The 144,179-nt window shown below is 35.7% G+C and overlaps 1 protein-coding gene across 1 annotated transcript; it reads right to left on the bottom strand.

Moving 5' to 3' along the window:
- Nucleotides 1-63,207: 63,207 nt before the first annotated feature.
- SCN7A (sodium voltage-gated channel alpha subunit 7) lies at nt 63,208-125,798 on the bottom strand. Its single transcript, XM_060152728.1, has 24 exons — nt 125,514-125,798; nt 122,143-122,254; nt 121,541-121,631; nt 121,043-121,171; nt 119,565-119,656; nt 116,298-116,504; nt 114,044-114,113; nt 111,465-111,606; nt 107,698-107,904; nt 101,644-101,740; nt 100,391-100,629; nt 99,162-99,335; nt 97,036-97,392; nt 93,280-93,717; nt 90,694-90,799; nt 89,006-89,160; nt 86,500-86,673; nt 83,143-83,250; nt 73,033-73,311; nt 72,220-72,273; nt 71,323-71,460; nt 69,687-69,791; nt 69,101-69,371; nt 63,208-66,427 (listed from the first exon to the last, which is right to left on the bottom strand). Exons 1-24 carry the CDS (start codon nt 125,736-125,738, stop codon nt 65,373-65,375), a joined length of 5,025 nt encoding a protein of 1,674 aa, XP_060008711.1. The 5' UTR covers nt 125,739-125,798; the 3' UTR covers nt 63,208-65,372.
- Between the last annotated feature and the right edge of the window lie 18,381 nt (nt 125,799-144,179).

The raw sequence follows: 144,179 nt of genomic DNA, 5'->3' as shown, positions 1-144,179 counted from the left end.
TTACTCTTGTCACTTATGAGACCCTGAGCAGGTCACTCAGCTTACCCTGGTGCCAGTTATCCCACCTAGAAAACACAGAATTTAGATGGTGATCTCTAAGTTCTTTTCTGGTCTAAAAAGTTAATTTAAATAGCTTTTCTGAACCAGTAATACTACCAGAATATGTTTAACTTGTTCTGAATAAAGAGCACAGTGTCTATAAATGATTATTTCATAAACCCTTCAGTATTACTGGCTAGTGAGACTGCTTTTTGAAAAAATAAAAAAAACCCAAATGGGTCCATTATTTGGAACAAAAGAGGAAATGTATGTGTTCTAATATTCATTCTCACTTTTTTTCTTTTCACGAGAATCCCGGGTTATCTGCCCAACTGAAAAACCATATTTACTCAGTTTTCCTCATAGGTAGGGGTGTGACTAGTTTTGACTAAATAAAGGTAAGAAATGTTAATGGAACTTCCTTGCGGATGCCTGGAAAGGGAGAAGTTGCATCTTCCCTTCTTTCTGTTGCCTTGAATTTGGATATTAGCACTCCAACAACCGTCCTGGACTATAATGTGAACTTCTGGTTGGAAGTCAGAAGTAACAGAGCAGGAAGAAGGATCTGGGTGGATATCCACTGACTTTGTGCAGCCACTGGACCAGTCCTGGATGTCTATCTTGGCCTTCCATTGAGCGAAAGCATAACAACTTGAAAGTTTGAGCTACTGTGTTCAGGTCGCTATTATTAGCAGCTGAATCTAATTCCAAATGACACGAAAGCAATATCGAATACCTATCCAATCAAGTGATATTAATTTGATTCATAAACTGATTAATGCTGAATGAAATTATTCTTAATAACATCATATACAACATTGAAACACATTTTACATGCTTCTGTTCTTTTACATTTATCAAACTATTTAATTTTTCATAATTATTCCTAACTTTTAAAAATTATCTTAGTGTTTGACATGTTACCACACAGGTTGGTTTCCTCAAAAGGCACAGTTCTTATGAAATGCAGAGGGCTATAAAACCAATCGCATAATTGAATAACTTTAATACCATAATTAATATTATTTTTCCAAAGAGAAGAATAAAGCACAGAGCAACTAGATCTTAGGTGCCATGAGAGGAAGTTCAAGGTACAGCAACATATCAGTTTCACTTATAAGAAAATCTCAAGGACTATACCCATGAATCCAGAGGTAATATTTTAATAAGGTGCTAAAAATTATAGTACATACAGACCTTGGTTCAAATGGTCTGCATGCAAATGGCTATATTAAAACAATTTTTCCTAATTGAAATTTTCCAAGACCAACAGTGCTAAAACCTATTTTATAGCTTAGAAATAAAAAGCCAATTTGAATACTTTAAGAAGACTACATTAATTACTATCTACTGAGGCTCAACAATTGCTAATCATCTTGATTTAATATGCAAATCTCAAATGGCAATGATCAGACTCATTATTCTGAAAGGAACAGGGTGCAGCAAAGCCAACATTAAAATTTAACCACTACAGACTTTTAGGATGCAGCAAATACTTAAAAATGCACCTCACCTTAACAGGGCAAAATACTCTTTAGTACCTTGAACACATTCTGCTTTTCCATGACTACATTTAGGATAATCAAAAAACCCTATATCATACATATTCCAGGCATGAATTATCCTGGTTTGTGTTGGGTTTGTTTTGAGGCTTACTGTTTGGGGACATGGTGTTTTTATGGCTGTGACAATTAAAATTCTGTGATGGGAACAGGTGTTATTTAAGTTTTCATTTGCAAACCAACCATTATAAACAGAGTGGGAAACATGGGTAAGATTCTAGAGAAGTTCTCACAGTTTTTGGCCATGACCCACAGTGCAAACTATGTTTTACACTGTGGCTGAGTATATACATGTTCACTTATATTTGAAACAAAGTTTCACAAACAATATATATTCCTACTGTTAAGTAATACTCACGGGAGGTTCTCTCTTCTAGTCTACCCTCACTGTCTTTGTGTACGTGTGTGTGTTAAATCTACACACTACAACTCACTAATCCCATTTAAAAATACTACTCTACAGTGACTGGAGCTTAGAGGAAATCTAAGTCAGACCTCTCAATTCGCAAATATGGAAACTGAAGTGTCATCTAGAGGGTGACTTTGTCCAAGATGACAGAGCTGTGTGAAGCAGAGTCAGGACGAGGACGAAGGTCTGCTCATCCCCAATGTAGAAAGAAAAGATAACGTTAGATAAGGGATGTTCGTGTTTTTAAAAGTTCAAAATGTAGAAGTATATGGCTTAGAGTATGTACCCGTCACAAAGGTCTTGGCATCTGAATCACCGGTTTTTAACTGATGACTCATTTGGCTGTGTTCAGCAGGCTTGAGTCTAGAAACTCAATCAGCAAGTAGTTGATCTAGTAAACTGCCTTTGTAATTAAATAAAACAGTCTCCAGAAACTTAATTGAGGAATGTCTACCCATCAGTAACACCTAGAAGCTACAATTTGTTGGGGTGCTTATGTCACATTTCTGTCACACTGCTCTTTGAAAATCAAATTTAAAATGACAGGCAGGTTGCTTTTAACTTCCTTAAAGGCATGCACAAGTAATTGCAAACTCTCTGATACTTAATGTGTCAAAGAAAAGGTTCATTTCGTAGGCAGTAATCTTTTATTGATAGGAACATAATTTGGGAATTTCTAAATTTGTAATTTGGACTTTAATTAAAGATTAGTAAATATGCAAAAATAGGTGAGGACAAGAGAATATTAAAGAAATACCTTGGGAAGGAAACATATTTTGTTGAAGTACAACAAATCTATTGGTCCTTGTATTTTTACAGGCCCCCACCCCTAAGTGTAATGAATTTATGAAGATGGAAGAGAAGCTTATTAAATCTATTACTTTTCATCCCAATATTTGATATCGAGTCTCTATATTTAAATAAAAAAAAGAAATATATTAACAACAACAAAAAATTAAGTCCCTTGCATCTAAGTGTCTACTCAATAAGTATTGGTTAATGAATTGTAAATTCACCACTGCAATGAAGAAACTTGATGTTAGTATAAAAATCATCTTAAGATGACTTTTATTCAAATAACTTCTATATAATAATATGGCAAACATTTTAAATGAGAACATTAGTGAGGAATATAAGTACATACAACATCTCTTATGATATTTCTTTTTGAAACTAAAGTCCACTGTCTAGAGAGGTAGCATATTACAGCTAGCAAATCATAAGCGCTCTTGTCACAAAATCACAGGTCCAAATGTTGGCTTCACACTGCCGTATAAAGAGCAAGTAATTTATTCTCTCAGATACTCAGGAATTCTACATCCCATATCAGTGGTGAGGAACTTATCTGGCTAATCTGTTAGGAAGAAGGCATGAGATAAGCATGTCCACAAACTGGTTAGTTTTATTCTACAGCATTACAGCAAAAAGAGAGAGAGAGGAAGAGAGGAAGAAAGGAAGGAAGGAAAGAAGGGAGGGCGGGAGGGAAGGAGGGAGGAAGAGAGGGAAGGGAGGGAGGAAGAAAGGAAGGAAGCAAGCAAGCAAACAGGAAATCTGTCTCCTTAATGAAAATGAGTGAAAACAAAATTCCCCATTAATACAAACTGAAAAGAATGTACTTTTAGAAATTTTATAATTTATATCGACTGCATTTGACATGGGTTTTCTCCCAAGCTATACGATTTTAACACTGATATATATGACTTAAAAGCAAAGACATATGCATTTTACCAAATATTGTTTCCACATCTATTCCACCATGACCTCTCATTCAGTTTTATTTTCTTTCAACTAGTACTACTGATTCTTGGTTTTCTAATTGTTTTTCTTCAGTATTTAAAATTTTTTTATTGCTATATAGTATTCCATCATATGAAAGGTTTACCGTTGTTTTTTAACATCTTTATTGGAGTATAATTGCTTTACAATGGTGTGTTAGTTTCTGCTGTATAACAAAATGAATCAGTTATATGTATACATATATCCCCATATCCCCTCCCTCTTGTGTCTCCCTCCCACCCTCCCTATCCCACCCCTCTAGGTGGTCACAAAGCACCGAGCTGATCTCCCTGTGCTATGCGGCTGCTTCCCACTAGCTATCTATTTTACATTTGGTAGTGTATATATGTCCATGCCACTCTCTCACTTCGTCCCAGCTTATCCTTCCCCCTCCCCATATCCTCAAGTCCGTTCTCTACGTCTGAGTCTTTATTCCTGTCCTGCCCTTAGGTTCTTCAGAACCTTTTTTTTTTTTTAGATTCCACATATATGTGTTAGCATACGGTATTTGTTTTTCTCTTTCTGACTTACTTCACTCTGTATAACAGTCTCTAGGTCCATCCACCTCAGAACAAATAACTCAATTTCGTTTCTTTATATGGCTGAGTAATATTCCATTGTATATATGTGCCACATCTTCTTTATCCATTCATCTGTCAGTGGACACTTAGGTTGCTTCCGTGTCCTGGCTATTGTAAATAGAGCTGCAATGAACACTGTGGTACATGACTCTGGTTTTCTAATTTTTATTTTATCAGGTTTCTAATGTTTTAGATTCAGTCCTCTCATCACATTATGAAGTTTACTTCTTGATGTACAAAAGTATACCAAGAACATGGTTTTGTGTATTTGCTCTATATCTTATTTTTATATCAACATTTCTTCATATTTTTTGACAGACATTAATATGCCAACATATTTCTAAAGAACTAATTTCTTTTGGAAACACCGCTTAATTGATAGTACCTTTTTCAGAGAAAAAAATTAAAAATACATTTCCAATTCAAGAGTAACACAGATTTATATAAAGATATGCTGAGTTACAATAGTTTATAATTTTCACAGCTCTTTCTCATATGGCAACACTCTGAAATATAAAATGCAACTATCCTTTCCTTAATTTAATATAAATGGTGACATCAAGGTTTAGAGTTTAGTATTTGCAAAGTCATGTTGAAGGAGATATTGGAGCCATGACTAGAAGTCAAGTTTTAGCTTTGAGTTCAGTGCCTTCCACCACTTCATTCTGCTTAAGATAGGTCATTTGGATAGTAAATGGAAGAATACGCAACAATAAACCTAAAGATATTTGCTCTCAAAAAAAAAAAAAAACACGTCAGTTTAGCCAATATGTCTAAATATGTACATGGGTCTCTCTTTTTTTAAGGCTCTCAGAAAGACACACTGATGAGAGTTCATGGGAATGAACGAGGTCTATCTGTGAATAAATTCTTAGTTCACCCTTGCTGTGGCAAAAATGGAACATCCAATTACAAAGTCTGAGAGGTTTCCTATAGTTAGTGGTTATTATGTTTCTTTTGCTCATGACACAATACAGAGGAAAAACTGGGAGAGGAATTGCTGTTTCATTTCTTTCTTATTTTCCTAATTGCCTTTTTTTTTCTAACAGCTTATATTTCAAGGAAGCCAAGCCATAATCATTTCATTAATAATATTAACCTGTCATTTCATTCAGAAAATATGAGGCAAGTTTTGATCTTAATTTTAAGAAAACTAGGAGATTCTGGTCTCTCTTTTACTGTCTTGTAAGCATACTTGCAGAATAATGAGGTCAATACACAGGAAATGTCTCAGACTTATTTCTCCGTGTGTTGCATAAATATCTATCAAAATAATAATTAATTGAGAGAAGACTGCGTATACTTTCCAAAAATCTTGTCAAGAAGATTCACTCCTTGACATTTGGGAAATTATGATGTCTTACAAATAGAAAAAAGAAGAGCAAATAAACATATATGAACACATGTATATATATATATATAATATAATAATACATTATATTTACTTTAAAATAATTTAGAATTATTGGGTTATTTCAAGTTTGTGCAGGAAACACAAATGATTTAAATCAGAGGTGGGCCCAGTCTATTCAGTCAATGCCGTATGGAGATGTTTGTGTCTGGTCACTTGCTGATACACTGGGCCAATCATGACCCCTACAACATGCCAATAGGCAATTCCTGCAGTTAGTTTTCCTGCCTTTTCTTAAGATGATAATACGTATAGGATCAAGTTTGCAATCCTTATCATTAAGAAAACGTCCCAGATTCATCTTTACTAGGAAAATAACAATAATAATAAAGTGAGCATCTCCTACATGAATTTATACTATCGTTAAATTTTAAAGAATCTACATGTGCAACTGTAAAACATTATATAAATTAAAATTATGTACATATAAGATTGAAAATTTAAAGACAAGAATTTAAAAAAAAGTCTTCCAGCATCCTTCTTAGATGTGCATAATCCACTTGGAGACGGCAGATTACGCCTTTCCCACGTCCAAAGCATAATTTGACCAGCTCAGCTCAGGCCTCACATCCATCACAAAAACTTCCCTGGAGAACCACGGCAAACATGTCCCATCTATTCCTACCTTCATACTGCAAAAATACTTATAGTGCACAGAGTACTTCTGGTTTTAAAACTAGCATTTTTTTCAACATCAAGATTAATTGTAACACCTTCTGTACTACACCTTTCTAGATGCTGTGAAATTAACTACATAATTTAGCGCAGGCGAAATCTGCACTAAATGTATATTTATATGAAATAATTCTAAGACTGATTTTTCTTGGTGTGGTGAAAAAGAGAACACATAAAATTTTTTGTCATATCCTTTGCTGGTTTTAGAGGAGAAAATTACGTCTTTGGGATAACCCATTTAGAGTTATGATTGGTATTTTATTTTGAAACAAAAGCAAGGAGTCTTTACATATGGAAACCCCAAGTTTTTAGGAGACATTACATATGTCAGTATTTTACAGAACTGGAAATGTTTGTGTTTCAGAAAAGAAGTTCCAGTTGATGCAAAATACATACCAGATACCTTTTCTGGGAAAGAAAAAATTTAAATAAAATATTGCTTTCTTTTCCCCCAAGAATTTTTCTATACATTTAAAAATCGGCCAAGAGAGAGCCTTTGGATTGAGGAACATAGTTATTGTATTAGGAACTATGAGTCAGACAAACCAGCTTTTGAAGTCCAGCTCCATCATTTTCTGGTTGTGTGTGATGGACTAGTGTCTCTACTTCTCTAAGATCCAGTTTGCTCACCTAAAAAGTGGAGACGACAATAGTGCCTTTCCTCATTATGTTATTGTGTGCATTACAATAGATACTGCAAATAAAGCCATCTATTTATATAGATGACTTTATAAGATAAAGTGATGAGGGGGTGCTGAACACAAGAACCACTCAATAAAATATTAAAGCTCAAATTGCTAAGGCTCAATTCTATGCTTATGTGGATAATCCGCTAGGGTCAAGGAGGAGCGCCTGAGAGTATAGTATGTCTTTTCATGGCGAAATAAATGCTAAGTGTTCCTATATGGATCCAACCCATTGCATTAGCTTTAGTAGTACCATATTTCAATCAACCAAACTAAACTGTCACAGACACATACTTAATTGAAAAATTATTAACCACATCATATTATTTAGAATAAATGAAGCATCTTTAAAACCACATTTTGGTATATTTTTTACCTTTGTAAAGCTTTTTAGTATTATTATCTCTTTCGAATCTAACAACATGGCACTGCTAAAAAGGAGACCATTAACCATCACCTAGGAGTTAACAGAAGTGTGAAACATGAGAAACCACAAAGTAAAGCCTTTTGGTGAGAAGTTATCTTATGAAACTAAGGATTTATAATTTTTTACATTGGCTTAGAAAGGGGTCCTCCTAACCATCTATCATCAGACTCATTCAACCTTATAAGAGTACTGGGCTTGGTCAAAAGAAACTAGAGAATAAACCTTAAGAACATGTATCTGGGCTGTATACATAATCATCATACTAGCAATTCATCAGTATGTGGTAGACCTTCTGTCAAAGACAAAACAAAATTTCCTATTGCTTGGATTGTTTCCTCCACTGCCAATAATATCTAATTTATTTTGAAATTGCTTTTAGTGATCCCTTTCATGTGTGTTTTATGGAAAGCCACCTAAAATCCTTTGTGCAAGCAGGAAAAACTAATCAAGATAACAAACCCAGAGATGGAAATTTCCACTGCTGATGTCACAGCTGTGCCTTTAGATGAGAAAATCCAAACTACGTGGGAGGAGAAAGTCACTAAACATAAAATTCTCTGCGACTGATGTGAACCAGGAGTGCAAGTCAGAAAGCCCTGAGTCATGCCCTTTGTTGTCTTGCCAAAGCAGCTTTTCCTCAAGGCTCCGAAAGAGAGCTCTGACCATGTTTCAGACCTCATAAAATTGATAAATTAGATTTGAGCTGATTGTATTGCAAATATTCCCCCAATTACTCCAAGAATTAAAATATCACAACTGTCATGTAAGACGGGCATCAAGTGCCCTAAATAGAGACCTCAGCTCTCATCCGTATAGAAGAATGGCCAGCAAATTGCTGCTTGATAATACATATCTTGATATAGTAGTACCCAAAATTCTTTCAGAGAATCCCTATTCTTAGGCTATCTTTAGGTTCATTTCATGACAAAACTGGTACTGGGTTGTGGTGTACACAGCTTAGAAAATCGGCCAGTGATGAGAGCTTTTACAAAACTGTAAATGCCATCAGCAAGGAATATGATTTTTGAGAGTAGGTACAGTTTGGTTGTGCTATAGAAGAAAGCTAATATATACATAAAGCAGCTACTCTGTGTTAAGTACTGTGCTAGAAATGTAATCTTTTCAGAAACACTATGAATGTGTTATTACCCTCATTCCAATTCATGGAGACTTAGAGAACTTCTTTGATACTCCTAGAAAGGGGCAGAGGCAAGCTAAACTCAGTTCTCCCTGCTTTGAAAGTTTTCACCACATTGAGGTCAGTAGGCTCTTTAAAAGGTGAGGGGAAAGAAAGCTATGGAAAATGGGATGCTGACTGACATAAAGGTGTAAGTTATAAGAAAACACACAATACAAATAGGTATTTCAAATCAATAGAGGAATTAAAAAACAATGAAACAAAACCCAAAGAAACAAAAAAAAACAAACAAACCCAGGTATATTTGCCAGAAGGTCCTGTTGAAGGTGAAAGTATTTGTTGCTTTCCTTCTTCCTGAGCTCCCAGAAGTCCATGTTGCCGTGACTAGGAATGAGGATGATATCCTTGGTTACGTTTTCCCCTACTACCACCTCCTCCCAAAATAAAACTAACATTGCCTACCCTGTATTTTAAAGTTCTCACCCAAGAGAATATCTTCCAAAGATATAACTTGTTAGAAACAAGACTGTTTAAACACAGGTATTATGGATTAGACTTCCCAATATTACTGAAGAACAGCTAGACCTAGCACCCTCGCTAGGGAGTATTTTAAGTGCAGAATACACTTAAAATTGCCACCGTGGAACACGTGATAAAGTCCTATGTCATTAGGTCTGCTTGTTGGGACTTATAGGCTTGGGAACTTCTGTCATCTGCCTTGAAACCACCAAGATGGAGAATTGTGTACTGAAATATCAGTAAGGAGCGTCTCATCTTCCTGCTCTTCTGAGCCTCTTGATTAACCTGTGCTGCTGTGGTAGATAATTTGTCTCACCACTTGTAAACAAACAAGGAAAGAAGCACCAGTGGTGCCCAGACACTTGCTCCCTCTTTCCTGCCTTAGCCAATTTCTCAAAAGGAAAACGGTGGTGGTCAGGGGATATGAAAATGGAACAGATCATCAGAAAATCTTCTCATTATTTAGGCCTATTCTTAATTCCAAAATTTAATACCAAAGATCATAAATCTTTTGCACAAAACTTTTCTCTTTTTTCCCCAAATGAATCCACCACGACTTGGCATTTCTCATAGATCTTTTCAGTCTTGCCTTGGGAAACTGGACACCTTTCATTCATCTCAACAAAGAGGATTTACTAAAACATTAAGGATACTTAATGTTTTAAAACAATTCAATACTGTACGTATTAGACATTTTAAAGTATACAATGCTTTGGCCGTGTCGACAACATAAAGATGGGCCTCTAGGGGCATTTCTACCTAATGAATGGGCGGTGCTCAGCTCAAGCTGGAAAACAATTTACCACCTGTTTGTGAAAGATATAGCTCAGCTGCTACCTTGACAACAAAACCAAGCACACTAGTGACCTGAGGGACTGCAGAGATACCTGCTATTGTTTGATACCGAAAGGAACTGGAAACTCACTAAACATGGAACAGGTGCAGAGAAAACTTATCATTTTCTCTCTATAGCATGGGTTCAGGTGGGAATCGAGCTCAATGAAAAGGGTATATAATATATAAATGTACACGATCAAGAATATGACTTCTAGGGCTTCCCTGGTGGCGCAGTGGTTGAGAGTCCGCCTGCCGATGCAGGGGACGCAGGTTCGTGCCCCGGTCCGGGAAGATCCCACATGCCGCGGAGCGTCCGGGCCCGTGAGCCATGGCCGCTGAGCCTGCGCGTCTGGAGCCTGTGCTCCGCAACTGGAGAGGCCACGACAGTGAGAGGCCCGCGTACCGCAAAAAAAAAAAAAAAAAAAAAAAAAAAAAGTTTTTATGTATTACGGTGACCCTGAATCAATAAGAATGGAACTTAGAGAACACAAACTAGAAGCATTAGTACTGCAAGTTTGTCTAAAATCTTTAGGCACTGGCCTACCACTCTCTCCACCCTCCTATCCGATTTGTCCTCTCCCACTTCTTAATCTCCTCTGGGATCTTATATTTTTGGAGTATTCTCTCGTTTCCACTGACACCTACAACTCCTGGATCAAAGCATAAAATATTTTAATCACGTCAAGTAACTGTTTAAGAATACAGATGAAAATATGTTCACAATATTGTCCTAAAAATCCAGGAGGTTCATGAATCATTGCTCTTAGAAAGCCTCTGACACCCAAGGGATCTATTTTCATGCACGTGATCACACTGGGAGATCAGCCTTCCTAGTGGATGATGTACCTTATGGACAAGTTGTATTTGTTTTTCCTGGCATAGTAAAGTGTTATTTAAGTGGACCCCCAATTGAGGTGAAAAGCCTTGAGTTCTGTGCATTTAGGATGCCTCTCAACCAAGTGTTTCATAATTAACTAATTAATGCTCAAAACACACCTGGGGCACTGTGAGTACTATTCCATCATTCTTCCTGAGTTATAAACACATTCAGGCTTTATGTGAAGTCACCAATAAATGACAACACTGAAAATAAACCCAGGAATTACTGTCTTAAGTGCCTTGACTTGACTGGTAGACTATCCTCCCCTGACCCCACCCTTCACACGCATTTGAAGTTCATGTCCCAGAATTTAAGGGATACATTCTGATCTACAGCTTATATAATGAGGTCATGAGGAGACAGAAAAGGATGAACATTTTTTTAAAACTATAGGATAGGGTTGCCAGATAAAATATGCAGTACCCAGTTGAATTTGAATTTCAAATAGACCCAGGACCTACATAAGGAATTGGCAACTTTTCATGACCATGATCCAGAGGGACTAGGCCTTTTTCTTTCAGTATAATAAGATGGTGGTACTCAAATCAGGTGCACACGCAGGGAGAACCCATGGGGGAGAGATCGCCTACTTCCCAACTGTCATGCTGTGACTCTCAGAGAGGACACCAGGAAGCAGTCAACTCATGAGCCAATGGAAATCAGCTAAGATACCACCATGTGCAATTTATTTGTTGATTATCATATGGATTGTTTTTTTACAAACTAAGAACGGAAAGGCTTTCCACTGTAAAAACTTGAGAAACAGCTGTTTTCCAGCCTATATACGTCCTTCAGGTTCAGCAAACTGGTATCTATTTTTCCTATACTCTTATATTACCCCGATCACTTAAATGACACTGTTAATCAGTAGCCAGTACTAGAAGTAACAAATATCATTCACTATCTAGGGATACAGAATAGACTTAATATCCAATCAACAAGTCCTACTGATTATTCCTCCTAAACCATCCCTAGATTCATTCCCTTTTACATCCCCACAGCTTTTCTCTTTATTCTTTACCTCTTATCTGCATTATCACAATAGTTTCCTAATGTCTAGGTTTCCAGTTTCTTTTCCTCTAATCTACAGGCTACACATTACTATCAAAGTGGTAAATAAAAACTGATGACTTCACTTCTCTACTTAAAAATCATCGATGGTTGGTTTATGAGATTAACTACAAAGGCCTTTCTTAAGTGACCCCAGCCTCATTCCATGAAATTCAGGCCCACCCACCTATTCAGAACTCTGGCGAAGTGGCTCTGGTCCAATGGAGCATTCCCATTCATCCTTCAGGAGCCAGTCCAAGGATTATTTCACCCAGGACCACTTTCCTTAAATCTCCAAAGTAGTTACTCTCATCGTGATTTGACATCTTATTCATCTTTCAACTCCCAATGAGGCACATAGTAGGCAGACAACAAACATTGATTCAATGGTTATATACTTTTTTCTCTATTCCATACTCCAGAAAAGATTAGAAAAAGCTCAAAACTCAAGATCCCAATAAAAGAAAAAGAAAAATGTCACAAACTTATGTAATGAGCTCTCCACTTCTCTCTCATATTTATTACTTTCTATACAATCCATTTTATTTATTTCAATTTCTGCACTGAACCACATATTTTACTTACCTACTGAGTACTTTCCCCTCATCTCCCAGTTTTGGAATATTAAATGAAACATTCTCAATGGTCAGAGAGAATTAAAATATTGTCAATTCTGCAAATTATAATATCTCCACTACATTAAGTTAGGGTACAATTTTACTAAACACTCTAAGTAGACACTGAGGGCAGTACACTATAGGAGCCTAGAGTCATCATGTACATAAAAATGTTTCATAGTAACATGCTAGGTCTGCTATATTTTCAGTTGAAAGCCTTTCTACCAATGAATGGCTCATAGACTTGACTCTAACTTGCTATGCTATAGCTAAACTATGCTATAGCTAAACTATAGCTAAACTACCAAGAACATTTATACTAGTACATCTGTAAGGTTCCTTTCTGTACGAAAATTCTGATTCCATTTTTCCTACATGTATAATTTACAGGTAATTTGAGTGTTTTACATAACAGCAGACATTATTACACAGGCTAGTGAAGACAACTTTCCAGGCACTTCATATGCATTCCTGTCTGGTTTTGTTTGTGACAACTTTCTCTGTGTATGTAATATCCCCACCACTTGGTCTCATGATAGTAGACATCCCTATATGTGCTTTAGAACCCTATAAATATGTGCACAAAACCCAAGAAAATCAGAGCTTCACTTTCTCATCTCTGCTGACTTTGAGGATTTGGAGATTTAAGAATATGAAGAGAAATCTTGATTGGGGGGAGAGGAATTAGTGTGTATAGAGGTGTGCTCAGGAATTCACTAATGAAACTTTAAAAATGACAATTACTTTCTATCTAGTTTTTAATTGTGCTTTCTATGATGCTAGACACAATGAATTGAGTGCTCAGGGATTCGTCTGTAAAGTGAGGAAGTCGGCTATAATTTTTGAGGGTACTTTCAACTTAGTTATCTATGACTCCATGATTGTAAACACATGCTGTCAGTCATCTTGCAGTTGTCTGCTGATGGTCACCAGGGAAAAAGTGAAAGATTATTCGTCGTTTAAAAAGAACATTCTAGGGGCTTCCCTGGTGGCGCAGTGGTTGAGAGTCCGCCTGCCGATGCAGGGGACACAGGTTCGTGCCCCGGTCCGGGAAGATCCCACATGCCGCGCAGCGGCTGGTCCCGTGAGCCATGGCCGCTGAGCCCGCGCGTCCGGAGCCTGTGCTCCGCAACGGGAGAGGCCACAGCAGGGAGAGGCCCGCGTACCGGGAAAAAAAAAAAAAAAGAACAACATTCTAAATGCATGTATTACCTCAAGTACGTTAGTAGCAAGTATACTAATATAACATGGGCAGCATATTATTAACCAAAAGATGGTTATAACTAAGAGTAAGAAACAGGAATCTCTAGAACTATAAATATAGTCAAAGTCAATGCTATTTGATGGTGATATTTCTTTATAAAGCTAAATTTTCTTTAAATGTTATTTTAACATAAACTTATTTGGAAAGCTAAGAGGAATCTGCATGAACACAGACACAACAAAATTTTTTTTCTAAATAGATATTTAAGATGTGTATACCTAAAGTGAAAAAAAACCTAATTTGGGGACACAAAAAGCTTCCACTGGAAGAATTTTTTAAAAATAACTGAACTGTGAAATGCCTAAGAAATGAAGAACAACAATATAAAACAAAAACAGTGTGGGGGAATGAGCAAGTCAGAAATATTTCCTTTATAATGTTTTATCAACCACACAATTATTTTATGGTTCACAGAAAATCAGAACTGCATCAATCTTGTCACAAAAAATTGTCTCCCTGCAACTGAGCTGAGGAATTTAGAGCTGATACATGTCAAAGGTAAAAACATGTTTCTTTTTTGAAGCAGGAGAGACGGGTCACATGATGATGTTCTATTGCAATATCTTCATGGCTCCCTTGCCAAAGGGCTGATGTATATTTAATCACTTTATCTAATGGATGTGATTTCTCAAGTCACAGTTACCCATTAGGAAAGCTCTCTGGTTCAGCTGAGCACTCTGATTACATTTCCTGACTGTGGTTTCAGAAAGGCAGAGCTAGTGAAGAATTCCCTGGCTGACCCGTCTATCTTTGCAATAGACAAGCAAATACAACAAGATCATCTAAGTCATTAGGCTTGTGGAATGGGTAGAAAAACCACGTGGATTTACGATGTCCAAACCTTTTCTGCCAGGTGCCCATATGGTTAACTTTAATTACCAGAGAACCGATCTTTTGGTTTTTGTTTTTTGTTTTCAAAATGCCTTATCCTTCTCGATTAGAATGGGAACAAATCTCATTGTGGAGTTTTAAACAATTACTATAAAGCACCTCATCAGCATAGCTGATACCACCTAAGAACATATTTATATGAAAATAATACAGTGACACTTAAAAAGTCTTTTATTCCAGTACAGTGTAATAATGCTTTTAATGTTGTAAGACACAGTAAAAAAAAAAGTATATAAATAAACGTATATTATATATATAGCCTAGCCCCATTATAACCGATATTATATTATTAAATTATATATGATATCTCCTATATCACAAATACTCTTGTCTACTGTCCTTCTTCTGCATGTTCTTAAGCAACATGTACAATGTTGAAACTATATTGACATAACTAGAAAAGAAACCTTATACCTGTAAGATGGGGAAAAACTGCTAACTTGGAATACTGGTACATTTCCTATTATAATTTCACAGATTATCAGTTTTACACAGTCCTACTTTAGATAACTTAATAGAAAATTTAAAATAGATAAATCCATACTGATTTAATGATGTACTTTTAAAGACTGTTCTACTCAACAAATATTTACATGGTTGACATGTGTATTCCTTTGCTCTGAGACAAGAAATAAAGCATCTAAAATATGATCTAAACAAGTGAAATTCAAAAAATGAAACACCATGGCAAATTAATGATGGTGATACATTTTTTAAAAAACCTACCATAAGGGCAGAGTACAGCAAGACTGAAATGAAGAAACCAACTAATGCCTTAGCAAGGACCTTGTATATCCTACACTGAAGTAAAGGAGTATTTAGGAAAGCAATCCTCAACCACAAACTGTTAATCATTAACGGTTAATCATACATGTGTTGCTGGATGGATTTTAATGAATTCATTAACTGAATATATTGTAAGATATTCTCCTAGATCTTGTCAAGGTAGTTTTGCCCCCTCAATTATAATAATATAGTCAGACTTTCAAACGTAAAAAAAAGGAAGAAATTCCAAACAGAGGCTATTTTAGGAATCTGAGCCTTCCACCTGAAAGGGGGCTTCACGTTTCTGTACTGCTCTCTTCTGTCGCCTCCATCAATTGAAAATTGGGTGTCATTTCTGTGCATGTGAGATGAGACACATTAGTGGTTTTCAATTTAGCAGTATCAGGGGTTGTTAGAAAAAGGAATTATTTTCTCTAAACCAAGATTTAAAACTGTTAAGGACCCTATCTTTCCATTTTATCTATTTTTCTTATTGAAGCACAGTAAGATTTCTTTTGGAAAAAAAGAAAAAACAGTTGTGCTACAGAAAATGCTGGGAAGTATTTAGTTGGGTAGTACCAAGTAAGTTTGGATCAGTTATAATATTCATTCAATGTACAAGAGATCCTGCCTTTACAATGGGAAATTCAGTGATTTTCCCCTGCTTAAAAAAAAAAAAAAACAATCCTCTATAGCTGACCACGGCCTACAGTATAGTCTGCCATGGCTTTGGTTTGGCACAGAATGCTTTTCCTAGCCAGGTGCTGACAGCCTCTTTTCTTCCCCTATTTGCGTCTACATTCCAGCTACATCACTCTACATTTCATTTGCCAAAGGGCAGCGAGATTATTTTATGATCACTGCCTTCCCATGCTGCTCCCACTATCCAGTTTCAACTACCCAGATCATCTGATTACTTATCTTTTAATAATCAGCTCAGCACCTCTTATATGAAGAGATCTGATCTCATCGCCTACCTTTCTTCCCTCAAATATAAATTCAACTCTTCATCAGCTTCTCCTTCTCTCATCTCTCCTGTCTGACTTGGGCTCCCAACTACCACCTAGTGCAGATTTTTATCATATTTCTTATAATGCCTCATTTCTTTCATTAGTCTCCATGCCTGTCTTCTTCATCTAGACTCTAAGCTTCTTAGATAGGAAACTTGTCTTAGGCATCTTTTATCACTAGTGTATTGTTGCATGGTATCTAGACATCATAGGAACCTGCTGAATGACTGATGAATGACAACTTCTCCTAACCCAAATATATGAAGAAGCAAGAATCTTGCCTTTAAGGTAATGTATACATCACACTGATTTGTAAGCAAATTTTAGTTATTATTCAACGAAATTACTTAAGAGTTTTCAAAATTTTGAGAGTATCTTCAAATATAATAATCAATAACTGTCATGTCATTGACTTTACATCAGAAACTTGAAAAAAATTTATGGCACTCTCAATTTTCCTTTTGCTCCTCATTAAAAAAATTAAAAAACATTCAGAAACGAAACAATTCCTATCCTTATATGTAGCCTGATGTGTGTAAGAAATATAAAATTTCTGCTGTTATACTCTGTTTCTCATTTTAATGATACCAAAATAAAAACTACTGCCTATCTGCTTGGGTTTAATCAAAGCAGCATTCAAACAACCAAAAACAGTAAAGTTAAAAGCTTGATCTGATAGATGAGAAGGGAGAACAATATGGTGGACATCACCTAATTAAATGTAAAATTCTTCAATTCTGAATTATACTAGTCATGCATAGTCACAATTATACTAGTCACTCTTAAAAGTTCATTAGGAATGTTTTCCCATTTCACCAGTGCTTAAGCACCCCCAAATTGCAAATATTTTACATGAAACACTTATTTGATTAAGGACAAATCCCCAAATGTCTGGATCTCTAGCAAAGTGATAACTTAATTGTTTCAGAAACTTAGGCACAGATGCAATAGTAGATTAATGATTCATTCTAACTTAAATTTTGCCATTAACAATGCAGTTTATTTAAAAATTTGTAGGTAAATAACAGGGCCAAGTTATACAGAAAATATTTTATTATTGTTAAATCTGACATACAATACCTTGAAGAAAGTTGTGCATATAACTAATTTAAGGTTATTAATATAGTTGAATATAAATAGCAAATTTTCATTGGTATAAAATTTAGAAAATACTGAAAAGCATAAAGATTAAAACAAAATGAATCTATTCAGAAAAAATTACTGACAATATTCTGAAGTATTTGCTTTGTGTTTTTACGCACATACATACAGCAAAAATGCTTTCCAGAAAGGCTGTAAAAATTTACGTTCCCTCTAGCAATATATAAGCATATATTTTCCATACCCAAACAATATTAAATATAGTAATTTAAAAAATGCTTCCCAATTTGATAGAAAAAAACCATGGAACATTCCTGTTTCTTCTTTAATAAATCTGCTTATTCCCTTGGTCCTTTTTCTATGGGGGTTTTCATCATTTCCTTCTTTGATAAGGGTTTTGTTTGTTTGTTTGTTTTTGTGCGGTGTGGGCCTCTCACAGTTGTGGCCTCTCCCATTGCGGAGCACAGGCTCCGGACGCGCAGGCTCAGCGGCCACGGCTCACGGGCCCAGCCGCTCCGCAGCATGTGGGATCTTCCCAGACCGGGGCACGAACCCGTGTCCCCTGCATCGGCAGGCGGACTCTCAACCACTGCGCCACCAGGGAAGCCTGATAAGGGGTCTTTTTATGCTAAGGATATTGGTCCCTTTGCATAAAAGTTTCTATTTACTTATTTTTTGCCAGTTTGTCATCTTTTAATTTTTGTCTTTGGTAAACCTGGTTTTTGAAAATAGACTTACATAATTGCTACCTAAAAAACTATACAGTGACTTTATAATTAAAATATTCACTTTTTATGCATACGTATTTTTTCCTAGTGTGAGAGCAGAGTTTTATTTTCCAGATATATTTCTGGGAATCACAGGCCTAGGAATGAGCTATTCACACAGTCCCTGGAGTCAGGTCTGAGGCTGAGACAGGTTGCTCATTTTACCTCGACTGGATTCATCCAATTCAACCTTTGCCTCTCCTCTTTTCTCGGTGTTTGGGTCACGCACCTCCTCCGATCTTCTGTATAACCTTGTCTGCATTTGGAATTTTCTAGAGTGAAATTTCTTTAATTCAGATGACTCTATTCTAAATAAGGCTAATAATAATATTATATATTTTTATACACATTATGGTTTGCTAAACACTTTCACCTGCATCATTCATTCATTCAAGTTCATTCTAGACATATTTTTGAGGATACACTATTTGATTATAACCCTAAGTTTCAGAGCAATTAGTAACTCCGAGAATAGAATACTTTTAAGTTGAATAGTTGGGTCAAAACTACAGGTTTATGACTCAGTATTTTCCCCTCAATAGTGTTCTTATATTTGTTTTTGAAGACTAAACACAGCCACAAAACTCAAAGGTATATATAATGAAAATTAATTCTCCCTCTCTCCCTCGTTTCCCAGCCACCTATACTCTTACCATAGTAGGAGGGAACCACTGGTACCAATCCCTTGTGTATCCATCTAACGTGTTTCTATAAACACATAAATACCTATTAATTTTTCTTTTCACACAAATAATACCCTATATACACACTGCTTTATGTTTTGCATTTATCACTTAAAAGTATAACCTGGAAGTATTTCCATAATAGTATGTATAGAGGCACCACCTCTTTTTTCCAACAGTTTCATAAATTCCTATTGTATGAACATATCAAAAAATGTTTTAACATCTTTACTGGAGTATAATTGCTTTACAATGGTGTGCTAGTTTCTGCTTTATAACAAAGTGAATCAGCTATACGTATACGTATACCCCCATATCTCCTCCCTCTTGCATCTCCCTCTCACCCTCCTTATCCCACCCCTCTAGGTGGTCACAAAGCACCAAGCTGATCTCCCTGTGCTATGCGGCTGCTTCCCACTAGCTATCTATTTTACATTTGGTAGTGTATATATGTCCATGAATATGCCAAAATTATTTAGCCATTCCCCCTTGTAGAACATTTAGTTTTTTTCACAAAGCTATGATGATTATCCTCTCATATATAGCTTCACAATACGGAACTATATTTGTGAAACAAATGCCTGAAAGTGGAATTGCTGGGTCATAATTGTATCTCTGTTTTTAATTTGGAAAAAGATAATATTGCCAAATTACTTTTCATAGAGGTTCTATCAATTCATACTCCCCAGAATATGTCAGGAATCGTTTGCACATAACTTCAACACAAAGTTTTTAAAATTGTTTTCATCTTTGCCATTTTGAGAAGTGGGAAATGACAACTTCCTATTGTTTTATTTTGCATTTTCTCTTCTGAGTAAGGTTGGGGATCTTTTCCTATCCTTAGAAACCATTGGTTCTTCCTTTTCTGTGAGCTCTCTGTATACAGCCTTTGTCCATTTTTATAATGGGCTACTGGTCTGTTCTTATTAATTTAGGAACTCTTAATATAATAAGGAAATTAGTTCTTTTTTGTGGAATAAGATGTAAATATTTTTAACAGTTTGCTACTTTTCATTTCTTTTGGTTTATGGTGATGTTTCCCCTTCAAAACATTTAGTTTTTATTAAACTGAATTCAGCAATGCTTTCTCTAATGGCTATTGTGCTTTACATTACCTTAGAAAAATTTTCTACTTTAAGATTTTGAAAAAATTCAACGTTTTCTTCTAGTAACATTTTTTCTTCCTGTGGTTTATATTTTAAATATTTGATTCATTTGAATGTATCCTGGGATTAAGTTGTGAGGTAGCAATCTGAATTTATCTTTATCCACATGGCTACCCAGCTGTCCCAACGAGACCTATTAAGTAATATTTCCTCGCATCTATTTGAGATGCCACCTTTATAATTCTCATATGTAATTATGTCTATTTCTGGACATTACATTTTCTTCCACTGCATTATGTATTATACCAATATTACACCATTTTAATTACTCTAGTTTATAAAATCATTTGATATCTAATGGGGTAAGTCCTGTCAGACATTACTCTGTGTTTTGTATATTGTCCTAGCTAAGTAGACTCGGTTGATCTAATTTCAGAGTGAAAATCCTATTTTTATTTTCATTGGGATTGCAGTAAATTTGTAAGTTAACTTAAAAAGAACTGCTGTCTTTATATGCTATAACTCCTCTCCTTAATACCTTCTCTTTAGACCATAAACACAAAATATACCATCATAAGAAAACTGAGCTGAGCTGGCCACCCACTTTAAAGCCCCTAATGTTAAGTAGAGCTACATCATCTATAAATTAAATATAATAATCAATAAATAAGTGATCAATTTAATTATTTTATGATTGCTGAAACCTTACCATTACATCCTTTATATTTAGCACCATGTTAATCATATTAATAAATTGTCAAAGTGATTATTATTTCTTAGAGCTGTATAATTTGGAGGATGACAAACACTTCAAACGAGTAGCCCCAATATTCCACATCCCAAAATCACTCAAAGAGTTTTCATGACATTTTATAGCATCTGATCAACTGATACACAAAAAATTTTAAGGATTGTATGTGATAATTTTATACTAAGAGTAGCAGACAGATAGTTAGGGATTTATTTCTAGACTCTTTGATGAGGAAAATTATTGAAATATTGTGATCTGGGTCTTTCAGACAGCCTGTAATGATTATCTATGTTATACTTTAAGACAGAAGTTGTCTCTATGTATGGGCTTACAAAATACAGTACTCCTCAAATTTATAAGAAATTAAAGTTTATAACCTCAAAAAGTATATTACCTTGAGGGAAATTAAGATGATTGTCAATGATTGCTGGCATATCTGAAATTTTTAAAAGAAAATTCATGTAGTCCCATTTACATGTGATGTATGAAGGAAAAAGGGAAAAGATTTCTTTGCTCACATTAAATTTTCTCTGTTAGTCAGAATTCTTGAGAGCACAAATCATCACAAACTTAGGTAACTTCTGGGGTCACTAAAGTATGGCTGCAGAAGAGGTCCTACCCCTTTTTATAAAGTGTTGTACAGTGAGTTCATTTGCACTCTGATTATGCGTATACCCACCTCCCCCAAAACATCAACATGGTTTTGGAGAAAGGGCATAATACCTTTGATGCCAGGCAGAGTTAGGTTTTTTGACTTCCCTAATTATAACACATAAGTAGCCTTGTGACATTATGCAAATTCCTCATTCATGAAGCCGGGAAAGTAGCTGGTTATTAGGTAAAATAGAAACAGTTTCTGTGCCTACCACAGTGCCTAGGCTAAATATTAGCAATATTCATAGTTCTTAAATCTGTGGCTCCGGAGTGAGAGAGACCTGGGTTCAAATTCCATCTCCACTGCTTATTAGCTTGTGTCCTTGGGCAAGTTAATTAACCTCTCTAAAGCTTGGTTTCTGCATTGGAAAACAGGGCTGGAAATAATTATCCAATAAGGTCATTTTAAGGGAAAAAACGAGACACTGCATTTTAAACGTGAAGCACAGTTCTTAGTACACTTTAAGTGTACAATACATTCTAACCATTCATTTAGCTTATTTCCTGATAATGTTTTATGTGCACAAAAACTCGAACCGTTATTATGAATGATTTTTATCAACTTCCTTATCAATAGATTTTGCACACCTAACGTTCTTAAGAAAGGAGAATAAATTTGGTTACTTCATAATAGATAAAGCTTTGCATTTATCTACACACAGAAACTTTTCTTCTTCAGGATTGCTTTTTTTTTTTAGGTCAAAGATATGTGTATTTGTAATTTTGAAAGATATTGCCAAATTGCTCTTCTTAGGGGTTGTACCTGGTTTTTTTTTTTTAACTTTTTATTTCACACTGGAGTATAGCTGATGAACAATGTTTTGTTAGTTTCAGGTGTACAACAAAGTGATTCGGTTATACATATACATGTATCTATTCTTTTTTCAAATTCTCTTCCCAATTAGGTTGTTACAGAATATTGAACAGATGTCCCTGTGCAATACAGTAGGTCCTTGTTGGTCATTCATTTTAAATATAGCAGTGTGTACATGTCAATCTCAAACTCCCTAACTATCCCCCCCTCCTCTCCCCCCTGGTAATCATAAATTCATTCTTCAAGTCTGTGAGTCTCCACTTTCAAGATATTTTAAAGATTAAAACTAAACTATGATCAACCAAAACGACAGTGCTTTCTACCAACAGATGGCGATATACGTCATACAGTCATCTAGTCCCTGCCTGACATAAGGCTCATCAGTCTGTCCATGCAGTGTACGCAGAATGTGTGCATTGTTTTTAAAAGGTGATAAAAATTATTAAACCAATCAGACTTGTTAACTGAAAATATACTGAGAGTGTTAAAATATTTGATAACCAAAAAATTGGAATTTGATGAAAACCAATGTGGAAATAATAAAATAATTGAAAGTATATGAAAATAAGGAATGTGGCAAGTTCATAAAAGATTAATCATCTGACATTAGAAATGGTTCTTTAGGACTGAGAAGGATCATGCAATAGGTTAAAAATGCTGAGGGTAGGCAATAACCAGCATGATACACAGAAACATTATTTAAAAAAAAAATAGGGGGCTTCCCTGGTGGCCCAGTGGTTGAGAGTCTGCCTGCCGATGCAGGGGACACGGGTTCGTGCCCCGGTCCGGGAAGATCCCACATGCCGCAGAGCGGCTGGGCCCGTGAGCCATGGCCGCCGGGCCTGCGCATCCGGAGCCTGTGCTCCGCAATGGGAGAGGCCACAACAGTGAGAGGCCCGCGTACCGAGGATTATTCTTCATTAGTAGTGGATGCTCCAGAACTTAATGCTAAAGCAAGAGAAGGCCAGGTATTCATTCAAGAAGGCAAAAATCCAAGCATAGTGACAGCTGCTGATAAAATATTCCTGGCAGGCCAGGAATGGTTCAATAGACTCAAAGCCCTTTAACTCTATGACAGAACAGGTGAATAAAGTAGCACACAGGCCAAGAGATTCTTTGGACTATTTGTGGACATTATCAAGAAAAGTTGTCAGTCTACTTATAAGACTTTTGGTGTAGACATTGTTTTAGAATGCATAATGGCAGGGAAAGGAGGTTTTATGATTCTAAAGAAACAGCTTATTAATGGAAATTCATCTAGGGATGGTAAAGAACCATGGAACGAATCACATGAACTTACAAACAAGCCCTTTGCAAACGAATATGTCCATCGAACTGATATGTTCATCAACAGAGGAACTTCCTGTGCTTCATACTTCTCTACCCCTTCTTAGAACTAGAGGCCATAATTATGGCAAGGCATTCAGTAGCCCTGACCTCAATCCGGGAATACGATGAAACCCATATAAGACTATTTAAAAAGTACCCTCTTTTGAGGTAGTCGTTGTTTAAAAGATATTCAGAAGACGAAGGGTATGGCTTTTGTGTGTGTGTGTGTGTGTGTGTGTGTGTGTGTGTGCGGTACGCGGGCCTCTCACTGCTGCGGCCTCCTGGCTCCGGACGCGCAGGCTCAACGGCCATGGCTCACGGGCCCTGCCGCTCCGCGGCATGTGGGATCTTCCCGGACCGGGGCACGAACCCGTGTCCCCTGCATCGGCAGGCGGACTCTCAGCCACTGCGCCACCAGGGAAGCCCAAGTATGGCTATTTTTAAAGAGGGGTGAATTAAATGTATGATAATATCTCTTACTTTCTGCCACTTTTAAACAGGATTTTCAGACTCTCATAATAAATGTAAACAGCCTTAGAATAGTGGAGAAAATTCCAGATTAGATACTGGCCACAGAGTAACAAGTAAGTGGGGAGAAAATAATTCCCATCCTTCTTCAAATTTACATTCCAGTAGATATCTGACCAGAAGACTTGTATTCTGAGATAAGGTGAGTGTTTAGGCAAAAAGAGTATATAACAATTCAATGGCAAAGGGGCTTAACTTTTACTTATGGGTTTTACTTCTTTCAGCTATTGTTCTAATTAATGCATTTAACTGTTTATAAACAAAAAGATGTTCATATATCATATTTTCATGACAATATAAACCGTACACAGTGACCTTGAGTTTCTATAAACAGTCACCATACTTCACTTTCTGGTAGCTACCCAAGGGGAAAGGTGCTGCTTATAGGACTTAACCTCCACAAGGACTGTCTAATGGAACAGAAATATTTGTGGTACAAACTCTAATCTTCAAACCTCAGTTCTCAGCAGCAAACTCTTCTAAAACACTTCTAACAAAATTGATTGAAAAATTAGTGTCTTCACTAAGAATTAAGGGAAAGGGGAAAGGAGATTTTCGAACTTGCTCTTTATTAAAATGAATCTAAAATTCTAAATAGTAGAAGCCATTGATTTACCAAACACCTAAGGAAACAAGATAGTCTTTTTTTCCCATTCATTTACTCGTCTGTTTATTCAATCAAGTAGTATTGAGCACCCACTCTGTGTAAAATATTGTGCTATGATTGGGGGGGTTATAACTGTAGCAAGACAAAATTCTTGTTCTATTTAATCATATCATCTAATACCTAGGATCAGAATATAAAGAGCTCCTGAATCTATTATCTAGTGAGTAAGGAATCAGAATTCCTAAACTACATAGGAAGGGACTAAACCCAAACGTTTTTCAATGATAAGATTGGTCAAAAGGATGAATGAACCCAATCAGAGACTAGGAGCATGTGAGTATATAATATTCTTTCTGCACCAGGGATCCCTATTTGTCGCTACTATACTCTTTCAATAATTAAAGCATTTTAATCCTAGCATACAAGAAAGAACAAATGAGATGGGGGTTACTGAAAAGAAAGGTAAATGTTCAGAGTAAGGAATATTGAACTAAAAACCAAACCCCTGGGAGTGATGGGTGAAGGGAAGCTGGAGATTCTTAGACCCTATAATGTCTATAGGAATGGAAAAAAATAATCAGCAATGGATCACAGACCTAAACTTAAGAGCTAAGACTATAAAACTAAAGTAAGAAAACATGGGGAAAACCTTTAAGACACTGGATTTGGCAATGATTTCTTGGATATGGCACCAAAAGTACAGGCAGCAAAAGAAAAAGAAAATTGGATTTCATAAAAATTAAAACTTTTGTGTGTCAAAGGACACTGTTGGAGAGTAAAAAGACAACCCAAGAACAGACAAAATATTTGCAAATCATGTATCTGATAAGGGATTAATATCCACAATATATTAAGGACTCTTAAACTCAACAAAAACAAACAGCCCTATTCTAAAATGAGCAAAGGACTTGAATACACATTTCTGCAAAGAAAATATACAAATGGTCAATATGCACATGAAAAAATATTCAACTTCACTAATCATTAGGAAATGCAAGTCAAAATCACAGGGAGAGCCAACTTCACACCCAGCAGGATGACCATTATTTAAAAAGAGAGAAAATAAATGTTAGCGAGGGTGTAGAGAAATTGGAACCATTATGCAGTGCTGGTGGGAATATAAAATAGTGCAGCCACTGTGCAAAAGAGTATGGCAGTTCTTCAAAAAATTAATTATAGAATTATCTTATGATCTAGCAACTCCACTTGAGGGCATATAACCAAAAGAATTAAAAGCAGGGACTCAGTGAGATATTTGTACAATGGTGTTCATCACAGCATTATCCATAACATACAAGCAACCCAAACATCCATCAGTGGAGGAATGGATAAATAAAATGTGGTATGTACATCCAATGGATTACTATACAGCCTTAAAAAGGAAGGAAATTCTGATACATGCTATAACATCAATGAGCCTTAAAAATATTATGTGAGGTGAAATAAGCCAGAGGACAAATATTATTAAAAGGACAAATATTGAATATTTCTACTTACATGAGGTACCTGGAATAGTCAAATTCATAAAGAAAGAAAGTAGAATGCTGGTTACCAGGGACTGGGGGGAGTGGAAAGCATGAGGAATTATTATTCAATGGGTACAGAGTTTCAGTGTGGAATGATGAAAAAGTTCCGGAGATGGATGGTGGTGATGGTCGCAAACAATGTGAATGGACTTAATGCCCCTGAGTTGTACACTTAACAATGGCTGAAATGGTAAATTTTATGTTACGTATATTTTACTGCAAAAAATTTTTTATTTTTTAATTTGCAAATTTTGCTCAGAACTGTAGGGAGGAGAGTCAGGAAGATACCAAAGTCATGGCAGTTAACAGTGGGTCAACCTCAATGGGATTCAGATGTGCTTCTCTGGTATCTATTTTGCCAGGCAAGACTCCTTTATATATATGCAGTATCATTATTTCTCGAGAAATAATTTGCACAATAGATATAAAAATTAATCAAAATATGCAAAATATTACTGTACTCTTGCCATGTTTTAATTTCCAGAATTTAAACATTTAAAGATACTCTCAATTGTAACCTCTGTCATATTAGCCCTTCTTTCCTCAAATGGCTTCCAAGAATCTAATCTATTGCAGATGAGAAAAGAACATAAAACATTTACATATAAATCACAAAAAATGACTGAAAGATGAATTTTGTATGGAAATTAGGAGTTTCCCAATCATATATTTGGATTGTGTGGTACCCACGTCCAGAATGGGATCCAGTTTTTAAAGAAAGCACACTTCATCCCCTCCCAAAGTCTGTCCCCTGCCAGTCACTGTAATGTTGACATCACACAGACCTCTAGGCAGACTTAGTAATCTTCTCCAAATTAAGAAAAGGTCCCCATCTTCTACCACTTTCCACCTTGCTCTCTGCACTTCAGTCACACTGACCTCCTAGATGTTCCGTAAACACATCAAATATGCCTTAGGGCTGCTGCAATCGCTGCTTCTTGTGACTAGTATAATTTTCCCGTCGCTTAGTAGCTGGCTCCCTCACTTCCTTACCTCCTTCAGGTCTCTGCTCAAACAGCACCTCTGAAAGGCTTTTCTAACCACCCTTAATAAACAATGCCTCCTTCCCTCAATTTTCTCTGTCCTGCTTTATTATTTTTCACAGCATATAGTATAATACAAGGTCAGGAAGTGGTGAACATTTGTTTACTTATTCATTATCTGTCTCAAAACTAGCAGGAAACCTCTACGTTTTGTTCAATGCTGCATGTACAGCGTCTACAGCAGCGCCCTGAATAGCTACTCAATAAATACTTGCTAAAGGGAGTGAACAAAGGAAGAGGGAAGGAAAGAAGGAATTACCATTTACTTTCAGAAAACATATAAATGCCGAGAATAGTGAGGCTGAGAGTTCTAGGAACAGACCTGGAGCAACTCAGCATCTCTTTACCACTACCCTTGGGATCTCTGCCAGGTCCTCCCTCCCCACAAACCTCAATGGCACTGATACAAACTTGGATTCGAACTCCTGACCTACACATTTTGGAGGCCAACCAGATAGGGCTTAATGATTGATCATGAGCTCAAGACAAAGCAGTTGGAAATTGTAGTTCAAACTTTTTTTTACTATCTGATTACCAGTCCACCTCTTAAGCAAATCTTTAGAGACGGATTTGGGCTTCAGCCTTTTTAATGCATCAACTTGAGTACATGTCAAAATATTTGGGCTCTTTTCTGCAAAGGAGGCTAAACATTGTCACCTAGAATTGATGAACCCAAACTGGGGCAGAAGATAAGCAGGAATGCTATTCCTTCCCTAAGAAATAAGAAATATGAATTTACCTAGTAATGGTAAAAAGCTAGGCAAGAGAAGCATAAATTATTAAATTCTTGTTAACTTATTCCTCCTATATTCTTAGAAAGCATTCAGTTTCAGTGAAAAAGCTACTTTTCATAAAAGTCAAGCACCTGGTTGTGTAGTATGTATCATTTATTCATGGAATATGTATCAAGAATGACTGCATGTATGACACCCTGCAGGGGCGCCAATATGAACAAGTTATGGTCTCTACCCTTAAAACCTTAACAGCCTAGTAGACAAGCTGCCAATCCACAACCATTAGAACAGATTGAGACATATCGTAGAACTCAGGGGTCCAATTTCTCATGATTCTCATATCTCACTCAAAGAACAGTATCTAAGTAGATAATAGATATTAAAAGAACATCATCTGCCTTAGAAAATTATTATAAGTATCATGTAAAATAAATTATTTTTCCCCAAATGTTTTAAAACCCTTAAGAGTAAGCACCCTGAATCACTGATGTTAAAGAATCACTGTTATTGATATAAATCATTGATTCTTTGTTACAATAAGTACTGAGCTTTAGGTTAGGACATACGAACACTTTAGATGAACACTGTCTTCTTCTTTCCTTACCCTGCACAAGATCACTTTGCTTTCTCTCCTTCTCCATCCTCTAACACCCAGGATCTCATAGGTACAACTCCACTCCCTGGTTCTACTCCATTTCATAGCTCATAGCTGAATGAACCTGCCCGAGACATTTCACACACTTACCCTTTTCAATGACATTACCCCTCTTCTTTCAATTTTTGTCTGCCTTGGGAAAGTGCCCTTTCCTGTCTTTGATTCTCTCATAATAAAACTAAAAAAACCCAATACACTAATTGTGGCCAAGTCAAGTCAGAGTAATACAGGGACACCCCTAGACCAAGAAAGCAAAGCTATTCAATGCCTAAAGCAACCTCAGGAACACTTCAAACGTATAGATACATTTCATAATATCATACTGTCTTCAAACTTCTACCTAAATCTCAATTTCAGTTTAATACAAATGCACTGCCCAAGAATCAGTATTCAAGGGGAACATTTAACCAATATTCAACCTTTCTTTTTCTTGTTCTATAGTATTGTAATTACAGTTTGCTATGTTTAATTGCAAATGTAGATTCTTTCAGCTCCATTATGGGTTAAAAAGGCTTTTGTGGCATACCTGGTAGTCAGGCGTACCTGTGTGGGATGTTTGCAAGTGTAATCTTGGGATAAATAAGATTGTATTTCCATTAGAAGTAATATATATGTTATTCAAGTTGAGTAAACACGGTGAGTCTTTGTGAAGGTAAGGTAACTCCTGAGCCTTAGTGTTTACTCACCTCAGAGGGCGGTTGTGGGGATTTAAAAGGAGCATTTGCAAATCCCTTAATGCACTACTCGGCATAAATGAGACCCTCAGATATGAAGCTGTTAAATTAATGTTAGTATCAGTAATATTAACAAGATGTAAACTGTGCTGTCTATATACGGTTACCAAATATCTAGCCAACTTAATTGAACACCTCCTTATGTGTGAGACACTAAAATGGCTGCTGTGGATATATATTTTTTAATCTAATTTGTACAGCAACCCTGAGAAGTAGACACTACCAATTTTATAACAAAGTTGCATTTGAAAAGTGAAAGTATTTGACTAAGATCACATGTTCAGCAAGAGAGATAACTAGACAAACACTTTTTTCACTACCCAAATGTGAACACAAATTTATTCCTCTGTGCTTTTAACATGTTATAACAATATTTTACAATGATTCTGAACTATAGGAGGGACATAATATGAATTTTCAAAAGAGTTTCTCTGCATAGCCATGCCACAAACATTCATTCCTGAAAGCCTGTCAGACGATCTCATGGGATTATAAGAAGCTTGCTCCCAGTTGACCCCTGAGGATGCCATTTCTTTTCTCCCTACTTGAATTACCTTGAGCCAAGTTTGTCCAGGGTAACAAGAATATATATGTATTTCCATTTGTGTGGAAATCATCACTTCAATTTTGTAATACTTGTTCCATGAAAGGATCACCTATGAAGATTGGTCCCATAAAATTTATCTAGAAGGAATGTTAACTTTATATCATCACCCAGAGAAAGAGAAAGCATAATTTACCAATAAAATATTCTATTTATTCTATTTAAAATGTACACAGAGTTAGTAAATTATCCATACTCTAAGCCCTAAAGGAAGCACTGTCCATTGGACTTGAAAGAATAATCATTTAGTGGAGTTTAAGTCAATACATAAGGGAATATTTCATTATCATATAACATTTCTCTCACTTTCCCCTGTTTTATTTTCATGTATGGATTTGTATATCTACTGTTTACTTCTATTTACTCCTTTTTTGAACTTCTAAGTAATAGGCCCTGAAGAAGATGACATATTTTTAATTACATTAGATTCTAAGATATATATTGTATGAGTGACTAATATAGTTGGCAAACATTACATCTAGTGAAATCACCCCTATTTTTAAAAAACAATCAGATGACACGGGAGTTTCGTTTGGCATATAACACAAAGAAGATTTCATTAAACATCTACACAGAAATGTCTTTGTACTTATATTTTAATGCATCTATCTAATCTTACTAATTCTTCTTTAGAGGCTCAATTTTCCAATTATTTGTGTTAATACTTTGACCTAATAGTGGGGCAAAATTTGTATTACTGGTATATAGATCAAATGTTTTCAAAGATGAGATATAAGAGAGAAAGGGCAAGAAAAAGGCATTCATTGCAGGGCAGAGATGGTAGGTTAATGATACTGTAAGTGTACTCACTCCCTGTAAGACTGAACCATTTCCAAGTGAACAATCATAGGCACAATTAAAGTTTTATCATATTTTAATAAATGATTCAGAGAGCTTTGTAAAAAATCCAAAGAGACATTTTAAAGAACGTTGTGATCAATAATGGCAGTCTCTCAAACACCTGACACAACAAAAGGAAGTCATAAAATGAACAGCAATGAAACTACAATTAAAGTCATGGTTTTTTTTTTTTTTTTGCAGTACGCGGGCCTCCCACCGCCGTGGCCTCTTCCGTCGCGGATCACAGGCTCCGGACGCGCAGGCTCAGCGGCCATGGCTCACGGGCCCAGCCGCTCCGCGGCATGTGGGATCTTCCCGGACCGGGGCACGAACCCGTGTCCCCTGCATCAGCAGGCAGACCCCCAACCACTGCGCCACCAGGGAAGCCCCATTCATGGTATATTTTAACAATAATAATATATGGTACTTTTGGCTCCCAGTTATGTCAGTTTAAAAATCCAAAGGTATTCAATTTCCTGTATTAAAGAAGCAATGACAGAATTTTTTCATTTAAAATACAGTTGTTATTTTAAAGAGAAAAGAAAGAATTATTTTCTCAGTGGGGCTAAAAAGATATAAGATCATCCAATTCTATATACAACGTCTACTCAAATTTGTCTGTAGCCGATGAGGTTTATTGGCACTGTTCAAGGCATTCCTTCCTCCTTCCCCTCTTTCATGGTCTGGCATTTTTCCTCACCACTCAAGGGTTTCATTCCTCCAAACTTCATTTTACCTTTAGCTGCCAAGAGCTGATGGCTTTCCCTGTTGCCTAAAGCAGTTTCCTTCTAGCTACACAGAGAAGGAAGAGAAAGTTAAACCTTCAATGAAGAAATTTCATTTTGCAGAATGCAAAAGACACCAAAACTGCTCTCTCATATTCCACAAAAGTAATCTACCCACGTCTGTGAATGCTCTCCTAAAAATTCTCATATGAAAATCATTTTCATGCAATCTTAGACTATCCATTTCATTATGACCTTGCCATCTTAAACAGTAATCTAATCCTACAAAGTTCTCAAGAAGGAAGCCCTAATACCTCCATGTGAGAATGAATTAGCTAATGTGAGATGTGTAAAATGGAGGCCCAACTTCAATTAGTGCACAGATGCATTCCAACAGATTACCACAACCACGTTGTGCCACCATAATTGCAAAATTTAACCAAATCCCTGGTGACAATTCGTGAAATAGTTTAGTCCTTCAAAAAGAAACATGATTGCCAAATTCTTTACCAGAAACAATCAAACAAATATGGTTAGACACTTGCTAGATAAAAATATCATTAATCAAAGCTGACTGCTTAACCAAAAGCTAAATTTTCAACCAAACAGTAATAGCAAAACTACTTATTTGTTTCATATCTTTAAGTATAGCCTCAAAAAAGGAGGAGACTTATCGTCACACAAAGAGTGTGTGAGGAGATTGGTTCAAGACAGCGGAGTAGAAGGACGTGCTCTCACTCTCTCTTGCAAGAACACTGGAATCACAACTAACTGCTGAACAGTCATCGACAGGAAGACAGTTGGAACTCACCAAAAAAGATACCCCAAAGACAAAGTAGAAGCCACAATGAGACAGTAGGAGGGGCGCAATCACAATAAAATCAAATCCCATAACTGCTGGGTGGGTGACTCACAGACTGGAGAACACTTATACCACAGAAGTCCACCCACTGGAGTGAAGGTTCTGAGCCCCATGTCAAGCTTCCCAACCTGGGGGTCCAGCAACAGGAGGAGGAATTCCTAGAGAATCAGACTTTGAAGGCTAGTGGGATTCGATTGCAGGACTTCGACAGGACTTGGGGAAACAGAGACTCCACTCTTGGAGGGCACACACAAAGTAGTGTGCACATCGGGACCCAGGGGAAGGAACAGTGACACCATAGAGAATGAACCAGACCTACCTGCTAGTGTTGGTGGGGGTCTCCTGCAGAAGCAGGGGGTGGCTCTGTCTCACCGTGAGGACAAGGACACTGGCAGCAGAAGTTCTGGGAACTACTCCTTGGCCTGAGACCTCCCAGAGTCTGCCATTAGCCCCACCAAAGAGCCCGGGTAGGCTCCAGTGTTGGGTCTCCTCAAGCCAAACAACCAACAGGGAGGGGACCCAGCCCCACCCATTAGCAGGAAAGTGGATTAAAGTTTTACTGAGCTCTGCCCAACAGAGCAACAGCCAGCTCTACCCACCACCAGTCCCTCCCATCAGGAAACTTCCACAAGCCTCTTGGATAGCCACATCTGCCAGAGGGCAGACAGCAGAAGCAAGAAGAACTACAATCCTGCAGCCTGTGGAACAAAAACCACATTCATAGAAAGATAGACAAGACGAAAAGGCAGAAGGCTATGTACCAAATGAAGGAACAAGATAAAACCCCAGAAAAACAACTAAATGAAGTGTAGATAAGCAACCTTCCAGAAAAAGAATTCAGAATAATAATAGTGAAGGTGATCCAGGACCTTGGAAAAAGAATGGAGGCAAAGATCGAGAAGATGCAAGAAATGTTTAACAAAGACCTAGAAGAATTAAAGAACAAACAGAGATGAACAATACAATAATTGAAATGAAAAATACACTACAAAGAATCAATAGCAGAATAACTGAGGCAGAAGAACGGATAAGTGACCTGGAAGACAGAATGGTGGAATTCACTGCTGCGGAACAGAATAAAGAAAAAAGAATGAAAAGAAATGAAGACAGCATAAGAGACCTCTGGGACAACATTAAATGCAACAACATTCGCATTATAGGGGTCCCAGAAAGAGAAGAGAGAGAGAAAGGACCCGAGAAAATATTTGAAGAGATTAGAGTCGAAAACTTCCCTAACATGGGAAAGGAAGTAGCCACCCAAGTCCAGGAAGCACAGAGAGTCCCATACAGGATAAACCCAAGGAGAAACATGCCAAGACACATAGTAATTAAATTGGCAAAAATTAAAGACAAAGAAAAATTATTGAAAGCAGCAAGGGAAAAATGACGAATAACATACAAGGGAACTTCCGTAAGGTTACCAGCTGATTTTTCAGCAGAAACTCTACAAGCCAGAAAGGAGTGGCATGATATACTTAAAGTGATGAAAGGGAAAAACCTACAACCAAGATTACTCTACCCGGCATGGATCTCATTCAGATTCGATGGAGAAATCAAAAGCTTTACAGACAAGCAAAAGCTAGGAGGATTCAAAACCACCAAACCAGCTCTACAACAAATGCCAAAGGAACTTCTCTAAGTGGGAAACACAAGAGAAGGAAAGGACCTACAGAAACAAACCCACAACAATTAACAAAATGGTAATAGGAAAATACCTATCAACAATTACCTTAAATGTGAATGGATTAAATGCTCCAACCAAAAGACACAGGCTTGCTGAATGGATACAAACACAAGACCCATATATATGCTGTCTATAAGAGACCCACTTCAGACCTAGGGACACACACAGACTGAAAGTGAGGGGATGGAAAAAGATATTCCATGCAAATAGAAATCAAAAGAAAACTGGAGTAGCAATACCCATATCAGATAAAACAGACTTTAAAATTAAGAATGTTGGGCTTCCCTGGTGGCTCAGTGGTTGAGATGTCCCCCGATGCAGGGGACACGGGTTCGTGCCCCGGTCCGGGAAGATCCCACATGCCGCAGAGTGGCTGGGCCCGTGAGCCATGGCCGCTGAGCCTGCGCATCGGAGCCTGTGCTCCACAACGGGAGAAGCCACAACAGTGAGAGGCCCGCGTATCGCAAAAAAAAAAAAAAAAAAAAAAAATTAAGAATGTTATAAGAGACAAGGAAGGACACTACATAATGATCAAGGGATCAATCCAAGAAGAAGATATAACAATTATAAATATATATGCATCCAACATAGGAGCACCTCAATACATAAGGCAACTGCTAACAGCTATCAAAGAGGAAATCGACAGTGACACAATAATGGTGGGGGACTTTTTAACACCTCACTTACACCAATGGACAGATCATCAAAACAGAAAATTAATAAGGAAACACAAGCTTTAAATGACACGGTAGACAAGATAGATTTAATTGATATTTATAGGACATTCCATCCAAAAACAGCACATTACACTTTCTTCTCAAGTGCGCACGGAACATTCTCCAGGATAGATCACATCTTGGGTCACAAATCAAGCCTCAGTAAATTTAAGAAAATTGAATCATATCAAGCATCTTTTCTGACCACAACACTATGAGATTAGAAATCAATTACAGGGAAAAAAACGTAAAAAACACAAACACATGGAGGCTAAAAAATATGTTACTAAATAACCAAAAGATCACTGAAGAAATCAAAGAGGAAATAAAAAAATAACTAGAGACAAATGACAATGAAAACACGACGGTCCAAAACCTATGGGATGCAGCAAAAGCAGTTCTAAGAGGGAAGTTTGTAGCTATACAAGCCTACCTCTAGAAACAAGAAAAATCTCAAATAAACAATCTAAACTTACACCTAAAGAAACTAGAGAAAGTAGAACAAACAAAACCCAAAGTTAACAGAAGGAAAGAAATCATAAAGATCAGAGCAGAAATAAATAAAATAGAAACAAAGAAAACAAGAGCAAAGATTAATAAAACTAAAAGCTGGTTCTTTGAGAAGATAAACATAATTGATAAACCATTAGCCAGACTCATCAAGAAAAAGAGGGAGAGGACTCAAATCAATAAAATTAGAAATGAAAAAGGAGAAGTTACAACAGACACCACAGAAATACAAAGCACCCTAAGAGACTACTACAAGCAACTCTATGCCAATAAAATGCACAATGTGGAAGAAATGGACAAATTCTTAGAAAGGTATAACCTTCCAAGACTGAACCAGGAAGAAATAGAAAATATGAACAGACCAATTACAAGTAATGAAATTGAAACTGTGATTAAAAGTCTTCCAACAAACAAAAGCCCAGGACCAGATGGCTTCACAGGCGAATTCTGTCAAACATTTAGAGAAGAGCTAACACCCATCCTTCTCAAACTCTTCCAAAAAATTGCAGAGGAAGGAACACTCCCAAACTCATTCTATGAGCCCACCATCACCCTATGAGGATACCAAAACCAGACAAAGATATTACAAAAAAAGAAAATTACAGACCAATATAACTAATGAATATAGATACAAAAATCCTCAACAAAATACTAGCAAACAGAATCGAACAACACATTAAAAGGATCATATACCATGATCAAGTGGGATTTATCCCAGGAATGCAAGGATTCTTCAATATACGAAATCAATCAATGTGATACACCATATTAACAAATTGAAGAATAAAAACCACAGATCATCTCAATAGATGCAGAAAAAGCTTTTGACAAAATTCAACACCCATTTATGATAAAAACTCTCCAGAAACAAGGCATAAAGGGAACCTCCCTCAACATAATAAAGGCCATATATGACAAACCCAGAGCAAACATCATTCTCAATGGTGAAAAACTGAAAGCATTTCCTCTAAGATCAGGAACAAGACAAGGATGTACACTCTCACCACTATTGTTCAACATAGTTTTGGAAGTCCTAGCCGTGTCAATCAGAGAAGAAAAAGAAATAAAAGGGAGACAAATTGGAAAAGAAGAAGTAAAACTGTCACTGTTTGCAGGTGACATGATACTATACATAGAGAATCCTAAAGATGCCACCAGAAAACTACTAGAGCTAATCAATGAATTTGGTAAAGTTGCAGGATACAAAATTAATGCACAGAAATCTCTTGCATTCCTATACACTAATGATGAAAAATATGAAAGAGAAATTAAGGAAACACTCCCATTTACCACCGCAAGGAAAAGAATAAAATACCTAGGAATAAACCTACCTAGGGAGATAAAAGACCTGTATGCAGAAAACTATAAGACACTGATGAAAGAAATTAAAGATGATACCAACAGATGGAGAAATATACCACGTTCTTGGATTGGAAGAATCAAAATTGTGAAAATGACTATACTACCCAAAGCAATCTACAGATTCAATTTGCAAGCCCTATCAAATTACCAATGGCATTTTTTACGGAACTAGAACAAAAAATCTTAAAATTTGTATGGAGACACGAAAGACCCAGAACAGCCAAAGCAGTCTTGAAGGAAAAAAACGAAACTGGAGGAATCAGATTCCCTGACTTCAGACTATACTACAAAGCTACAGTAATCAAGACGATATGGTACTGGCACAAAAACAGAAACATAGATCAATGGAACAGGATAGAAAGCCCAGAGATAAACCCACGCACCTATGGTCAACTAATCTATGACAAAGGAGGCAAGGATATACAATGGAGAAAAGACAGTCTCTTCAATAAGTGGTGCTGGGAAAACTGGAGAGCTACATGTAAAAGAATGAAATTAGAACAATCCCTAACACCATACACAAAAATAAACTCAAAATGGATTGGAGACCTAAATGTAAGGCCAGACACTATAAAACTCTTAGAGGAAAACATAGGAAGAACACTCTTTGACATAAATCACAGCAAGACACTTTTTGATCCACCTCCTAGAGAAATGGAAATAAAAACAAAAATAAACAAATGGGACCTAATGAAACTTAAAAGCTTTTGCACAGCAAAGGAAACCATAAACAAGATGAAAAGACAACCCTCAGAATGGGATAAAATATTTGCAAACGAATCAATGGACAAAGGATTAATCTCCAAATTATATAAACAGCTCATGCAGCTCAATATTAAAGAAACAAACAACCCAATCCAAAAACGGGCAGAAGTAAATAGACATTTCTCCAAAGAAGACATACAGATGGCCAAGAAGCACATGAAAAGCTGCTCAACATCATTAATTATTAGAGAAACGCAAATCAAAACTACAATGAGGTATCACCTCACACCAGTTAGAATGGGCATCATCAGAAAATCTACAAGCAACAAATGCTGGAGAGGGAGTGGAGAAAAGGGAACCCTCTTGCACTGTTGCTGGGAATGTAAATTGATACAGCCACTAAGGAGAACAGTATGGAGGTTCCTTAAAAAAATAAACATAGAACTACCATATGACCCAGCAATCCCACTACTGGGCATATACCCAGAGAAAACCATAATTCAAAAAGACACATGCACCCCAATGTTCATTGCAGCACTGTTTACAATAGCCAGGTCATGGAAGCAACCTAAATGCCCATCAACAGACGAATGGATAAAGAAGATGTGGTACATATATACGATGGAATATTACTCAGCCATAAAAAGGAACGAAATTGGGTCATTTGTAGAGACGTGGATGGATCTAGAGACTGTCATACAGAGTGAAGTAAGTCAGAAAGAGAAAAACAAATATTGTATATCAACGCATATATGTGGAAGCTAGAAAAATGGTACAGATGAAATGGTTTGCAGGGCAGAAGTTGAGACACAGATGTAGAGAACAAACGTATGGACACCAAGGAGGGAAAGCGGCGGGGGGTGGGGTGGTGGTGTGATGAATTGGGAGTTTGCAATTGACATGTATACACTGATGTGTATAAAATGGATGACTAATAGGAACCTGCTGTATGAAAAAATAAATTAAATTAAATTCAAAAAAAAAAGTGTGTGTGTGTATACATTCTAGTGTAAGTATGATGCTATCATTCACCAACGTGAATTTTGAGCCCACTCCCCTTCCCCAATAATAGTGATGGACTTTCCTGTATTAGTCCACAGTGTCTCTCTGAGCCTTCCCTAGTGAACACTTTGCATTTGTGAGATAATCTGCCCCTTGAGTCTGGAGTAAACACCAATTTGGATCATGTTGGCACCTGTTGACCATACTTCCATCAACTGAGCCCACTCAAGTGGCCATATTTATTACAAAACATGATTTTAAATTTAGTGATTATTAAGCGACCCTCAAATTTTGGTAAAACATACAGATTTAAACCTAATAAGGTCATCATTGTATATTAGGAATCACTTACACTAAAGTCATAAAGTCATTGGCTTATGCACTCCAATGTTTCTTCAAAATACATTTTAATCCAGTTATGGTCACTGCCTTTCTAAGGGTGTGTTACAGTCTACTTCCCTTTGAATACCTTAATGCCTACACTGCTGAGAGATGGGAATACATCTCAGGATATTTTAATTTTACCTCCTCACAATCATAGTACTGAGTGTAAATACACCCAATGCTCAACAAATAAAAAAGAAATTGAATCCTAAAATGCTTAAGTTTGCAAGGTTAGTGCACTCTATGATGAAATAAGTCTTAATCTTTGTACTTAATTATTTACATAAATATCTAGGAAACCCCTACTGCTTCATTGTAGGTACTGTTATGGAAGCAGTGCCCGTTCATTTGGAGCACTCGATACACAAATCCACAAAATCCACAAATCCACAAAATCCACAAAATACCCACATGCTGTAATAAGCACTATGGAGGAAGAAAACAAGGAAGCAAGACAGAAACTAACAGATAACAGCTTACTTTTGACAAGGTGATCAAGAATGATCTCTGTGACGCAGAGACCTTTGAGCTGAAGTTTAAAGTTTGCAAAGGAGCTAGGCATTTAAAGAGAGGAAGGAATAGTCCAGGCACTGGGAACACTTGAAGAGGCCTAGGGAGTGAAATTGTTTCATGTGTTTCAGGTACTAAAAGACCAGGGTGGGGACTTCCCTGGTAGCGGAGTGCTTAAGAATCCGCCTGCCAATGCCGAGGACACGGGTTCAAGCCCTGATCCTGGAAGATCCCACATGCCTCCCAGCAACTAAGCCGGTGCACCACAACTACCAAGCCTGCGCTCTAGAGCCCACGAGCTGCAACTACTGAGCCCATGTACCACAACTACTGAAGCCTGCGTGTCTAGAGCCCGTGCTCTGCAACAAGAGAAGCCCCCGCATTGAGAAGCCCATGCACTGCAACAAAGAGCAACCCCCGCTCATCACAACTAGAGAAAGCCCACATACAGCAATGAAGACCCACCACAGCCAAAAATAAATAAATTAAAAAAAAAAAAAAAGACCAGGGTGGCTGGAGCATATAAATGAGTGGGAGATGCACTCAGGGAGATTGTAGCGGAGGGCCAGATCAGAGAGTGAGCTGTAGGCTACCAGAAGGAATTTGTTATTAATCGTTTTGTGTTTCTGCATTTATTCCTTTTTTCTATGTAGTTATGAGCCACTGAATGTTCTTAAGGAGAGGCATAATGGCAATGCTTTGTATGAAGAGTGAATCACAAGGGAGCGAACTATGGAGGTAGGTTAATGTGAAGGCTGTAGCAGGAATCCAGGAAAATTATGATGATGCCACTAATTTGGTGGCAGGGTAGATATAGAAAACAAAGTGGAAGAGGTACAGCTGAGAAATATAATTGAACAGAGATGCGTTTGGGAGATAAGATTGAGAGATCTAAACATGGACTGATTAGGGATAAAATGCCGCGATGAGGAACAGAAAGCAATCAACACTTGGTGGATGGTGGAACCATTAATCCAGATGACAAAGACTGGGGAAAAGGATCTGAGACAAGAGTTTTAGGGAAAATCATAAACTATTACCACTATGACGTTAAGAATGACCCATTCATATTAATAAACTTTAAGTTCCTTTACAGGGTTAGAAAAATAACATATAATTCTTCCCAGTACTTCACACTCTTTCACATGTCTAACAGGAAGAGACATTAGGTAAATATTAATTTTTATTATTCATGAAAAATGCAAGATTCTGTTCTTTTTCCTTGCCACAGAGAAAGTTGGTTGGTCGCATTAAATAAGGTGAATAGGACCCCAATGATTCCACCTCTGAATTTCTTACATTTTCTTTGCTGCCAAAACTCTCCTCAGCAACAGGTAGCAAAATCACAGAAGCACTACCACAGGAGGGCTCCCATGGTCTCTCCTGGTCCTGAGAGTCACAGAGGCAGGAGGATGCTCTTGGCAGAGAGCCAGACCTGACTCATCTTTCTTCCATAGAAGCATCAGGTACCCTGTAAGCCCTGCCCTGCACCATAGGAATCATGGCAAACCATATACCCGGCTTTTATAAGAATATGTCATGGTGTCCCACGATTGCACAATGGTTCACGTTCAAAGGGGGACCTCTAAATAAAGAGGTACTTTAAACAGCTACAAAATACAAAAACGTACCTTAAGCAAAACTACTGTCGGTTGCCTGATACAGGGCACATCCTTCATTATATCAAATGCCATATTTTGTCTAGCATTTTGTTGTAAATAAGCTGTTCTAGCAATCATGATCATTCCACACATAGGGCTCAGATAAGGCTTTCAGATAATAAAATTTGTTAAAGGTCCTACTTAACATAGTTTCTAAAAAAGTGAATTCTAGTTTAAATTGTTTTAAATGATGAAAAAATAAGTTAAAGACTTTTCAATAAAATGGACTGTTTAATAATTGGACTTGGTTTGCAGATTATATATAGATAGGTTTTATTGACATTAAAGCAAAAATCATAAATATATATTTTAAATTACCAAAGAAAGACAATACCTTTCTCCTGCCCATAGAGAAGCATGAGAAATAGAAAAGAACATTGTGTTTCTGAAAAAAACCTGAACCTTCTAGCACTGACTTCACACTCAACAACTGAAAATCCATCATTCTTTTAAAAGCCTATGTTGATTTGGTCTTTATCTTATTGAAATGAGCTTTTTAAAACCTCCCCTAAGCTTCTCTCACATAAAAATTGCTCTTAGCTTCAGAGGAGATATAAATTATTTTGAATGCAACAACTGTAATAAAAAAACACTAAAATAATGAGAAATATGTTTGCTGTAATCACAAAAGTTGGCACTGAAGTTTCTAGTATGTTAATCTCGCTTTAATCTTTTGTTTTTAATAGAAGTGACGAAAACAACTATTTTCTTCTAAAACTAAATGACGGTTTCAGCTGAAGCCGATAAAAAGTTAAAATGATTCTGAATCTCATCTGAATTTCACTATAAAATGCACATTCGTTTGAAAAAAAAACTGCGTCGAGAAATGGGGCTAAGCAGTCCCGTCAATCATTTGTGTTTGTGTGCTCCGAAGGGGTTCGGCGCATCCTCGCCGTCTCCACAGGTAGTGTCAGCTCTGTTGGTTCTGCACGCTCACATTTGCAGATGGGAAAAAGAACACATGCTTTTTGCTCGTAAAGAATACGACCTACCCCGGAACCGAAACCCATCCAACGACTCAGCTAGCGTAGACAGAAAGAAATAATAGTAAACCATGAGGTGCAGCTAGCTGCCTTGCCTTTCCACATTTTCTGAACCTGAAATCCACACCGTCAAAACTGGCAAAGGACCGGTTGCCTTTCCAGCTCCTCTTTGTCCAGTCGCTGGCACCTCCTCGCCTAACTTCTCCCCTCTACTTTCCAGGTGGTGTTAACACCGGTCGGCCAAAACACGACAGATGTGAAATCAGGCACAGGTGGGTGTGGCGGTCGAGGCGAGCACTGGCGAGAGACTGGCGGTTTCCCTCCCCGCCATACCGGAGGAACAAGAGAAAAGGCACTTACTTGCAACCTTGCCCGCCGACCATGCTCACCCAGTGCGCACGCAGAGTCTGGCGCCGGGTAGGGGGCGGGCTTCAGGGACCCTTCCTCGCTCCCGGCCTCTCTCCCGCGGCGTCCCCTCCGCTGCCGCTGCCACTGCCGCTGCCGCTCCCTCTTTCTCTGGGCTCCTGTTGCTCAGCGGGCGCCTGCCACTACCCGCCGCTGGCACCCAGCCCCAGCCGGCCGAGCCCGCGGAATTGGAAACCAGACACCGGACGCAGCAGTGCGGGCGAGGGCCAGCCCGGAGACTGCGCCCCTCCTTCCAGGGCGCGCCCTGGGAAGCAGCGGCCCCGCCCCGGTTCTCCGGCCCCTCCTCGCTCCCCGCCCTTTCCCCACCCTCGCTCCCCGCCACCCTCCACTCCCGCAGGGGGCGCGGGGCGGGGACCCAGCCGGCGAGGCATTGGAGATGCTGCAGTCTCTCTACTGTGCGCTAGTAGAAGGCAGAGGAGGGGATGGCAAGACCGAGCACCCTCACCTACCCCATTGGGTGGGGCGCGCGCGTGTGTGTCCAGGAGCCAGAAGAGCCCTTCCCTTACCTCACTCCGCCCCCATCACCCCTTCCTCCCTTCCTGCTCAGCAGAATCTGCTGAGATTTCCGAGAAGTCACTTACTGCGGCTTGACGGGGAGCTGGAGAGAACTACGGGCAGAGGAGGTGGGGACCTATGGCAAAGGCCCAGCCATTGTCTCCTGGGCCCTGGGCTCCGAGGATTCAATACTGGGAATCGGTTCCTTCCCTGGGACTTTGCCCACGGAGGCTGGGTTGGTGGCGCGCTAGACCTGTCTCTAGGCTGCGATTTTTCTTTTCTTTTTTATGATAGATCGATCGGGTTGCCAAGTCTTCCAGGGAAGCAAAGAATGCATTTTCTTTCAAAGGCGGAGAGAGGAGCCCAAGTCGCCGTGGGTGGAGAGGGGGACCTGGGGCAGAGGGGACTTGCCTTCCCGGACCTGGGACCCGCTCATCTGGTTACACCATCAGTCATATAGGTTCTGACTTTCAGAGCTGGGTAGGAGCGACTGTGAAAAGAAATCTTTATAAATCATTTTGTGCGATGTGTGTGTGCGCGCGCGCGTGTTTTCTACAGCAGCCTGCTGGGAGGAAGGCGATGAAAACAGGATAGAATTATCTTTCTCAAAGAGAAACAGGAAGTTTCCACCAAGGGAAAAAATCGAAGGATTAAGACGTTGAGGCAGGGTAGACTTCCGGATCCCGGCCTTATAAAATGGACAGATCACCTAGCTGTATAAATATGAATGATGGGCATTTGCAGCTATAGTGTAATTTGCTTCCACTCCTATTATGGAAATGATACTTAGTGGTAAACACACAGGATACCAAGTCCCAGGGTTTACCTTTCTGGGCTGCTTACTGAGCTTCTGAGATTTGCCCTGGGGCTTTGGACCTTAACATTCTTGATTTGTAAGATGTGCTGTTGAAGGAAGGAAACTGTCAGTTTCTGAGGCTTTCCACTGAAGAGTGAACTGGGTCACTGGGACCTAATTCTCAATGCCATGTCATGGCCAAGTCACTTTCTCTTCCTTCATTGTTTGCAGACATAAGAAGAAGAATTAACTGTACTAGGAGACACAGCCTTTTTTATTAGATGCAGTAAAGCCACTGTCTTTTCTTACCACCTTGAAGTGGAGTCTCCCTTCAACTAAATTGTCTGATGCACAGTCACTGAGATGTAAGATGAGCTCAATCAACCCTTTCCCTTACAGCTCTCTCCATTTCATTAGGGAATAATCCATATGACATTCAGAATAATTAGAACCCACAGAATTTCAAATCCATGTTATTTTTTCCTTAAGAAGATAAATTAGAACATTAAGGCTCTAGCTGATTAAGACAAAGAAAAACTGATCAGTGCCTCTGAAATTATAAAATTTATTAATATGATTAACACAGATTTGATCAAATTCCAAAATACTCAAAGCTTTAAAGAAACAATCAAGAACAAATCAAAGTACCATATTATAAAATACAGTATAGAGTGAGTTTACTGGATTTGTTATTCCTAGAGATGGTGAAAAATGAAGACAAAAATAGAGTCAAGAGGAATTGGAAAATGATGGTGCCATATGGAATTATAGGAAATTAGAGTCACTTCTGGTGGTTAATATCATGTAGGACCACCCAGAAAACTTCACTTGGGATAGTGATGAGATACTAGGCTGGGTGATCCATTGGTTCGATGAAGTGTTAGCAGGTTTTCTTAATGACCAAAATTTTTTCCCACCTGTGTGGTAGGAAAGGGATTTGGTATCCCTCTCCCCCTGCCACTAAGAAAATAATAAATAATATATACCATGCTTTGCCACTCTAAAAACCTGTTCAATATACCTAGGTTCTTATTAGGGGTCTTCAAAAATAAAACCTCCTTGGTTTGTCTGAGGGGTCCCTGGTGGGATTTTACCTGTGAATTCATTGGCAAAGCATGGTGTACATTATTCATTATTTTTTCTAATTCTCTTTCATCTCCCAACTATTTATTTACCATCCATCTATTTACTTTATGTACCATTTTCAGTCTTGCAAGAATTTGTAATCTGTTGCCTTTAGTCTATGCTGTCTGTGTTTTTATTGCTATTTTGGCAGTGCTGGGATTTTTTGTCTCTGTTTAAATTCAGAAAAAGACTCTCTGAGTCTCCTATTGAATATTACACTAAATACCCCTAAGAATTCACCAAAGTGAATTCTAAGTGATGGTGTCACATGTAGACATAAGTAGACAGTGCCATTGAGAAGGTTAAAGCGTAGGCTTGAATTATGGGAGGCAGAGAAGAACCCAGTTGAGCCAGCCAACAACCAATAAATTCTTGGACTATTCACAACTGATATTCTATGATTTGGGTAGAAAAAAGTAGGGATGTTTATACTTTGAAATTGACTAATTTTTTTTATACTTCAAAACCAGAACAAGAATGAAGAATTTTGTTTTACTTGGTAGTAACATGGAAATCCACACATCTATCTTTTCCACAATTGCCACTCCAATTTTCAAAACTACAGAAGTTTCTGGAAAAGAGGTAGATAGGCAGTAATATGAGACAATAAACTAAGCAATACAGTACTGGCAGAGTTTTCTCATTAAATAGGATTAGAAATATCTATTTATCTTCTAACATCTGCTACATGGCAATGTTCTAATTTGAGGAAAAACAATTACACTGTTGTGAAAATGGAGGAATAGAGCTATAAGTTTTTGTGTATACACAGCTAAAATGTAGGGTTCAGGACTTCTCTGGTGGCACACTGCATAAGACTCCATGCTCCCAATGCAGGGGTCCTGGGTTCGATCCCTGGTCAGGGAACTAGCTCCCACGTGTATGCCACAACTAAGAGTCCGCATGCCACTACTAAGGAGCCCATGTGCTGCAACTAAGGAGCCCTGGAGCCATAACTAAGGAGCCTGTGTGCCTCAACTAAGGAACCCACCTGCCACACTAAGACCTGGTGCAACCAAATAAATAAGTTTTTTTTTTTTAAGTAGGGTTCAGGGACTTTCCTGGTGGTGCAGTGGTTAAGAATCCGCCTGCCAATGCGGGGGACACAGGTTCGAGCCCTGGTCCTGGAAGATCCCACTTGCCGCAGAGCAACTAAGCCCGTGTGTCACAACTACTGAGCCTGCGCTCTACAGCCCGTGAGCCACAACTACTGAGCCCGTGTGCCACAACTACTGAAGCCTGTGCGCCCTACAGCCTGTGCTCCAGCAAGAGAAGCTCTTCCTCCTACAGCAAGAGAAGCCACCGCAATGAGAAGCCTGTGCACCGCAACAAAGAGCGGCCCCTGATCCCCGCAACTAGAGAAAGCCCGCGTGCAGCAACAAAGACCCAATGCAGCCAAAAATTAATTAATTAATTAATTATTTTAAAGTAGGGTTCAAAAGTAGAGTTTCAAAGTAGGATTAAAAAGAACTAGAGCTATAATTAAAACATGGTGCAATAAACAAGGAAGATTATCAGACATAAGCTGAAGTGATAAGATGGACAAATTATGCATAATGAAACAACAGAAGAAAAGCAGTTTCCTAAAAATGTATCAACATCAGAGTGTTTACTGATCTAATTTGACATGGTCTTGGCCGTTGTGCCAGTAAACTCATGTAAAGAAAAAGAAATGTGTTTTGTTTTGCATGTAGTAGATGCTCAGTAAATATATTGATTGATCAATTATTCATGAAGAATTCCTCTCACAAGGTCAAACAGCCCACGGATGGGTCCTTTACCGGAGCAATGCTTTTGTTGATGATGTGCTTTCTTTGGAATTGTTCTTGATCAAAACCACTGTTATCCAAGTCCCCTTCCTGCAGAAGCCTTAAACTAGACAAGGTTACACAATATATGAAACCTTTGCTTTTAGACATTGGGGCAACATGATATGCAAAACTGTGAACCCTGAGAGAAAGGAAATAAACAAGGTGAGTTGGTGATCGTCCCAGTTTACTACATGAAATTGGTTTTCAGACTGAAGCAAAGAAAGAGGAAAACCCCAAAAGAGCTCCACAACCTCCCTGAGTTGAGAAGACAGAAACTAGAGTTTAAGAGGCTGAGGCAGCTGGAATCTGTGGGCTAGAGAACCAGAGAGAAGGGAACTGCATAGAGAGTATGCCAGGGACCTGCAGAGGAGACCCTCACCTTTTCTGGTTGATCCTGATGTGCCATTGTGTGAGAACAGACATACCTAAGGCCAGGGAAAGAACTAATGGCAAACAGCATGTCAAAAAATTCCTGGACCTCACGCAGGGCTAGAAATTGTATTCCCCCCAGCCAAAGTGGAAAGATCTCGTCACATGTGAGATACTGGTAGAATCCTTAAAAGGATATTGTCTTAGTAGTGGGGCTAAATTAACTTTAAAGTTGCTCTGGATTTACAGCAACAAAGCTTAAAAGCAAGACAAAAGAATCCAACCGGTTTCAACTTGCTTAATTGCTAACCAGAATAAAATTCAACATTTCTGAAGGACCTGAAAACATAAAATTATCACTGATTGGCATCCATTTAAAAAAAATTACCACACTTGCAAAGAAGGAAAATACGAACTATAGCCAGGAGACAAGTCGATTAAAAGTCATTTCTGGGGGGAAAAAAAAAAAAAAGTCATTTCTGGGAACAGACCCAGAAATGGCGAAGACGGTGGAATTAACAGATTAGGACATTAGATTGCATATTATGTGTGTTTTGAATGCCCAAGACAGTAGAGAAAAATCTGAGCACGATGAAGAGAGGGAAATAGAAGATATAAAAAACCCCAAAACTGAACTTCTAGATGTGAAAAATACAATATAAGAAATTGAAAATCCATGCAATTTAAAAGTAGTACTCACTTGGAAGAATATTTAAGGAATACATATGCGTAAGGTCGGATCTTAACAAACGGCACCGCGAAACAGAGGAAAGCTTCAAGTGAGCTTTATTAGGGAGCGCTCCCGGACGAGGTTCACTGGTCCGAGAGAAAGGGGCCAGAGAAGTCGCTCCCGGGCGAGGGTTGGGCAAGATTTTATAGGGAAGGAAGGGAAAGGGGTGTGGTGAATCTGCGAGGGCACAGGGTATTCCTTATTTGGTGGTCTTTTCGGGTATCCTGGGGGACCGTTAGTCCCGCCCCTCGAAAGGCGGGAAGGCTGGGCTGGGTTCAAAGTCCCCAGGTCAGTTCCTGGAACTGGGTGGTCCGGAATGTCTCCAGGGCAGTTTCTGGAACTGGGTGGCCCGGAGAATTTCGGTCTGATGCAACCTGTGAATCTGATTGTGTTCCCCTGCCTCGGGCCAGTTGGCCTTACAATGTGTTTACGCAAAATAGAAAAGTAATGACTCCTGTAATTCTGAATTTCATGTACGAACTGTTTTATTTAAGAGGTTGACCACTGTCTTTCCAGACTTTTATTTGTCTGTGTAAACAAATATAATATTATTTGAAACAATAAAATAGTAATGCATAATTTTTTGCCGTTATAATAATTCAAAGTTGTGACCATATTTAACTTCGCAATAAGTATTTTAATATATTGGATTTACCTAACATATTATATTTATATTTATTAAGTTCACTCTCAAGGTTTAGAAATTTTTGTCCATTAAAGATATATAAAACAGGCCTTGAAGATAGTTCCAAAAGAAAAATTTAAAAATATTTCAGCAATTATCATTAGTGAAATCAAGATGTAACTTCCCAAGCTGCTACTTTAAAGGTGGTAACAGCTATTTAAATGTATTAACTCCGGTATCTTTACTAAATTGAAACTTCCATTATGCAACATTAAATGGAGTTTACATAAGTGGAGTTTATATAGGCATTTTTTTGGTGGTTGTTTTGATTGTTGTCAGAAGTAGACTGTTGGCAAATTCGAACGTGTAGTCTAGGATGTGGTAATAACTGAATTTTGCCAGAGTACGAGATGTTAAAGTAAAGATGGGATGGGGTATTTGAGAAAGAAGAAACAATGGAATGAATGTTCCCAGTTCATGGATCAGAAGTTCTGAGTGATTTAGAAAGACCTAAGAGAGGGGTCAGCCTGGGGAGGTCTCCAGGAGCCCAGCATTCAAAGGGTCTGAGATACATTTGCAAGCACTTGTTTGCTATTTATAGACCCCCTGTTCTAAGCACTAAGTTTGTTGTTTAAAGATTCCCACACTGCAACTTTTTATCATGTAAATACTAATTAGTTAAGGTTTATCTTTGAAATCACAGATTTTCCAATGATCAGATTATCATTGTAGTGGGGAGTTTTGACAATTAAAAAAAAGGTTTACTTCGCTGTGTTTTAAGCAATTCAGTAAATAGACTCAAAATTTCTAGCAGTGAGGAAAGATCAAAAAAAAAAAGAAAAAGGAAACCAGATTTTCTTTAAAACCAAATGTATTTGTGTTATGATGACTAGGATATGGTAAATTTTAAATCTGAATCCTGTTTAAGCAATGTCTAAAATAGCTACCTATTCCAAAAATATTTTGGGAGTGCATCATTATGTGAAATGTAGTGAAGATAGACTGAATGGTAAATAATACTATGTTTTTTAAAATGGTCAGTATATTTTTATAAAAAATTCAGGAAAGTAGTTAGGTTTCACAATTAAAATTATTTTTGTCCTTGCCAGTGAGATTAATAACACTTGTTTACTTTTTAATACGTAGTAGACATTGTTTTTAAAACTCTACTTGTTTAACCCATTTAATCCATACAACAACTCGTGGAAGTAAGTAGTATTATCATCCCCATTTTTGCAGGTAAGAACATTTAAATGTGAGAGGTTAATTAACTTTCCCAAGGTCACCCAGCTAATATGTGGAAGGGCCAAGGTGTCAGCCTAGGTAATCAGGCTCTGGAGTTGTGCTTAAGCACCAAGAGATACTAATCCCACAGGGAAATGGCTATTCTATGTCTTATAAAGACAGTATACACATTAAGAAACATAAAATTACAATTAAGAAAAATTGGCCAGGATACATTATAATTATGAATTGAAAATAAAGTTGGTAATTGTAATGTAGAAGAACAATATAAACATAAAGTAAATCTCTCAGTAGTTCATTTATTTACAAATAAACATGTTAACTGGAATCAAACAAGTCAGAGAAGTTCAATTGCATTGTATTATAGTGGAGAGAATACAGAAGCCATTTCCTGACCTACCAATTATGACTGTGTCGTTCATTGCACAAGTCTCCTAATCTCTGTGTATTTCACTTTTCTCCTCTCTAAATAGGAAGGCTTGTACTAATTATTTTTAAGATCCTTTCCTTGCTAACCTTTTAGATTTGTTTCTTTTAAATGAATATGTGTAGTTTTTCTAAGTCAAATTTAAATCGAATATTCTTTCATTGAAACATGTTACCTACTGGGGAATTGTTGTTTGTAAGCAGCATGTATTCAGTATTCATATTTTCTCTATGATGGCTACTTTTGGGAGATGTTATCAAAATGGCTAATTAGTGTCTATTGTTACAAATTAAGAGAAATAATCAAATGAGGATTAATTGAATAAAAGCCATAGACTCAAATGTGAAGTTATCCTTACAACACTGGATTATGACTCATTCCTTCAGAGGTACCTCAGTCAAATTCTAGCATGCTGCATACAGTGGACATTCTGTATATACTATTGATTTGCATACACAAACTGTTTCCTCCTCACGCATTCATTTTGATAAATGCTATATCTACTGCCACCTGGTGTTCAAAATATGTCAAGTGTTTTAGAAAGTCAGAAAAATCTTTTACACTGTTTTCTTTTTCTTCTATTTTTGTTTTACTTTATTTTTTTAGGGAAGTTCTGGGTTTACAACAAATCTGAAAGGGAGGTACAGAGCTTTGTCATATACCCCCTGCCCCCATGCATGCCCAGCCTTCCACATTATCAACATCACTCACCCGAATGGTTTATTTTTTACCAAGGATGAACCTACATTAATGCATCATAATCGCTCAAAGTCCATAGTTTACCTTAGAGTTCACTCTTAGTGTTGTACATTCTATGGGATATTGGACAATTGTATAATTACATATATCCGTCATTAAACTATCTTACAGAGTATTTTCACTGCCCTAAAATTTTTCTATGCTCTGCTTCTTCATCTCTTCCCTCTCCCCCTCCGCCCTTGGCAACCATTGATCTTTTTATTGTCTCCATAGTTTTGCCTTTTCCAGAATGTCATATAGTTTGAATCATACAGTATTATGTACCTTTTCAGACTGGTTCTTTCACTTAATGATATGAATTTAAATTTTCTCCATGTCTTTTCATGGCTTGATAGCTCATTTCTTTTCAGCACTGAGTAATATTCCATTGTGTGGATGTACCTTGGTTTATTTATCTATTCATCTGCTGAAAGATAGCTTGGTTGCTTCCAAGTTTTGGCAATTATTAGTAAAACTGCTATAATGTCTGTGTGCAGGTTTTCGTGTGAACATAAATTTTCAGCTCTTTTGGGTAATATCAAGGAGGACAATTGCTCAATCATATGCTAAGAGTAAGTGTTGTTTTGTAAGAACCTGCCAAACTGTCTTCCAAAGTGGCTGCACCATTTTGCATTTCTGCCAGCAATGAATGAGAGTTCCTGTTGTTCCACATTCTCATTAGCATTTGGTGTGGTCAGTATTACAGATTTTGGCCTTAATAGGTGTGTAGTGATATCTCATTGTTATTTTAATTTGCATTTTTTCCTGGTGCCATATTATGTAGAGCATCTTTTCATATTCTTATTAGACAGCTGTATATCTTGTTCAGTGAGGTAGCTGTTAAGGTCTTTGGCTCATTTTTAAATAGGGTTGTTTGTTTTCTAACTGTTGCATTTTAAAAGTTCTTTGTACATTTTGGATAACAGTCCTTTATCAGATGATATGTCTTTTGCAAATATTTTCTTCCACTCTGTACTTATCTTCTAATTCTGTTGATATTATCTTTGGCAGAGTAGAAGTTTTTACTTTTAATGAAGTCCAGCTTATCAATTCTTTTTTTTCATGGACTGTGTCTTTGATGTTGTATCCAAAAAGGCATCACCATACCCAAGGTCATCTGGGCTTTCTCCTATGTTATCTTCTAAAAGTTTTATAATTTTGCATTTTACATTTAGGTCTGTAAACAACTTTGAGTTAAGTTTTGTGAAGGGTGTAAGGTCTGTGTCTAGATTCATTTTTTTGCCTGTGAATGATCAGTTATTCCAGCATTGTTTGTTGAAGAGATTACCTTTTTTTTTTAAACATCTTTATTAGAGTATAGTTGCTTTACAACTATGTGTTGTTAGTGTGTGTTAGTTTCTGCTTTATAACAAAGTGAATCAGCTATACATACACATATGTTCCCACATCTCCTCCCTCCTGCATCTCCCTCCCTCCCACCCTCCCTATCCCACCCCTCCAGGTGGTCACAAAGCACCAAGCTGATCTCCCTGTGCTATGCGGCTGCCTCCCACTAGCTAGCTATCTTATGTTTGGTAGTGTATATATATCCATGCCACTCTCTCGCCTCGTCACAGCTTACCCTTCCCCCTCCCTATATCCTCAAGTCCATTCTCTAGTAGGTCTGTGTCTTTTTTTTTTTAACATCTTTATTGGGGTATAATTGCTTTACAATGGTGTGTTAGTTTCTGCTTTATAACAAAGTGAATCAGTTATACATATACATATGTTCCCATATCTCTTCCCTCTTGCGTCTCCCTCCCTCCCACCCTCCCTATCCCACCCCTCCAGGCGGTCACAAAGCACCGAGCCGATATCCCTGTGCCATGCGGCTGCTTCCCACTAGCTATCTACCTTACGTTTGGTAGCGTATATATGTCCATGCCTCTCTCTCGCCCTGTCACAGCTAACCCTTCCCCCTCCCCATATCCTCAAGTCCGTTCTCCAGTAGGTCTGTGTCTTTATTCCTGTCTTACCCCTAGGTTCTTCATGACATTTTTTTTCTTAAATTCCATATATATGTGTTAGCATACGGTACCTGTCTCTCTCTTTCTGACTTACTTCACTCTGTATGACAGACTCCAGGTCCATCCACCTCATTACAAATAGCTCAATTTCGTTTCTTTTTATGGCTGAGTAATATTCCATTGTATATATGTGCCACATCTTCTTTATCCATTCATCCGATGTTGGACACTTAGGTTGTTTCCATCTCTGGGCTATTGTAAATATAGCTGCAATGAACATTTTGGTACATGACTTTTTTTGAATTATGGTTTTCTCAGGGTATATGCCCAGTAGTGGGATTGCTGGGTCATATGGTAGTTCTATTTGTAGTTTTTTAAGGAACCTCCATACTGTGGGTTTGGTAATTTTTAAATTCTATTTGACATGTTTGTCTTTTAAGTGGAGTGTTTAGATCATTTACACTTTATGTAATTATTGATATGGTTGAATTTATATCAATGATATTGCTGTCTTACTATACTTTCTATTTGTTCCATCTTTTGTTTGTCTGTATTTGTTTTTCAAGTTTTCATTCTTTTAAAAAATTATTTTAGCACTTTGAAAGTTTCCATTTGTCCCCTCTTTTGGCTTATTAACCTTCTCTTTGTTTTATATTTTTAAATGGTTATTCTATAATTTAGAATGTGCTTCTTTAACTTATCGAAGTCTAACTTCAAATAATATATCACTTCATGTATACAGTATAACACCTATTCCAAAATACTTCTATTTCTTTAATCTTGTCCTTTTTGCCATGTTGTTAGGCATTTTTTATACATGTTTACAAACAAATTATAAAAACAAACATTATTATCTTGCTTTATACAGTCAACTCAAAAATATTAAAGATGAGAAAATATGTCTTTCATATTTATTCACATGTTTACAATTTCTAGTGCTTTTCATTCCATTGTTTAAATCCACATTTCAATCTGATATCATTTGCTTTCCACCTGAAGAACTTCCTTTGACCTTGTAGTGCAGCAACACTGGTGATAAATTTTCTTATCTTTTGTTTGTGTTAAAAAGTATTTATCTGATTCACTTTGTTATAAAGCAGAAATGAACACACCATTGTTAAGCAATTATACTCCAATAAATAAAAAGTATTTATCTTTGTTTTGGCAAGATTACACATATATAAGATTGTTAGATATTGGCCCATAGGTTACTGAGACTCTGTAATTTTTTTTCTCTCTAAATTTGCATAGTTTTTATTCCACATTTTCAAGTTCACTGATCCTTTCTACTGCAGTTTCTAACCTGCAGTTAAACCCATCTGGTTTATTTTTCATTTCAGATGATTTTTGTTCATCCCTAGGACTTCTATTAGGATAATTGTTTATAATTTTAATTTCTCTCCTTATTACTTCATGTGTTCCTTTATAACCTTGTCCATGGTTATAATATTCAGAATAGCTATTTTAATATCCTGTTCTGCTTATTTCATAATTAATATCATAACTGAATCTGTTTCTTTTTACTTCTGCTTAAGAGTCACATTTTCCTGCTTATTCCATTTTCTGAAAGTTTTGATTGGTTACTGGACGTTGTGGATTTTATAGTACTGAGTGCTGCATTTTACTGTATTCTTTAAGCATGGCATGCACTTAAATTCCTTTCAGATTTGTTTAGCCTTTGTGAGGCTTGTGTTAAAGTGTATTTAAGTCAGGTCTGGAGCAGCCTTTGACAAAGGGCAGAGATCCTGAAACTTAGTTGTCTCAGGACCCATTCTGTCAGATTTCATAATCTTGTGCTGACTATTGTTCAATGTCTAAAAATATTTGTTTCCTACATTTTGTCAAGTTTTCTAGTTATTTACAATGAGATGGCAATTCCCACATCAATCTTTTTTAAATATAGGCAGAAGATCCTGACTTTAATTTTAAGTAACCTTAAATAAAGCCCTCTTCCCCAGTGATTGCACCTCATATTAATGACAGTTTAGAATTTGATTTTTTCTCTCCCACATTAGCATATTTAATTTTCATGCATTAAATCAACACAGATATCTTGAAGTAACTAAGATATGGAGAATATAACCATAACAGAGTAATGATATAAACAAAACTTCCTACCACAGTCAGCAACATAGAATCTCCGGACCGCCTAGATGAGTTACTCTACTTTACAATTTCAAAGAGAAAAAGTTAATCATATACAGTTAACCTTATATAGGACTCAACTGATAACATAAGAGCCACTGACATAAAACAATATAAAGCAAAACAAAACATACAGAAATTATTTGAGTGCTGTCTTAAAAATACCTATAAATGCTTACTATAATAATAATAATTTATAGTCTAGTTAGGATAGTGTAACACATTTCCATCTTCTTGTTAAAGAAGATTTGTGTAAAAGAGTAGAGAGGCTTATATTTGTAGTGTATGACTTGGCCGTGGGGGCCATCCTCCCTCCCTCCACCAAGAGGAGCAATCAACTTCAACCAATTGTGTTGATAATTCTGGCAAATTGAGGTGAATGCTCAAAGGCTGTTATGTTGTAGGTTTAACACATAGTCTCTGATTGGGAAAAAAAAAAAAAGTGCCCACTGTTTTTTTCATCTAAAATAATAAAAAAGTAATGTGATCATATTAGAGATTAATGATGGCTGTTCCAGGAAGGTGTTTAGAGCCTCCTGGCATTTCTTGTCATTGGTGTTAAGAAAATGGACTAGAGTGGATTCATATCCTACAAGCTGTTCCATTGGTAGCACATCAACACTTCATGCTGCCTCACAAGCACTTACCCAGTTATAAGGTGACCTCATGACAAGCTGCTTTTGCTTCTTACATACTCTGCAGTGGGTGAACTGTTCTGGATTTTCATACTTGTGGTTTTAAAATATTTTACATTTCTGTTTAGCACTACAATTCTGATTATTGCTACAATTTGCTTGGGTTTTCAGTAGAAAACAATGCAGGTCAATGCAAGCTAATGCACATGCAATCGATGTCTTGAAAGCTTTTAATCATACTTTCTTCCTGTACAGATCAATCGTTAATGAAGGTATCCAGTTACTTTCCTTGGAGTGTGTTTGGGAATAGAATTAAGTGAAGAGATCTTGATATGGCTACCTGTTTATAACTGTGCATTATTCATGAGACTTTTCCTGTGTGTATCAAATGCTGCAGCAGCAGAGATCCTCAGCAGACCTTGGCTGGTTTTTCTTGGGTTGCACTGCAGTAGAATCTTTGTGTGCACTGGAAGGATGCAGTGCTTTCTTCTGCAGAAAGCAAGGTGAGGACAGCGAAATACGTTTAATAATTTAAGGTTCAGGAGAAAAACAGACATCTTAGAGATGATTCTTAGTCACCCTTTGGGATGTAAAAGAAAATAAATCAACACATCTCCTTTAATCAAACTGATGCTACTACTGCAGAGCCTTGCTTTTCCTAAATATGGCAGTGCTTCTCCTTGATCTAAAAGCTTCGCTCAGTTGAGAGAATGAATACTTTCCTTCACCATAACTGTCAAGCATGGTTGATAGAACAATTCGAAAGAAATAATTATTCAGCAAAAAAAAAAAAGATAGCTCTTTCATGTACTGAAACAGTATGATGTACCCAATGATCGAAAAACACTATTTTATGAGTTTATGATAGTTTCCTTCCAATTCACTTGTTTAGGATTATTGGAGAGAATCCTAAGCAAAAAGTGAAAGTCAGTGCAGGGTTGGAAATTACTGCCCGTAATACCCATATGGCTAAAAAAGAGACAATTATAATGGGATATTATATTAGAGTTCTATGCTCTCTACTGCACTACTGTATAACAATTTTTCAGTTTTAAGCGCTAGAGAATATGATTCTGCTATAATGGTGTGATTTTTTTTTTTTTAAAGATTTGGACCTTTGCCCGGAAATTTTGGAAAGAGGTTTGGTTCATCCCTCAGTGTTCATATTTTTCTTCATAGCTTAGGTAAAGGAGACACAATGTGATCTGACTGTTCCCTACTTTAATCATAAAATATGATTATACTTTAATCATACAGTATGATTATCTGAACCAGACCCTTCTAACATTGCTTAGCATTCATTGATTGTTGGTCTCCCTCGTTTCATAACAGATGCCCTGCCTCTTCATCCATGTTCTGGTCAGTGGAAAGAAAGTTAAAAATGATAGAATTTAGTTACATGGACAGCCTTAATTGAAAAAAAAAAAGGTTATAAAGTATAGTATTTATTCCAGAAGGCCATGTTATCTAGCTAAGAATCAGGAATGCTATTACCACGTAAGGATGGGAGAACAAGTTTGGGGGAAACAAAGAGTCTTTGTAACATACTAAGAGTCTGCTTAACCATGAGACCTAGTTAGAAAATTAGCCTTTATCTAAATCTTACACTTATTAAAAGGAACTTATTGAATAGTTTTCACTGTCGTGCCTTGAATTTTCTGTAGTTTTCTCATCAGGATGAGAGTATGGTGCCCATTTGGAAAGGAGGCTGCTATCTCTGTTTCTGCTGGATGGACTGGAAGCTTGGAGAGAATTAAGACAGTATTCTTGGTGATGGATTTTCAAGTGCTCAGGCTGGGTTGTGGCAGCAAAGATGTGATTTTCTGAGCAGAAGAACTTCAAGTAATTGGGAGTTGAAGCAAGAGAGGAAGAAGAATTGGGCTGAAACTTGTGAAAATACTGTTTTTCCTAATTGTGTTCATACTGCTAGTGTGTGATCAAAGGCCAGATCAAGTCCTATGGTGATAATCAATTTAGTAGCTGTGGTACATTTACTTCCATTAGTAATCTGAGTTGCAGCATATACCACCTTTAATTATTTTTATATCATTTTATTAATGGTCTGTTGCCCCACCTAGATGTCAACTTCTTGAGGTCAGAAAGTCTGTATTTTACTTGGTTTTTGTACCTAAATATACTACTTGGAAATAAGAACAGACTGGTTTTTTGGCATATATGAGACTGTCTATGCTATAAGAATTTTAACACAAAAAGGATTATTCAGCAAAAAAAAGGATAGCTCTTTCATGTACTGAAACAGTATGATGTACCCAAAGATCGGAAAGCACTATTTTATGAGTTTATGATAATTTCCTTCCAATTCACTTGTTTAGGATTATTGGAGAGAATCCTAAGCAAAAAGTGAAAGTCAGTGTACGGTTGGAATACACTATTTTGCATATTTTCAGATATTATTTGATATCAGTTCAGATTTTTTTTCACCCTTTTAACCTTTGCTTCTACCCTCCCTCAATTTCCACACATTTAGGAAGAGAACTGATTTGTTCTTTCTAAACCCAGTGAATTAAGGCAGAAAAGACAAATAGCTTCTAAGTACTCTGGACTTTGCTTTTGAAAAGCCTGGATCTTTAGGAAAACTTATAGGTTTTAGGTAATCTTCAGATAGAAACAAAACTTCTTGACAAAGCACAGGGGAAAGGTGAATTTCCTTTCTTCAGACTAGAAAAAAAGGTTCTCCCAGACGGAAATCAGGAGTGCTTCTTTCAAATCGGGGCCACCAGGGAGGTGAAAAGATCTAAACAATTCACTCTACAAGTCTCACCACACAGGTCACTTCTTCCCAAACGTTGCTTGCCCAGCTCTTCTATATCCAAGTTTCCTCTCCTACCTCCCATGTTCTCAGAGCCATATAGTTTCTCTGTTGTCTTGAGCAATCAATTCAGCTGTGGTTCCAAGCTTGTTAACACTCAGCAAAATACAAGTATCATAGGATGTACTCTTCCTTCCTTCCTTCTTTTCTTCCTCTCTCCCTCCCTCCCTCCTTTCCTTCTTTTCTTCCTTCCAGTTTTCTTGCCTTTACTTTTTCAAAAAAATAAAGTTAAATTTAAAAAATTTAAAAAAAGAGAGAGAATAAGATTTAAGCTTACTTTGAGGTCAATTATTACAGGAGGTAGAATTTGAGTTCTTTCAGTTTCAAGAACTATAAAAGGCCAAAAGTTTAGGTGGTGTATGGATCAGGGATAATTTATGGAGAGTTGAGCTCATAAAATGTATGGACAAAGTTTAAAGGGAAGTCAAGGGATTTTGCTTCTAGACCTGAAGGTGTAGTGGGGGTTGGGGATCAGGGTGCAGGAGGCATGGTTACAAGAAGTTCCCTAGAGACTAGATGTAGCTATAACAAAGTGTCAGTTACAGAAGTTGCAGCCATAAAGAGGGAAAATTAAACCCAGTAATCTGGGAGATGCAGAGACTTTCCTTCTCTGCCCAGAGACACCTGAATGGTTGAGAGGAGCCAGCAAGGAGGATGCAGGCACAAGTAGCTGGTCCAGAAATTCTCCTTGTCCTCATGAGCTGTTAGTAGAGGGATCCTTCCTCATTCCCTGACCTCCCTCTGAGAAAAGCCAGGTTGCTTGGCCTATGGAAACCTCTTTCAGTCCAGCAGGGACCAGTGGCAGCCCAAGCCACATCAGATAAACAAGGAAAACCAAAATAACACTTCCAAGGCTCTGAAATTAAACTACTATGAGAAACATAGCCTGCAAAAATAGACCAAGACCTATACGCTAAACCTAAACAGTGTGATTAACTGCTAAAATAAAAGATTTAAGTAGGGTCCAGTATCTCCTAATATAGACAAAATATCCAGAGTATGATTTTAAAAGAGCAGACAACATACCAAGAACTAAGAAAAATCACAACTTGAAGGACAAAAGACAATTTGTTGACACTAATCCTGAGATGAGTCATATACTGGAATTATCTGAGAAATATTTTTAAAATATCCACTATAACAATGCTTCAACAATGAATTTCAAATTCTCTTGAAACAAATTAAAAACCAGAAAATCACTGCAAAGAAATAGATTCTATAAGAAAAAAACAGTGGAATTATAGAACTGAAAAATACAATAACAGAAATAAAAAACTCAATAGATGGGTTCAACAGTAGAGTGAAGATGATGAAGGAGAAAATCAGTGAACTTAAGCAGAGAACAATACAATTCACCCAATCTGAGCAAGAGATAGAAAAAAGATTGTAAAAAAAAAAAAAAATGAACAGAGCCTCAGGTACCTGTGAGACAATAACAAAAGAGTCATCCATCATGTCATTACTATCTCAGAAGGAAAGGAGAAAAAAGCGAGGCTGAAAAATTGTTTGAAGAAGTATTGGCTGAAGATGTCATAAATTTGGTGAAAGACACAAATCTACAGTTCCAAGAAGCTGAGTAGATACCAAACAGGATAAACAAAGAAATCCATGCCAAAGCTGCACCCAATTAAAAAATTTGAAAACTAAAAATTATTGAAAGCAGCTGTAAGGAGATGACATTTTACCTACAGTGGAATGAATACCAATGCAAATGACAATGGATTTCTTATGTGAGGTTATGGAAGCCAGAAATGGCACAATATTCTTCAGGCAAAAAACTGTCAACCACAAATTCTATATCCTATGAATTTATCCTTCAGGAATGAAAGAGAAATAAAAACATTCTCAATTCTCAGAGGAAGAAAAGCTAGAAGAATTTGTTACTAGCAGACATAGTCTTTCTAAAAATTTAGTAATATATTCTGTTTAACCCAATATCATTGGGTTAAATATCATTTCAACTTGCAATAAATATATATTAAATATAAAAATATTAAAGAGAAATAAACTCTCTTACTTTTAAATATTGGTGAAGCAAAATTCTTCAAACAGAAAATAATTGATAAAAGAAGGAATAATGGATCATCAGGAAGAAAGAAATAATGCAAAGAGCAGAAATATGGACTCATACAAGGGACTGTCCTTTTCCTTATGAGTTTTAAAACCATATTTGATGACTGGAGCAAAAATTGCAGTGCCTTCTGATTCCCAAGAAAATAATATTTTCAAATAGGGAAGACAAAGAGACAAATGAGAGTGAGGTTTCCATACTTCACTGAAAGTGGTAAAATGTTTTATATTAGACTGTATAATTTGTAGATTGATATATATATATATAGATGAGTAGATATAGTAATACTCAGAACAAGCACTACCAAAAATATACAAAGAGATACACTTAAAAGCACTATGAATAAATCCAGATGGAATCCTAAAATATGTTCAGAATTGTGCAGGAAGGTAAGAAAAGAGAACCAGAGAAATGAGACTGGAGGAAACAAATAAAAAACAAATAATAAATGACAACCTTAAATGTTAACATATCAATAATTACCTTAAATGTAATTGATCTAACTATACCAGTAAAAAGTAGATTAAAAAATGTGACCCAACCATATAGTGATTATAAGAAACCCACTTCAAATTCAGTGACATATGTCTATTGGAAGTAAAAGAATGAAAAGGAAGAATGAAAAGGAAGATTTCCCTCAACAATGGGCAGGCATCATCCAGTTCATTTAAGGTCCAAATAGAACAAAAAGGTGGAGGAAGGATGAATTCTCTCTCTCTGTTCTTGAGCTGGGACATCTATATTCGCCTGCTCTTGGACATTGGAGCTCCTGGTTCCAGGGCCTTTAGATTCAGATTTTAGGACTTACACCAGTGTCCCTCCCCAGTTCTTAGGCCTTTGGCCTTGGACTGTGAGCTACCCCATGGCTCTCCTGGTTCTCAGGACTTTGGATGTGGACAGAACTGTACTGCCATCTTTCCTGGTTCTCAAGCTTGCACATGGCATATCTCAGATTCTATAATTGTGTGAGCCAATTCCCATAATAATAAATCTCCTCTTATATATCTCTATGTATCCTATTAGTTCTGTTTCTCTGGAGAACCTTGACTAATACCTTTTTAAGGATAAAGACAACTTTATCTCTAAATTACTGTGCCTAGGAGATGCTCAACAGTTTTTTATGAAAGATAGTAAGAAGAAAAGAAGGGAAGAATGGTGATGAAATTTTGTATGAATGGGGACCCTGAATTTATGGGTCATTTGAAGATGTTACCTTCATGTGGTTTAGACTAGAATCCAGGAGTAGGGGTGTTGTGCCACCTGGATGGTTAATAGAGTAGATAGCTGGAGTTGAGAGAAAATCCTGTGAGCTAATTTGTAATTTTGAAGTCAGTGAAGATAAGAGGTTCACTTGCAGATGAGGAGAAGAGTAAGTGTCTGACCCTGACAGTTTTAGGTTACCTAACATAAAGAGGAAAATTCCCACTGGTAGAGTGAAGCCTCAGTCATTCACTGGGCATGTTATTGAGTGTTAGAGTTGAGCATGTGGACCTGGAATTTATTGAAAGGAGCAGTTAAAGGAGGAGAGGGTTCAAGAACCAAAGGGCAAAATAAAGCATGTCTGGGAAGGGATTCAGAGTGCCCAGAGTAATTCTACTCCAGTTTCTATTCCATCTCTGCTGTGAAAATTTTATCCTATTGTTGATTCCTCTCTCTCTTTATTGTCTAGCTTGAAGAACTAGTAGCTGGAAACCTAGGTCTCATCTCCATGACGAACTCCTCTCCTTAATAGTGTCTCTGTGTTGAATACAGTTACGTTTTTCTCTAACTGATAAAATCTTTCTTTTTCTTCAGGGGCTCATTTTATTAATATCACCTGTAATTTCTAATGTAGAATCCATCATTCCTTCCTGTATATATATATTACAGGTTATATGAAATAGTATAAAACTTACCATATATTATATATCCAGCTGAATAGTTATGTTTCCCCTGGCAGCCAATAAATTCTTTAGTTTCATATTTATCTTTGTATGTATCTATGTGTATATGTATGTATATCTATCCAGGCTCTGGGTTTATCTCTAGTATCTAGCATTCAATAAATGTTGAATGAAAAAAACTTCTATAGTTTTATCCCTTGTGCCTTTCCTTTTTCCAGAAGTGGTCATGACTTTTAAAATTCCTTCCACGGGGGTGGGGTGTGGGTAGTGGTGGTGGGGGGCTGGATGTTGGGGAGAGAAGGAGAGAGGGAGAAAGGGAGAGAGAGAGAGGGAGAGAGAGGGGTGGGGGAGAGGGCGAGAGAAGAGGGAGGGAAAAAATTCCTTATCTCTGCACAAAAATATAATTTATCTTAAACTTCCTTTGTCTTTACCCAGGTCATTTATTACTAGACAGGTGTCATACAGAGTGGTTTACTATTCAGGCTCTGAAACTAGCCCTGGTTTGCATTCCTGGCCATGTTAATTACAAGTTCTGTGTCATATAAAAGCCCTTATAACCCTTCTAAGCCTGAGTTTTTTCATCTATAAAATGAGAATTATCATTGCTTCATGAGTTGTGAATGCTGAGTTCATGCATGGTAAATACTTAGCACAAGGCTGGGCTTAACAGTCTGCTCAATAAATGGTAGCTTTTTCCAACATTTTAAAAACCATATTAAAGTGAATTATATTTATTAAAGAAGCAGAAAGAAAAATTTTAAAGAAGCAGGTATTGATAAATATTAGCATAACAATAAATTTAATTTCAGCATTATCTTCCATATAGCAACTTCTAAAAATATGGAGATATATCCAGTAAACTTCGGATTTTGCTAAGAGGAGTGCTTTTTACATTTTTCAGTTTGTAAGGATCTCTGGTAAGCTTACTAATATTTATTTTACAAAATTAAGTTAATCCAAACGAAGCAAAAATGTTTCCAGTTTCGAACTGTGAACCTGAATGAATAAGCTTTAATGTAAGGCTCATTTTAAAAAAGTTCTTATTACACAAAGTTGCCAACCTAATTTACAAAAGAAAAAGAACCAAAGCTTACCTTGGTTAACAAGTTGTATTTACTATTTTCTTTAGTATCTAAAAAGTAAAATATGTTGTAAGATTTGTTAAAAATAATTCTTTACATAGCTTTTGGAAGGTTAGTGGCAAACACGATTTACAATTAAAAGATATCATTTTCGAACTAAAATCAGTTCATAGTCTTTATGGAATTTACAGAAGCAAGCTTAGATTCAGTTTAAATATTTGAAGCAGTTTCCACATTAAAGCATTTCCAAGAAATAGAAAATTGAGAAGCTTAAATAAAGCACCAGCTGTCACCATGTCACCAAATTAACACTGATTCCTCACTGGTCCCCATCACATGATGGAGAACAGGAGGAGAGAGGGAAGCAACATTTATAGTAAGAAACAGAACTCTGAAATTACATTTGCTTAGGGGATTCCCCAAAGGCATCTTGGTCAGGTTAATACATTTCTGAGGAGCAGAAATAGATTATAATAGTTAAGGCTCAATCAAGATCATGCATTCATAATAAAATACAATTACTGATATTTAAGTGATATTGAATGTCATACAACATATTTAAAGCTTTTCATTAAGTCATCAGTATACATATTTTCCTTCTGAATCCTTTAGGGCTTTGTAGGCACACTGAAATCAATCATCACACAAATAGAATAAATATCTGAATCTCAAACTACAGGGATGCAAGAGACTGCATTTTATGATTACATCAAAACAACAATTTGTGCCTATCTTACTAGTGAAAATTAATGCTTAGGATTTTAAAGTTTTTCAAACATAAAACATTTTACATAGTAATTATGTATGTGATGAAATAAACACAAAACAAAACAGAAAACTTGGAAAGATAAATGTGAAAGTGGAAACTAAGTTGCATACACTGATGTTATAAAACACCACGAACAGCAAACTCACACTTTGATCTCCTAGTTCAGAGTCCACACAGTTTTAGTTATCATTTTCTTTCTGAAAGTTATAAAAATCCATGAAGTGCAGTGAAAAGTACTACAAAGTGGCCACAGTTTCCCAACGAGAAATGAGAAAAATTAGAAAATGTAGGCTATAACTGTAGCTCCCTTTATGCTGATTGTTCTAGGAACTCATTCTCTTAAAGAGAGAATGGTCCTTAGCTGGAACTAGCCAAAAAGATGAGAAACCAGGAATCCAAGAACAATGAAACAACATTAATTCACAAACCAAAAATAAATAAAACCAAAACCAAAAGAAAACCTAGGCTCTAATCAATCGTTTTCAAAAGTGGTTTGAATCAGCCCAAGAGTCTCTTTGATTAATCTCAGAGACACTTTCTAAGAACTGCCTTTCCTCTTCCCCTGATTGGCATCGGCCTAGGCAAGTTTATGATTTAATGGCCTGTAGCATTGTACTATTTTTTAAAATACCATCCCACTTTAAGAAAGTACTTGTTTACTTGTAATTAAGTCCCATTAGTAGTGACTTGAATCCCATCAAGTTAAAGTAGACATAAAATGTATAAGTAAGCTCCTTTGGCTACTAATTTCTGCTACTGCCTCCCCCAACCCTCCAGAAGAAGCACACTCCATATAAGCCATATAGAGAAAACAAGTATTGGATTATTAAACAACAGTTTTAACCCGATTTAACTCTGCAGTAATATCAAGGGGTTGTCTTGGTCAGACTGAATATACAGGGGCAAAAGTGAATTGGACGTGGGATCTTGTGAGCACAAGCTTATCTTCCATGGGTTGTAAACAATTGATTTTTAAGTGAAATCTTTAGTTTCTCTGATCTTTGCTTTTATTTCTGATCTAAACTTTTAACATTTGGGGAATATGTAAAGAAGGTGAAAAGGTAGTGAGTGGGATTAGATCTGGCTTTAAATAGTTGACTTTCCCTCAGTTTTGTCAAAATATGAACCTTCTTTGATAGCCTGAACTTCCACGTCCCCATCTATCATATGAATATCTGATGTTTTCTTGTCATTTTGCCTCAAACGGTAACTTTTATAAGCACGCTGAATGATGGTTGCTGAGACTGCCTCTTGTTTTCGTTTCAGAGTAGTTGTAATTGGCTCATATGTGATCTTAAAAGGGTTGGCTAACATAAATCCAGATTCCATCTCTGAAAGAACTTTCTCCATGCTTACATCTTGACTCATAACTCGCTTTGTTAAAGCGAGTAGGATGTCAAGGCAATGAACTCTGTCCCCAACAGCCATGGGAAGATCCATGGCAACGATCTGGCCCTTGTTTGGTTTTGCCATGAAAAGAGGAGGATGAAGAGCAGCTGCAAAGTCTGAAAGCTTGCTAGAGTCTATATACTGGGTTCTATCAGGATCAAACCTCTTCCATACCTGAAAAAATTTCCTAAAATCATCTTCACTCAATGTCTTGGCTTTTTTCTTAGAAGCAATATTTAAAAACTCCATGACAACAACAATGTACATGTTTACAATGATCAGCCATGATATGAGGATGTAACTGACAAAATAAACAATCCCAACAAAGGGGTTACCACAGTCTCCTCTAACCTGAGTCCCAGGGTTAATTTTATCAGGATCACAGTCAGACCATTTACTGTTGAAAACTGCATTGAGCATCCCGTCCCAACCAGCAAATATTGTAACTTGGAAAAGACAGAGCATACTGCTGCCAAAGGTTTCAAAGTTGGACACATCATTAATTCCAGCTTCCTTTTTAACATAGGCAAAATTGTACATTCCAAAGATGGCGTAGACGAACATGATCAGGAAGATGAGGAGACTGATGTTCAACAATGCGGGGAGGGACAGCACCAAAGGAAGCAACAGATCATGGAACACCTTTGGTCCTTTCTCAGGACGCAGGATGTGGATGATCCGTGAGAGAAGTATCAGTTGCACAAGGGAAGGAGGTACAAGGTAATATCCCACCATCAGAGGCAGAAATAGTCCTTGGTGTAGGAAAAGACAAAGCAGGCAACACAATTATTTAGAGGAATATAAATTATTTTACATTTCTTTGGTTTTCTTCTATATGTTAAGGTAATTAATCCTTCCCGTATAACATTTAGCACATATTGAAAGTCTGGGTTAGCCAAATACTAATTGTGGCAATGCTCAGAGTGTCTAACAAAATTTGGAAGAGAATTATTTCTACCATCATTTTCAGAGTATTACAGATCAAGCACTTCTGGAGTCACAGATGGCATGAATTCATAATATAGGACAGTAGTCATATTTTTTTTCCTGATTGCAGTTAGATCAAGAAATTTAATTCAACCCAACCTTTATTGGATACCTCATAAAGGCGTCAAGAAAATATGCGGAGATGAGTGACATGACTCCTATCCTCAAAGACCCTATAACCTAGGGAGTAGAGGTAGATATTTAAACTAACTATAATGCAAGGCAGAAAGACCTAGTGGATAAACACAGTTTAAAAAATATTTTGTATTCAGTGATCACAGATTATAATTTGATTTATTGACTTCATAAATAGTATCTGGGACCTTAGGAGCTTTAAATGTGAATTGAATAAATGAGTCTTCGCCAAGAACTTTTCTTTCTGGCAATGGTGGGAGGATGATGGCACTATGAGAGGGAGATATATAACTATAGAGCAAGGTGAAATTATAATTACCATAAAAAACATAAGGGATGCTCTCTGAAAGTACTGGAGAGGGTGTGGTTCATTCTGAGTTGAGAAGGTGGAGAAGGGGAAAATCCCATGAAACTTCTAAATGAGATGGTATGTTTGCTGAATCTGGAAGGATCATGTCTCACGTTTCTGTTAATTTGGTCACTGTCAATGATGGCATTCTCTCTGACGTTCTATCTTACATATACCCTCATTTCCACAGTGCTTTAGTGAACTTTCTACTCTGACTCAAATTTTCATTTCTCCTCAATCTCTCAAACGCTTCCATTATGCAGGAGGTTTCCCTACTTAATTATAAACACATTTTTACTTCTTCATCACTAAATTTTCTTCACTTCCTTTCTTATCTAAAAGCTGACTCTATCTTGAGGACACTATTTCCCTTGCAACACTCTCAAGCACAGATAACTCACTCTTTCCCAGTCCACATTTCTCAGGGTAGAAAGATGGAACAAGCAAGCATCTTTCCCTCTTTCCAATGTGATTTTCAGATACTTTTCCTTCACATTAATTTTATAAACAAAAAAGAAATTTTTGAGTTTGTGGACCATGACATTCAACTCTACCATCTCCTACCATTCCTTGGTTCTATGATCTATTCATTCTCCCTCACTCATATTCATTGGAGACTTTGGTACATGGCTCACTGTCACCCTTTCCACCCCAGCACCTACCATCAACAACCCATTGAAAGGCTAGCCCTCCAGTATTTGGCTTTCTTAAATTTTAATAATCTCCATCATTTTACTGTAGACACACCCATCTATGGCCACATTCTGCACCCAGGATACCTGACCTTCTGAGATCTCAAATTCAAACATCTTTATCTCGGACTGCAATTTCCTCTCCTTCTAGATGTCTGATTCAGTAACTCTCATTTCAATCTCATGGGGCTCTTTAATTCTGTTTTCCTCTGTTTTCTTCCTACCAGCCCTTTCCTGACTTTACATACTTTTCTAGCAAGCTTCTTGTACTTGTCTATCAATATTAGCTGCACTGCCTCTACTACCAGCTGATGAATGAATTTTCTGGGAGCACAACTGAGCAGTTTATCTACATTTTTCACTACTGACTGCATAGAATAGTACTTGACAATAACATTAAATATTGTTTCTACTCTTATGGAGATAACATTATAGTATGTGTCTTATGGGAGGCAGACAATAAACAAACTTTTCTCTGCCTAAAACACTTTTATCTTAGATTCTTGGCTACCTCCTTATCCAATGGGTCTCTATTTAGATTTTTGCTTCTTCCGTGAAGTTTTCTCTGATCTCTACTTACTGATTAGGTGCTCCTTGCTCTGTTGTGCTGTTGTGGCACCCCATGCTTCTTCCCTTATCATAACCTTAATAGCACAACATTAACATGTACTGTTTAATTATCTGCATCCCTTGATAGATTATAAACTATGTATATACAGGAATTATGCCTACTTTGTTTGTAACTGAATTCTTTGCACACAGCATAACATATATTCAAAAAGAGGGTAATCAAGTATATTTGTTAAATAAAGGACTGGGATCTCCAGAGTAAGAGAAAACTTGTAACAAATTCATTAAACCCTAAAACTCTAGTGTTGTGAAAGTAGCAAACAGTTTTAGAGATTAGAGGAAAGGGAACAATAATGAGTTTGAAAGGTTATATCATGCTAAGACATAAAGGTCCTTCTAGTGTCATCTTAGAAAAATAATGTATGTGATATACTGAAGGGGTAATTAAGCATTTATCTGGTGGTCTGTGAAGTAAAGTCTATGTATTAATTCAGAAAGTATTTTTAATATCTTATATCTGTCAGGCATGTGTACATGTATGAATGTAAAAATGTAAGGCATTCCTGCTGGAAATAAAAAGGATCCCTACCTGTTTTGCTTATTAAGAGACTATATCTCAGGAGATATTTACTCTAAGAGCTTGCCTGAATTAATATTATTACAAATGAAAATTTGACTAAACAAAATCTTACCTGTCATAGAGAAAACAACCACCATAAAATCAAAAATGTTCCATCCATTGGTGAAATAGTTATAATGGAAAACGATGAGCTTTAGTACACATTCTCCAGTGTACAGTGTAACAAAAACTGAGTTAATCCAGTAGACAGCAATGTCAATTTTGGGGTTCTGTTCATCACTTTGTATCATAATGGTTATTGCTTGGAAAAATATAAGAACCATGATGATGATATTAAAAACTTGATTTGTTACCAAGTCAAAGACAAATCCTTGGAACTTGTTCTGTGTGTAAAGAAAAAAGATGTAATATTTTTATTAATAAGATATTTATACAGACATATTGTCTTTAGATTTACAGCTTCCCTCCCAGCATAAATAGGAAAATAACTGAAGACTAAGTTTTTACCAAGCAATAACTATAGCACAGAGTAAAAGCAAACAGAAAAACCATCAAAAGCTCTTTCAAAGACTATATTTTAAAAATTTTGTCAAAAGCATTTGTTGTTAAGAATTTTAAAAACACATCTTCATTTGTAAGAGAGAATATATAAAGGAAACTTTTTCAGAACTTAAAAAAAAACCTAGGTATTTCCTTACTCCTGGGCGAGGTACTGGTTTTTGAGAGACTTCACACATCAGCTTCTTCAGTGCATGGTATTGTTTCTTCTGTTTTACTGTTATAAAGATATTTGAGCCTCCCAGGTAAATAAAGGGAAGAAAAAGATATTAAAATCATATTTAATCCAAATTTCATCTTACATTAATATGCGTTTTCGAAAGCTTGGCAATTATTGATTTAATCCTTTAAAAAAGGCTTAACTGCAATGAACTAAATCATGTTTAAACATGTCTGATCTTCTGCACAAAAATTCATACAAAACACAGAGTATACACTGGAAATGATTGATAAATATCTTTTGATGAACTTTCCTGTGGGTAGTCAACCCTATTTTAACTTTTTAGTTACTGAGGCCGACCTCTTGTTAGAGACAAAGGAGAAACAGCAGAGGATATCTGGAAAGGTGACTAAGAAAAGTTGAACTAAAAAGCTAAAGGTAAAGCTGGTTTATACCTTTTAATAATCAGGAAAAAATATAATTGGTCATATATGTGTTTTTATATGTTCATACGTTACTTAATTTTCCAAATACTATTAGAAGATACTTTTCACTATTATTCAAAAAGCACCAGTGTTTACCTCTTCATTGAATCTTCTAGGGATTATTCATCTTTGTGTTTCTAGTGCTAATTTCAGTATCTTATACAGAATATGCAAAGTGAATAAGAGGTGAACATTTAATGTGTTAATCTAGGAATTAGGAATTGTTACTGCCCATGGCAGGACTTGCTCACTTAAAATTGACAGGGGTCATCAGTTTGAAGTCCAGAAGCAAATCCTAGGATATCATCCCATTAGGTTGAAATCCCTAGGAAGATGAAGCATCCAATCCAATGAATATTTCATTTGACCACTGATCTTTCTAATCCCATCTAATTAGTGCAGACTCAGAGTAGTTTGTTTACCAGATTCTGCATGTGGTTAAGCTTTTATGACATGGCCAAAGATGGAATTTCAAGATTAAACTCTTCTTTTCTTTGATTTACCATAAGGCATTCCTACACCTAATAGAAAGTAGGGCCCTCAGGTTAAAATAAGTGAACTTATATGACTTTTGAGATATTTGTATTAATAGAAGCCCTGAAGGGAGTCTTTGTGTGGAGATGGCACCAAACATGGGTTGTTCAATTCTGCCTCTGAATTCTCTCTTATTTGTTTCGAGCACTCCTATTTAGGTCATGTAGTTAGGATTTATGACTCTACTTCTAGCAGAAAAAGCTATTTCAACCGACAAAGATGTCTCTGCTGGTTATGACTCTGAAAGCTTTGAGTATATCAGAGAGTAAAACAGTGTGGTTTATTTTTCTTGAACATCTTTAGATATTTGTGCAGATGCATAACAATGTTATTTTTCAGCATGTCATTATTTACAAACCCATATACAGAAACATTTGTAATTTTTAACTTTTAATCTTGTCTGTCCTTATTTAAATATAGAAAACAATGTAAAAGTGAACATTTCAGCAATATCCATCAATCTGCAGGAACATCAATCATTTTTTTAAAGATTAGTACCAAATAAAAACAATATTAAGCTGGATCCAAAACTAATTATTTGAAGCAGAACATTTTTTTCCCCTCAGACATTGATGAACAAAGAATATTTATACTTATCTTTACTTTATGTTTGTTGAAATTAGCAATAATAGCACCAATCAACATACTCAGAGGAAGAAATAATCCAATGATAATGAAGTCAATAAAGTAACAACACATGTAGATGTTGTCTTCAAAATTAGGCTGCATATCTACCTAAAAGTTAAGTTAAAAAATAAGTGAAATAAGGCAGAACATAGAGGATTTTTAGGGCAGTGAAAATACTCTGTATGGTATTATAACGAAGGGTATATGTTATTATACATTTGTCCAAACCCATAGAATGTACAACACTGAGTGAACCCTATGAACTATGAACATTGGGTGATTATGATGTGTCAATGTAGGTTCGTCTTTGGTAAAAAATGCAGCACTGTGGTGAGGAATGTCAATAATGGAGAGGTGTGCATGTGTGAGAGCAGGGGTATATGGGAAATCTCTGTACCTCCCTCTCAATTTTGCTGTAGATCTAAAATTTCTCTGAAAAAATTGTTTTTAAAAATAAAATAAAAAGTGAGAAAATAAGCAAAATATTTATACTGACCTTTTAAGACTTAGAAAATAATTTATGACAAAAAAAATACAACAGTGATACTTGAGGCAATATTTCCTCCTTGGTCTTTGGTGAAGAGATATCATGGCTTTTATTTGAATTTTAAAATTTATTGCATTGGTTTAATCATTGTTATGATAATCCTTCAAATGGGTCTGTTTGGCCTCAACCATTGTATATAACCCTGGAAGGAGTTCATTGTTCATGAAATATTCAATCTGAAATGTATTTAATTTCTATCTAGCATAAGCATTTGCTTTTACCATGTTAATTACTCAATTATTGCTTGTGTCCTGTCCTTGAATTGCAAAAATGACTTTGTGTGAACCTTAACAGTGGCTCTAGGATTATATTGTACTTACACCAATAGAATCAACTGCTGAATTCATAATAGTGATCCATCCATTAAATGTGGCCTGTAAAAATGGCATGTATTTAATTTTTATGGAAATCTTATGCTTTGTGGCAAATAAAAATTAAAACTCAATCTGTTATTAATACAGTAAAGCATTTGATTAGTAAGGCTGACCACACTTCAATATACTGTGTAATTGAGATCTTTACCACTTTCATTTTTACATTTATACTGTCTATTAACAACTATTTAAAACTACTTAGCTTAATTGTAGTTAATAACTTAAAATATTTTAAGATAGTATTAATAAAAAGAGAGAGAGAGAGCACTGGTTAGATAGATAGATAAATGGTAAATAAATACACGCTGCCCAAGTGTCATAGTTAGTTGTAACTGCTGTATGTGTGCTTCACTATGACAGAGGTAAGACAGGAATTATTCACCACCTTATATCTGCTAGATATTGGGGGACCAAGTAGCCATTCCTCAAAGTACTAAGTAGAAACAAAATAGCAGTAATCTGAGTTAGATCAAAAATTGTGAACCTATTATCTCATCAGTGGTGGAGGAAATAGCTTTGGCCAGTACCTGTCATTTCCTCCATTAGTCCTACCTTTATTTCCACTTCCTTCTCCCAACAGAGCAAGGACTTTTGTCTTTCTAAATGAGCTTAGTATAGTATGTCCCATAACATGTATCTACTAACTAATAATTGCTAAAATAATTTAAAACCAACTTTATTAAGCACCCACATTTTGTCCTTTATGTTCACATACAATATGAATGAACATGTAATTCACAAATTCAAACATGTACTTACTACTTGAAGCAGTGAAAGGAAACTGATTCCAACATTATCAAAGTTCAGTTTTGCATTCTCCCATGGCATGGATTCATTAAACACAAGGCTTTCACATTGACTTCTATTCATGACTTCAGATATAGGAAACCTTTCTCCACTTGTTGGGTCAATGCATTCATAGAATGTGCCAGCAAATAAGTGTACTCCTATGATGCTAAAAGCCAGCCAGATCATAAGGCAGACCAGTAACACATTCCATGTGGGTAAAGTTGTTTTTACCAAAGCTCTCACTACCACCTGGCATATAAAAAACAAACATGTAAACTTTAGGTAAGAAATGTGAAAGTGTTTTAATTAAATTGGAAATATTTATTAATGTAATGTCATATTGAAATAACAACAAAAAAGACCATTTTTAAAGATTTAATAGATCACATCTGGTATTTGAATAACCTAAAAAACAAATTTCAATTAAAAATATATATTAAAGGCCATGAGCCTGTGCTCTAGTGTCAGCCTCAGTGCACCCCAAGTTACCTCACCACCCACACCTGCCCAGACTGTCCTGCTGCCTCCTGCCTGAGCAATTTCAGTGCTAATTAGATGATACCAGCCTCAGATTGCTGATCTTTCTGGAAAGTTTTAACTGTGGAGGAGAAAGGAAATGTCTTAGCTTTAGAAGATAGGCCTGCCTTGAGGGAATGGCAGACAGGTTGAGGGGGCTGGATTTCTAAGAATTAGAGAGAGGCTGGAAGATTATAATAGGTCCTGAGGGCTTCTGAACCCCAACCAGGTCAGCCCAGCACAGCTTCACCCAACACGACCCTTGGAAGGGAAGAAGCGAGGTCCTGGTTTATTAAATGTGAGGAGTAAAATGCCTGCAGTAGAACTAAAACGATCAGAGTGGTTGATGAAAGAAAGAGAGAGAGAGAAGAGAAAAGAAAAGAAGAGAAGAGAAGAAACGAAAAGAAAAGAAAAGAGAAGAAAAGAAAGATTGAAATGTTCGAGTTTTAACAAGCTGCCACATGATAACCATGTGCTGGTCTTAAGATCACATTTTGAATACAGTGTGGCTGACAGGGTCGTGGTGCTCCGGCTGGGTGTCAGGCCTGAGCATTGAAAGTGGTTCAGGACAATGGATTACCAGAGACCTCCTGGCCCCACATAATATCAGTTGGTGAGATGTCTCCCAAAGATCTCCATCTCAATGCTAAGACTCAGCTCCACTCAATGACCAGGAAGCTCCACTGCTGGACACCACATGCCAAACAACTAGCAAGACAGAAACACAACCCCACCCATTAGCAGAGAGGCTGCCTAAAATCATAATAAGTTCACAGAAACCCCAAAACACAACAACAGATTTGTTTCTGCCCACCAGAAAGACAAGATCCAGCCTCATCCACCAAAACACAGGCACCAGTTCCCTCCATAAAGAAGCCTACACAATCCACTGAACCAACCTCACCCACTTGGGGTAGACATCAAAAACAACAGGACCTACAAACCTGAACCCTGTGAAAAGGAGACCCCAAACACAGTAAGTTAAGCAAAATGAGAAGACAGAGAAATACTCAGCAGATGAAGGAGCAAAGTAAAAACCCACCAGACAAAACAAATGAAGAGGAAATAGGCAGTCTACCTGAAAAAGAATTCAGAGTAAAGATAGTAAAGATGATCCAAAATCTTGGAAATAGAATAGAGAAAATACAAGAAACGTTTAACAAGGACCTAGAAGAACTAAAGAGCAAACAAACAGTGATGAACAACACAATAAATGAAATTACAAATTCTCTAGAAAGAATCAATAGCAGAATCACTGAGACAGAAGAATGGATAAGTAACCTGGAATATAAAATAGTGGAAATAACTACAGAGCAGAATAAAGAAAAAAGAATGAAAAGAATTGAGGACAGTCACAGATACTTCTGGGACAAAATTAAATGCACCAATATTTGAATTATAGGGGTCCTAGAAGAAGAAGAAAAAAAGAAAGGGACTGAGAAAATATTTGAAGAGATTATAGTTGAAAACTTCCCTAATACAGGGAACGAAATTGTCATTCAAGTCCAGGAAGTGCAGAGTACCATACAGGATAAATCCAAGGAGAAACATGCCAAGACACATGTTAATCAAACTATCAAAAATTAAATACAGGGCTTCTCTGGTGGTGCAGTGGTTGAGAGTCCACCTGCCGATGCAGGGGACACAGGTTCTTGCCCCGGTCTGGGAAGATCCCACATGCCGCGGAGTGGCTAGGCCCATGAACCATGGCTGCTGAGCCTGCACATCTGGAGCCTGTGCTCCGCAACAGGAGAGGCCACAACAGTGAGAGGCCCGCATACCAGAAAAAAACAAAAAACAAAACAAAAAACAAACAAACACACCCAAAACAATTAAGAAAATGGTAATAAGAACATACATATCAATAATTACCTTAAATGTAAAAGGATTAAATGCTCCAACCAAAAGACATAGGCTGGCTGAACGGATACAAAAACAAGACTTGTACATATGCTGTCTACAAGAGATCCACTTCAGACCTAGCAACACATACAGACTGAAAGTGAGGGGATGGAAAAAGATATTCCATGCAAATGGAAATCAAAAGAAAGCTGAAGTAGTAATTCTCATATCAGACAAAATAGACTTTAAAATAAAGACTATTACAAGAGACAAAGAAGGACACTACATAATGATCAAGGGTTCAATCCAAGAAGAAGATATAACAATTGTAAATATTTATGCATCCAACATAGGAGCACCTCAATACGCAAGGCAAATGCTAACAGCCATAAAAGGGGAAATCGACAGTAACACAATCACAGTAGGGGATTATAACACCCCACATTTACCAATGGACAGATCATCCAAAATGAAAATAAGGAAACACAAGCTTTAAATGAGACATTAAACAAGATGGACTTAATTGATATTTATAGGATATTCCATCCAAAAACAATAGAATACACTTTCTTCTCAAGTGCTCATGGAACATTCTCCAGGATAGATCATATCTTGGGTCACAAGTCAAGCCTTGGTAAATTTAAGAAAATTGAAATCGTGTCAAGTATCTTTTCCAACCACAATGCTATGAGACTAGATATCAATTACAGGAAAAAAAATACAAACACATGGAGGCTAAACAATAGAGTACTAAATAACCAAGAGATCAGTGAAGAAATCAAGAGGAAATCAAAAAATACCTATAAACAAATGACAATGAAAACACAACAGCCCAAAACCTATGTGATGCAGCTAAAGCAGTTCTAAGAGGGAAGTTTATAGCAATATAATCCTACTTCAAGAAACAAGAAAAATCTCAAATAAACAACTTAACCTTACAACTAAAGCAATTAGAGAAAGAAGAATAAAAAAACCCCAAAGTTAGCAGAAGGAAAGAAATCATAAAAATCAGCAGAAATAAATGAAAAAGAAATGAAGGACACAATGGCAAAGATCAATAAAACGTAAACCTGGTTCTTTGAGAAGATAAACAAAATTGATAAACCATTAGCCAGACTCATCAAGAAAAAAGGGAAAACACTCAAATCAGCAGAATTAAAAATGAAAAAGGACAAGTAACAACAGAAATACAAATGATCATAAGAGATTACTACAAGCAACTATATGTCAATAAAATGAACAACCTGGAAGAAATGGACGAATTCTTAGAAAAGCACAACCTTCCAAGACTCAACCAGGAAGAAATAGAAAATATGAACAGACCAATCACAAGCACTGAAATTGAAACTGTGTTTAAAAGTCTTCCAATAACCAAAGCCCAGGACCAGACAGTTTCACAGGAAAATTCTATCAAACATTTAGAGAAGAGCTAACAGCTATCCTTCTCAAACTTTTCCAAAATATAGCAGAGGGAGGAACACTCCCAAACTCATTCTATGAGGCCACCATCACCCTGATACCAACACCAGACACACACAAAAAAAACCTACAGGCCAGTATCACTGATGAACATAGATGAAAAACTCCTCAACAAAACACTAGCAAACAGAATCCAGCAGCACATTAAAGGGATCATACACCATGATCAAGTGGGGTTTATCCCAGGAATGCAAGGATTCTTCAATATACACAAATCAATCAATGTGACACACGACATTAACAAACTGAAGGAGAAAAACAATATGATAATCTCAATGGATGCAGAAAAAATTTTCGACAAAATTCAACACCCATTTATGATGAAAATCCTCCAGAAAGTAGACATAGAGGGAACTTACCTCAACATAATAAAGGCCATTATATGACCAACCCACAGCAAACATTGTTCACAAAGGTGAAAATTGGAAGCATTTCCTCTAAGTTCAGGAACAAGACAATGTTGCCCACTCTCACCATTATTATTCAATGTTTTGGAAGGTTTAGCCACACCAATCACAGAAGAAAAAGAAGTAAAAGGAATCCAAATCGGAAAAGAAGAAGCAAAACTGTCACTGTTTGCAGATGACATGATACTATACATAGAGAATCCTAAAGATGCTACCAGAAAACTTCTAGAGCTAATCAATGAATTTGGTAAAGTAGCAGGATACCAAATTAATGCACAGAAATCTCTTTCATTCCTATACACTAATGATGAAAAATCTGAAAGAGAAATTACAGAAACACTCCCATTTACTATTGCAACAAAAAGATAAAATACCTAGGAATAAACCTACCTAAGGAGACAAAAGACCTGTATGCAGAAAACTATAGATGCCAATGAAAGAAATTAAAGATGGTACAAACAGATGGAGAGATATACTATGTTGTTGGATTGGAAGAATCAAGATTGTGAAAATGACTCCACTACCCAAAGCAATCTACAGATTCACTGCAAACACTATCAAACTACCATTGGCATTTTTCACAGAATGAGAACAAAAAACTTCACAATTTGTATGGAAACACAAAAGACTCCGAACAGCCAAAGCAATCTTCAGAAAGAAAAATGGAGCTGGAGGAATCAGGCTCCCGGACTTCAGACTATACTACAAAGTTACTGTAATCAAGACAGTATTGTACTGGCTCAAAAACAGGAATATAGATCAATGGGACAGGGTAGAAAGCCCAGAGATAATCCCACGCACATAGGGTCACCTTATCTTTGATAAAGGAGTCAAGAATATACAATGGAGAAAAGACAGCCTCTTCAATAAGTGGTGCTGAGAAAACTGGATAACTACATGTAAAATAATGAAATTAGAACAGTCCCTAACACCATAAACAAAAATAAACTCAAAATGGATTAAAGACCTAAATGTAAGGCTGGGTACTAAAACTCTTAGAGGAAAACATAGGCAGAACACTCTATGAAATAAATCACAGCAAGATCCTTTTTGACCCACCTCCTAGAGAAACGGAAATAAAAATAAAAATAAACAAATGGGACCTAATGAAACAAAGGTTTTTGCACAGCAAAGGAAACCGTAAACAAGACAAAAGGCAACCCTCAGAATGGGAGAAAATATTTGTAAGTGAAGCAACTGACAAGGGATTAATCTCCAAAATATACAAGCAGCTCATGCAGCTCAATATCAAAAAAACAAACAACCCAATCCAAAATTGGCAGAAGATCTAAATAGACATTTCGCAAAGAAGGTACACAAATTGCCAACAAACACATGAAAGGATGCTCAACATCACTAATCATGAGAGAAATGCAAATCAAGACTACAATGAGGTATCACCTCACACCAATCAGAATGGCCATCATCAAAAATCTACAGACAATAAGGGCTGGAGAGGATGTGGAGAAAAGGGCAACATCTTGCATTGTTGGTGGGAATGTAAATTGATACAGCCACTATGGAGAACAGTATGGAGGTTCCTTAAAAAACTAAAAATAGAACTACCATAGGACCCAGCTATCCCACTACTGGGCATATACCCTGAGAAAACCACAATTCAAAAAAGAGTCATGTACTACAATGTTCATTGCAGCACTATTTACAATAGCCAGGACATGGAAGCAACTGAAGTGTCCATCGACAGATGAATGGATATAGAAGATGTGGCACATATATACAATGGAATATTACTCAGTCATAAAAAGAAACGAAACTGCGTTATTTGTAGTGTTCTGGATGGACCTAGAGTCTGTCATACAGAGTGATGTAAGTCAGAAAGAGAAAAACAAATACCGTACACTAACACATATATATGGAATCTAAAAAAAAAAAAAAGGTTCTGATGAACCTAGGGGCAGGACAGGAATAAAGACATAGACGTAGAGAACGGACTTGAGGACACGGGGAGGGGTAAGGGTAAGATGGGACGAAGTGAGACAGTGGCATGGACATATATACACTACCAAATGTAAAATAGATAGCTAATGGGAAGCAGCCGCAGAGCACAGGGAGGTCAGCTCGGTGCTTTGTGACCACCTAGAGGGGTGGGATAGAGAGGGTGGGAGGGAGGTTGAAGAGGGAGGAGATATGGGGATATATTTATGCATATAGCTGATTCACTTTGTTATAAAGCAGAAACTAACACACCATTGTAAAGCAATTATACTCCAATAAAGATGTTAAAAATATATATATTAAAAATCCAGATATTCTCAAAATTTTTGTACTAAAAATATTAAAAGACAACAGGGCTGATTGGTATAAATACTAGAATACATAATTATTTCACTTATTTAACTCGTTTTTCCATTTTCTCTATTGTGCCAGAAATGGGCAAGACAACTGAACCTGTGTATATGTATGAGATTATTTAGAAAGCATATAAAATGAGAGTGAAATAAGCCTGGATCTAATCTTGGGGATTCTAACTTCAGGGAGGATTAGCCTATAAAGGAGATGGTGAAGAAGTGGAGGGAAAATAAGAGGAAGACCAAGAGATTGTAGAGATTGTAGATTCTTGAAGCCAAGGCAAGAGATTGTGTCAAGAAACACTGAATGCGCAGCTGTGCCTCTCAAAATCATAGATCTCCTCTCTGAACCACTGTCTCTAGTGACCTACTCCAGAGTGGGTCATTTGGGAAATGAATCTACCACCTAAACTTAAATATAACAATAATCTATGATCACTGTCTCCATTTCCTCAGTTCCTTCATTCTTTAAATATTATTGATACATTCAGAATTTTATTCTTATCAGTCCACTAAAGCTGTTATGGTGAATGTAAACCAGTGGCTATACCCAATAAAATATTTTCAATCTTTGCTACCTCTTTATCTTTCCTTTATCATTTATACTTTGACTCCTTTTCCCCAACCTCACTTCTTTCTCTCTCTCTCTCTTTTTTTCCCTGAGGGACCCTTCTCTTTTCTACCATTCTAACCTTCCCTTCCCTCAGCCATTACTGGATACGGAGCCTTTTGCCTATACTTTCTTTCTTATATTCCTTAGATTTCTGTCCTTGAATTAATATTTTGATTTTTAATTATGCTTTTAATTACATTTAGTTTTACTTCTAAAACTAAGACAGATCCTTTGTTGACATTTAGATATTTTGAAAGGCCCACTGATGCTTCTGATGAAAAAAATGCTATGTCTATTAGAAAATACACACAAATGTAAGAATAAAAGCAATAGATATGGTTGAAACAAATATTTAAATAGTAAGAGCACCTGAAGCTTATTAAATACATAAAACATTAATTTTGTAATCACTTAGCTTCCTTATATACTCAGTTAATTCAGCTACAGAACTTCCAGAGGATGAGATGAAGTTTAAGATCTGGATCTGACCTTGACCTAAACATAATTATTTACCTGACCTCGAATTGTCCATGGCTACTCTCTCATTGCCGTTCTAATTAATGAATGGCATCAAATAGTAACAGCACTTGATTTCTGAGAGGCAGCTTCCCTGGCAAATCGCTTCCTACTTTTCTGTGAATCAAGGGCAGAAAACTTGCTGATTTTGACACTTTTTTTTCCTCTTTGTATGTAAATTTATTAGGATAAAGAAACGCTGATATTATGCCAGAACGTTTTTTAAAATAAGGAAAAGTAGTCTAGTTACATTCATTATCTAATTTCTGTGTGTTAGTGTATATCTGTACATGTGTTTTGCTTTATTTAGGTATAATTTACAAAAATTGTGTAAATTTAAGATGTACAAGGTGATGTCATGATATATGTATAAATTGTGAAATGATTCCTACAATCAAGCTAATTAACACATCCATCACTTCACATATTATCTTTTCGGGTATGTGGTGAGAAACATTTAAGATCTACTCTCTTAGAAAATTTCGAGTATACAATGCAGTATTACTAACTGTAGTCACCATACTGTACACTAGATCCCCAGAACTTCTTCATCTTATAAATGAAAGTTTGGACCCTTTGATCAACATTTCTCCATTTCTCTTACCCACAGCCCTTATGTTTTAATAGGCCATGTGTGGTTTATAGCCCTAGAATATACTATGAAATTATCTTATCACTAAACTGAATTTATGCTAGAAATTTGGCTGTATTGTCATTCCTGAATCTTACAGATCTTTTCAATCATTTTCTCCTTTTCAGCTTATTTTCCTCCTTAAATTGGTTTAAAAGCACTGGGGAATATCACCACCTTGTGGACTTCCATAACGTTGTTAATAAAGTGTTTCGTAAGTCATAATGTAAATTACAATTAATATTCAAAATTTTTGTTTGCTAGATGTATGATAACTGGAAGTTTTCTGTATTTGCTACATGATCAAATGTTTCTTTCCCAACATCAGCACATCAAATGTATTTGGAGAATAGGTTGACCAGTCACAGATTCGTATTAATTACAAAAATATTGTCAATCATGCATTTGCATATATATTAAAATATAATTAACATACTTAAAACATATACACATGTATACACAACTGTGTATCACATAATCATATTATATTGAATCATATAAAGATGGTACTATTAAAATTTTGGAAGGATGTTTTAGGTAAAACACATTTTTTAAATTACTTATATTTGTTTAGATTTATAATAACCACTCAAAGTTTGAAATAAAAATAAATATCTATTTTTTAACCAAGTGGAAGGAATTTAAGTATTGAGTTTCTTAATGAATGGCAGTTTAAATGTAACATACAATGTATCAACTATAAAAACAATGCAGCTTAAACATAAATAAGTTTCTTATTGTTTCCACCTACATTGGATATATGATATTCCATAGTATTAGTCAAAGAGGCAGGCTAATGTTAAATAATCCATGTAAATGACAAATGCAAGGAAATATAAATGTATGATTACAAAATAAAAGGTAAAATACTACTCTCCCATTTCTGCATATAATTGATCACTGTATGGCTATATAATTATACTAATTGTGGTGGTCATAGACTCTGCTTTTTCTTCTAGGTTGAGTCATATGGGACTTCCATTATAGGCCCAAAGATTGAACACTGGCCATTTTATATGGTGCAACCTATTAGTTTCCCTCACATTGTTCAGAAGAAGTTTTAACATGGGAGTGAGAGAGAGAAGACTGGCAAGAATTCATAATTTGTGACGTGTGACTTAAAAGTGAATTTATTTTAAAACTCAAACTGTTATTTCATTTGGTAAATTAATAAGTGTGTATCATGTCCTTATAATTTAAAAAAGTTAGCTAACTGATCAACATTTCATTTTCTATCAGTTATATTTTTTTTTTTTTTTTTTTTTGCTGTACTCAGGCCTCTCACTGTTGTGGCCTCTCCCGTTGTGGAGCACAGGCTCTGGACACGCAGGCTCAGTGGCCACGGCTCACAGGCCCAGCCGCTCCGCGGCACGTGGGATCTTCCCGGACCGGGGCACGAACCCGTGTCCCCTGCATCGGCAGGCGGACTCTCAACCACTGCGCCACCAGGGAAGCCCTATCAGTTATATTTTTAACATGGACATCATTTCATTAATACTTCTATGTATCAGTGGGTTATTATTTTTTCTCTCTCAACTATTAATTTTTTGCTTATCTTTATTAGTTTTCGTATCTTATGAGCAATAAAGGTCTAAAATGTTAATAAGCATAACTAATAAACCTTTCTTCTGTACTTTTAATTAGTAATATGTAAGACTTCTGTATTAATATTGTTAAAGGTACAAATGTGAAGACAACATGATTGTTAATTTATGGAGATTTATTAATCCTAAATAAAAACCTATAGATTAGAAACTTTTCTCTTACCTTCATTCTTTCAAATTGAGATAGAACTCTGAGTGCTCGAAGGAATTTAATGGAAATAAGTGGTTTTAGTTCTTCCCGAGATTTGCCTATTAAGCTAAGACAAAACACCTGGGTATATCAAAAAAGTGAATAGAATTTAATTTTAACTTTAATCAAAACAATGTGTAAAAAACTTTTATTATGGAAAAGATACAGTCAAAGCCTACTAAGAAATTTATGAAATATTTTAATATACATTTCAATATATCTTAATGATGACCTACAGAAAGATATAAGAAAATCATTCTGTGTTAAAATCACTTAAAGAAAGATAAAACTATTTTCTGGTAATAGGAATATATGCTATCGAGATAAACAAAAGTTTGTATATTTGAGATTCTTTATGGTCAAGGCTTAATATTTATATCCACTTTTTATTTTTAAATTAAATTAAGAATCAGTTACATGATTATTTGCAATATAGTAATAGTACACAATGTATTCATTAAAACAAAATTCGGAATATATTTACATATGAATCTAAATATGAAGATGGTTAAGATGATATAAAGAATAGGATTTCAGAGAAGAGGCATAAAGAAGGAAATGAATACTGTTAAGTCCAAGTACTAATTACCAAAAAATGTAGCAAGATTCTAAGGTGATTTTTTAAACTAAACATATATGTATAAATATGATTCAAATTCTAAAAAATTAACGGAGATTGAGCAAGGTGGTATAGTTATGATTAACTTTTGTTGTATCTTCATATTTTCTGTATTTTCAAGGCAATATAAATGAAAAAAATTACTCTCTTTTACCCCATGCTAAAGAGATTATCTTGAAGTGGACTTTGAAGTAAGGGTATCATTTATATAAGCATGGAGGGATGTGGACTCAAAAGAACAATACCAGGAAACAGGAAGGTGGGTTGCAGGTGTAGTATGGTTTGGTTGAAGTAGAAGGTTAATTGCAAGAATTAATTTAGAAGACAAAGGTCAGATATTGTAAGTCATTATTTAAAGACTGAGAAGCTTCAATCATTGTTTATAGAATAGGGAGACATTTGTGCATTCAAGAAAAATTATTGAGCACCTAATATGTGACATGAATTGTTCTAGGATAACAATTGTATAGGATAAGGAGAGAACCAAACTGAGAAACTATTTTGCCTTAATGGAGCTTATCTTTCAGTAAGCAAAATCAGTGAGTAAATTATATTGGGCTGGCCAAAATGTTTGTTTGGTTTTTTTCTGTAAGATGGCTCTAGTAGCACTTAGTTGTCTTTAACTTCATTTGAAACAATTTTGTTAGATTGTATTGTGACAGCTGTCATATCTGTGTGCATTTTTTAAAAACTTATCAAAATTGGTGAATTTTTGTGTAACCATTTTAATATTGAAGATGGAAAAAAAGAAGCAACATTTTCAGCATATTATGCTTTCTTATTTCAAGAAAGGTAAAAACACAACTGAAATGCAAAAAAAGATTTAGCAGTTTTTGAAGAAGGTGCTGTGACTGGTCAAATGTGTCAAAAGTGTTTTGCGTGCTGGAGATTTCTCGCTGGATGATGTTCCATGGTTGGGTAGACCAGATGAAGTTGATAGTGTCAAATTGAGACATTAATTGAGAACAATCAGCGTTATACCATGTGGGAGATAGCTGGCATACTCAAAATATCCAAATCAAACACTGAAAATCATTTGCACCAGCTTGGTTATGTGAATCACTTTGATGTTTGGGTTCCACATAAGTTAAGCGAAAAAAACCTTCTTGACCGTATTTCTGCATGCGATTCTCTACTTAAATGTAATGAAGACATTCTGTTTTTTAAAAAAAATTGTGACAGGCAATGAAAAGTGGCTACTGTACAATAACGTGGAATGGAGGAGATCGTGGGGCAAGTGATGAACCACCACCAACCACACCAAAGGCCAGTCTTCATCCAAAGAAGGTGATGTTGTGTATATGGTGGGATTGGAAGGGAGTCCTCTATTATGAGCTCCTTCTGGGAAACCAAACGATTAATTCCAACAAGTACTCCTCCCAATTAGACCAACTGAAAGCAGCACTCAGCAAAAAGCATCCGGAATTAGTCAACAAAAAACGCATAATCTTCCATGAGTTTAATGCAAGACCACATGTTTCTTTGATGACCAGACAAAAACTATTATGGTTTGGCTGGGAAGTTCTGATTCATCTGCTATATTCACCAGACACTGCACCTTTGGATTTCCATTTATTTTGGTCTTTACAAAATTCTCTTAATGGAAAATATTTCAGTTCCCTGGAAGACTGTAAAAGGTACCCAGAACAGTTCTTTGCTCAAAAAGATAAAAAGTTTTGGGAAGATGGAATTATGAAGTTGCCTGAAAAATGGCAGAAAGTAGTGGAACAGAAGGGTGAATATGTTGTTCAATAAAGTTCTTGGTGAAAATGAGTCTTTTATTTTTACTTAAAACCGAAGGAACTTTTTGGCCAACCCCATATAATATTAATAGGAAATGAAGAAAGCAGAGAAAGCACAAAGGAGTATTGTAGTGGTTGCAGTTTTAAATATGGTAATGCAGAAAGACCTAACTTCAACACTTTCTTTTCAGCAGACATAAATGAGGTGAGCCAGCAAAAATTTCAGGTGGAAGGAAGAATAAGTGCAAAGGCACTAAGATAGAAGTAATTTTGGCATGGTTTTGGAACTTCAAGAATTCCGGTGCTGGTGGAGCAGTATATAGACCAGGATGGGGGAAAGGGAGAGTAGCAGGACATAAGACTGGATCATGTAGAGACCTGTAGGCCTTTGATTGCAAAGACTGTAGCTTTTACTATGAGTGAGGGGTGTTTATTGGAGGATTTCAAGAAAAGTGACTTGAGCTGAGTTTCATTTTACAACAGTACAACATATGTGGTTGCTATGTGGAGAGTAGAACAAAGGCGTGCAGTGGTGGAAGTAAGGATCTCAGCTTGGAATCTACTGCAGTGATACAAATGGGCAGTTCTGGTAGCTTGGATCATTGTGGTACTGGTGAATGTTATGATAAGTAGTCTAATTTTAAATGTATGATTTAAAGGTAGAACCAATCTAAATATTTTAGAATGCTGATATTTTCAAGATATTCTGCAATAAGACTATTCTAATTAGCAGCAGGTTTATAGGCAATGATTAGAAGAATCAGGAGTTAAGTACTGAACTGTTAAAATTTTAGAATGAAAAGAAAAGGATGGATGTGAAGCATTACATATGAAGATATATGGGATGTTGGTGACTGAAAATGTATATAGAGAGGGAAAAGAAAGACATAAGTAAATGGAAGAGTAAGTCAGAGTAAAGAAGGAAGAGTAAATCAAATAGCCTTTCAATTTTTTCTTTAAAATACGTACAATAACAACCATGAAGTCTAGTTGGTACCAGCCATTAGTGAAATAGGCTTTAAAACCGTATGCCATCCACTTTAGAAGCATTTCCAGAATAAAGATGTAAGTGAAGATCATGTCACCATAGTCTAATAAGATTTTAATAGTCTTCCTCTGATCAATATATATATCTTCAAAAGCCTGTGGGTAAAAAATTTAAGGATTAGTGTACATGTAATTTCTATAAGCTCTTTTGGCACAGAGGGGAATGAAATCCCATCTCTAGATGGTGAGCATTGTCTTAGGTTGTAGTCTCAAGGGCTTGTTCACTTGGTTTGGATTTATTCACACAATCCACATCTGTTTTCTGATCCCATGCCTGTAGCAGACATCATTCATTGATTCCAGAACCTCCAAATTGTGTTCTAATTAGTGATCTGAAAAGCCTCTCTCAAATCAATTAATCAAACTTAAGAGGTGGAATCTTTAGTCACATCTGACCTGGTTCTTGTCTCTAATTCCACATAGCCATCTCATAGATATATGCTATTGAGATTAAAGGAGCAGAGATAAACAAACAAAGAAACAAAACCCCCCAAACCTGTGTTTTCAGAAACCCATGTTGCTATTACATGAAAAAGTCACAGAGTTTGTCAGATCAACCATTGGAAACACATGAATATGAAATAAAATTATAATGTTTTTCTAAAGTTTCTTGGTTTTAATAGATCAACCTCAATTTTACTGTGAAGGAAGCAAATTCTGATAATGTCATTCAAAGCAATTTCATAGTATTTTTTATCACTGTAAAAATGGCAATAAAATATCAATAACCTCAGGCAGACTTGTTTCAAAGTGTATTTGAGGTCAAAGATTAAACAAGGATGAAAATAATCTTTGGTAAATAATGGTGTGACTCTTAAAAACCTATTAAATAAAAGTAAATATAAAATAAGAGAATTGCTGACTCAATTGAACGAATTATGGAGTAAAAGTGTTTATAAAAGCAGATTATATCATGCAAAGTTATTTTAAAGGACTTTATTCATTACATGTATTTACTTACTGAATAGGTATATAATGTGAAATAATATAAAAAGATATACAGAAGTCTCTATTTCAATTAAAACATTAAAAAATAGGCAAAACCAATCTGTGGCAGTTGAAGTCCACATACTGGCTATCCACATGGAATGAAGAAGTAACTGTTAGGGTCAGAGTATGGTTCTGGAGCCCTGGTAGCATTCTATTTCTCAAGCCAAGTGATGGTTACATAGGTACATGCACTTGGTGAAAATCTTTTATGCTATACACTTAAGATTTTCATGCTTTTCAGTATGTGTGCTAAATGTCAGTATAAAGTTTACTTTAAAAATATTTGCAGTACAAAGTCTGGTTCCCAACCATGACTCCATCTTCTCTGTTTTGTGCATCTCATGATTAACTATTTCTTGTGTATCATTCTTTGATCTTCTTTAATCAAACACAAGCAAATATCAATATGCGTTCTATTTTTCTCCCTTTCTTACATAAAATGTAGAATGCTGTACACTTTATTCTTTCTTTTTTTCACTTATTACCATATCTTGGGGAATTGCAATATCAGCATGCAGACAGCTCTTGTATTTTCTAGGTAACTGCACAGTATCCCATTGGATGACTGTACCATAGCATATTTAAACAGTCACCTAATATGGTTTCTTTTTGTTTTTCAATCTTTTGCTATTACAAAAAATTCTTCAGTGCATAGCCTTGTAAATGCATTTAATATGTGTGAAGATTTTAAAATAATTTCCCTGAATCAAGATTCTTGGGTCAATGGGTAAATATATTTGCAGTTCAAAGGTTCTTAAAAGTATGTGCAGGGACTTCCCTGGTGGCACAGTGGTTAAGAATCCTCCTGCCAATGCAGGAGACACGGGTTCGGGCCCTGGTCCAGGAAGATCCCACTTGCCGCGGAGCGACTAAGCCCATGCGTCACAACTGCTGAGCCTGTGCTCTAGAGCCCTCGAGACACAACTCCTGAGCCCATGCGCCTAGAGCCCGCAACAAAGAGAAGCCACCACAATGAGAAGCCCACGCTCCGCAATGAAGAGTAACCCCTGCTCGCTGCAACTAGAGAGAAAGCCCACGTGCAGCAATGAAGACCCAACGCAGCCAAAAATTAATTAATTAATTTTACAAAAAAGTAAATGCAATATTTCTCTTTCCAATGGAACGGGTAACAAAGTACTAGCACAATATGTGCATTTTATTAAACTTTATTAAAATAAGAAAAATTGGGTATTTATTAACATTCTTTTTTCCTGCTATCATTCATATATTTTGAAATTATATTATTTATTTAATATTGAATGAGGCATATACAGACTTTCTGAGAAACTGTAATGTATGTCTTCCAAAACTAAAATCCTAGAATATGAAATTTTGTGCTATAATAAGTATTCTGGGGAAAAATGATTTGGCATGGTGACTTCATGAATGTAGACTCATGATGCATTTTTTTTCCATAAAAATATGAACTCTCACTTACCAGAGCACCTGTGCTGAGCAGAGTGACAAGGCCAATGAAACACTTAAAACAACTGTTTTCTACTATCTTGCAGCAAGTTTTCCTTATGTTCTGCCAAATTTTTCTTTTCCTGGAGTCTCTGCTAATTTGAGCAGATGAAGATCTTCGTCCATAACCTGTCAAGAATGAAACTATTAAGAACAGAAATCTAGAAAACTCATGAAAAAGTAAACATTCCAAATGTTTTGGCAAGTATTTATTTACAGAGTCTAATATAGGTGGTTTCTGACATAAATATTTGATTTTTACCTCTATTGTAGTGACCACTGCAATCACTGAGGAAAAAAAAAACTTAGCTTGTGAGTTTGGTAACAGTAGGAGGAAAGAAATTGTGAAAGGAAGAGATGACATAGAACATCCTCTTACCCTGCTGGACAGAGTCTGAGAATAGAACTCACCCCCACTCCTACAAAACACACACATGCATACACACAAGACACACGCCATCTTCTGATTACTACATTTTTGTATAATGCCTGAAAAGTCATTCTCTGAAGATTCACATGGCATAACAAACATTTCCATTTAAATATACAAATATTTATGACATGGTAAGAGGTATAATATCAGTTAAGTAAATTAAATTGATCCCAGCTCTTAGGTGGCATGGGAATGGAAATTTTGATTGAGACTTTTTAAGGAGCTAAGCTTGGAGTAATTTGTGGGTAGGGTACTGGTGTATGAGGTTGAATTCTACCTTCTCGTCAAGAGAGTTAGCATAAGGAAAACGTGAGGCTTGAGAAGGGTATGATTAACAGGTAAGAGAATGAAGAATGGAGGTGGGTGGAGTTTAAAGAGACACATTTTAGAATTTTATAAAATTTTACCTAGAGTCAATTTATACATCTTTGGTCAGAAAAATATAGAAAATGTTTCCTCCCTGGTCTTGTATGATACAAGTGCTATAACTCAGGCTACCAAGAGCAGATTCTTATTTTTGAATATAGGAATTTGAACATTTAGCAATTACCATTTTGATGATTTCCAGTGATTTCAAATGTTCAGAACCTACAGTTATTTGTTAATCTTGTTAGGAAACTAATTTGAATTATAAGTCATTGAGGGTTGCATGCTACATATCTAGTGAGTCGGTCAACTGACAGAAGCCTCATACATTTCTTAATATTCATGTGGTATATAAAAATACATGACCATCACGTGATTTGTTTTCCTATGAGTATTTTAAATATTGACCCCATTCCACGAGTTATAAAAACATACACATGTACACTAATTTAATCTTTTTAATAATCCCATGAAGTCTTATTATTATTCTCATTTTACATGTTAGGAAATGAGCCAGAGAGAGGGTAAGTAAAAGCTAGTAAATGGTGGGCTGGCATACGAACTCAGGCTGTCTGATTTCAGAACCAACACTCTTAACTACTTCATTAGACTCCCTAGGATGTAGGCCCTTCCTCTCTTTTCCAAATACTGACTTTTTCTTAGATATTTATTATAAGTTTCTATCAGGATTCATATGGGCATGTGTACATGTGCATGCACACAAACATGTTCATGTGTGTGTATTCCTTAGTCAAATTAATAAACTCTTTAAAATTAAAAGTATATTCAATAGTATTATTTAGGTTAAGAGAAATTTAGTCTAATTTCAATACAATTTTCAAAGGAATTAATTTTTTTCTTACCGTTTTTAAGACGCTTTGGCTTTCCACGTTCATAGACCATTTCTTCTTCTTCAGAGATAGGAATATCAACCGTACTGCATTCAGATGAGCTAGATTGCTTTACCTTCTGAAAAGTAAAATCCCACCAAGAAAGTTGTGATTAAACTTTCATTTACTCACTGTAGTTAAAGTTTATTTTATTTTCAGAAAAAAGAAAAATTATGTACAGAAAGACTACTGTCAGGCATAAAAGACTTCAGGCCAATTTCGTAATTGATATTAAAATGCATACATATCTCTGGGAATTGAAGTTTTTAAAAAATATTTAAAAAATTAACTTAAGATAAAATGATTTTTAGATTAAAATTAACATATAGTTAATAACACTGTTCTCCTAAAAGATGTGCAGGCTATCTCAAATTTCTGAAAGGAAAGATCTAGGTAGAGTATACAAAAAAGAAAATTATAAATATTTTGTTCTACCTCTTTGTCTTTTGCACAGTAAGCATCAAGGAAATAAAATTAGAAGTTTTGTTTGCTTTAAACAATATACAGTCAATTGTAAGACATCATGGTGCTCAATTAAAAAAATAAAATATACAGCAGGATATTACTCTTAAATAAGCAAATCTCTTGAAAAATTATTTCATTTCCCTTTGTATTCTCTTTATTATTGATAAAATAAGGGTATAGCAATGTACTGATTTGGGAGTAGACAATAAATAAATTAATATTATATCATGTTTGAGCATTCAATGATTGAAAATTATACATTTTATATTTAAATGCTTTATTAGAGTTTGGAAAACCCTTGCACATAAATTATTTGATGACATTTTCCCAAAACTGTGTGAGTACTTTTATTCTAAATTTATAAATAAATCAATTAAGATTCAAAATTATAAATCATTTTAGTAAAAGATTATTTAATGGCCAATATATATTGCTACATTATGAAAAAACAAGTTTCAAAATCTGATTTAAATGTTATGAAATTTATATAGTTATATATTTGTAATAAAATATGAAAGTTTAAATACCAAAGAAAGTATGAATCTCTGAATTATCAGATCACATGTAATTTTATATTTCATCTTTGGCTTTTGGTATATCAACATCCTAAGCACTCTTGGGCTACATAATCTGGAAAGTGTTATAAATATATAAACGAATAAATCTTCTTTGAGTAGTTAACCAATCAACAAGACCAAATAATTATGCAGCTTAAATGACAACTTCTGAAACTTCAACATTTACAGTTATATTAATTTCCATCTTTCCTATGTATTTTCATATCTCCAACTTTCTAATGAGATTGGCAAGAAGTTTCCCATTTCCCCATGATGTGCTATGATAAATAGTAATTTTACTGAGAAATGGATGGTAGTACATGCCTTATAGTGTTGTTATAATTTAAATAAAATCAGCTAGCACTCTATAAATATTCATAAATATTTAAGTGAAGATATAGAAGTGTGCTGGAGAAGAATACTTTTCATTTTCTAATAATGGTATTAATTAAAGGAAAATGAACCTGAGAATATGGGGTGTGACAAGGAGTGAAAATGATTCTCGGAAACAAAGATGCCTGCACTAGAAACTAGAAGGACTTTGAATAATTGAAACTTAATTCCTTTTAGAAGGCCAATTTGATAAGTTATTGCAGAGAGCGGCTGCCAAGCCAGAAGAGGTCTGGGAGATAAGATGGTGTCAGAGACTATGGGGACCTGGAAAAAGATGTTCTCTGCCCTTCCCCATGCCAGTGAATGAACTGAAACGATTCTCTAGTGAGGTCCAATGCAAGTGGCTCACAGTGCAGATGTGATCTCTATAGATGTAGCTTTGAATTAAATGATAGCTCCTACTAACACATTATGCTGCTTGCAAATGAAGACAGTAAGACTGTATCCCGTAGGGTATACATTTTAAAAGCTAAGTGAACAGCAGTATCTGCCCTTCTTTGAATATGACCCTTCTCCCCCACCACCCTGTGTTTATAAAGTTGCAAAATGTTCACAATTCAAACTGGTGGTTTTTTCCTTTGTTCTTTTAGTCCAACTCAATTATATATGCTATAATACGTTGCAGAAATGAACTGACAAGAATCTTAAAATTTTAGCAAGCAAGAAAGTAACTTAGCACTCTTCTAGTCCCATCTTATATTTTAAATATGATAAAGTCCAGGAGAGTTTGGTGATTTCTCCAATAACACACATAGATTTTAAAAATGTAGTTTTCTTCAATATGCTTTTCATCACCCCATGCTGCTTGCTTATTAATGGACAGACTATTATAATTATATTATCTGTTGTTTACTAAGTGCTTACTATATGTGGGCATTATTCTATGCATTATTGAACTATTTTTCTCAATCTTTCTTTTCTATCTCCTCTAAGAAATAGATACAAGTATATCCTCATTTACAGACGAGGAAACTGAAGCTTAGAAAGTTTAAGAAACTTGATCAGCAGCAGAAAATCAGGAGCAAGGAATGCTATAGCTAGGATTGAATGGGTAATCTAACTTGGGAACTTCAGCACTGCTTCACTTCCTTATCAACAATGCCATCAATCAACAATAAGAAATCATGATATTAAAACAACTTACTTCTTTGCTGCTTCCATCACCTGACTTGCTCTGAATCTCCTTATTGTTCAGATTTTCTATATCAGATTCTTCTGACGCAATCGGTACAGTTTCTGAGACACTGGGACTGGGGATAAGTGACTGACTCCCATTTTCGGTCACTGTGTTTTTCTCTGTGCCACTGCTTTTTTCCTTATCCTTGAGGAAATCTTGGGTGTTGCTCAATTCAGAGAGAGTATGGTCAGAAATATTCTCTTTAACATATATATCACTTACATTGTCCATTGTTTCCTCTGGAACATTTTGGTTTTTGCATAATATTTTAGAAAGCACATAATTTATTCCTTTTTTAATCCTCGCCATTGCACGCTGGAGATTTTTTGCTTCATCATTCTCTTCAGTTGTTGCAGCCTTGTATGAACTAAATGAGCTGACCAATGCCAGAAACAGGTAAAGTATCTGAATGAGGAAGTAAATGAGGTTAAATGCATCTCATTTTTTTGTTTCCTTTCAAACAACAACAACAAAATAATCTTTTAAAAAAGCGGACCTGAGATTTGAAAACAGCATACACACTACAATGCTATTTAGGCTATTCAGTTTTTGCTCATCTACAGTGGGCCAGGTGCTGTGTTAGTGGTTTGTATAGCCAGAACTCAACTCAAGGTCACAATATTCTATGAAATATCATTTGTTTCTCTTTTACAGATGAAAACCACAAAGCTTACAGATGCTAAGTATCAAAGATCACACAGGTTGAACATAAGTCTGTCTTATTCCAAAGTTTGTTTTTTTCACTAAGCCAGGCTAACTCTCCCAAAGTGAGAAAATGATTTGCTACTCCAGGTGGCTGACTTCACTTTAGCCCTAACCCAGGAAAATGTGTAATGACATCTTCATGGGTCTGCAAACCCATGAGGAATCTCATGGGGAGAGAGCTATCTCTGGTTCTGAAGCCCACATCTAACTTTCCTTGTGACGTGCAAGCACAGGGATTGGGTAGGTTAACTGATTCTCCGTGATAATAAATTTGGTCAAATAAGAAAGAGATGAGTGATGGAAGAATCATTCCTAATATTTGCAAGTTATTTTGAATTTGAGGATAGTGTGTATTTCGACCTTTACTATCACTGAGAAATAAGATCAAGGCATGTACATTTTCCAGAGAATCAGATTTTTATTTTGTTTGTTGTTGTAGGGTATAGATTATAATTTTAGATTCTAGTGTTGGAGATTTATATTGATTATTCTCTTAGACTTAAAGTAGTAATTTGAGCATTTTGTCTATTCTGGCAGTTTTCTCTCCTCTCTTCAGATATTTGAGTTTTTGAAGATTTAATTTACTTTATGATTTACCTATTATTTTTAAAGGGAAAGGTTCAAATGTTACACACTATGTGTAATAATATGTATGTAACTTACATAACGTTTTCCTGCTTGTATTTCTGATTTCTTCATATATTAAGATCTACTTTTAAAAAATACTGAAAATTTATGTGTACATAAAATAAAATAGCTAAGTATATGAAGATCTGCAGCATTCATTTGTTAAAATATTTTTCAGAATTTTGGATCTATGTGAAGAGGTGAATTCTCAAGCGCTCTGATAATTACTGTTTCTCATGCACATATACACCTAAAATATTATGAAGTACCCACCAAATCATGTTCATTTCTAATAAATTACTTTTACTTCTCAATACCCAGATTTTTTTTAACACTTAGGAATAGAGAAAGCTCAAATGAGACTCACTCATGGAAAAATCAAAATATTTTTGCAGTTAATAAAGTCATCAAATAAATCATCTTAATCGTAACCATAGTTTTGGTGTAGCAATAAAACAGAGGGTATAAGATGGCTCAGCATTGGAAATTTCTTGCACGTAAGATCATCTGAACAACTAACATATATTTTCTATAACCTACAATTACAGAATCTCAATGGAAAAAAAAAAACTGAAAAGACAGTAATTGAATGTCAATATCCCCAGAATAGTTTGATTTTCTCCCACTAGTGTCCCATTTTGATATTAAGGCTTACTTACAGATAATCTGGGCAGGGGCTCCATGGCCCTTGTAGGAACTAGACTATTAGCATTTCTATCATTCTCAAAGGACAAAGGGAAAGACCAAGTATAATTTAAGGTAGTTGGTTGTTTCTTTTTCCTTTGTTTGGTTAAGTATTGTCCACAGTGAGAAAAATGAAAATGGTGTTTAGTAAGAATTTCATGACTATAAGCTTCATATGAGTAGAAACCATGTTTTCTCTTAAATAGACAACCAGCACAATGCTAGGCACAAAGTACATGATAAAAAATATTTGTTGAAAAATTAATTAAGTATGGAATGAATGAAAGAATAGATTTTTGTGTCAGGATTTGGAGAAGGAAAAATTATGCTACAGCAACTGTATATTTAAGAGCTTACAATGTAAGATTTCTTATATCTTAGACACACACACACTTCCCCATATATATATATATATATATATATATATATATACAGTAAGAGCGTTAAAAGGCTGAAAATCAAGTTCAAAATGCTCTGGAACTGTGATCTAAAGAAAGAACTTTATAACACTGTAAAATGCTACTGCTTTGTTTAAGTGCGCTCTGAATTAAAAATAGCCTAGTCTCCTAAAAGATTAATAGGAGGACTCATGATCCCTTCCTTCATGGAGCCTACAGTTTAATAAGGAAGATAGACAAGCACATGAACAATTAAACATAATGTCAATGTGTGCATATGACAGGAGTATGCCCAGGGTAAACAGAAGCAATGAGGAAATGTGCTGATACAATGGAGTCTAACCTGTGATTTTTTTCCCCACCTTTTGGGAGATGTGCTTGACCTCTATGACTTAGGAATAAAAAGTAAATATTGAATCTCTTTTTTTTCCTGTAAGAACAATTTTGTCTTATAAGCCATTTTTTTTCTTGAAGAAGTAAAAGGTAATATCACTCCAATTACTGGAAATTTAAAAGTGAAAGTATTTCCTCTTAGTTAATGCATAACAGTTTTATAGATCAGTGGTTTTCCAACTTTGCTGCACAATTTAATCAAATGAGGATTTAAAAAAAAATCGTGATGACCAGGTTATGTCCACATACCAATAAAATCAGAATCTCTGGGAATGAATCCAAGACATTAGTTTATTTTTATTAGTTCCCCTGGTAATTCCAACGTGCAGTCAAATTTGACAACCAGTGCTACATTTAAGTGCTTCTTAAAATTTAATGTGCATACAGATCACTTGGGGATATTGTTAAAATATAGATTCTGATTCCACAGGTCTGGGATGGGATCTGAGAGTCTTCATTAATAACTATCTCCCATAAAACCAAAGCTACTTTGAGTAGCAGGTTATAACGAGTGCTATCCAATGGAGATATGATGCATATCACATATGCAATTTTCCGGTAAGCACACTAAAAGTGTAAACAAAAACAGGTGAAATTAATTTTACTAATATATTTTATTCAACTAAATGTATCAAAATATTATAATTAAAATACATTCGATATAAAAATTATTAATGAAATCATTACATTCTTTTTTGGGAGGTAAGACTTCAAATTCAGTGGGTATTTTACACTTATGACACATCTCAAAGTGGACCACTCATATTTTAACTGATCAATGGCCACATGTGGCTAGAGGCCACCATATCAGATAGCACGGTTATAGACCACTGGCTTCCATAAGTCCACATTGTGAAAATGCCAGACTACAATACATCAGTTTTTCAAGGAAAATTTTAAAGCATGGATTACTTACCATTAAGTTTCCAACTAAAATCACCATCATGTAAAAAGGAATACAACTGAATTGGCCTGCTACCTTAAAGCAATCCCATAAAGTTTCTATCCACTCTCCACAGAGAATCCGGAACACATTCAGGAAGGAGTGGAGGAAATCATGCATGTGCCAGCGTGGGAGTTGACAGTCTTCATCTATGTTGCAGACGTATATTTTGTAATTTGAACCAAACAGCTTCAGGCCAAGCACAGCAGAAAAGAATATGAATGTGAACAACAGCAGGACCAAGTCTTTCAGGGCCATCACTGAGTTACCAAGAGTCAGCAGCAAAATCTTGAAAGTTGGCCAATATCTCCCCAATTTGAAAATTCGCAACTGATAGAGCAATGTAAAACCCAGAATAAGAAAAAAACAACAAAAAATCTGGTCACTATTCATTACGATGTACATTAAAATTTTTTATCAGCATTATACACATATACATATGTAGTCTTTAATGTAATATTCAGTTTTGAGCATTATTAATACTAAGCACTGAAAATTCAGTTTATGTATAATTCTTAATACATCTTACATATTCTATAGTTTATTACTGTAAATCCATGTATATTTTCTTCTATTGATCTGTCAATTCCCATTCAATATTACACTATTATAATTATTCTAGTTTTATGTTTTAATATCTGGTAAAGCAAGTATCCATTCTTTGTTTTGTTTTTCACAGTGTATTGAATATTTTCCCACATTTTGACATATAGATGATGCTGGAAAAGTCTTCAGCTTCCATTGAATTCCATTGACAGTTCTATTGTGTATTTACCTTTAAAAATAACATGGAAGACCAAACATAACATGCTAGGTTTAGTCTGAATATTTCATTTCTTTTCACCAGATTAAAAAAATTTTATTTATATGGCACAAAATCACCTTAATATTTGGGTCATCTAAAATCCATATATTATTTTTATATGTGCTATACCTTCCTCAACATTTTCTGGTATATAGTTGGCTTTCTGGACTCAGGGGTAGGACTTAACATTTATCCATGTAAAACTTAATCATCTTAGGGCTTCCCTGGTGGCGTAGTGGTTGAGAATCTGCCTGCCAATGCAGGGGACACGGGTTCGAGCCCTGGTCTGAGAAGATCCCACATGCCGCGGAGCAATTAGGCCCGTGAGCCACAACTACTGAGCCTGCGCGTCTGGAGCTTGTGCTCCGCAACTAGAGAGGCCGCTATAGAGAAAGGCCCACGCACCGTGATGAAGAGTGGTCCCTGCTTGCCACAACTAGAGAAAGCCCTCGCACAGAAACGAAGACCCAACACAGCCAAAAAATAAATAAATAAACGTAATCATCTTAGATTCAGTCCATTACTAGTCTTTCAGATATTTTGATACTACCTTTTATTACATTGTCTGTATTTCCCAGTCTTGTTTCATCCATAAATTTGATAAATACAGCTTTTATATTTTTCTCTTACTCATTAGACAAGCCTATGGATAAAGATTTAAGATAGGATTCTGAAGAATTATTTGGATAAGATCAAATCTACTTAATTGTTCTTGATATCTGCTACATTCCTTCAACTCGTTACCAAGAATGAGACAATATATTATTTATCAAATGCCCAACATTTCTATAAATATCATTCTAATAACATTATTTCTTTGCCTAGTTTTCTGATGCTTTTACTACCACCTACATTGCAGGCATATAGTGATTCTGACTTGATAATTTTCTAATAACATTTTATTGGCCTGACCGTTCTTCTTTTACAAAGTTTTCTACCCTACATTTAGAAATACTCACCTGATTCTTTAGTTACACACTGGCATTCAGCTTCTGGGACTCTTTATTATCCTGCTTCTCAAAACTGACCCAGTATTCCTGACCCTGCTTTCTAAAACTGTATCTCAAATTTGCTGTATATATGGCGTATTTCCTTTAATGCCTGAGCCAAACAACAGCATTGGAGACTACTTACTCTTTTCTGGGTTACTTTCTAAGCTTGTTACATATGAATTAGTTCATTTACTACCTCCAGTATACCAAAAGGATAGGTATTACTATTCTTCCCACTTCACGTCTGAGGAAACTGAGATGAATTTTTATAAAATAAAATTTAGGTCTTGGATTCTACTTACCACCCTGAATGATCGTAAAACAGCCAGTCCATGACAATGTGTTACATAAAGTTCTACTAAACCATGGAACACAATTAGGCTGTCATAAATGTTCCAGCCTACTTGGAAATACCCATATGGATGCATGGCAATTATTTTAAAAATCATTTCTGCTGTGAAAATTCCAATAAACACCTAAATAAAACAAAACATAGAGATGAGAATATGATTCCAGTAGCTCTATCAGAACCCTCACATGCAGAAACTGTAAATTTTCACTGCCACCTTTTTCATATTTCCTCTGTCAAGATCTGATTAGTTTCAGAGTCTGTATTACAAGTACAGGCTCATAGGTTTTGTTTGACAATCTAATGTCAAACATCGTGTAATCTTCAATTACTTTAATAAAAGTCATCCTGGAAGAAAACAAAAGAATATTTGAGAGTGAAAATCTTTTCATTTTGAATAGTTCCTTTTGGGCTAAAGAGTACATATTAAGATATTTAATTTTTAAAACTGTAAAAGAAATTTTTCAAAAGTATATATGATCCAGAAAAAAAGCAAACCCATGGAAATTGTCCTTTGAAAACTACACTGGCAGAACTAACTAAATTACTGTTTTGGTATCAAGTAAATGTATAGTTCAAAATTGGTAGCAGTTGGCTGTTTGTATTAGTATCAAGTAACTAAACAACAATAAAAGCAAACAAAATTAAACAATATATATTTGCTTGAATGTGACTTGTTTTTAAACTCATAGAAATCTTTCTCTTTTGTATTGTATGTGGAAAGAAAAGATGGGCAAATCTCAAAAATACTTTGCCAAAAGGATAAGCTCCAGTCTAAAATTAGGTGCAGTTGTAACAGAATTCAAAATTCAGGTGTCAGTGAAGGACTTGTGTCTGTTATTTCACCTCTGCCCTACCTTGATCTAGGGGCTACCATACCAAAAGAGGGGATATTTGAGAAGGGAGAGGAAATAAATAATTTCTACTTAACCTGACTGCCATGCAGCTAGCCAGAAGTATTAAATTTAAACGGACTCTAGCTATAAATCTATTCAATGATAAGAATATTCACAAAGCAGGGCTGGGGGAGGTGAGGTGAGAAAGCATGAACACAGTACTTCATCTCATACTCATATAATGCATTTGCAACATTTTGGAGTTATAAAATAAAATAGCAGGGATAATGATGACTAAAGAAAAGTTGAAATTGCAAAAGAAAATAATGTACAATGAGAGCCTTACCTGGTTTTCAATGTTGAGAATATTGTTCATTTCTAAACTCATTGGGTAGTGTTCTAAGGCCAAAAAATGTACATTTAGAATTATGCATATGGTAAGGAAAAGATCGGTAAATGGGTCCATTATAATCATATGGACAAACTCTTTCAACTTTAACCAACAAGGAGAACAATTCCAGATCAAGAAAGTTTTAGCAAATCTATACCAACAAAATGGGCATCTCTTCCTGGATTTTCTAAGTTCTGAAATGAAAGAATAGAAAAGTTATGCATTAGCTAATTGTTTATTTAAGCTCTAACTAGTAGAAATTTTTGACTTTTGCATGCAAAGGGAGGTTTGAAACTAGACTTTGTATTAGCAAATAGAAATATTTTGTATTAATAAAAATCTGAGCAAAGTAAATTTCTTCTATTTTGTTCATGCTTTCAAGTTAGACAAATGAAAATGAGACAAATTACGTATTAGAATCAAAACATAGGAGTACCTCTCAAGAAAAGCAAATATGGAATATAACTGAGAGTATATTTATAATTTTAGATTTACATGCTTTACAAAATAATGTCTTTCAATATTGTCTATAATAATGATTACTAGTTATATATATTTAAAAAGCAGAGAGAAGTATAAAAAGGACCTTAATAGGTTAATGTTATATACACCAAACTGTATTTTTAGTTACAAGGTAATACTTCATGTTGTTTTCAGTGTTAAATAAAGAAAATACCTTGGTACTCTTTGGTTCCTTTTCCAGTGTTTAAAACACTATGCTTATGAAATTTTAAAGTATTGTTTATCCTAATAGTCTCATGTTATTCCTTAAATTTTAGTTACTATCATCTAAAATTCTGAAGAAATTGGAGGATTTCCTTAAAAGTGAATCATATGGGGACTTCCCTGGTGGCGCAGTGGTTAAGAATCCTCCTGCCAATGCAGGAGACACGGGTTTGAGCCCTGGTCTGGGAAGATCCCACATGCCACAGAGCAAGTAAGTCCATGTGCCACAACTACTGAGCCTCTGTGCCACAACTACTGAAGGCTGTGCACCTAGAGCCCATGCTCCACAACAAAGAGAAGCCACCACAATGAGAAGCTCACGCACCACAACGAAGAGTAGCCCTCGCTCGCTGCAACTAGAGAAAGCCCGCGGGCAGCAACAAAGAACCAACACAGTCAATAAATAAATAAATAAAAATTTTTTAAAAACGTGAATCATATGAATGGTACCTTCCATAGTGTCTAAATATTTTTTACTTTACCTTCTTTATGTCTGATAGTAGCATCATCCAACATATCCAAAGAAGTAATCATAGAAGTTGATGATCTTTTCTTCATTTCTATTTCTGTAGTCTTGGTCTAAAAAGAAATTTGATGAGTCTAATACTGGCTTCTCCCCTTTGTATATCTAAGACAATAACTATAAGATGGCCTATAACCTTCTTTAAAATGCTGATTCTTTCTTCCAAAAGCCTTTCTGTGTTCCATAATTTGCCACTCTTTACACTATAGATATTATTAAACTGACAGGATTATTTGGAAAATGAATGTGTACTACTTGCAACTCAACAAAATCATTTTATATTATGAGGTCAACTATAAAAGGAGAAAATCAGAGAATGATAGTGGTATTACCCATATTTGACAAAGAATTCAGTGTACAGTTTAGAATTATTGTGGAATATGCAGTTGGCAAACATGCTACTGGACAATAACATCTTACATTTCTCTAACACCTTACATTTTTTACTTGAGGATATGTTAACTATGACTTTGTAAACTCTCTCGATAAAATCAATTATTTGGTGTTGAGATGATGAAACATGTCTCATGTAATATCAGGTAATAGAATGAATTTTAAAGGATATTTTTGGTTAGAACATATTTGATACTTCCAAAAACGAATCACTTCTTTCTGTCCCTCATGACTCTTGAGTAACGGTTTTAAGACACCCTCTGTTTTGCTGATGTGGTTACCGAGTTAAAAAGAACCCTTGCATTGGAAAGGCACTCAAAACTCCTCGGCTTCGATGCAGATGTTACAAGTTCTACACATTCATGATTATCACAAGTATGGCCCCAGATGTTTCTAGTGACCATGTATAAATTTTGTATTTGAATTTAAACAGTAAGAAACTGGCAATGGGTAGATGACATTGCACCATAGAGCCCCCAACAGTTTTTACACTTGGCACACACAAAGAATAATAATATTTGTATGCTTGTTAATTTGGTAAATAGGTGAGTCTAATAGGTGAAATAAATAGTAAATAAATTTAAATAGGTGAGGCAGCTTTTGAATAGAGATAACTGGCATGGGCCTGCTGCTGCCCTAACACTGAGGGGATTCATGGTTGAGGCTCACTGAAAACCCATACCCAGAACACCCTGGCTGGCAGGTTCTGCTGTGGTCTATCTGAAGTCCCAGAGTAGATATCAAGGGAATCATCATATTCATCTCATTCAGTAGGAGTCAAGTCCTTCTAATTTAAATACTAGAGCTAGAGGAGGTAAAAACCAACTGTACTACATACTGAGTTCCATCAGGAAAATGACAGATTCTTTAGGTCTACAGATCTCTGTTGCCTCACTTTTTTTTTTTAAACTGAAAAAGTAAGCAAAAGCTCAGGATGTGAAGCTAATTTATTTATTTAAACCAATGCTTATTCCAGAAAGTATTTTCTTTGCTGACTTACAAGGCTACATAAAATATGTGATCATTTATATAATTCCAAACTTCCATGAGTTAAAAACCGACAGAACTATAATTTTTGTTATTAAAGTCTGATAGGAATTTCCCAGGTGTTTCTTCATAAAGATGAGACTTTGTCATATCGTGAACGATATCCTCCACTATATTCTTAATACCGAGGAATTACTTCTCATAGAGCTGCTTGTGGTAGTGACGGTGACAATGTTTGATGAATTTACAACAAAGAGCAATCCAGTTAAGATCATCATCTGTGATGGGGGGAGCAGTGGAGCGGGGAGAGTGATAACGTTATTGTTGAGACAGTCAATGCTCATTACTGATTTGGCTTGAACTATGGATATGTTTTAGGATACAAAATGAACAAACCACATATCAGTCTAGTAATTATCTCAATTGAACTTCTCAATAAGTGCCCATACGTTGGCCAACTCCTAAGGATACACCTAGTTTACAATGTAAATTGAAAGGATTATGACTCAAAAATCTTCTTTTTGGAAGTTTAAGAGCTAATAAGGATATATGCCTGAGTTTTAGACAATCCAGCATTAAAATTAAACTGGAAGAACGGGCTAGGATTCTTCTCACTGCTGGTTTCAATTTTCTCTGGAGGGGAGATATGAAAAAGGAAGAACCCAGTCATACTCCTGGCATTTAGCAATGAACACCTGAAGTGTTCATCTTGGACCCAGACTTCCTCTCTCTACTGCAACCCCACTGGCCTTTTTAATCCTCTGACTCATCCTGTTCCGTCCCGCCAGAGAGAACGGACTCATTCTTCAGATCTCAGTTCAAGTGCCAAGTCCTCAATAAAAACCTTTTCTGACTCAGAGAAATTCTTTATTACAAGTTTTCAAAGCACTAAGTTTCTCACTTTTATAGCACTTCCCATAGTTTCATTTAATTTTTTTAGTGGAGAATAATACTCACCAGGTACCCAATAGGTTGCTTCAACCATTAATGACATTATACTTTCCATTTTTCATGTATTACTCACCCTACTTTTTTCCTGAAGTATTTTAAATCAAATTTCAAATATCATAAAATTTCAGAATAAGCTTTTTAAAAAGATAACCACAACACCATTATCACAGTCAGCAAAATTATTAATTCCTTAATATTATCCAAGACCCAGACCATGCTCAATTTTCTTTCATTTCTCAGAAACATTCTATTATAGTTGACTTGTTCCAATCAAAATACAAAATGATATACATTTTTTTTTGGTTTGCAGTTCTACTGATTATCATGCTTTTAAATTTATTTAGCCTGTGTGATTTGTTAAAGACACTGAATCACTTATATTGTAGAATTTTCCACATTCTTAATTTGGCAGATTATGTCTTTTTAGTTTAATTTAATGCATTCTTCTCTCTCCTATAGTCTCTGGAAAAAGATGGTTAGATCTAGAGGCATATTAGACTTAGCGTGGATTTTGGCAAGAATATATTGTGGTGTTTTATGTTTCCTATTTCATAACATCAGGAAACATAATGTCTGGTGGTCCTAAAGTTACCATTTATTTTTATAGTTTATCTCCCCATTAGACCATTAGCTTCATGATGATAGACACTGTATTTATATTTATTAATTTTAAAATCTCCAATGCTTAATACAATGCCTAACATACAGAATATTGTCAATAATGTTTAATTATACAGGTGAACTGTAAGGATATCAGTTTAGATGGGCAAAACTTTTTTTAATATTTATATTCCTACAGTTGTATAAATCATTCTTTTCTAAGGTTTTGCCAATAACTGACAATTCATAGGAAAGTTTCACCTACAAACTGTGTAACTGATGAAATAATATTGTTTCAGTGTTGATTCTCCAGAACAGTGATGGTAAAGTGATGAAAAATGGGTTCTCTTTCTCAGTGTTGAGAAATCAATTACCAATAAATATAGATCAAACTTTGTAACTGGAACTTCTCAATAAAGATTAAATTTGAGAATTTGTGAAGACACTAATTATGTGTCTGGCACATAGTTGACACTCAGTAAACATTATATACTATTATTATCATTATTATTATTATTACTTTAATTATCCCTAAAAGGGGGACATAGTCAAAGACTTAAAGAATTTTATATTGACAAGTATTCTCCATATGGACGACAGTGCCTTCTTGCAGTTGTCTTCTTGTCTTTCCTATAATTAGCCATTACCATTTTTTCAGTTGCTTAGTATATTCTAAGCAGTGCTAAGTGCTTTACAAACGTTTATTTAATTTGAATCTCACAACAACCTATGACACAGATATTATAATACACACCTTACAGATAAAGAAGCTGAAGTTTAGAAAGGTTAACAGGCTTGGCAAATATCATACATCTATTAAGTGGCTAAAATGGACTTAAATCTATATTTATCTGACTGCAAAACTCTAATTTTAGCCAATATGATCTACTGTTTTCTTATAATGTGAGAATATGAAACACATATGTAATTTCCCAGTAATTCCAACATTGGAATTAGAATCTGTCTAGGGTTAAATCAGGTTGGTCATCTAAAGGGTCCTCAGTATGTTCCATTTTAAATTCTTCACTGTCCAGTGTTTTTTTATGTATAAATAAAAAAGGAAAAGAAAGCACATCTTGTGAAAATAACTTTTATTCTCATTTTCCCAGAAAACTTTTGCATGACAAAATGTTCTAGTACTCTTCCAGGAACAGAAACCTTTTATAATTGAAAGAATTTAATTAAAACCAGAAAGGCTTTATGTGATCCAAATAGCCAAAGGAATGGGGATATTGGGAAATTAGGGAATAATCTAAGTTCTTCATAAGCAGAGCTAATAGGGCATCTCATCTGGAATAAGAGAAGTATTGTGCTCTTGAATGCATTTGTGTATAGCCCTTGAGATTTGAAATGCCACTTCAAAACAAATTACACATTCAACATATCATTCAGATTACAATCATTCAATCTGAAGGACCTCAGACTCATTTCTAGAGACAGAAAGCTTTTGTAATTTGTTCTTCTGTGACTTCCTCATGGGTGATATGATGGCTATATTTGATAGCTTCTTTTTATACATGTTTTCTTCATACGGTCTGTAATTGATTCATTTTTCAATAACACATATCTATCAATAACTTGTCATTTGGTATGATCCTATATCATATCATTCAGACCCCACTTTGTAGTGGAATGACTTTTCTAGAGCTTCTTTACTGATGACAACTTAATGAAAGGATTATATAACAGGGAAGTTAACATTTTCCTCTTTTTGGTCCAGCAGGGGCCTTTGGTATTAATGAACTTCTTAGCCAGTCATACTACACATGCCGGAGTGAATCTTTTGCCCTTTACTTTTCCTCAGTTCTTTTTATCTTTTTATGTGAGAGGATCCTGGATATAGCCCCTTTCTATCTTTTGTTTGCTCCGTCAATCTGTCCTTTTTACATCTACTAGAAAATATAGTTCGAGTATTTTTCCCGTGTAGACAATCTTTATTAGCAAGTGTTAAGAGTGCAAAAATAAATATTCCAGAAGGATGGAAAAGAAGGCAGGGCATGGCCCCCCTCCCGCAAGTGAGGGTCCTGTAACTAGGCCAGTGGGGTGGGAGCACTGGACTTGCTTGTGATCACTTTGGGCCAAGCACCCTCCAAAGAACAAGCTTCTTGGCAGGGGGACTGCTCACAACACAGAGGAAGGGAGCAACACCTCAGAAGAGGCATGGGTTCCGTCTCCCTTAGGCTGCTTTGGCTTCTGCCCACTGCACACCTTGACAGCTTCTGGGTAGGGATATTAGGAGACTGAGCTAAACCTATCCCTCTCTAAACCTAAGAGGAGGTGTGAGCTAGCTAGGTCCTGTGGAATATAAGAAAGCTACTTCTGGTTGCTTTCCTAGGTCCTGTTCTTCTTTTCTGCACACTTATAGCACAATTTAGATTTTTAAAGATAATTTTCTACAACTTCTTTAATGTTACTTCTGTCAATACTTTTAGATTCGTGGGCAAAATCTTTTGCTATGAGGCTAAACATCTGAAAATATATTCAAACACAACACTAAGGTCATTGAAAATTAGAGTAAAACTGTATTAAATTTTACTGATCATGGATTTAATTATTCCACAGGTAAAATAACTCCTTAGGTCAGGATGCACAGTGCATTTCCTCTTGAACGAGTTAGAAAGTCAATAAAGTAAAATTTTTTCCTCTTTTTACAACTTCAGTACTATACTTCGATCCATGCTTTTAGTACTTTCTGATTTCTAAATTATGGAAGGCACTGTCACTTTTGAGTTGAACACTGAAATTTTCCAAAGCTAATTCTGATGTGCTGTCTGAAGCAAGTTTAAATTAATAAATTATACCTGCATTAAGAGAAGTCAAGTTCAAAAAAATGTATAATATATCCATAGTTTATCAGCAGTAGTAGTATGCATTTTGGAGCAAAAACAAAATCTTAAACATGTTGGTCACTCTTACCACACCACACTCAGGAAAGAATGTTATGTAGCAAAAGTGAGCCCTCCTATTAAAATCACTTATGATCTTATTATGTACCACACACAGATATTGAGCATCTATTAGAAGACAATATGCTCCAAGAAGATAAACTCTGACTCCAAAAAAGCATTTAAAAAATCTGTACCTCTGCTGCTTTATTTCCTTCTTGAAGTTCCGTTAAAGCCTGCTGAAGCTCCGGCTCAATCTTCTTAGCTTTTTCAGCAGCTCTCTGCTTTTCTTCTTCACAGGAGATAGCAAGTATGCCTAAGAACAAACTTGCCATATAAAAGGCAAACCAAAAACTTATCACAACAAAAAATATCATGTAGACCTTCCCAGAAGCATAAAGGATCTAAGGAAAGGTGGAAAACAGGACAGAGAGGAAACGTTATTTGTCTTCCTGCAATCTGTTATTTTAAAATGAAAAATGAAATTTTGTTATGAAAATAATTTAGTTATAAGTGGAATGTAATCACAAGACAGCTTAAGTACTGGCTCTACCTGGAGAAATAAATGAAAGCTCTTCAATTTAGACATATATGTAAGGTACAAAATATATGGTACAAAACCAGGGAAGAATTTAGTAATTTAATTAATTCAGGCTGAACATCTGACTTTTATGTCTTCATTAACAGAGTAAACATGTTGAAAGGAAAAAACTGTCATCTTTCAATAAAGAAAGCTGGACAGTCTAAATATGAAAGATTATTTACTTTGAAGTAGAATCTTTAACTATACGAAGTATAATAAAGTCAAAGAATGACTGTTTGGAGATTACTTTCCTCTGAACTTTATGGAAACATCACAACTAGGTACAAAATCAGGTCTATTCAAAGGGGTGAGGAACAGGAATATTTCTATATCTGTCGGAATACCTGCTTTGTTGATGAACCTCTAGACAAATCACAAAGGAAACTTATATCATTCACTTATATGAAGTCATTTGTGGATAGAAAAATACAAAACTGTAGATTTCCAAACTGCGCATTGACTAGCTTTTATTTCATAATAATTACCTAAGATATATCAGAAAACTTTTAAATTTATAAGTAGATATGACAAATCTAAAATATAGTCCACTGATTTATCTTCATTGATTAAAAGTATATGAACAAATTTCAAGAAAACAAATGGGAATAGTTTTAATTTTTAAGTATTCATTTGAATCAATAGACAGGTATTTATAGAAAATACTGTGTTGATATAACAGAGTTAAGAATGTTTACAAATTAATACGACCTTCTAACATTTAGTCAGAAATAGTTTCTTATTAATCTATAGTATGTTTTTCTTTAAAGGTATTTTTAATAAACTCGATTATCCCAGTGAGTCAGCTATTTAGGATGTGGTTAAATATTTTTCCTACTAAATGGCTGTCATTTACAGTATATTCAGGAGTTAGTAATAGATATCATGGAGTACACTGCAGGACATGTATATTAATAAATACTTTATGGTTATCATTTTATTAATTCTGGGCAAAACATTTGTGTGGTATTTACCACATAGAAAAGAGATGAAAATTAGACAGGCAAAGATCTCACAACTGTGGGGGAATGCCTGAATTCAAAACTTTTGCTCTTTCCCCTATATGAAGCTGATGGAGAATAAAAGTATACAATCTTATTAGAATGGAAAAGTATACAAATTCTAGTTCTATTATATTTTAGCAGGAAATAGGGGCTAATTATACCCCTTTGTCATAGATTTGTTATGAAAATCAAATGAAACAATGTATGAGACGATCTTAGCTCATGGCAAGTATGCATTACGTTAACTATTGCTAAACATAACTCCATTCCATGAGGATTGACAATCTGCTTTGTTCATTTCCGTACTGATGCTGTATCAAAGAGTACTTGGGTCAAATAAATATTTGTTGAATGAACGGAGAATGATATCCTCTAAAACATGAGCTGTACTCTTTGGGAATAATTACCAAATTTCCCTAGCCACAGTCAGTCTAGTTCAGTAGGGCAATGCTCAGAGTAAAAAACAAGTCCAAATCAAAGCAAACCTTATCTACACTAGTCAATAAAAATTTAGAGTACAATAATGATGAAGGTCCTGTAAGACTCCAGCACCAGGGCACTCCCAAACTGATTTCTCATTTCACTGGTTGTATGAGAGGATTTCCTTTAGACCAATGTTACCAAGAAAATTAGCTAACGCACTTTGAAAGCTGTAAAAAAAAAGGCAAGACGTTCACTATTATATAAAGTAACATAACCCATGAATATTTACTTATATTTTTGTTTATTAAAACTTCATCAAACATTTCTATGTGTTAGATGCTGAGAATACAAAAATTAAAATAAGACCAAATACTTCTTCTTAGGTAGTGTATCTCCTAGTGGGAGGAAATGCTGAACAAGCAATTAAAATAAGCACTACCTGAGGCAATTATAGGGTACCATGGAATTCTGATGTAGAATATGTCCAGCTCTAAAAGAAGAGGTTGGGGAAAAGCTCAAAAAAGAAATATAGCTTGGAGGCAAAAATCTGAGGCATGAGACTGAAGATGGAAGAAACTTGAATTTGTACACACTGAAACAAGAAATTACAGGAAAAGGTCATTTAGGAAACAGCAAATCTTTTTGACTGAAATAAAGCAGAGAGTATATATTGGGATATTTTGGGAAATGAATCTGGCAACAAATGCTGAGACTAGATTTTAAAGGGCACTATGGACAATGCATATGGACTTTGAACTTCATCTCACAGAAATTTGGAAATCACTGAAGGATTGTTAGAAGGAGAATAACATGATGAGATTATTTTAGAAATAAGAAGTTTACAGTGTTGTGGTGGAGGCATTGATGCTTGTCAAAATTTTGGGAAATAACAATATAACTACTCTTACAAAATTAGAAAAATATAGTTTGCATAAAGAAAAAAATCACTTGTAATATTTTCATGTACTTTTACTAGAAATATAATTATACTACAAGCATGTTTGGTTTACTTGATTTTCATTTAATAATATATTATGAATCTTTGTGCCAAAAATATATTATATTATCCTTATCATTATTAATGGCCTGTAAACACACATACACACACACCATAATTTATTCAATCATAAAAAGTATGGTGTGTGTGTTTAAAAAGAGTGCTCTTCTTCAACTGTAAATACTTTTGGAATTTAAAGTAATTTACTTATTTTATCTAATATCCTTCGATATTAACCATGCTGCTGAAATGACACTGCATATTCCACTATACTGGAACTTTTCTTAAAAGAAAAATTGAATCTCTATTTTAATGAGCACGTATTATATCCTTCTGAGACACTATGGCACACAAATCATCAGTTATAAAGGAGGACTCTCAGCATTTTGATTTCAAGTCTCATAACAGCAGGCTTTCTGCTATTACAACTGGAGCCTGATTGAATATTAAAGGAGAATGAGAAGAAATAGAGAATTAAAGAGAAGGAGTACATTGTGGGCATTCAACAAATAATTTCTTAATACATGGTAATCTCATAGGTTCAGTTTTTTTGTCTAAAGAATTAGTACTTAGAAATGCTCTTTACTTAGTTAATGTCAAACGTCTTGAGACCACAGAGCAGTATAGTGATCTCTGGCAGATACATGTGTTTTAACTTTGGGGAGATTACCTAAATGCTCTGATCTTAGGGTCTTCATAAAAAAGCGCATATACATATTTATATCCTTGTAGGATTGTTTCAAAGATTAAATAAGATATCAATACCATACATAAGAACACAGACTTGGGCTCAGTTTTAACATAGAGTTTGACATTAGGTTATTCTCGTCCTCTTTTCTTCTGTCCTCAAATTCTTCTTCACATAAAAATTTAATACAGTGTATTATATTTGATCATTATTTCAGAAAGGAGGAGCATGGCACCATTTTTCTGTGCAGTGCAGATTCTCTGTGTTCTTACCTGGTGATAAAGTGCTTCAGGGTAATCCTGCATCATTAACCGAAATAGGGCTAATAAGGTCCAGCCAAAACTGTCAAAATTTGTGTAGCCATAATCAGGATTTACACCAGCTTTTACACACACATATCCTTCAGGACACTGACTAATTAAGACACAGAAAAGAAAAACTGTTTACTCTTAGGTGACTTTCAGATTATGGTCAAATCATAAATATATAACATCTGCCCATGAATAATAAAGGGCTCCCTCTTCCACAGGAAGTAGTCTTCTCCCAAACAGTTCCCGGCGGAAAAAGCTGCATATGAGTTAGATTTTAAGTTGATATAAGTGAACAGTGTTAATTAAACTAAAAGACAACAGGGCCTCACAAATGGTTTTTGCTAAGCCTTTTGTTAAAGATTTCTTTACTACCCAGTATCAAAGTGAAAGTATAACTGACGGAAAATAACACTGATAAAAATAAAACTGTAGTAGTTTAGGGTTTAATTTTTAAATGATATCATCTCAAACCCTTACATCCCATTATTCAAGGGTGAGAAAAATTTTATTATCAATAATTTATAAGCAGAACTGGAAGTTTGGTAGAAAGATGATTAAATATTTATTTCATTTCCTTTCATGGAGTCTTCATACTTTTACCTACTGGGGCTTGGGTGTTGTGGTCCATTATGACAGTAGTGGTCCAATAAATCATGCTTCCTCCATCCACAACTTTCTGTAGTTCCTTCTACATTATTGGAACTTTGGCCATGTAACTTGTTTTGCATACTTGTTAATGGTTAACAATTGTGATGCAAACAGAGGTTTAAAAAGTACTTGTGTGTTGAGGCTTGTTAAATTGCTGACCTACAGAATCTGAACAAATGAATTTTTGTTCTTGTCTTAAAGCACCAACTTTTAGGATAGTTTACCATGCAGCAAAGTATGATGGCTGCAGGTGAAACGCTGTATGACTTTCTCTTCTGGCCTTGACATACTATATCATTGTGATTCTGTCTATCCATGACCAGATATCTCCAACATGCATTTCAGGTCAAATTTAATTTGGAATGTCCATTGAAAGGGTTAGCTTGAGTGGGATGGGGCAGAAACGATGCGATGAAATCACAATCTGGACTTGAAAACAGAAAGGAAGCCCAGAAGTAGGGTGGCAAAAAGAGTTGAGTAAGCAACAATATGTCTAAATCACCTTAATACAACTAAACTACATAACTCATGTACCCCTCTCCCGTGTGCTTTTTTGTCAATCTGTGCCCAGAGCGTCTAAGAAAGAGCTGAGTTTACAAATGGGTGTCAAGTCATCTCGGCTTAGGGAAGTAACATAAGGAATTGAGTCATAGTACTGCTGTGTACCTTCTTAGTACTGCATAGTACCTTCTTATCTCTTCATCTGAAATTATAGGACAATAAAACTTGAGAGTTTTGTCATCTCACTGAAGAATTATTTATAAGTACTGTTTTTAAGAGCAATCAGCTTGTGATTAATGTAAATTATATTCATTAAAGACATACAAGTCATAAAATAAGTGAAATAACATCATATCTTTAATTTTTTTTTCTTCAAAGTCTTCGGGCTGAAGAACAGATTACATTGTCTTTCTTGATAATTCCTATTAGCTCTGGGGCACACTGAAAACAGAAAATCAGATTCTTATTTAAGTCCCAGCTCTTCCATTTGCTAACTTCTTGACCTTGAATAAACCATTTAGCTAGTCTATCCATTATACTTTTTTCTGTAAAATCAGATTAATAGTATTCCATATTGTACACTTCTCAGCATGGTTTTGATGGTAAAATGAGATTATGTAATCAAATGGGAACCATTAATAAAAGCAATAATCATTAAATAAATACTATTGATCAGGGATACTGAAACGGAGCAGGACCCTATGGTCCTTGCTCTCCCATGTCTTCATCCTGACTTTTGTCTGTGGAAAAACTTTAACCAAAGAATAAGTTTAATCGGAGAAGTGAGAAAAAGTAGAAACAAAGGAAAACAGTCAAAGGAGACCAAATAATAATAGTTTAGTCATTAAACATAGTTAAGGACCTTTAGTTCCTTTTCAAGGGCTACAGATAATATTCTGAGCCATATCCTGTGAGCTGTCTATAGATGATGAAATCCCCACCAGGTGGAAGAAGTTAACTACATGAAGACCAGACTGTAGCCGTGACATGAGCTGCCATAATTCCAAGAACTGGCCTCAAGGAAATGGGAACAAACCGACCCTGGAACTGAAGATTAACTGTACTTAAAACAATCAAAATGATGCTGGTCAGACCACCGATGACCAATATCAAGATGTCTGTCAGAGCTGGCTGTGCTGTTCCTGCCTGTAGCCCCCTCCCTCCATCTATAAAAGCTCTTGCTCCCTGATTATCAGGGCGGTGGGGTCAGAGTCGGCCATTGGACACAGGCTTCCGTCCTCTCCCCACCCCACTCCCTGCTCACGGTTGCTGGTACCCAAAATAAAGCAAACTTTCCTTCCCACCAAGCTGGCCTTTTTACCGGCTTTTGAGCGTTGAACAGCCAGACCTCACTTCTGGTTACAATAGAAGAAAACATTAATACCACTTACCCAGCATCTGTTCTGTTGCCACAAAGAAGAGCATATCTTTCTCCTTCCAAATAATAAAAGTTTTCTGTTTCTGAAAAATAGGAAAGAAATGATATTCCATATCTAATCTTGAGTGGACAGCATATCTGAAACCCAATTAAATCTGTACAGATGAACATACTTCTGTACAGTGAGAAGGAAGGAGCATAGAGCCTGCCTCCCCCGCTTTTCTTTTAAATCTAGGAGGCTGTCCTAGCATCCAGTGTACAGGCCAAAAGATCTACTCCAGCCAGGTATGACCAGACCCTGAAAGAAAAATTCCCAAGACTAATCTATTTGAAAACGGAGGATTATTCCTTCCAGGATTTATTCCTGATGATCTTCCTGAATAGAAGGCCAGAGTTTTCTGTCTCTGGGTTTAATTTCCATTCTCTTCCCACTTTGCAGCTTACTTTTCTACAATGAGTGTCCAGTGCCGCCTAATTACTTGTCCTGATATCACCTAGTTTAAATCATAATCTGAGCTAATCTGAGTCATAGCCCGTAGAATTCATCCAGGTATTTTTATCTGCTATCAATCAAAATGTAAATTGTGTATTTATAGATATCAGTTACCAGGGTTGGGAACATACATGCTTAGTAGCATTGCTTTTTAGGTTCTGAATTCAAATCACACAAATCAAACCCATGAGATCAGTCCTGGTGAGTGTGTGTGTGTGTGTGTGTGTGTGTGTGTATACAAAATTGAATTACACCAATCTCAGAAAATGTCACTTTAATTTGTCACCTAAAATAATTTTAGAAGAATTAAAAAATCATAGTTAGGAACCATTAATCAAAACTTTTGAGTGACTGTCAAAAAACAAATGAAATTTGACATTAGAACTGAGCAGTCCCAAGTGCTCTTCTAAATACAAGGACTACGACATGGAAATTAGGTTAAATAATGTTTTGCAAATATATTTCCAGCAATTCCTAACATGCTATTTGAGAAAATGGAATGACTAGAATTGGACAAATATGAAAGTGATAATCTTTAAAATGATTTCATTATAAGATACATACTTTAACAAAGAAAAGAACTTGGACTCTATTTTCTTAGCAATAACCAGTGAAATAGCAAAATTTTTAGTAATTAGCATATTTTTATTACAACATCAAAGAAGTTAAAGGGGATTTCATTTGGAATCTAAGATTTAACATCCATCTCCTATTGTTCTTATCACTAGAATTAAGACCATGAAATAGACCTACATAATAAGGAAACATTTCACATATATACTAATAATTTTGCATTACTTGCATCATAATCATATTATGGGATAAACCAAAGAGTAAAATTTATTAAGATTTGTTTTAGAACTTATTAAATCCAAAGTATAAATAAAATTAAGGTAGAAGGACTACTTAAGGTTAAACAATATTTTATTTTTATTAGTTGAACAATATGCTTTTGGTTTTTTCTAAATACTGTCAGAAAGGAGCTGATGATTTTAATATGAGGGAAAAATCTAATAAGAGAGTATGGCCTGGTGAAAATGGAATGGGTTTTAAAGCCAGATGGAGCTTGGCTAGAATCCTAGTTTTGCCACCGAGTGGTTATAGTATGCTAGAACATTCACAAAATTTCTCTTTACTTCTGTTTCCCTGTTGGTAACAGGGGTTATTCATGTCTTCTCTGCAGGATTATGGTGAAGATATGTGATCAGGCATGTGAATTACTTATGTATAAGGGCTAAGCAATACTTGTTTGACATTATTTCTGTTAGCCTAAAATATTTTCATTATTCATCAAAGTATAACTCAAAGCATTTAAAATGAGCAGCAGCAATTGAAATACAACAATAGTAAGAATTTCTATATTGTAGGTCATTTTTTGATTTATATGATCACCCCAAAGTTTATAATGTGTACACTTACGTTTAAATTTTAAACAACTTTATCGAAGAAAGGTAGTATCATGAGGATTGTACTCTGATAAAATTGCAATTAAGACTTTGGTCATATTTATTTATTTATGAAAGGATAAAACTTGCAAGTTTTAGCAATTCCAAAGTTAGGTTTCCCTGATCTAACTGTCTGAAGATTTGGAACTTTATTATCCTGATAAAGGAAACTGATCCAAATTAGTACTTGAGCATAGTTATGGCATTTATATGAAGGTTGTTCTGAAGTCAAATTTGTTCTGAAATTGAATGTTCAATATTTCTGTGAAGAATGTTTTGCCAGTAAGAAAAGTTTTAATTTTTTTGATATAGATGCAAGGGATTCTTACCTCGAATATAATAAGGGTTTCCAGTTCTGTTATGCAGTGTTTCAGTTTCATTTTCTTGGGGCCATCGCAAACATTTATGCTTCAGGTTGCCCATGAAGAGCTCCATCCCAATTAGAGAAAATATGCTCAGAAAGAAGAGAGTTAGGATAATGACCCCAGTGAGTTTCTTCAAACAATGGATCAGGATCCCTACAAAAGACTTCAGACCTGAAAAGAGAAAGGTTTGTTTTCGATAAAATAAAATATCTTAGTAAAGCAGGATTAGCAAACTTCTCCCATGGCAAATGCAGATGCCATCGAAATCAATAGCTTTGTGTTTTATAATTTAGTTCACCATTATCTAGGTCCAATGACTAAAATGAATAAAACCCTTAACTCTGAGGTTTCTGTATGATTGCTAATTTATTACACCTGGCAATAATTTAGACATAACTTAGTATTTTTAAATTAGTTATTTGTTTGTTTCTCTTTACTACATAAAGAACAGGCCTTCTCTCTTGGCTATTGCTTTTCATACCAATCACCATTATTTATAAGCATAGGTAAAGGCGTAGAGTTAAAAATCAACATGGGTTGCAAATGTTGAAACAAGAAATAGTTTGAAATAGCGGTATTCTATACATTCTTTCATTAACTTTTTTTTTAAACATCTTTATTGGAGTATAATTGCTTTACAATGGTGTGTTAGTTTCTGCTTTATAACAAAGTGAATCAGTTATACATATACATATATCCCCATATCTCTTCCCTCTTGCATCTCCCTCCCTCCCACCCTCCCTATCCCACCCCTCTAGGTGGTCACAAACAACTGAGCTGATCTCCCTGTGCTATGCGGCTGCTTCCCACTAGCTATCTATTTTACTTTTGGTAGTGTATATATGTCCATACCACTCTCTCACTTTGTCCCAGCTTACCGTTCCCCCTCCCCATATCCTCAAGTCCATTCTCTAGCAGGTCTGTGTCTTTATTCCCATCTTGCCCCTAGGTTCTTCATGACGATTTTTTTTTTCTTAGATTCCATATATATGTGTTAGCATATGGTATTTGTTTTTCTCTTTCTGACTTACTTCACTCTGTATGACAGACTCTAGGTCCATCCACCTCACTACAAATAACTCAATTTCGTTTCTTTTTATGGCTGAGTAATATTCCATTGTATATATGTGCCACATCTTCTTTATCCATTCATCTGTTGATGGACACTTAGGTTACTTCCATGTCCTGGCTATTGTAAATAGAGCTGCAGTGAACATTGTGGTACATGACTCTTTTTGAATTATGGTTTTCTCAGGGTATATGCCCAGTAGTGGGCTTGCTGATTCATATGGTAGTTCTATTTTTAGTTTTTTAAGGAACCTCCATACTGTTCTCCATAGTGGCTATCTCATTAACTTTTTAAGAACTCAATTTTTGGAGCTGATTAAGTAAAACATGAAAAACTTTTAATGATTAGAAATGAGAATAACACATAACTGTGATTATATGTGGCTGTATTTATATCAGAATACTTACTAATCGAGAATTCAACTTTAAAGCTAGATTTATTTAAGAACAGTCATTTTTCTAATTATTAAATAATACATGCTCAATTTTGAAAACATAGAAAACAAGAAGATGCAACAACAAAAACCCCATAATTAAATTTCATTGATGAAACTACTATAAGCCTTCCTTCCTCCCTTGCTTCCTTCCTTCTTTCCATCCTTCCTTCGTTAGTTCCCTCCTTCCTTCCTTCTCTTTTTCCCTTGCTCCTTTTTTATTTGTTGGTCTGTTTAAATTTATGATCCTAATAGTTACTCAGCTCAACAATGGATGAGAATATACTAGCTCTGTGACGCTGAGCAAGTTACCAACATTTCTATGCTTGTTTTATTATTTTTTAAATGGGTATAGTGATACCTATTTCATATATCATTGTGAGAATTGAAAATCTATTTTTTAAATGACCCCCTCAGATGATTAGATTTCTTGAGTGTAATAGAATAGGGTTGAAATAAAGTTATTCCTGTGGTTAAAGAAATGTGATATCTAGAGTAGATATACAATTTTAATTGCTATCATACCGAAATACATATTTATAGCTACTTTTGCCACCTGGAATAATACTATTAATTTTTTTTGCCATATGCAAGTCTTTTTAAAGTATTACATTAGAAATGGAATTTCTGTATCAAAATATATGACCATATTTAAGTATCGATTCATACGTTCAAATTGTTGAGATGTTGAACCAATGCATAAACCAGAGACTATAAATATATAGTCAGGCCTTCACTAAAGCTAGGACATTTTAAAAAAATCTCATTGCCAATGTATTAGAAGAAAAATAAGAGATATAATTTATAAACCACACAATTCACCTGTTTAATGTGTACTATTTAATCTTTCAGTATATCCACAAGGTTAGGCATCCATTACCATATTTCTCCAATCTTTTTTTGCTGTTTTGCCCAGTCTGTTCTCCAAGTACAGAGTATGCAATATATCTGGCCTTTTTCATGGTGTTCCAGTGGATGAAAGTTGCCTGTAGATCTTATTTTTGGTATTATCACACTTGCCTGTGGGTTTATTCGTTCAACTATTTCATAATACCTCTGACTCATAGAAGCCAAAAAAAAACTCAGGGTCAAGTTTTCCTAGCTGATTGTTTTTATTCATTCAGAACAACAAATCAGAAGGTATTGGTAGCCTTCTCTAAGACTCTTTCCGGAATGGGAGGTGTAAATTAGTTGTCAGCTTCTTCCATCAATGTGGTCACAGCTCCACTTTATTTAGCAGAATCTTCTTAAACTTTGTGGCATGTGGAATGCATCCTATCCAAGCACTGACAGCAAAAGGAAATTTATCTTATTTTATATTGCTTTGTTCATTTCAACTGGTTTTTAGACACAGTGAGGAAAAGAAGAGGACAGATTAGATATCTGTCTAAACTGCTATCTCTCTCAGAAGTCTAAGGACAATTTTATAAGTTCATATTTAAGACATAAGAATAAGTAAAAAAGAAAAAAATAGAAAAATAATATATTTTGATTGAGCTCTATATTTTATTATCAAAAGCATTGAACCCATTTCAAATTAGTAAAAAATGTGATATTTCTTTCTTGCCGTTCCAGGAGTGACTGAAATAAATTTGAAAATCAGATAATTCATTTATTCCAAATCTGAAACACTGTTCAATTTAACATTTCTTCAAGCAATAATAGGGGTGTTCAGATGAATACACAGAAGTACATGAAACAAAATGAAGAACTCAGTGCCTTTTCTTACCTTGGTTTAAAGGAATAATTTTCAAAATTCTCAAATTTCTTGTAATTCGAAATATTGAAATGAAGTTTGGAGGTGAATATCTTGATATATGCCTGTGGGATTAAATTGGAGTCATTTAGAAGTCATATTGGCTCTTTATACTATTTGAAACTTATTTTTAAAACCATATATCCAAATGTTTCACTTGCTTTCATTATTGCATTTTGCAAACAGTTTTATTATTGATTGGAAGGGAAAGACTGCTATAGTGCAAGGTATCCAAGTAAATATTGATCTACAAACAAATTATGAGAGTTTATAAAAGCTTGACACTCTGAGTAGTCATAATTCCATATCAAATACTCTATATTATGTTCATAAATACTTTGAATCTAATTGGCGAAGAGATAGTTAAAAATAAGGAAATCCACAGTTTTTTAAAGGAATAAAATTTAAGTATTTAAACTTCTGGTGATGATAATGATGGTGATGAGGTGATGATGATGATGAGAATGGTGATGGTGATGACAGCAGAAGTAAAGGTGTATAGTGGTTAAGGATACAGACTCTGTAGCCAGACTGACCATGTAGAAATACAGGCTCCACTATTTAAATTACTTAATCTTTCTTGCCTTAGTTTCCTCAAACGTAAAGTAAGGATAATAATACTTCCTAATTCTGAGGATTTGGGGGGATTAAATAAGTTAATATATGTAAAGTTCATGGCAAAGCATCTGGCACATACTAAGGGCTAAATGTTAGCTGTGTTACCTAAGTGTTAGCTAATAGCAATGGCAAGAGCAGAAATAATAATAGTAATAGTAGAAGTAGTAGTGATAATAATTTCAATGATATTAGCTACTATGTTTTGACTGCTTACAACATGGCAGAAACTAATTATGTTCTTTATAAAGGTTATTTCTTTTTCAAAAAAATTGACCCCAAGTCCACAAATAGAGTATTATTTTAAATTATTTTAACAGAAGTTTGATGCCAGTGACAAGTTCTTTAGCCATAAAATAGAGTACACTAGTAGAAGGATTAAATAAATCAATACACATGTAAATTATTAGAACTTAATGTATCATTCTAGAAAAATGTGTGCATATAAAATATCTTATTCTGATAACTAGAATATTTACTGTTTTTAAGCAATGTAGATTAGAGAAGAATCAAATACGTCAGGATCCTCTCTTAAACTCTCAGGAGATTTTCTGTTCACTGAAAATAATCACTTCAAATGCAAAAATTCAATCTATTGTTTTTGCTTTGGGTAGATTACAGAGATAATATCCCACTCCTTTAATTTTGAATGCATATTCTAAGGATTAGTTCAGTTGGAGCTGCCTGAGGGAGCTCATTATGGCTATGATTTATGAATTATTCTTTACTCACAGAATTTTTGCAGGCAGAAAACTTTATCATCCTCAATGTTTCTTTATGAAAAGCATTTTCTTAGCAAGGTATTAAGATGTTTGCAACTTAAAAGAAATACTCACTCAAACAAAGTTACACTGAAATCGAGCCAGTTCCATGGATCACCAAAGAAATAAAAAGATCCTGCCCAGATGCCTCTTGCAATGAGTTTTACAAGTATTTCAAATGTATAAATTCCAAGCAAAGTATTCCTGCAGAAAAGTTTTCATATAATAACTTCATATTAAAAGTGAGACTAATACATCGTCAACTCTGAAGAACTATGTCGAGGATAATTATCTGGCAACCAAGCAACCAAGCAACCAATCAACCAGACGACCATAGGATAGGGCTTTAGTTAGGGCTTCTAGAGTGGGCTATGTCTTACAGCATTAACCATGAAATTTGACTATCAATTAATTGTGGAATGTGTATAAATATTATATTACGTACAATGTAAATTATATATTAAAAATATTAATTTGCTATATTATGTAATATATAATGTACTGTAACACAATGTATTAAATATAAAATATAATCATATATGCAATTATACATAATAAAATTATATAACTTACTGTAATGCTGGCCCCCATTTTGGCAAATCAGTCATGGACATAAATATGCAGTCAATCAGGATGCTAATTAAAATTAACAGTCGGAAAAAGGTAGTTATCGTCAAGGAATAATGTTAATAAAAATAATATTGGAAATACATGTTTCTATAATCTGTTTATATGTATTTACACATATGAGATCACATAGTTTCTCAAATGTCAAAAAAATATACTCCTCATATTGAAAACAATGAGGATTACTAAGATTTGTTAACATTTACTACTGTTGTGTGTACTAGAAAAGAAAACTATATATATATATATATATATATATATATATATATTTTTGGCCACGAGGCATGTGGGATCTTAGTTCCCTGACCAGGGATCGAACCTGAGCCCCCTGCAGTGGAAGTGCGGAGTCTTAACTGCCGGACCACCAGGAAAGTCCCTAGAAAATATATTTTAAATGTACTTTCAAATATGGAACACAGTGCAGTTATAATCAAGATTTCAGTATGACCTAAAATGAAAATTAAAAAGAGAAAAAGACTGCAGCAATATCTGAATAGAATAGTTGCATTTGATATTAGTACAGTTTAAAACCAACAGAAAAGGATATGGATGTACCAAAATCTTAATGGCTGTTCTTCTAACTGAATTGAAAGGAGACAATGTACACCAGGTGGCACTGAATCTGAATACTGTTCTCTTTTTATTTAATACTATGAAAGTCTGTAAGAGGAAAAGAAGAACATCAAGTGAAATGAAAATAAAGAACATCAACTGAAATTAGAACTGAGAAATTATGATCTCATCAATTATGAAGCATATTGCCAATGATCATTTGTCATGAAGTCTAACAGTTATACTTCTTACATTTTGATATCCTTTTACAGACTAAATCAAATGGAAAGTTTTCTTTAAACTATTTTTACTTATATTTAGCCTTATCTATCACTTTTTTTTAAACAGTGTTCTACCTAAGAAAACTGTTTGCCACACACCAATCCTCAAGTCTTCCTGCAAAACTAATGTAATAGAAAGAAATCTATATCCAGATGGCTCATGGGTATGCATTTAAGCATACTAAAATTCAATGAATGTAAAATAAGTTAATTTTATTTTGAAGCAAATAAGGTATGGGATTATAGTAGTAAAAGTGACCGAATGCACTCAAACATTATATTAATCATTAGTAATTACCTACGGTATAAAACCCCACTTGTAAATTATCAATGACATAAACATATATATATATATATATATATATATTTTTTTTTTTTTTTTGCGGTACACGGGCCTCTCACTGTTGTGGCCTCTCCCGTTGCAGAGCACAGGCTCTGGACGCGCAGGCTCAGCGGCCATGGCTCACGGGCCCAGACGCTCCGCGACATGTGGGATCATCCCGAACCGGGACAAGAACCCGTGTCCCCCGCATCGGCAGGCGAACTCTCAACCACTGCGCCACCAGGGAAGCCCCGACATAAACATATTTAAAACAAGTTTATATCATGTAAAACTAATATGTTGGCATATAGAAATATTAAACCAAAAAAGGGAAAAATCAGAAACATTTTAAAAAGGACTTATGTATATGTGTGTATATGTATATGTGTGTAAAATATGGATACACAGTAAAAGTGTATATGTATGTGTGTATGTCTGTATATATATATACACACGCACATAAGTATATACACACATACATATGTGCACTTTTACTATATATACATGCCCATTTGGAAAATTCATTTGTTGTGGTGTGTGCATAACTATATTACACATAGTAAACATTATATAGAGTATAATGTAACAGTTATGTAACAGTAATGTATAGTGTATAATGCAATGTGATAAAATATATTATAATATACTAAAATATATATTATATTTAATATATAATTATACAGAAGTGTATATGTGACTATACATTGGTATTTATATTTGTCTATATATACAAATATATATTCATTGATATTTTATGGATACCTATTCTAAATGGAAAACAAACCATGCTCTGATTCTCCTCAATGGAACACTTCTCCAACATACAATTTGTGTGTATTTTGGCCTGATTGTAGTTATTGTCCCTCTTTCCATTTTAAAAGCAAAAAGAAAGTAAAAAGGGCCAAATAAAATAAATCTGATTGTTTAAAATGTGCTTTCCATGTATTTTCCAAAACAATTTCAAACTTCACACAGGATGTAGCCAACCAACTTATGTCTTTGTGAAGGAATGAGTAGATCCAGATAGAATAATTTTCTAGTTAATGTTTAAGTGCTGAAATTGTTCATTTCATTTTAGAATTATTTATTTGTATGCCATCTTTAACAGAGTAAACTAAATATAATTAAAATTTTTAGTATCTTTGTGTTATCACTAATAACAATACTTTTTATACTAAGGTATCCTTACCGTTTTTGGTTTTTTTCAAAATCTTTGATTTTGTCTTCACTAACACACCTAGATTTGTCTGTCACGTCTGTAAACACTACAAAGAACTCAGAACTCTGCTATAATAGAGTTACCTTTAAGGTTACTGTTATATCAACTGTTAATGACTTAAGCATAGCAAAAGTGAAAGCGGAGATAATTGAGATGAGGACTTACATTTTCACTAAAATGTTCTTAAGGTTTTATAGGTGTTTTATAGCGAATGATGCATAATGCCCATGGAGTCTACCAGAGATACTGGAGTCTTTTGTTAATATATACATTTATACTGTAAATTGTCAATACGCTTCCACCATGCAAAGTATTCAAAAGAGTTGTGATTATACAAAATTCTCACTTTGCCTTCTGTCCAGAAAGTGATTCATTTCCATTTCACCCATTTGGTAAAATCACTGAACACTCTACAAGAATATCAAATTACATTTGTCTACAATGGGACTAATCCTCATCTCTCCCAAATTTGATCTTTCTTTATAGTTACTTCATTTTTGTCAGAAGCACTTCTATTCTTTCAAGCTGGAAACCTTGGCATTATTAATCAGTCTTCAAATCCTGCTATTTCGTCTCGGGTGTGTTACCTCTCTCTCCAAGACACTCCTATAATCCAGACCTCTTGACTTCAGGCCTCAATTGTTTTCTCTCTAATTTCATCTTTCTGACCCTATCTCTTCCATGCAATAGTAATTTAGGAATCTCTAGATTAATCTTACTTAAACACTGCATTCATTACACCAGTATTTTGGCCACCACATTAAAGCCATGTTGCCATCTCTGTTATCTTATTTCCCACAATCTGCAACACAGCTACAGGGTTCTAGTTCTATCATCAGCCTGTCTCTTCCCTATTCCAGAATTAATATCTGCTATTGACTGACTGTTCATTGAAGAGCTTCCCTTTGCCTTGTAAAAATGTGAAGTGTTCTCCAAGCTATAACTCAAATTCTATTTTCTTAGTAGAGACTCTTCCAGCTTTGTCAGTCTACACAGATCTGTCTTTTCTAAGCATAATTATTTTTATTTTTATCATTTTGTGCTTCTTTTTGGATTGTTCAAAATATTTAGTAAGTTCCTCAAATCATTCTCTGGATAGAGAGGCTGTGACTGTATGAATGAATAAAATTTATGAATGAAATATACATTGGCTTTATTTTCCTAACTACCGAGTAAGCTCATCAAGTTGAACAGTTGAAATTGCTGTACATAGTATGGAAATTTTACATGATAGTTATTTTAAAATCAGTAATCTTAAGTAGCCAATCATTATGCTCACATAAAAGAAATCATTTACATCAAGGCATAACAGTATAGCCTGTTACATACAAAGTAAAGTAACCCTAAACAAACTAACCTACCAGGCAAATATTCGGTTTTGATAAAAATCTCAAATATGTGTGAAATTTCTTATCCAGTTTTCTGTAACTTAAAATTACCTCTTCACTTATTCTTCCATCTTCTTTCATCCTATCTCAATTACATTTTTCACATGTCTGGAAAGTGAATAAAAATATAGTCATAATAAGTTTAATTAATCCTTACCATTTTATTCTTGTAGTATGGGTCCACATCTTCCAATGGCTCTGACACCATTGCTCTAGGAAGATTTCCATAAACAAATGGCAGCTCTTTTCCAGCTTCCAAGTCAGTGTTTGGCTTTAAATCTTCTTTGTGTTCCTCACTGTGTTTTTTAGCACTATGCTGTTCCATAACTTCAAGAGACTCTCTGGTGAAGGGGACAAGGCCCTTACGTTCTGGGGAAGCCATTTCCAATTTTGCACCTGAAAAGTATTTTCTTCAGTTCTAGATAAGATTTGTGTATATAAAGAAAAATTTTAAATTTTAAAAGTCTAGGATAGGAATAAAAGAGAAGAGCAAACTGAATAAAAGCATTCAAAGAAAATTCCTGAGCTTTAGAGAAATCTGAGTCATTAAACTTGGTTTTGTTTCACTTAATATTAGACTTAATTTGTAATTTCACAAATAACTCATTCTATTTCATTTATTCATCCATTGAATCTTCTTTCTTTTACTGAAATCTGCCTTTCAGTTTCTCCCTTGTAATGAAAGAGTTCTAAAGTGGCTAGAGATTGTTGGAAGGCCAAATCCAATTATTTCACTCTCAGCTGTATTTAACTACTGACTAGACTTTCCTTCTCTAAACTCAGTTTTCATTGGCTCTGGGGGCCCCCTCTTCTTTATCTCTTCCTATAGCTCTGATTAATTCCTTTGACTTAGTTTTTCCTCTGAAATTTTAACTTTGATATCCTTTAAAGTTCTGCTTTTCCCCTAGTTATATCCATCTTTTTGGTAAATACATAGGCAAACACAGAATTTTAACTACCGTACATGGGTATTTACCAAGTACATTTCCCCAAACACTCCCTTCCCTCAGTCATCTATGTGGCAATCCACCAATAACAGCAATTTAACAAGTAAAAACAAAGTTTGTTGTTTTTCCCCAAGACTAGAATCACTCTTTTACCTTCTAGCCATTGTAAAAAAAAAAAAAAACACACATATAAACTTATTGCCTTGAAAGTTACCCATGAAATGTTTTTCTTTGTCATTAATTCCTCTGAAAAAAATAATTTTCTTACAATTATTTTCCATTAGGTATTTAAATATTATCCACTGTTCATATACCTACATCAAGATAGTCATCTTTGTAATTCTATCTCTGGATTGCTCTAGTAGTCTTTACAGGTCTCTCTCAATTCTAGTCTTTATCTACTTCAAGCCGTCCTATGGGTCACTCAATTAGTCTTCATTAAATACAATTTCATGCATCAATTCTCCATTTATGAACCTGATTCTTTCCTCTCATAAAATTATGTTCTTTTGCTGATTTTTCCCAGTCCAATTTCTGTCAAAACCTACACTTCAAATGATCCTGCTCAGTGACAACTGACTGATTATTCTTTATACATTCTTCTTAACCCCCTTGGTAATTTTATTATTGCAATTAAGGATAAGAAATTTTGTACTTGATACTGTAGCATTTTCTATATGTATATTTTGTCTGTAATAGTGTTGGCCTTAGCTGAATTTCTTCTATAATATTTTCCTAAGACAGAAATCACACACATATGTATACACACATATATGCTAATCCAGAATTTTCCACTACTGGGTAAAATTGAGTTGTTTAATAGTTGAATCCATTACTTGCTATTAATGGAAAGTAAGAAAAAATATGTTCATTAATCATAATGGAGTACCAATCATTGTGAGAATCAGACTCCTAATAGGTTAAATAAGAGGTGTGTGAGAGATATTTAAAATACACAAATGGCAGTCTTGTAGACATCCAAGGAGAGGACACATAGTCCATTTCTGTACCCTGAAAAATAAAAATGGAAAATAATTACTAGGGTAACTCCTTATGCCGTTCATGGCATCACAGTTTTCTCGGCTTTTCTTTTAATTTCTACTGCATTCTATCTAAAGAATGGCTTCCTATGCTTACTTCTAAGAATGCACATAGAACAAAATGCCATCGCCTGCCTCAACTTTGATATTTCAGTTTAAGTTCCCACCATATGCCTATAACCTCTACCTCCAAAAATGTAAATTAAAAGATACTCTAATTGACTAGCCCAGCCTATGGATTTATTTCCTCTTGGTTCAGTTATTTGTGACCAGAGAGAGGGACATTTTCACAATAGCAATGGCAGCTTATGCCCAAGACCCTCAAGAGGTGCTGCAAGGATGCGTGTGAAGCAGTTTTAAAGAGAGAAATATGGAATAGGAATGTCAGCATATATTTACTTGGAACTCTCTTTCCAGACTAATAAAAACTAACAATTGCTCATCATAAAATTTACTTATTTTTCAAATATCTTGCTTCAATATCATGCACAAAACTAACACTTATTAAAAGATTATTAAGAATTATTTATATACACCATACACACATACAAATGCATGTATAGGAATACCTCACATATCAAATTTTATTGAGGGGAGTCAAAATGCTTTGAATAAGTACAATTTATGGAGACAAGCTACAGACAACTGAAGTTTGCTCTTACTTACATATATAATCTTCTTCCCTTAAAATATTTAATGAGCTTTCAAAATTGTACTCCTTTCATGGAGTTCCTTGAATAGATTCTTAACAATTCATGGTTATAGACTAGTATAAATGAAATCACAAACTTTGGAATTAGACTTACAATCAAATCCTAAATTCTGTTATTAATATTCTTAGAGGTCTCAGTTAAATTACTTATGTTCTTGAACCTGTCAATCATAAAATTGGGGTTCCTACTCGGGTTAAATAAGGATAAAATAAAATAATGTGAATGAAAATGCCTAGTGTGGTGATTGGCACATAATAGGTTCAAACTACACATAAATTTTAAAAAATTAATTAATTTATTTTAATTTTTTGGCTGTGTTGCGTCTTTGTTGCTGCGCGCGGGCTTTTCTCTAGTAGCGGAGAGCGGGGGCTACTCTTCGTTGCGGTGCGTGGGCTTCTCATTGGGTGGCTTCTCATTGCAGAGCACGGGGTCTAGGCGTGCAGGCTTCAGTAGTTGTGGCACTCGGGCTCAGTAGTTGTGGCTCGTGGGCTCTAGAGCACAGGCTCAGTAGTTGTGGCGCACAGGCTTAGTTGCTCCGCGGCATGTGGGATCTTCCTGGACCAGGGCTCCAACCCATGTCCCCTGCATTGGCAGGCAGATTCTTAACCACTGCGCCACCAGGGAAGCCCTAAACATAAAATTTTAACTGTGATATGATTTTATATCTTAGAATGATTGGTCGAATCTAACAGAACAATAGTATAGTAGGAATACATGTAAGGTTTTGAAATTTGGACCAAAACAACCCATCTGCACAAGTGCAGTCAGTACGTTTTTACAGCAGAGAAAACTGCCAAGGGGGTTTACTTAATAGTAAGTGCAATATAAATCAATACTGACTTGTGTCTGCCAAGAAAGCTAATATAACCTTTATTGGTATTGAAGGAAGATGAAGGAGGCAATTTCTCTCTCTTCTGCTGTATTCCATGACCACTCTTAAAAGGCATGCATGTAACTGGAGGGTCTTCAAATGGGATCAGCATATGATAAAACTCAAATCATGCCATCTACAGACCAGTTAAAATAATAGAGGATATATTAGTTGAAGCAGAAGAGACTGAAGTAGAACATTATTGTGTCCAAGTATCTGAATGATTTTATGTAGAAGAGAAATTAGATTTAAGTACTACTTTAAAAAAATAAGATGAACTAGGAGCAATGAGCTGAAGCCAGAATAGATTTGGCTCAAGATAATAAAGCACTTTCTAAATAGCCATTGAAAAATGGAATAAGTTGACTTGGACATTAATCCTTCCCTCTGACTAGCAATGTGGAAGCATGGACTTATTAACAGTTAGAATAATTTAAATGGATCCAAATATGATTGATGGCGACCTTGTACTTTTAGAACTTTGCAATCCTAAAATCTTTGAATATTCACAGAGTATCACATGACCTAAAAGTTTAGGCTAAATATTAGCTAAACTAAACCTATATGCAGCACTGAATTAACAATAATTGAGTTAACAAAATCAAAAGCATTTTTAACATATATCTCTTCATATTACAGTAAAAGTGCTTTTTTATATTTTTAGTGATCCATTCTAACTGCTAAAAATCATTATTAAGTTTATGTGTGTAAAAAATAGTGTCCTTAAAAGTAGATACAAAGGGAGGTTGCAACCTTATTGCAAAGATGCCACCATTAATGAAAATATTTTTGAACACCATCCATTGAAACGTCAAAATTTAATTTGCCAGCCAGTCTTCTTACTGTATAGTCCAAATATAATCTTCTTTTCCTTTCTGTTATCACTTCACAGCACAACAGTCTTTGATTACTCAGTCTGCCACCTACTAGCTATGAGATCTTAATAACATAGCCTGGGTAAATTTTGGAACCCCTCATATATCACACTGGGTCACAAACATTAAACCAGACCATATACAGAAAGCCTGCTACACAGTACTGACTTTATCAGTGCTAATTCTCTCTCCCAATCCAGTCAGTTCTCCCCAAAGACTTCTTTAGTCATGATTTTGATGTTGAATGAAACTACTCCAGTTGTTGACTAGGTGAATAAATGGATAGTGGGCCTTGTCTTCTGTGGTATGACAAAGAAATGCAAGCACTTAATCAGATAAAACTGGCTTGCATCTGACTTTTAGATGGCTGAGTGCAGATTGTAAATTATTAATCATTAAATCATAATTCAGTAAAAGCATTTCTGTGGGGAATTTATGAAATATGGTGCAGGCCCTACGTTTTCTGGTGAATGATCTTAATATAGCACTAATGCCTGAAAAATATAGAAAGATTAATAGTTAATCTAGCCATTAGACCACCTTTCTAAAAAACTGAATAGCTGAAGTAAGATTTTGGCAAAAATTGTATCAAAGTCAACTCAGGTTTGGACTCTAACAAGTGCCAAGTGTAATAATATTTTATATTGTTGATTAAAGTGCAAGCCATTTCTCTTGGTCATTAGATGAAAGGAGCAGTACCAGCATCAGTATGGAGAAAAGATCTTTTTTTTTTTTAACAGCTTTATTGGAGTATAATTGCTTTACATTGTTGTGTTAGTTTCTGCTGTATAACAAAGTGAATCAGCTATACATATATCCCCATATCCCCTTCCTCTTGCATCTCCCTCCACCCTCCCTAACCCACCCCTCTAGGTGGTCACAAAGCACCGAGCTGATCTCCCTGTGCTATGCGGCTGCTTCCCACTAGCTATCTATTTTATGGTTGGTAGTGTACATATGTCAGTGCCACACTCTCACATCTTCCCAGCTTATCCTTCCCTCTCGCTGTGTCCTCAACTCCATTCTCTACATATGTGTCTTTATTCCTGTCCTGCCCCTATGTTCTTCAGAAACACTTTTATTTTGATTCCATATATATGTTAGCATATGGTATTTGCTTTTCTCTTTCTGACTTACTTCACTCTGTATGACAGATTCTAGGTCCATCCACCTCATGACAAATAACTCAATTTCATTTCTTTTTATGGCTGAGTAATATTCCATTGTATATATGTGCCACATCTTCTTTATCCATTCATCTGTCGATGGACACTTAGGTTGTTTCCATGTCCTGGTTATTGTAAATAATGCTGCAGTGAACATTGTGGTACATGACTCTTTTTGAATTATGGTTTTCTCAGGGTATATGCCCAGTAGTGGGATTACTGGGTCCTATGGTAGTCCTATTTTCAGTTTCTTAAGGAACCACCATACTATTCTCCATAGTGGCTGTATCAATTTACATGCCCACCAACAGTGCACGAGAGTTCCCGTTTCTCCACACCCTCTCCAGCATTTATTGTTTCTAGATTTTTTGATGATGGCCATTCTGATCGGTGTGAGGTGATACTTCACTGTTTTGATTTGCATTTCTCTCATGATTAGTGAGGTTGAGCACCCTTTCATGTGTTTGTTGCCAATCTGTATATCTTCTTTGGAGAAATGTCTATTTAGATCTTCTGTCCTTTTTTGGATTGCGTTGTTTGCTTTTTCATATTGAGCTGCATGAGCTGCTTGTATATTTTGGAGATGAATCCTTTGTCAGTTGCTTCATTTGCAAATATTTTCTCCCATTCTGAGGGTTGTTTTTTCATCTTGTTTATGGTTTCCTTTGCTGTGCAAAAGCTTTTAAGTTTCATTAGGTCCCATTTGTTTATTTTTACTTCCATTTCCCTAGGAGGTGGATCAAAAAGGATCTTGCTGTGATTTATGTCATAGAGTGCTCTGCCTAAGTTTTCCTCTAAGAGTTTAATAGTGTCTGGTCTTACATTTAGGTTTTTAATCCATTTGCAGTTTATTTCTGTATATGGTGTTAGGGAGTGTTCTAATTTCATTCTTTTACAGGTAGATGTCCACTTTTCCTAGCACCACTTATTGAAGCGGCTGTCTTTTCTCCATTGTATAGTCTTGCCTCCTTTATCAAAGGTAAGGTGACCCTATGTGCATGGGTTTATCTCTGTGCTTTCTATCCTGTTCCATTGAGCTATATTTCTGTTTTTGTGCCAGTACCATACTGTCTTGATTACTGTAGCTTTGTAGTATACTCTGAAGTCTGGGAGCCTGATTCCTGCAGCTCCTTTTTTTTTCTCAAGATTGCTTTGGCTATTCAGGGTATTTTGTATTTCCATACAAATTGTGAATTTTTTTATTCTAGTTCTGTGAAAAATGCCATTGGTAGTTTGATAGGGATTGCATTGAATCTGTTGATTGCTTGGGGTAGTACAGTCCTTTTCACAATGTTGATTCTTCCAATCCAAGAACATGGTATATCTCTCCATCTGTTTGTATCATGTTTAGTTTCTTTCATCAGTGTCTTATAGTTTTCTGCATACAGGTTTTTAGTCTCCTTAAGTAGGTTTATACCTAGGTATTTTATTCTTTTTGTTGCAATGGTAAATAGGAGTGTTTCCTTAATTTCACTTTCAGATTTTTCACCATTAGTGTATAGGAATGAAAGAGATTTCTATGCATTAATTTGGTATCCTGCTACTTTACCAGATTCATTGATTAGCTCTCATAGTTTTCTGGTAGCATCTTTAGGATTCTCTGTGTATAGCATCATGTCATCTGCAAACAGTGACAGTATTACTTCTTCTTTTCCGATTTGGATTCCTTTAATTTATTTTTCTTCTCTGAATGCTGTGGCTAAAACTTCCAAGATTATGTTGAATAATAGTTGTGAGAGTGGGCAACCTTGTCTTGTTCCTGATCTTAATGGAAATTGTTTCAGTTTTTAACCATTGAGAACGATGTTAGCTGTGGGTTTGTCATATATGGCCTTTATTCTTTTGAGGTAAGTTCCCTCTATGTCTATTTTCTGGAAAGGTTTTATCATAAATGGGTGTTGAATTTTGTGAAAAGCTTTTTCTGCATCTATTGAGATGTTCATATGGTTTTTATCCTTCAATTTTTTATTATGGTGTATCACAATGATTGATTTGCCTATACTGAAGAATCCTTGCATTCCTGGGATAAAAGGAATACACTTGATCATGGTGTATGATCCTTTTAATGTGCTACTGGATTCTGTTTGCTAGTATTTTATTGAGGATTTTCACATCTATGTTCATCAGTGGTATTGGCCTGTAGTATTCTTTTTTTGTGACATCTTTGTCTGGTTTTGGTATCAGGGTGATGGTGGCCTCATAGAATGAGTTTGGGAGTGCTCCTCCCTCTGCTATATTTTGGAAGTGTTTGAGAAGGATAGGTGTGAGCTCTTCTCTAAATGTTTGATAGAATTCGCCTGTGAAGCCATCTGGTCCTGGCCTTTTGTTTGTTGGAAGATTTTTAATCACAGTCTCAATTTCAGTACTTGTGATTTGTCTGTTTATATTTTCTATTTCTTCCTGGTTCAGTCTCAGAAGGTTGTGCTTTTCTCAGTATTTGTCCATTTCTTCCAGGTTGTCCATTTTATTAGCATAGAGTTGTTTGTAGTAATCTCTCATGATCCTTTGTATTTCTGCAGTGTCAGTTGTTACTTCTCCTTTTTCATTTCTAATTCTGTTTATTTGAGAGTTTTCACTTTTTTTCTTAGAGTCTGGCTAATGGCTTATCAATTTTGTTTATCTTCTCAAAGAACCAGCTTTAAGTTGTATTGATATTTGTTATTGTTTTCTTCATTTCTTTTTCATTTATTTCTGCTCTAACTTTATGTTTTCTTTCCTTCTGCTAACTTTGGGGTATTTTTTGGTCTTCTTTCTTCAATTGCTTTAGGTGTATGGTTAGGTTGTTTATTTGAGATTTTTCTTGTTTTTAGAGGTAGGATTGTATTGCTATAAACTTCCCTCTTAGAGCTGTTTTGCTGCATCCCATAGGTTTTGCGCTGTCATGTTTTCATTGTAATTTTTTCTAGGTATTTTTTGATTTCCTCTTTGATGTCTTCAGTGATCTCTTGGTTATTTAGTAGCATATTGTTTAGCCTTCATGTGTTTGTATTTTTTACAGTTTTTTTCCTATAATTGATATCTAGTCTCATAGCACTGTGGTTGGAAAAGATGCTTGATATGATTTCAATTTTCTTAAATTTACCAAGGCTTGATTTGTGACCCAAGATATGATCTATCCTGGAGAATGTTCCATGAGCACTTGAAAAGAAAGTGTATTCTGTTGTTTTTGGATGGAATGTCCTATAAATATCAATTAAGTCCATGTTGTTTAACCTGTCATTTAAAGCTTGTGTTTCCTTATTTAGTTTCATTTGGTTGATCTGTCCATTGATGAAAGTGGGGTATTAAAGTCCCCTACTATGTTTGTGTAACTGTCAATTTCCCCTTTTATGGCTGTTAGCATTTGCCTTGCATATTGAGGTGCTCCTATGTTGGATGCATAAATATTTACAATTGTTATATCTTCTTCTTGGAATGATCCCTTGATCATTATGTAGTGTCCTTCTTGGTCTCTTGTAATAGTCTTTACTTTAAATCTATTTTGTCTGATATAAGAATTGCTACTCCAGCTTCCTTTTGATTTCTATTTGCATGGAATATTTTTTTCCATCCCTTCACTTTCAGTCTGTATGTGTCCCTAGGTCTGCAGTGGGTCTCTTGTAGACAGTATATATACAGGTCTTGTTTCTGTAACCATTCGGCTAGTCTATGTCTTTTGGTTGGAGCATTTAATCCATTTACATTTAAGGTAGTTATTGATATGTGTGTTCCTATTACCATTTTCTTAATTTTGAGGGGTTTGTTATTGTAGGTCTTTTCCTTCTCTTGTGTTTCCTGCCTAGAGAAGTTCCTTTAGCATTTGTTTAAAACTGGTTTCATGGTGCTGAATCCCTTTAGCTTTTGCTTCTCTGTAAAGGCTTCAATTTCTCCATCAAATCTGAATGAGATCCTTTCTGGTAGAGTAATCTTGGTTGTAGGTTTTTCCTTTTAATCATGTCCTTTTAATCACTTTAAACATGTCCTGCCACTCCCTTCTGGCTTGCAGAGTTTCTGCTGAAAGATCTGCTGTTAACCTTATGGAGATTCCCTTGTATGTTATTTGCTTTTAATATTTTTTCTTTGTATTTAATTTTTGATAGTTTGATTAATATGTGTCTTGGCATGTTTCTCCTTGGATTTATCCTCTATGGGACTCTCTGCACTCCTGGACTTGATTTACTATTTCCTTTCCCATGCTAGGGAAGTTTTCAACTATAATCTGTTCAAATATTTTCTCAGCCCCTTTCTTATTCTCTTCTTCTTCTGGGATCCCTAGAATTCGGATGTTGGTGCATTTAATGTTGTCCCAGTGGTCTCTGAGACTGTCCTCAATTCTTTTCATTCTTTTTTCTTTATTCTTCTCTGCAGTAGTTATTTCCACTATTTTATCTTCCAGGTCACTTATCCTTTCTTCTGCCTCAGTTATTCTGCTATTGATTCCTTCTAGAGAATTTTAAATTTCATTTATTGTGTTGTTCATCATTGTTTGTTTGCTCTTTAGTTCTTCTAGGTCCTTGTTAAACATTTCTTTTATTTTCTCCATTCTATTTCAAAGATTTTGGATCATCTTTACTATCATTGTTCTGAATTCTTTTTTAGGTAGACTGCTATTTCCTCTTCATTTGTTTGGTCTGGTGGGTTTTTACCTTCCTCCTTCATCTGCTGCCTATTCCTGTTACTTCTTATTTTGCTTAACTTACTGTGTTTGGGGTCTCCTTTTTGCAGGCTTCAGGTTTGTAATTCCTGCTGTTTTTGGTGTCTTCCCCCAGTGGGTAGGGTTGGTTCAGTGGCTTGTGTAGGCTTCCTGGTGGAGGGGACTGGTGCCTGCGTTCTGGTGGATGAGGCTGGATCTTATCTTTCTGGTGGGCAGGACTGAGCCCAGTGGTGTGTTTTGGGGTGTTTGTGAACTTATTATGATTTTAGGCAGCCTCTCTGCTAATGGGTGTGGTTATGTTCCTGTCTTGCTAGTTGTTTGGCATGGGGTGTCATTGAGTGGAGCTGGGTCTTAGCGTTGAGACAGAGATCTCTGGGAGAGCTCTCACTGATTGATATTACATGGGTTGGGAGGTCTCTGGTGGTCCAATATCCTGAACTCAGCTCTCCCACCTCCAAGGCTCAGGCCTGACATCTGGCCAGAGCACCAAGACCTTATCAACCACATGGCTCTCACCAGCCAGAATTCTTCAGTCTTCCTCTCTGAAGCATTCAGAAGTGCTATTGAGAGGTGCATTCTTAGAAAAAAAAATATTCTCCTTAAAACAGACTTTAAGCAATTGAGTATGAGCCAATATTTACTGTAATAAATATGGCAATTTTAGTTATAGTAACAGTTGCTGAGTGAGTACCATTTCAAGGCACTCGACTAGATGTTTCTAACTCTATTACATCATATTTTCATGTATTACCCTTGTGATCACCATTTTACAAATGAGGAGAGAGAGATTGATGAGTTTCATGACTTTATCATTGTACAGCTAGATAGGTAGTGAAGATAGATGCTAGCGCAGTTGTGTCTAAATCTAAATTTGGGTACCTCTAAACTATACCACAAAAGGGCTTACAAGCTGTAAAATTTTAAGACAAGTGTAAGCAATTGGTACCTCTGTATGGCTACTTTAGAGATATCCAAAAACCAATGGGCTTACTAGGATAACTTGCTTCGCTGAGTAGCTAACAGGTTGATGTCAGATGGGATTGTCTAGAAATTTTCTTTGTTTAAGTGTTGTCAAAATCAAATATTTTGTAAAATAGAAGGTGAGTAAGCATAGTGGACATTAATTTGGAAGGAGGAGGTGCTGCCTAGCATGGCGACCCTGTACATAGATTTAGGGAATTTGTTACTGTATGAATCATGGTGGGAGACCTCCTGCAATACAAGTGAAAAGGACCAGATAATGACTTTTCCAGGATCTTATGGATCTAGGAAGTGACCACATGACCTTGGCTGAGCCAATCAAAGACATTAGCTCAAGATTTCTAATATGAATTTAATGACACAAAATAAGAGAGGCAGTGGAGAATCCCTATTTGCAAGAGAGTCAGAAGCTTCAACTTTTCAGCAGTTGAGGGAGCAATAGTAGCAATGGAGTCAGTAGCAGAGACTAGAGCTATATTTTTGGTGGTTTTAGCTGAGGTATTATTAATGTCAGCTGGACTGGTTCTGTCATATGATATTGGCTTTGATCTTGGCTGTGACTTAGTTTGCCCCCCCATTACCCCTCCCCCATTTTTTCTGTGGACGCCCAGATTTAAGATTATTAAGAGTTGAGTTTTAATCTATCACGTGATTTCATTCCCCGAGACTGATTTTGTTACTGTCATTAAGTATAATTTGAAGCATTAGTATAATATAGAATCTACATAAAAACTGTAGTTTCAGATCAGAATGGGAAAATAGAGGTTATTAAATAGCTTATACAAGGAAATATGTGGAAATGCTTTTTTCCCCAGCATCTTCACAATTAGGGGGAGTATTCTCTTTCTGTCAGTCATTTAAAATAAAATTGATACCCAATTTTCTATAAAGACTTGGAGTATGACAGAGAGAGTGCAAATTAATTTGGTTTTACTTTTCCTTTACAGGCATTTTGAAGTTTGGGCATTCTCTGCCTTCTAGTTATGCTGATGGTATGGGTTTTGTGTAGTTTTATTTGTTTTTCTTTTTTTGGACTGTATTCCTTGTGTAGTATATATATGACGGATCAGAATTAGGCAGTTCCCATTATCCTTGGCTCCATCCACTTATATCCAGATAAAAGTTAGATGGCTCAATGATTCAAATCAAAATAAAATTTATAAAAACACCAAACTATGAAACTTATAAAAGAAATCATAAGTAAACATGTTTATAATAATTTAAAATGGAAGCCCTAGTTTAATAAAGCAAAGTCCTGCCTAGGATGTGAGGAAATAAAGCACTCTAATAAACTTTTTTGGTAGAGTTAAATTTGTACACATTTCTTAGAAGGTAATCTGATACTAGTTCTCTAAATTAAAATGTATATACCTTACCCCTGCAATTTGAGCAACAGGAACTTACTTCATGGGTACATCTCAAACCAATTCACATGCACAAGATTGTTCAGAGTAGTATTTTGATAGCTAAGAATAGAAGCAGCTAACATGTATTTCAAGTACAGCTGCTAAAATATATATATTTTAAAGTATACGCACATAGAATTATTTTGAAAATAGAGACAAGTGTTAACTAGAAAATGATGTGATTCTTAATATCTTTATAAATTAAAAAAATAATAGTTGATTTCTAACTATGTGCATAGATCACAGGTTCTGACAGTGAGGTCTATAACATCTGGATTTTATGATTTATGATTTTATGATTTTATGATTTACCATATCATATAGAGAATATGGAATATGGAGAAGTACAAGTTTAGAGATTATAGGAGGGAGAGATAATGTTTTGTATTTTGGGGATTTGAGGTCCATCTGAAATATCCAAAAGTAAAAATTCAGAGATTAATTGGAAATTTGGATCTGGAGCTTAATAAAGAAAATTAAACTGTATATGTTTGTATATGTTTTATATATACACTTAAATATATGTGTATATATGAGTGTGTGTATATATACATACTATATATGGTTATATAGTTATATGATATATAAATAGCTGAAAAGAATAAAAACGATTATGTGCATTTGCAAAATGTGTGGAATTCTTTATAGACTGATTTCAATGACAGCCTATTGAAAAGGATCTACCTAAAACTTAACCTTTTTGATGGAAAAAAATAGTTTAGAAAGCAAATTATTTTATATATCACTACTAATTAATGTTTTAAATCATATCAGTTAAATATTAACAAGGGATATTATGGTCAAAATAGTAAAAGCACTTTAAAAATAATATATTAGGAAACAATGGTAACAATAATCACTGTTCTTCTAGTCTTAAAAGAACAGAAGACAATGTAACAATCTTTAAACTGTTGAAAGAAAAAAAAATGTAAGGCTGGGATTACACATACACCAAAATTACCCTTCAAGAATGAAGGCAAAATATATTTTCAAATGTTTCAGATGGAAATTTAGATCTCTAGGAAGGAATGAAGAGAAAGAGAAATGATAAACATGTAGGAAAGTATAAAAAATATAAAGCATAATTACCCCAAATTGGAAGCAGCCCAGTTGTCCATCCATAGACTAGATAGAAAAATAAAAACTGTGGTATATTTATACAACAGAACACAATCCTGTGATAAAAATGAATGAACTACTGATGCACATAAAAATGAGAGTCCAAAAACATTATGCCAAGTGAAAGAAGCCTTACACCAAAGATTACAAACTACATGATCCATTTCATATGAAATGCTAGAACAGACAAAATTAATTTCTAGGAGTGAAGTAGGAACTGACTGGGAGATTGGAGGAATGATGGAACTTTCTCAGGTGACAGTAATGTTCAACATCCTGAGGGTTTGGAGCACACAGGTATATATGTTTGTCAAAACTGATAAAATGATACCTTTAAGTTTTGTGGATTTTACTTGGCTTTACCTTTAAAAAGCCCATAAACAAATACTGAATTCTAGTTAACTATATGAACTATTAAGTGTTTATGGGTGAGGCCTAACGGTATTTGCAACTTATTTTGAAAGGCATCAAAAAATAAGAAGAATTGGGCTTCCCTGGTGGCGCAGTGGTTGGGGGTCCGCCTGCCGATGCAGGGGACGGGGGTTCGTGACCCGGTCCGGGAGGATCCCGCGTGCCGCGGAGCGGCTGGGCCCGTGAGCCATGAGCCTGCGCGTCCGGAGCCTGTGCTCCGCAGCGGGAGAGGCCACAGCAGTGAGAGGCCCGAGTACCGCAAAAAAAAAAAAAAAAAAAAAAAAAATAAGAAGAATTAATTGATGGTTTGAGTAATGCATAGACAGACATGTGATAAAGTAAATATTATAAAATTACAAGTGAAGATTCTAGGTGTTGAATGTATGGGTGTCTATTGTACAGTTCTGTCAATTTTTCTACATGTTTGAAATATTTTATAATAAATATTTGAAAAAAAAGTTTGGTTTTGGAGCTCTTGTCTGGATTCAAATCTGGGCTTTAGAACTTTGTAACTGTGACCTTGAGCAAGGCACTTAACCTCTCCATGCCTCATTTTCAACTGTAAAATGGGAATAATAAGAGTACTTACTTCATAGGGTAATATGAGCACTGAATGAGTTAATAAATATAAAGCACCTAGAACAGTGCTTGCCAGGTATTACACACTCAGTAAGTACTAGTTGTTATTTTTAATCCTTTAAAGCATAATACTTTTTTGTTTAACAATCTTTTTAATTAAAATTACTGCCTTATTTCTCGGAATTTATAACGGGAATATGCAAAATATAATTTAATTTCTTACTGATAAATCAAAGTAATAGTAGTATTCAATTACAATAATCAGCTGCAATACTGTGACATACTTAAATAATTTTTTTTTTTTTTTTGCGGTACGTGGGCCTCTCACTGTTGTGGCCTCCCCCAGACACGCAGGCTCCGGATGCGCAGGCTCAGAGGCCATGGCTCAAGGGCCCAGCCGCTCCGCAGCATGTGGGATCTTCCCGGACCGGAGTGTGAACCCGTGTCCCCTGCATCTGCAGGCGGACTCAACCACTGCGCCACCAGGGAAGCCCCTTAAATAATTTTTAAAACTCAAAGAGTTCTGCTTTTTACATTTTCTTCTGCTTTATTTATTTGTGTCTCATTTATCATCAGACTTTTGTTTTTGTTTTTTTGCGGTACGCGGGCCTCTCACTGTTGTGGCCTCTCCCGTTGCGGAGCACAGGCTCCGGACGCGCGGGCTCAGCGGTCATGGCTCACGGGCCCAGCCGCTCCGCGGCATGTGGGGTCTTCCCGGACCGGGGCACGAACCCGTGTCCCCTGCATCGGCAGGTGGACTCTCAACCACTGCGCCACCAGGGAAGCCCCAGACTTTTATTTATTTATTTATTTTCCACTATCTAAAACAGGATAGTTTATTGAAATTGAATAATATTAAAATCATTACTGCAATAATTACAGTGAAACCCACCTTTGCATTGCCTCAATTTTGTCCCACACATCCACCTTGATTCCCAGGAAAAAAAAAATTTTACATTATATTGATTCCTTATAATTTACAATGTCATATCAGAGATACTTGGTAAGGACTGCAGTGATTGCCATGAAACTTGCTGAGAAGAGCATGCAGAGGCCTGATGCTTTGAGAAAATGCCTGGCATAGTTTTCTCATGGGCACAGGAGTCCTGGACAGGCATTGCAGGACCCAGGGGCCTTCTGAGCCAAAGTGCAAGTTCATTCCACAAAGGGATCTATAAGGAGTTCCCCCCTTGAGAAGCTTTTGTTGATTGTCACATTTGTAAAATGTCCATGGTATCATCAGATTTTTAGATTTTATTTTTACTGCTTTCAAGTTTCTTGCTTCTATCTGCTTCTTCTTCTAACAACTGCCTCTAACTTGCTAAGTGTAAACACCATAATAATAGGCCATGAGTGGCAGTCCAAGACCTTCAATGAAAAAAAATAATCAACCATTATTTTCTTGTCCTGAGATATATCTTTAAGGGTTGAGATTGATGAATAATGACTCCCGGGTTAATAGGCAGAATGTACTTCTCTTAGATTCCAAGATTCCTGTCAGGTTTAGAAGAAGCTGATGATATTTCTTTATATTATAAGTATAATCCAAAACAAGTCACATTTATCACCTGACCATTTAAAGTCCCACAGGTAGAAATATTTCTCCGTGGGAGGATTGATTGAAAGGCAGCTATCGGGACAGATCAAACATCTGATGAAAATAGCCATCGTACTCCTGTGGGTATATAAGTTCTAGCCTCCAAAAACTGGCTCAGGCTTCACTCCATTTACTACATAACTAATATATGTTCTTGGATTCTTCTTGTATTTACATCTCTTTACTCCAGTGTGCTAACATTTTCTTTATTCCAACTCTTTTTCTTACCCCTGAGATTGCTTTACTCTTTCTGACTTAAATGACTTTTGATTTTGGGCTCTTGTCTTTACATTTTCTGCAATTGTATTCTGCCCAGGGTTTAGCCAGTTTTGGCTAACGCTCCTCACTATGTGTGACTAACTTAGGATTGACCTACTTCGGGTCCCAGTTCTGGACTTTCTGGTGGCTTCAGATTTCCTGATTGCTCAACTCTATCCTTCCTGAGATGTCCTAACCCATCTGAGACCCCTTGGAACACATTACTGGAATATGCTATCTTGCAGAAAGTGGTTATAAAATAAGTGAGTTTCTCAAAAATATATTTATAATCATATACACTTATTTTTATTTATAATTCTATATTTTAGCATTTTAATTTCAGATATATTTTTAAAATATATATAAATATTGCAGTTTGATATATAATATAGGGCAATAAGTTTAACCATGGTTTTTGCTTTTGACATTCATTTATTTAGCAATCATTTGTGGAGCATATATTAAGTGTCAAGCACTGTGCTAGGTATCAGTGCTGGAAATAGTAATAAAACATAGTCACTGGATTTAAGGACAATGGGAGACAGACTTGTAAACAAATAAGAACCAAGTTATCTTGGTCATCTCTGAAAATTATTAAGTTTCAAGATCAACAGAGACTGAAATTAAAATCATTTCCAACACTGGTGGGCCTGGATTCTACAGTGTTAGATTTTCCCTCCTCTTCTTGAGGGAGGGAGCAGTCAGGACATTAAGATTCAGAATGACACGGTCAACATACACAATAAGATTAGAAGATCATAACCAGTGTCAGATAACAGAGTCTATCTGCATCTGATTGCAAATTTTCTAAGAACAATGAACAGGAAGCTTAGTGGCAGTTGAAATATTAGGAAGGGATGCAGATCACTGGGGATAGGATCCCAATGAGGGTCTCCCACCTGACTAACAAATGCCGTTATGACAGTGATAAAGACAGTAGAAAGCCAGGTTGCCAGGAACACAAAAGGTAAAGCTGATTCTGCCTTAAATAGTCCTACTTGAATCTTCTAAGACAACAAATATGTTGATTCCCTACTGGTGAGTCTGGGAAAGTGGTCTAACTCAACATTCCAAACCTCTCAATGTTCCCAGTTTCTCTAGATGTTCTCAAAACTTCTACTGCTTTGTGAAATTGGCCTCTAGGATTTCTGAATTATCCCTGTTACTCTGAAAAAAATGAACAAGTTTTAAAGGAGCCAGGATCTTCCTAGAATTGTATTTCTCATGAACCCAAGAATCTGTCAGATCTTTGGCCAAAAATTTCTGGCCAGTGGCCTCATTTTGGGTTAACAAGTGAAAGAAAAGTACTCTTTGCTACTTCCCATAGGAGTGCAAAGGGGCTCTGTCACGCAACGAGATTCTACAAGTTATCTTCAGTCCTAATGTCCTTGATGCAACTGGTTCCCCTGAGATGTAAGACCTGATCTCAACATCTGTTTAAAAAATCCAGAACTGGAACTATACCTTGGAGCTCTTGGGGACCATTCACAAAGAGGTGACCTCCTTAAGCATCCTCTTAATCTGCAGAGAGACTGTGAGTTTTCTCAGACCTTCACTGTTGCCCAGCTTCTGAGCAGTGGAGCTAAGCTCATAGAACCACAAACCATTTCCTAAATCTTCAGTCAGATGGAAGAGCTCTGAACCAGTTGTCATAAAAGACCAACCATTAGCACCTACTCTGGCTCTGGGTTAGCTTGAGATGGGCACAAAACCTTTGACATTGTACTAGACCTTGGGCAGCTGACTAGATGTGATAGCGTCAAATCTGCAGTTTATGAATCCTGGGGCCTCTGAGAGGAGGGAGAAGGGAAGAGGGTGTGGCCCCCTGATCAATATCCTGGTACTGAGAGTTGTAGGGAAAGACAACCCTCTCAGTACACCTGATTTGAATTATACCAGCTCTTGACTGCATATTAGAAATCTCCTGGCACTAATGTTGAATATCTAGGAGTCAGCAGCCCAACCCAGACAGACAATTTCAGAGTATCTTGGGCTGGGGTCCCTTGGGATAAATCTAATGCAGCCTGCTAGACAGAAAGATTCCTTTGGCTGATAGCCATGTTTCATTCAACCACCTTCAAAAAGCAAGCAGAGACATCATTACATTTTCTTTCGTTGTTTCTCTTATCTGATATCCTAAGTATGAGAGACGAAGCTTATACCAGAATTGCAAATACTCGCTTTAGAATATCACTTCTCCAAAAGATCACATTCTTTTCACCTCTCT

This window comes from Lagenorhynchus albirostris, chromosome 6, assembly GCF_949774975.1.
Source record: "Lagenorhynchus albirostris chromosome 6, mLagAlb1.1, whole genome shotgun sequence".
NCBI classification, from domain to species: domain Eukaryota; kingdom Metazoa; phylum Chordata; class Mammalia; order Artiodactyla; family Delphinidae; genus Lagenorhynchus; species Lagenorhynchus albirostris.
This window is presented reverse-complemented; position numbering and strand designations above follow the sequence as displayed.

Bases quoted from the DNA above. Each gene is read 5' to 3' on its own strand.
- SCN7A (XM_060152728.1), bottom strand. From the start codon at position 125,738: ATGGCTTCCCCAGAACGTAAGGGCCTTGTCCCCTTCACCAGAGAGTCT. The intron at 119,657-121,042 runs GTGAGTATTTCT...TTAATCCCACAG, and splicing joins TTCAGTGTAACTTTGTTTGA to GCATATATCAAGATATTCAC. The intron at 111,607-114,043 runs GTAAGTGGTATT...TGTCTTAATTAG, and splicing joins GGCAACAGAACAGATGCTGG to TCAGTGTCCTGAAGGATATG.